The sequence below is a fragment of the Cydia splendana genome, chromosome 21, assembly GCF_910591565.1.
Source record: "Cydia splendana chromosome 21, ilCydSple1.2, whole genome shotgun sequence".
Taxonomy (NCBI): domain Eukaryota; kingdom Metazoa; phylum Arthropoda; class Insecta; order Lepidoptera; family Tortricidae; genus Cydia; species Cydia splendana.
Window position 1 is genome coordinate 10,364,661 of NC_085980.1, and position 109,447 is coordinate 10,474,107.

At 38.2% G+C, this 109,447-nt stretch overlaps 2 protein-coding genes across 5 annotated transcripts; one reads left to right on the forward strand and one right to left on the reverse strand.

Annotated features, from left to right (window-relative positions):
• Positions 1-16,981: 16,981 nt before the first annotated feature.
• Positions 16,982-62,332, forward strand: LOC134801018 (probable sodium/potassium/calcium exchanger CG1090). Its single transcript, XM_063773517.1, has 18 exons — positions 16,982-17,623; positions 32,404-32,502; positions 34,468-34,561; positions 36,284-36,435; positions 40,419-40,475; positions 40,857-40,998; positions 42,546-42,656; positions 43,240-43,417; positions 44,237-44,383; positions 44,985-45,079; positions 45,591-45,700; positions 47,431-47,559; positions 48,156-48,243; positions 59,212-59,376; positions 59,954-60,056; positions 60,546-60,676; positions 61,475-61,705; positions 61,836-62,332. The coding sequence occupies exons 1-17, from the start codon at positions 17,612-17,614 to the stop codon at positions 61,672-61,674; spliced, it is 2,013 nt and encodes a 670-aa protein (XP_063629587.1). The 5' UTR covers positions 16,982-17,611; the 3' UTR covers positions 61,675-61,705; positions 61,836-62,332.
• Positions 62,333-70,631: 8,299 nt separating this feature from the next.
• LOC134801038 (casein kinase I-like) lies at positions 70,632-105,908 on the reverse strand. Of its 4 annotated transcripts, none has more exons than XM_063773554.1 (9): positions 98,891-99,246; positions 96,972-97,078; positions 90,781-90,902; positions 90,079-90,273; positions 88,228-88,327; positions 83,523-83,625; positions 81,023-81,109; positions 75,503-75,679; positions 70,632-72,266 (listed from the first exon to the last, which is right to left on the reverse strand). In XM_063773554.1, the coding sequence occupies exons 1-9, from the start codon at positions 99,020-99,022 to the stop codon at positions 72,264-72,266; spliced, it is 1,026 nt and encodes a 341-aa protein (XP_063629624.1). In that variant the 5' UTR covers positions 99,023-99,246; the 3' UTR covers positions 70,632-72,263. The 4 variants fall into 4 exon arrangements, with proteins under 4 accessions (XP_063629624.1, XP_063629622.1, XP_063629623.1 ...); XM_063773552.1 differs by lacking the exons at positions 70,632-72,266; positions 98,891-99,246 and adding exons at positions 72,748-74,253; positions 105,645-105,908; XM_063773553.1 differs by lacking the exons at positions 70,632-72,266; positions 98,891-99,246 and adding exons at positions 72,748-74,253; positions 102,129-102,394.
• Positions 105,909-109,447: the final 3,539 nt, after the last annotated feature.

Here is a 109,447-nt window from a genome sequence, read left to right on the forward strand (position 1 = left end):
GATAACCACATTTGAAAGCTCATTCAAATGTTAACCTTAACTTATTAGAATATGGTTTGAAATTGCATGATCCTTTAGATGACTATGAAGTGGTAGAAATCACACATCTTTCCGCTCGACTGGGCGGACATCTGTGTAGGTGTGGAGAGACTAGAGAGAACAACAGACTCACAGACGCCGTCAAACGCGCCGCCGCTCCGCCCCTGTGGCTGTCGGCGTGGTATCTAACTAACAGTCTTGGTACTTGTACACGTCAACTGAGCGAAAAGGCGGAGAAAGTCGGACGCCAAAAACTAAGCGAAAAGGAGAAATCTGGAAAGGTGACTATGGGTTCCGAAGAAGCTGAGGATGCAATCGAGATACCTACTTGACACGTACTCGTAGTTCGGAACTCGCTATACCAATATCGTTGTTCAACTGTGCCTACTAGAGTAATGATAAGGATCCGCTTCAAATAAAATTTTCGAAATACTGTACCTTACCGAAAGGATATTTAAATAAAAGTAAACAAAATCTACCCTCAAATGGCTCCTTAAGCCAGTTGAGGGTAGATGAAAACATTACGTGATCGAATAAAGTAGGTTAAAGTTAGGTCGTTGAGTGACTGATCCAGGCGGTTTTGTATTTGGTTGGTTAACCAATAAATGTTATAACTACCCGAAAATGTACAAATTGTTTGTTTAGTTTTATTTAAATACCTAAAGATACAGACATAGGTGACAATACTGACAATTGTTTTTCGGTAGGTAGATGGTCTTTCTAAAGATGGCAACGTTTACCTATATCCCTCTATCCATTCCATTGCCCGTATACCTAAATAGATTAGGATAACCGTTTTGCCATTAGGCACTCTGAACGCATCTTCACATTATAATAATATTTAACAAGCATCAAGAAGTATCTCTCTCAGTAGTCGCAAAATGTCAAAGAGATTGGTTTCGCAATAAAGATAACCAACAATATCAGGGGCACAAAGCAAAGGGCCGGCCGCTATACACGTCACCGCGACGTCACTGTTGCGTGACAAGTCAAAAGATTAACCCTTGCCAATGCGCGCGCTTATATGTATACCTACAACGTTATGTGAGCTGTCATAAATCCTGAGGATGCGCTGTGTAGTTCTAGAATGACACTTTTTAAGCAGATAAGATTATTGAAGGGTGCAAAAGGGGAGCCATCGTGTGTATGAAAATTTCATGAGTGCTACAGAGGCAACAAATAAAAAAAACGTGACCAGTTTTGAGCCTCATAGCGGCCGCCAGCGGCCACTTGAATGTGCCAAAACGTAAAGTTAGCGGATTGGAAAACACGGAAAGCTGAAATCAGAAGATACGGTGGGCGATTATGTCTTACATTGTTACTAACACAAATAGTTTACGCAATCACATATTATTTCACTAAACTCAATAGGTACTCGTACTTTCAATGACACTTTTGGCATCAATAACGATTTGAGTACATTTTACTTTAATTTGAGTACGTTTTGATGTAAAAAACTATTTGAGTACGTTTTACAGAAACTTTGATCATATCTAGCTTTAAAGAAGTAGAAAATTTTGAACATATGTAGTACTTATAAGGGTTCGGCAAGAAAATAAGGCTTCTTGTACATTTATTTTGTGATGTCCACGAGAAGACGCATAACCATAACTTATAGCCTCATACTAATAAGTTTTTAATCGATTAGATCTGTAAATGAGCTAGTCTCAAGGACATTTCGTATCCAAGCCCGTCGTCAACGGACTTAACATTCGTGCACGTAGCCAATAAGTGTCAGAAATCAGAACCTGTGTGTCACTCGCTTTCACATTGATTGATGATTGATTTTTCAATGATTTTATTTATTTAAATTTTTGTAACTCACTTAAGTATCTGATTTGATGTATTTTTAAACATCTAATTTAATACTTGTCCTGTATCATTTTAACTAGGTAAGTCCAATATTTGCTCTCACGCTCATTTGCAACGCCAATATCACACCTCTACCGACCCTAGTGTCCTTTACGCATACACAAGCTGCCGACAGCACAAACCAAACAAAAATTCGCCACATCAAGGCACCGACGATCTAATTTACAAACTCAACTGTCACTTCACAATAAAATAACTTACAATGTAACAAACTTATCGATGTAACTACAGACGCCGCTTCCATCAAAAGATACTCTTGAAATTTGTATCTAGTAGTGTTAAATCAAGTTTTGCGTATCGGTAAATATATCTTGGTCAAGTATTGTACTTATTATGTCTCTGACTCTTGAGCCATTGATAGTATGGACTGGGCGGGGCAGGCGGCATGTCATAGAGTCACTTTATTTGTTGCAAACGCACCGCTCAGGTGTCGGAGGTTTTGAAGTATTGTGATGGCTCAATTTCGCAGGCCTTTAGGTGTAACGAGATCGTGTAGTTGTTTGGTAACTTTTTGATTTGCGAATGACAGTACCAGTACCTATGTGAAATTGTAGATCAAACGAAGTATACATGTGAATCTACCATAACTTGTGCCAAGTTTTAAGCGCCTAGGTAATTTTCATTTAAGTACGAACTTATGTAGTAAATTGTAACTAACATTATAAAACCGCCGTTGAAATTAAATATTATTTTCTTCTTCTTTTCGTGTCGAGGTTCCTTTTTTATACGATGGATGCCCAGTAGGCAGCGGTGTTGAATATTATTTTGACATAAGACATAGGACATATACAACTAAGACAAACTCCTTAAGAAATCCAAAATATTGCAATATTGACAAAAAAACTAGGGATGTAACGATACATGATTTTGCCGATACGATACCGATACCAATTATTGAAGTAAATAATCGGCGATACCGATACAGATACCGATATCAATGGCACAGTAGTTAGTTAATAAATAAAATAAATAAGGAATTATATCCTTAATACGCATAAAACATACTTATGTATAATAGACACCCGATTTTGTGAAGTGTGAAAAACTGTAAAGCAAATAAAGGAAAATGCGAAATCAAAAACAACTATTTAGGTAACCATCAAGCAATCAATGCAAAAATAAATCCAAATCAGTAAATATTGTTCACTTAGGTAGATTTTTTGTTATGGAAACAAAGTTTATTCGAATTATTAGCATCGTCATTCGTTTCGCGCGCTTTTCAAACTGTGATAGTTATCGGCTGAATTTAAATCGGCCGATGACGACGCTGACGGCGATATCGGAATCGGTATCGGTATCGTTACATCCCTAAAAAAAACCATCAAATCCTGAAAAGCCGCAAAATCTATCTAACTATCATCAGTATCATCCTGCAATGAATTTACCATCTGCGCCAGTGTGTGGCCAACGGGCATTGAGTAGGTATTGAGCCGCCAAATATAACTTTAAAACTAGAGTTATATAGAGATAATAAGAATGACGGCTAGGTGCGTGGACCGTGGACGCAGGGACGCATAAACTACTTTGTAAGTACTTACAAGGGGCTTATGGCAGGCATACACATGCCTGCCATAAGCCCCTTGAACTCACTCTTCATAAATATGTAATAAAAATCGTCGCTTCTGTACCCGAAAGTTATGGATAGTCGGGGCGTAATTTCTGGTTTTGACTTATTTCGGCCAAAACCGGACCCGGCGAAGTTTTGGGACGTACAAAAATTGTGGGCGTTTGTTTCATATACCTACCTAATACATAATATATTCCTAACTTTCGGGAATAGGAAAGACAAATTATTTAGAACCGAGAATTGTATAGACCGTACCTACATACTTTCTCTCAGGTGGTTTCTTTTAATTAGTATCATAGTTTCGTAGAATCTGATGACTACAACTGCCTCAATGTATTCGACGTGATTTGGCTGTAGATTCAGATGGTATTTTCCGCCTATTGGAGCCGCTTTGGTGGCTGGAAACAGATTTTATTGATTGTTAGCCACTAAATAGTACACTGTCACTTACAATACCTAATATATATCTTATTCAGGGCGTAAAAATATAAGACGCGCTACTACATCTCTACTTCTGATCTCCTAGTGTAAATTTAATTCGATAGCGCGAATTGCGTTCACGTCTGCGTTAAGTATATTTTTGTACGGGATTTTGAAAAGCGCGCCAAGAGGGACGTTTTGGAAACTTAAAATCCCATACAAAATGACACTTAACGCAAACGCGTACGTCACGTCACGCCATCGAATGAAATTTACACCCGGGGTACTGTTTCACACTAGTGTGTGTGTGTGTGTGTGATTCTCCCTCAGTCTCTCCATAGAACTAACTAAATTGAAGAAAAGAAAATTCGAGAGGACAGTCTTGATCGAGACCACAGTCACCGCGAAGTCGTCCTAACCCTGCAGGTATGCAAGCCGCATGTTTTGGCCCGTGTGGTTTTTTCAGCGGCAGCTGCGGCCATTGTGCCGTGGCCACATGTGCGTATATTATGTAGTTTATCAAATGATTTCCACGCGATTTAACAGGCTTCAGAAGCGGTCAGCCGCTCGGTGTCTAAGGGGCTTGATTGTGGGGCCAATTAAAGCTCGGTTAGTTTGTGCTGAATATGTATTAATTAATAGTTTGTTGACTTGGCAAATGGTTCCGTTGGACTATTTCAATAGTTATTTTGGTAAAGACATTCCTTAAGCTCATAGAAATACCTTACCTATTTATCTGCTAGTGAGGGGTAGTGTTAATTAATGTTTCGTCAAGTTTTTATTTTTATTTTGCTTGCCAAATATAAACATTAAAGAATATTTACTGTTAATTAATTTGTACGCAGGTACTAGACCGGGAGATAGTGACACATTTTACTGGGTCATTTGTACCAGTATGGCGGTTCGAAGTACGTAAAGAACGAAATAAAAATGATGGTCATAGCGCTGGTACCGGCGGCCCAATCGCGTGGGCGTTAGTCGAACGTGTCGGATAAAATACGAGTGTCGAACGATTTGTTCCACAAAAATCCTCGTATTATTCGATAGTCCATAAAAAAGAAGTAGACGGTAGCGTAATGCCATACTTCTCCGGTGTGACTTACAGCCCGCCATACTGAGGCGAACACATTAATTAAAAAAAAAACAATTCAATCATTTGTGCCAAGCTAATTTTTGCACAGGTGATCATCGTCGAGCAGCCATTCATGGACATCACCATGCCATACTTTTCGGATGGTTCCAAATGGCCGCCATACCGCCGCAAAGGAGTTAATTTTTTTTTTATTGCTAAACGATTTGTACCATCTTGTAATTTTTTTTCAAGACTTTCTGTGTGATCATAAATGGAAATCTCATAATGCCATACCTGTAGGAGGTGGCAAATGTGTACAATATTTTTTTTTTATTTCAAGTATGGTGCCCCTTTTTCCCCCTATTAAATAGAAGTATGGCAAATATAATAATGGTCACATTGCATCATATAATTTCCAAAAATCCAAATGCCATACTGGTACAAATCGTCAAAAAATTGTTTTTTGTTTTAAGTCTTGGCTTAAGTCTCACAGTCGTCCGCCCCGTAGTTATAATCTGAAATATATTTTTTTAGGTACAATTGTATCCAAACAAACAGAATATGATGATGCCATGCTGTAAAAAATTATTTTACGTATACATAGTCGTATTTTTGAAACGTGTCGATTAAATAAGTTTTTCAAGTATGGCAGCACTTTATCCCCCTACTATAAGTATGGCAATTATAATAACGGTCACATTTTATCAAATACTTTCCAAAAATTTAAATGCAATATTGGTACAAATCGTTTAACAAAAAAAAAATTAACTCCCTTGCGGCGGTATGGCGGCCATTTGGAACCGTCCGAAGAGTATGGCATGGTGATGTCCATGAATGGCTGCTCGACGATGATCACCTGTGCAAAAATTAGCTTGGCACAAATGGTTGAATTGTTTTTTTTTAATTAATGTGTTCGCCTCAGTATGGCGGGCTGTAAGTCACACCGGAGAAGTATGGCATTACGCTACCGCCTACTTCTTTTTTATGGACTATCGGAAAATACGAGGATTTTTGTGGAACAAATCGTTCGACACTCGTATTTTATCCGACACGTTCGACTAACGCCCACGCGATTGGGCCGCCGGTACCAGCGCTATGACCATCATTTTTCTTTCCTTCATTACATGCTTAGACCCCTGACGAACCGCCATACTGGTACAAATGACCCAGTAAAATGTGTCACTATCTCCCGGTCTATACTAAAAGAACGATAAATATTGCACTTGGACGACTTGGCGGTAGTGCTTAAAATACATATTTGTAGTTAGTAGAATATAGCTAAACCTACCTAAGTAACGATAACTGGACATTTTACACCTAATCATCATTTTCAACAAATAAATAAAAATAAGTAACTAAATATGTTCTTAAACTTTACTAAACCATCTCAGATTGATTTGTGCCAAACTAAACTTCTAATCCGTTTAAAATAACAAACGATATGACACTTTTGACAAGGCCCGTTCTAATACCCAAAAACCAACCGTTTTTACCCAAAAACCAATCTCACTTTCAACAAAAATAAATACACTCAAATCCCGTTGTCCAGCACACCTGTTAAACCTGATTGGCACAACAAAACAATACAAAACGACAGTCAAACAAACGCGTAAACACTCATCTCTAAGCCGACATAATGCCTTTAAAATCCTAACCCAATTTACCGATCACCCAAAAAAAAACATTTTTGTAACTTTCACCAACTTAAACGTACCATCGATACAAACCTTATTGTTAGCCTTATAAAGATTATTTTCCAACGTTTTGGAGAGAAAGATAAAAAGGTGGTTTCCTTTTAGCATCGTTGACATTTACCATTGAAGACGCGTCTTTGTATTGCAGTTTACAATAGCTAATGCACTCATGATCTTTTCAACATTGTCATCTATACTAAGTACGAGTAACCGCACATTTTTATTTGCGTTTCGTCAATACAAATTGCACTTTATTTGTAGTACAATAAGGTGGTGTAAAGAGTTTGGTAAGTTGGTTCAGTGTGTTGGTAATTGAAATTTTGACTTATTTAATGTGTGACGGGGCGAGGCAGTGTGGCGAATCGCTGATATTGTAATTGGCATTTTGCCAGCTCAGCTGGTGACAGAGAAAGTCATTGTCGCAATTTTGACGAATATTAATGTCTGTTACTTTAATACAGTAGACTTAAATTTCTGCTATTAGAGCCTACGTTTAAAACAGATATTGTAAACACTATCCTCCATTACTTCCCTCAGTCGGGTAAAATAAATCTCAAAGACTTCTCATTCGATCATATGATTCATATCGTACTACATTGAGTTCGTCTATAATTAAAATTAATTAAAGCTTTGTATTTTGATATCGTTAGGGTCATTTTATAAGGACGTTTCCATACTGTAGGTACCCGTTTTCATTGGTCTTGACTTGAGTATTACAGCCTCTACGAAATAACCTTTCACTTGAATACTAACTGTCATCAGTTATATTTGCTATAGGTCCCCTTAAAATCCACGGATGTAATGGTCCCAGCGGTACCGTTTCGACACGGAACCCAGAAACCATGCAATGCCCAACCCCAGCAATTCCAAATTTGAAGCGAAAACTGTCATCAATATTTTCCCCACTTAATAGAACAAATAAATAAAGAAAACAATTATTTATGGCCCCGCATCTGTTCCGCCCCACCCCACTGTCCCCTTATCTAGACATTTGCCAAGACACAATACTCCTTATTTATATAGTTTTAAGGTCCTCGTTGTCAGTCATCGGTGGTTTTATAAAGTCAAATGTAACAATTGGTATCAACCGCAGGCATAAATGGTGAATATGTCTTTTGTGGCTTTGCTTTGTTGACTTCGATGACGGTACTATAATGAATTAAATTATTTTTTGCGGGAATATTAAAATAGATAAGTTCACTGGTGCCGCTGCTGTTATTTTGAATCTGGTCACGAATAATTTTGCTTCGTAAACACACAGACAAACAAGAGTTGTCTCTTCTGTTTTCGAAAGATTCTAAGACCGCCCCGGAATCAGTTTTAGCACTTTTAGAGTTAGACCAAGAAAAGTCTGCAGAGATTTTGACAGCACACGCAGTGCCAGTGTTATTTATACGTTATGATTTCATAGAAGTTTGACGTTTAAAATAAGTGGCACTGTCAAAATCTCTGCAGACTTTTCTTGGTTTAACTCTAGCCTATATCCAGTCCAGGCGGTGGGCATTTATTTCACCAAACGCGTCAGTTTTTTGGGAAAGGAAAGACAAGCTCCAAAAGCAAAGATAAGAAATCCGGTGAAATTATAGCATTTATGAACATAACAAATCAGGTATACATAAATTAATTTAACCTTAACGTTTTATTTATTTATTAATATTTTATTTTAGAATAACCTCTACATTGTAGTAGGGGTGTAGAGTCTACACTGACTTAAATAATTAATAGAAAGTATCTAATTACAAAAAGTACATTACATTTTGGTGCCTGCCACTAAATGCATGGCAGTTAAATTTAGCTGTAATTATTTAACTAATCCTGCCACGAACTTGATATGATAAACGAATTAACTAACTGCGACTGCTAACGACATCTACCATCCACTAGCAGAACTAAACACCCAGCTTCCATCCACCCCTCCACAGATGGCGCTATGTCACGTTCGCGAGATTGCAAGAGGGAGTCTTATAATAGGTATCTGTGCAAATTTATTCAGCATTGACTTCCAACGAGAATGGAATGCTAATAAGACACGACAGATGTATGATAAGATTAAAGTAATCTAGTTTGAGTCATTTTACAATATCTTATCAATAAAATTGGTTTCAAATCTGCTATCTGATTAGACGATATAATACATATATTTTGTTTAATATTAAGGATATCTGTTAAATTGTTAATATTGGATTCCCTATTGATTGAAAGCGCTGGTGGCCTAGCGGTAAGAGCGTGCGACTTTCAATCCGGAGGTCGCGGGTTCAAACCCCGGCTCGTACCAATGAGTTTTTCGGAACTTATGTACGAAATATCATTTGATATTTGCCAGTCGCTTTTCGGTGAAGGAAAACATCGTGAGGAAACCGGACTAATTCCCAATAAGGCCTAGTTTCCCCTCTGGGTTGGAAGATCAGATGGCAGTCGCTTTCGTAAAAACTAGTGCCTACGTCAAATCATGGGATTAGTTGTCAAGCGGACCCCAGGCTCCCATGAGCCGTGGCACAATACCGGGATAACGCGAGGAAGAAGAAGATTGGATTCCCTATTGATTAATATTGGTTTATTGACCGCACTTATTTCCAATTGTACAGAAAAATATAATATTTTCATTTAACATAATTATTAGAACGCATTCGGAGTGTCTACAATATTTCGTACGTAGTAAGTCGAGTAAAAAAATGCCATAATAGCGAGGATACATGTCCTGGGTCATTTTGTTTACTTATTGTTTTTTTTCTATATTTATTATTTGTTTTTTTTATGTTAATACTCAAAATCAGGAGCTTTTGATTCCAATTTTTATGAAGGAACGAAGAATATATAGAAGTTTCAGGACACTTTTTTCTCCTATTTGTATCGAAAGAGCTCGTTATACAAAATAGAAATAGGTAACATGAAAATCTAAATTGATAACTTTAAATAAAATGGCACTATTGTTCGATAACTATTCTATGACGTAATTCTACCCCCGGGGCCGGCAGAGTGTTTGTCCGGGCCATGTCCGGGCAATCAGTGCCGCCATCTTGGAACTTCCTTTATCTTATACGTGCTGTACTTACAGCATAGAGAAATATAGTAATTAACAGGCCTATTCGGATTTCGAGATAATCACAAGATCTTGAGACGATTTAGAGATCAACTAGATCTACATTAGATATCGACTAGATGTGACTTGGACCTCCAGAATCGCGGAAACGTCAAATTTGACATATCTGTCTTAAAAATATCTTTAAATTATCCGTATCGTAACTTGTTGAAGTCTAGTAGAAATCTAATTCATTTTCCGAATCGAGCCGTAAGACAAGAGTGCTCACTCCATACATCAGTTTTGGTACCAAAAAGACTATTATTTTCATAGTCGACATCTAGCACCGAGTAGCGGAATTATCAGTACTTTAAGTAGCAGTAGTGGTATCTCGGTTTACTAATCTAATGCAATCTTCTCTATGCTTACACCAAAGACATATGTAACTTCGTATAAGACGAATAAAGTCTAAAGAAAAAACGTGCCTCCGAATTCAAGTAAAAGTCATTCTCGAATAGATGCCGCACACACCTTTAGCCTATCCTCGGCTAGATGGCGTGACGACACCGTTTCATATTTAACAATTTTAACACATAGATATCAGTGAATGAACATGGATCAAAATGATATAAAAATAATAAAATCATTTATCCATATATATACATTTTTTGATAACTTTAAACGTTTTCATTTTGAGTTTTAGGCATGTGTCGATGGATGGCAGTAAATTTACAGTGACTATACAATTTACAATGATAAGAGAAGATTGCATTAGTAGGTAAACCGAGTAACTTATAACCCGACAAGAAATTGTGGAATTTAAAAAGTGGCAACATCGTAGTATCGTCCCTCTCAAATCAATCTAAGAAAAAGGGACGACACTACGATGTTGCCACTTTTTAATATCTACAATTTCTTGTCGGTCTATATCTAAACGTAGATAATGAGAATGAGATACCTGACCGTACTTTACATGGATATGACCAACGCCACAGAATAAATAATAGTACTATGGTACTAGGTACAGAAGACTCACTCTCTAACAAAACGCGTCTGTTACGATCAGGACAGGTATGGCCGCTAGGTGGCGACAGCGCCACGCGCGGCTTATGGCTTGCCACCAAAATTGGTGTGGAACGGATGTACTTGTAGCTACCTGTAGCAAAGCGACGAAATCGCGGAGTGAGCCACGCCTGCCAAGGCCTTCGATTTCGTTGATCGTTATTTTTTCACTGAGTAGGAATACAAATGTAGGGACATAACAAATTGATTAAACTATAGTTGGTCAAACCAAATTTGTCAGTAAATAAGAACAAAAAAACTATACCCATCCTTTTCTTTCGGATGTTAGTACTAGTGTAAGACAAATCAAATCAAATAAAAAATAAAAAATCTAAAAATATTTATCGTATGGTTATGGGTGGGGTTTACTAAGGTGGTACAAATTATTGAGGTTCTCCATATCCTGCCTTACAAAGGCGTACAATATTGGTAAGTTGTCTTATGTATGATATGTTCTGTCTATGTTTGAAATGAGACAGTCCTTTGACAAACTATATATGGAAATGTTTTTTGTTTAATTGAATCCTAACCGGAACAAAAAAATCACTCAACTAGACCATATATACCTTATGGCCTTTTGTACAATAAGTTTTCTTTTGTGCAATAAAGTTTAAATAAATAAATAAATAGATATATGTATCAAGAATATCAAGATCAAAAATCAAGTCACTGCTTTATCCGATCTCGGAGAAATAATATAATAATACATTTAAAATATATAAATAATAAAAGCAATATTTTGATAGCTCACACAAATCGTACATTATTAGTGCTATTCTTATAACAACAATGTTAAGATCTTTAGGGTTGCTACTTAGCACCAGGAGCAGAATTCAGACTATTTATTATTAATATTTTTTTATACATTTGGCATTGATTATTGAGATTATATAGATTGCACCAAAAGTACCAAAACCAAGTAATGGCAGATTTAAAAAAAATCTCCAGTAGTCGTTTGTTAATATGATGATCCCTTTTCTTAAAGTTACTGCTTCTGATATTAATGCCAAGATTTTGTTTAATTGAGCAAACAGTTTAACGGTAACCAACAATGTCGGTACTAATCTGATTGGCCTTTAATTTTAAGAAATCATTACCTTTTAAAGTCTCAGCTTCTTTGACATTAACAACAACATACGTTAAGATATCAAGATTAGTCACTTTACACTTAAAAATCTAAATAATAGCATACATATGATAGAGTCAGACCAAGAAAAGTCCGCAGCGATTTTGATAGCCCACGCAGTCCAAGTGTTATTTATACGTCATAATTTCATAGAAGTTTGACGTTAAAAATAACACTGGCACCGCGTGGGCTATCAAAATCGCTGCAGACTTTTCTTGGTCTAACTCTATTAAGACATGTTTGATTTAGGTATGATTAATTTATTTTATATTTTATCTTAAAATAAAGTTATGTCATGTTATAAAATAAATATCTATCGTCTGGCAACCCTAGAACCGCTTAAACCGGCGCGTTTCAGACAAATGAAACGAAACATAAAAGGGAAATTGCTACGAGCGCGTAGCTGAGCCGCTACGGCGTAGCGCGCGTAGCCATTACTCTGCCGAGGGGCAAGTTACGAAACTTACATTTTAATTCTAATCTATTTACAATTGGCCGAAATTAATTTTTTTGACTATACCCCGTTTTTTTAGGATAAGAATTTTTCTAACCTCAAAATGAGTGGTAATTAACTTTTTCTTCTGAAATGCTAGAGGTAGGGTTCCTATGATATCCAATATATCGGTACAATAGTATGTAAACTATACATTAATTCAGTCCATATATATTCCGATTTAACTTTGGAGGAAAAAAGTTACCACTACTTTGAGGTTATAAAATTTCTAATCTGTAAAAAAACGGACTATATTATTATGTATATCCAACCTTGAGAATATTGCCGCGGAAATCTAGAATATCTAGATTATGTCATGAGTTTTGTATTTTCTTCCACACTGGACGTTTACGCTAGCGCCTGCGTGATCTCTATCGGTTCGGCCACGACATTGAGCGACTTGCGACGGCGGCAGCGACAACCATAGGTCCGATCGCTGTGTCTCGCTCCAACCTATGGTTATCGCTGCCGCCGTAGCAATTGTCGCAAGTCGCTCAATGTCGTGGCCGAACAGTATCGCAGTCCATCTCGCTCGCACTGATGGATTGGTGCGATCGACAGGGAATGCGATCGAGTTCACGCAGTAGCGTAAATGTCAAATGCCAACTCATGTTAGCCGTGTTAGTACAAGATAGATGGCGCTGTTGTCCGTAATTATATAGTTAAAGAGAAATAAATTAAAAAAAAACATAGCCTTTATTATTGAACTTAATATAATATACCTCTATAATAGATAAACTCAAAAATGTTGATGAAATGATGACAAACTTTCAAAACCGTCAATGCATGGCGCAATAGCATACGTATTATATTGAAATGTGATTTTCGTTTCTGAATAACTCGTCCGGTGGCAAGCGGCACTTGTTCCATTCGTTTATCTGAATGAGAATAAACTGAGAACGACATAAACTAGAAAACTTGCCATGAATTATTTATACCGACTTGTTTATTTAATCGTATGCAAATCTTTTGAGTTACTTTATACTTAGAACAACAGGCCGATTCGAGCGTACACTGACAACAGAATGATATCAGAATGATGTAATTAGGGTTCCGTACCCAAAGGGTAAAACGGGACCCTATTACTAAGACTCCGCTGTCCGTCCGTCCGTCCGTCCGTCTGTCTGTCACCAGGCTGTATCTCACGAACCGTGATAGCTAGACAGTTGAAATTTTCACAGATGATGTATTTCTGTTGCCGCTATAACAACAAATACTAAAACCGGGCAAGTGCGAGTCGGACTCGCGCACGAAGGGTTCCGTACCATAATGCAAAAATCGGCAAAAAAAAAGGTCACCCATCCAAGTACCGACGTTGCTTAACTTCGGTCAAAAATCACGTTTGTTGTATGGGAGTCCCACTTAAATCTTTATTTTATTCTGTTTTTAGTATTTGTTGCTACAACAACAAATACTAAAAACAGAATAAAATAAAGATTGGCAACAGAAATACATCATTTGTGAATTTCAACTGTCTAGCTATCACGGTTCGTGAGATACAGCCTGGTAACAGACGGACGGACGGACGGACGGACGGACGGACAGACGGACAGCGGAGTCTTAGTAATAGGGTCCCGTTTTACCCTTTGGCTACGGTACGCCCTACCCTAAAAAGTACGGAACCCTCGGTGGGCGAGTCCGACTCGCACTTGTCCGGTTTTTTAGTTACCGTGCGTGTCGATCACGCCAGTTATATATATCTTTGACGCCAACACATGTACGATCAAGTACAAGCCAAATGCATGATAACTAAATGACATCATTTGGATAGATGTCATTTTGATGTCAGTGTACCTAAAGTGTCATTCTATGGGCCTGATTCGGATTTTGAAATAGACGTCTATTAAGCAGGCCACTGACGAGCCTTCCAAATGGATGCCGTTACAATGGATTCATCCAAATGGACGGCATCCTAATATTAAACATTGTACGTTTTTGACATTCACGGACCGAGTTTGGATTGCAGCCACGCTATTTGGACTGTTGGAAGGCTCGTCAGTGGCCACCTTTAGACATCTTTTAGATATCACCAAGATACTATAACGATATGTTTAAGATCTAACCTGTCAAATTTGACATTTGCGCGATTCTGGAGATACTGTTGAACGGTTTCCACAGGATATGACTTAGAGATCCAATTCACATCTAATAGATATCTTACTCTATCTAACGTAAAAGTGACATTGGTTGCCCGAATTGCGCTGCAAAAGAGAACTAGTTGATATCTAAACTATGACGTATCTAGAATGGATCTAGTACGTGTCGTCTCTTGTGAATATCTTGAAGTTCGAATACGGCAGTCAGGAACTTACTATGTAAACAAAAGTCACTAGTAAATTCATCATTCTTTGACAATTTCAATATGGCGGTTTGTTTACATAGTTAGCAAGTTCCATAGAATGACACTACGTCCGAATTGGCCGAGCGTTAGCGAAGGTCTTCGTTTCAGCTTGGGCAAAAAGCTCTATACGGGTCGTAATTCTCAATCGATTCTCGTGATATTTTGTTGCAAGTTCAATGATTACAATTTTTTTTTTGTCGATCCAGATTTTAGAAATTTTTCAAAATGGCGGAGTTATATACTTAATCCAATAATGCCAATCGTTTGAATGAAACGCCTCACTCTTTTTTTTCTGTCGCACTAATATGGAAGAGTGTTAGAGTTGCATTAGCGTTTCGTTCGCTACGGCTCGCTGGTATTTTAAGCAATAAACTCTGCAAGCTGTTGTAATAACTAGGCTTATTATAGATGAGGTGTTTGGTCGGCCGGGTTTGTCGGACAGTTTGTGCGACCATTGATTTAACCCCACTTAACTACATGCACTTAAGGTTAATATGTTACTCATTTCAATGGCTTGTTGTAATCGTATCATAAAAAGTAAACCAAAAAAATTAAGAACCTTTTTTGCGTTATTTATAATTTTTTTGTAATAATGATTTATTAAATGCATAAATAAATACAGAGAAACACATATACCGTAAAACGGGGTGAGTTGGTTTCGCGGGGAGAGGTGGGTTATGAATGGGGAGAGAAGGTTTGAGAGGGGGGTGAGAAGGGATTTTTAGGCTACTGCTACAAAAATAATGTATTCCAATTTAAAATGGAGCTATAGTAATACGCATAATAAAAAACAATCGATCCAACAATCTTCCAAAATCACCTTTGTATGAAAACCCCTCTCACCCCAAATACGAGGCACTACGGGGTGAGGTGGATTTTCCTCTTTATCGTCAAAGTTATGAAATGGAACTACCCAAAATAAAATAAAAACTAAAATACAAACGTCCGGAACACTTATTATATACACCATTCAGTTTTCATATGTAAAAATAAAATGTTATCGAGGTTTGAATTTCAGTTTTGACCCTACTTCCTTCCGACATCCGATATCGGATCGGACAATGTGAAAACGCTCTAAGTTGTCATTATTTCTCTTCCAGTTAATACTTCTTATTAATACCTGCACCTATAGTCGAGACGATTATAGGTACCTACTCGTAAGTAATCCTTATTGATTTCTTGCCAGGAACTATTGTCTTTAACAATGAGTTTGTGTGGTTGTTATCCACCCACGTCCCACGGTATATTAAAAATAAACGCATTTATATTGACGTCACCTGTTCACACGACAGAAAATAGCTTCACAGGCCAATTCAAACGTATACCTGCTGGTATCAGATTGATATTTGAATCATTTTATTTAGTTATCGTTAGTGTCCGAAACATGTTTTTTGCCGAAACCGAAACCGAAACCGAAAATTTTGTAACCTTATTAAAATCGTTGAAAAATTGTCATTAAAGCGCTTTTATACACATATTAAGACTGCGTCGACAGTCCAGTGGCGCCCAGTGGCGCATTAGGGGAATCGTGTTTTCTAATATACCAATTAATTTCTGTAAACATAAATCAGTACATTACTTATAATATTGTTGTCCTACTTATTCCCCTACTTTTTGTCTACCACATAGTTTAGTTTAGTAGTACGAAGTACCATTTCGTAAGTTTTGGTCCGGCTGAAAGGTTCGGCCGTTTTTTGGCCTAAACCGAAACTACGGCCGAAACTTTTTGGCCGAATTTTTGGACTTTTTGGTCGGACACTAGTTATCGTGCATTTCGCTCGTATTTCTTAGTACATGTATTGGCGCGGGCGAGACGCACGATAACTAAATTACATGATTGTAATATCATTCGGATATCAGTGTAGGTTCGAATTGGCCTGTAAGCAAATGTTATGATTTGTTATTTGAAGGTCAGTTTTAATTTAATGGCGCTCTGATGTTGTTTAATTCATTTTACCCATTTAATATGGGTAATATTTATATTTATTTAAGAAATATACGGAGATAATTTAGTTGATTTGCTAAAAAGCCATTGGTTTCTGTCAAATGTTAGCTGATAAAATCTTCGACCATACCCAAAAAAAGAGCACGTAAGCTCCGACCTAAAAGAATTAACAATGTAATATATCGAATTTACCTTAAATTGCCGAAAATTTTTCACTATCAGATGACAAGCTCATTAAAGCTTTGACCATATTCGTAAAAAGAGCATGTAACATGTAACCTTTGACCTAAAACACGTAAAATCATTACCCACCGTAAAACCAGAACTATTGCTTCCCGTGACATCGCAGACAACGCTCGCTTCCGTCACTGTTCTATAAAACACTTCATACTATAATACAAACATAAAACATACTCTTATACAGGTCAATATAGACTTTAAGCGGCTTGAAATAAGTCTAACACATGCGCAGTACAACTTTGCTTACTCATATTCAACTAAACAATCTATTTTCAGTCGTAAATGTGATATATAAGGTTGAATTTAGTTTAAATGGGGTAGAAAAGGTTGTATATGTGTGAGGGCACGCCGCGCAGCCGCCCGGCAGTACTCCCCGGGCGCCGAAGCCGCTTGCCGTGCTTATCCACAGTGAAAACCTTTAAAAAAACACCCTAAGTCAATTTTCGCCTTCCATTTACACCCAAAAACACCTAACGTGCCCCTTTAAAAACAATAAAAAAAACTAAAAAATATAAAATTGTAAAAAAAGGCCCTTTAAAACGCTTAATTTGATAGTTAACTGTGTATGAAAACAGTTTAAAGTTGAAATGTGTGTTCAGTGAAACGTCAGAAGCGCGAAACCTTTGGCAGTGTCTGCGTTACATAACTGTTCCGGGCAAGATCGATACCCTGGGCGTATTAATAGCGACCTACGGTTGAGAACAGCTGGCCGGCCGCCAGCATGCAGACCACGGTAGGCATTCGTTTCTAAATATACTTAAGATCAGCCTTTAAGATTATCTACTGTGTGTGTGTGTGTGTGTGTGTGTGCCTTTTTTTGACGAACAAATATTACAGTCTAAAATTAAATTAAGTCCCGCTGTTATGACACTGTTTAAAAAAGTTAACCAAAGGTACATCCAAATAACTATAAAAATAATTAATAATAGTTTACACTCAAAGATTCGAAACAAGCCTGGGAAGCATCAGCTATTGAAGATAGGCAATAACTCTCATGCTCTACAATATCTCATAACATTTTCCTTTGACTGTTGAGTAATATACAGAGTAGACTCTACTCCACAGTCCTATAGGAAAATGCAGAACAACGAAAATACCTTAGTAATATATCTAATGTATGCCTTTTAAGGTAATTGGAACTGATTTATATTTATACAAACCTCAATTACTTATATGTGTACAACCTTTTTAATCATTATCGATTAAGCTCCTCCTACGGTTTAGGTTACGAGATCGCACTGAAAGATCAATATAATGTCATAAAAATACAACATATAATTAACTTAATTTACACTAAAATACATGTCCAAGCTTAAAATCTAAAACAAAAACGTATGCACATAAAAAAAATAAAAATAAAACTTCGTTTATTAAAAGAAAGAAGATAAAATTACATAACTAGCTCAGTGGTCCCACACTAGGGCTGGGCCTGTGTCATGGTGACCGGCTGACCGCTCTACAGAATTACTAAATACATAAACTTTTGGGGTATCCTCTAAAGTCTAAAGTCTCTTACATTGTATGAGAAGAAAAATATATGCTAAATGAAATGCATATACTATCCTACATACACTATCAGCCCCATTCCAATACAATACAACATGTCCATGGTAAATGTTACATGTCAAAGGATCTCATTTACTCGGCTGTGGAAATTACCAAAAAAGCTTTTGGAAGTTTTTGGAAAAAAAATCAGTTTTGGTACAAGCTTCTATCGCTGACTGTACTTTACTTTCCTCAAGCCACAGACAAAACATCCTCCAGACTGAGCATAGTCGCGCTACCCCCTTGCCACGCATAGGGTAATTTTACTCCATGTTCGAGTCGAAAGTGTCTTTGTGTGACGTCCGTGTTTTTGAACGGACCAATCACGGCACGGGACTTCGCTCACCTCAGTCACCTCTTCCAGCGCACCCCCGCATTTTTGGCATTATCGGTTGCATGAAATAATTGCTCTAAACTCGGTCTAGAGGATTCCTAGTCTATGCCTCAACTCATTGTGACAATTCTAACGACCCCAAACACATGCCTTAAGATCGATTCCGCCATTGATTTTACCAAAAGGTCTAAATACGCAAGTCGTATCTTCAGGAGCCTGATTCTGATTTGTACAAATTGGTACGGTTTTGATCTTATTTCGATACGACTAGTTCACTCACGCTGATTTGTGCATGCGAAATTTATTTATTTATTTTATTTTTTATTTAACATTTTAAATCAGGCAACAAGGCCCATATTACAAATACCTTACAGACTAACATACATAATATATAAATATGCATTTTTATAAACTTAAAAAACTAAACACTATTTAGGCGACAAAACGGCGTGGCTCCGTCGAATCGTTGAAATGAAGTGACAGTCGTACGTGAGGTGCACACCAATCTCCAAAACGATCCTAAAGGACGAATCAAAGCAAGTTTAAAGGGGCCCACTGATTACCAGTTCGCGGGACGATATCGGCCTGTCAGTTAAACGCAAAATTTGACAGCTTCGAACAACTGACAGGCTGATATCGTCCGGCGAACTGGTAATCAGTGCGCCCCTTAAAACCATAACAATTTATTAAATTAGAATCGACTAAGAATGATGGACCTTAATTTTAAATTATTATTGCGTCGGTATAGTAAATGTTTCACCAACGTAATTACGTCAAAACCGTAACAAGTGAATACGTCTTAATTTTAAGCCTAGAGAAGTGTAAAGAGGACTAATTTTTTAAAAATTTAGAGTCAAAAGACTAGAGTTTCTCAATAGGGTATTTGACTGAAATTAAATTAAATTATTTTATACTATGCATGAAATAAAGCACCAGAAGATTAATAGAGAAAGGTAGACAGCAGTTATTTTTAGACACAATTTATATTTTAAAACCCGTATAAACTATAAAGAGTAGGTAATTTGATTGTGACGGTGATTCATATACATTTCATAGTAGGAAAAATCGTTTTGACAGCTCTATAAAAGAAACTGAATTGACTAGTAGTCAAATACCCTCAAATTCAAATTCAAATTCAAAATATACTTTATTCATGTAGGCCTAGCAACAAGCTCTTATGAATCGTAATTAATCTTAATCTAATTATCAGAGCAATTTATTGATGTTAATATTATTCCATAATAACATTGGATTATTTTACAGATCAAATTTAACACTAAGAATTTCACAAAAGGATCGTCAACCATGAAAAAATGTATAAAAAATACTAGTCTAGAATTTCTAGAATAAAATCTAAATGTCAAATACTATTATGAGTGGATATACCTATGTAAGTGTGAGAAAATTTATAATAATCCAGGGAAATGTGGAGTATGAGCACGTACCAGGCATTTATAATCAGAACGGGTCAATATCTTCATATCCCAAGCATTCGCCCACTCTTCACGTCTGCGACTTCTGATAAATTGCCCTCAAAAAGTTATATCAAGCGGGTCTGGGACGAGAGCCGAATTTCTAAGTGGCTAGACCAGCGTCTAGGTCTAAAATTTGATCAATTTTTTACATTGAGTGCTTTACAAAGAAACAAGTGTTTAAATAACCTTCAACAATGTGACAATGTCGTTACATAATAATCATTTATTAAAAGTAGGTACACATTCAAAGTTCAAAAATGTTTTTGCAAGTATGTTGAATAATCGCCTTTCAAATTGTTCGCTTTTGGTTCGCTAACATCGTTGTAACAGATCGAGCTCACGATTTAATCGGATCCTAATTGAATTGTCATCGATTGTTTGCCTCGAGCCGAATCGGTTCCGACTTCATTTGAGCAAATTAAACAATGAAATGTTAAGCTTTTTATTGTCAGCATTTTATCCAATTAAGGTGCAGTAGGTTCAGAGAACGGAGTTTTTGAAAAGTCCTAACACTTTTTTAGGTCACAATACGGTTACCAAAAATTTTTCATTCGATCAACACAAAAATGATTTAGATATTTTTTTACGTAGGATAGCTAAAAAAGCTTTAAACCATAATATTAGCGTGTTTATTAAAATGTGAATACTCACTATAAGTATAAATTATAAATACTTACTCTATGTACTGATATTACCTGCGTCAAGATTTTATCCTGTAGGTAATAATGTTTTGAGTCTGAGAGGCATTTTGAAATGAACATGGAATTTTAATTAAAACAGTCCGGCGTTCATTTTAAATTATAATTCTTGTTTACTAGAGATTTGAATAAGCTCGCAGCCCGTAGAGTTATCATGTTTAAAATATTAAGTATCCATTAAGTACCTACCTACTTTGGATTTTCTTGCCTCTCGTTTCATAACGCCTAACGCCATTTTCATTTTATTCATTCATTTCATAGCGCCTAATTACCCCGATCGAACCATCCCGATAAAAGGGTACCTATTTTCTATTGATATGTATATGTGATATAATTGTTGTAAGGAAATCTGTGCCTACCTATATAACTCTCATAACACGAAGAACTGAGTCGCTACCACCAGTTTGGCACTGACATAAACGTTATCGAGAACGTAACTTACTTTCTATGCGTCTGGCTCGTACTCGCATATTAGTGCGAGCGAGACGTATAGAAAGTAAATTACGTAGACGTTAGTGTTGATATTTACTGTCAGTGACTCATGGTACGGGTACTGAAAAATCAGCACGCAACTTTAATCTAGCTTTCTTAGTTCGTTCACGTCATCTTACAAATGGCTTCAGCAAAAACTCTTTCAGATAAAACTCAAAGTAACGTTCATGGCTCAAACGGCGGGAGATTAACGACCTGACGCCATTCAGGCCAGCTCAGGCCACTCGGGCTAAGTCGAGCCAAGCCGGGCCAAGTCAGGCCAATTCGGGCCGCTCAGGCCGCTTCAAGGTGACCTGTTACCTAATCCTAATGCTTAGCGGGATTTTGTAATATGAGATTTGTTTTTTGGAAGTTTTCTCATTTAGGTTGTTGTGAAGTTAATCGTGGTTATAATTAAATTCGTATTGTGGAGTTAAGGATTCTTTGTCTACCATTTGTACCTACCTAATTATCACAAAGTTACGTTAAAATTGTAGTATAATGTGAATTAAAGCAAGCCACCAAACGACACATTTGATCAATTTTAGGCTTTTAGTTGCACTCTCTATTTGTCACACTAGTTAATTTAACTATAACCTACTTTCATCAACTCAAAAAATTTCAAGTCTCCAAATATTTTTTTAATCAAAAAAGCTTTTAAACCTCAAACCCCACAGAACAAATATGAGCGTAGTTGGCCGTTGAAGGCATTAAGATCAATATAAGTACAACCCTTTATATAAAATATACTCCATCCAAATCAAATGAGTTCTATGGCCCACTCACCGCATATTACCCAACTTTTAAGCTCAAACCCCACAGGACAAATATGAGCGTAGTTGGCCGTTGAAGGCATTAAGACCAATATAAGTACAACCCTTTATTAAAATATACTCCATTTAAATCAAATGGGTTCCATGGCACACTCACCGCATAATACCCAGCTATTTTAACCACTAACCCCACAGGACAAATATGCGCTAACGGCAGTTGCCGATGAAGGCATTAAGAAGATCGCTTTACGACATTTTGAAGGCTAAAGAGGGCACGAGGTCGGTCGCGCCAGACGACGCGACGCCGGGGCGAATGTTTCTACATACATTATCTACATGCCATTTGGGAATACTACCTACTCGGATTTTTGTACGGATATTTACTAACCCCCTTATTCATAAACGCGCTACAAACCTCAATTAGCTAATAATCGTGTGTCTTTATCTGTCATTTTGACTTATGTATTTGTAAGAAAGGGATAAAACATAATTTAACTAAATCAATCCCGTAAAGTTTTATGAATAAGGGGCTAGGTAATGGTTTGGTCTTGCTTATTTTTGATACGACCTTGAAGAACGCTCACGCTGATTGGTGCATGCGAAATGAGATGAAAGTTGTACAGTCAACGTCAAAGATAATGTTTAAATTTTTCGCCTTATTTTATTACAAAGGAGTAAGGTGCAAAAGTGTAAACATTTTTGACGTCGACTGTACCCACGTGAAATGCGCACCAAAGACCAAGACGATTGTCAAGGTCATATCAAAATCAGTTCAAAATAATAACAGGTTGTTAAATCTGATTTCAACTCCGGTACGGATATGATGGTCGTTCTTATCTACGTGACAGCGTGATAAAACGGTGTCCGTCACTTTCTATCCCGTGGAGTTCAAAAGTGACAGTTATTTTATCACGTAGATAAAGTGATCAATAATACGCCTGCAACTTTGGAACCACTAGAGTTTGACCAAAAAAAGTCTGCAGAGATTTTGATAGCCCACGCAGTGCAAGTTTTATTTTAAACGTCAAACTTCTATGAAATTATGACGTATAAATGACACTTACACTGCGTGGGCTATCAAATCCGCTGCAGACTATTCTTGGTCCGACTCTACCAATATTGTACGCATTTGTAAGGCAGGATATGGAGAACATCAATAATTTGTATACCCCACCCACAATCATACAATAAATAATTTATGATATGATTTTGATTTTTGATTTCATAAATAGCCTTGCACTGCGTGGGCTATCAAAATCGCTGCAATCTTTTCTTGGTCTAACTCTATGTGTTTGTGTATAGTAGAAGAGTGTATTTTGAATCACGTTAATAGTGTAATCCATCATAACAAGTAATCGTGGTGAACGTTTTAGTCCCGGCTATATTTGTTCACAGATAGCAAACAAGCATTTAAGTATAAGTAGGCCTCGGCGATTGTGAATCAATACGTAATAGTTAGTAGTACCTACTGGTAGTTATGCTGCTTAATTATTAACCAAAATTATTTTGGAGGGTTCTCGTTTTTTAAGTACCTACTCGTATTGATGTTGCGAAACTTTTAAAGTTTATTCAGAAGCGATCTATTTTAGTTCACAGTTAGAACCTTCGGTCGTGTTTTAATTTATCGCCACTCGTTGCGAATTGCCTTTTCGCACGTGTTTTGTACAGCGTTTTATAGTACACATATGGCCCTTTAAATTTTTGACATAGGCTTTAAATTATTGTCCTTAATCCCGCCCTAGGGCGGTAAAGTAGCACATATGTAGGTACTGTAAAATCATTTTAAGCACTATTTTGTAAACTCCATTTAACAGCAATCAACGGGTCACTTTCCATGAAAATTTCAATAATGTAACCCAAGTTTTAGAAAAAGAACATCATTCTGAAATTATCATAAAATTGAAATAATTAATTCTCAAGCTGGGAGCCGATTTTTGAATTTCGATCGCTCGATTTTGCCACTCGAAAATCGGTGGAAAACGGCGAAATGCTAATTTTTGAAATACGAGCTATCGAAATTTGGAATCTAGTGGTATTGACCACTCGATTTCAATTCTATTAGTAGAACTTAAACGCATAGTAGTGGAGATATCATTTAACGAAATACACGAAATCGAGTGAACGAATTTCAAAAATCGGCCCCCTGGGCTGCACCTGCCCCCCCTACTGGCACTAATCATGGTATAATAATATACTCCGCCTGGTACTCCATTCCCGTCTTTTCTAGGTCCCCTAAGTGACACAAGCCTACGTCATCATGCGACAGCGCTATATGATAATATGCGATAGCGCTATATATAGCGGCCATGTTATTGTGACGTAGGCCTGTGTCACTCTGGGAATAAAAGACCATGTTTTATTAGACTATGGCACTAATCTTCTGAGACTGAGAATTGGATCTGTCATGGAAGACAAACCCAAGTACCCTCTTACAATCGCCGAACTCAGTCATCTAACGGTTTTAAACCTTAATGCAATGAGATAAGGCACAAAACGTGTAATTAAATGTACTTTAAATGTAAATGGTTTACCTGCTCAACATTTTGACGTGGGAAAACACGGCTGGTTTATTCATAAATTAATAATTATCCATCACAAACATTACATGTAAAAAATTCAAGTCTCACAATTCGCTTTTTCTTTAAAACAGAGATTAAATAACAAAATAAATACATTATAAATTATAAATCTAGCCCTAAATTAGCCTGAGGCATTGTTCCCAAGACGCTGGCCGCGTTCCCCCTCTGCACAGTGAGGCTGAGTTTTTGTGCAAAAAAAGCGCCAGCTCGTAGGTCGCCAGACACCCAGACTAGTTTGGTAGAAATTTCTTTTACTAGTTTTTTGATGTCTGACGACCAAGGACCGAGAGTTTCAATTTCAACCTTTTTCTTTTGCGCAAAGGTTTTGAGATGTACTTAATGTAAAATCAGATCCATAGAACTCAACTGTCATTGTTCCCTAACAATGATTATTTCTAGAGTTAGACCAAGAAAAGTCTGCAGCGATTTTGATAGCCCACGCAGTGCAAGTGTTATTTCATAGAAGTTTGACGTTTAAAATTACACTTGCACTGCATGGGCTATCAAAATCGCTGCAGACTTTTCTTGGTCTAACTCTAGTTAGTTAACAATTTTTTTTTCATAAATGGAATGCCATAATTCAGCTCCAAGTCAAGCAAAACAAACACAGCAGGCACAGCCGCACCCTCTTTCCTCGCAGCCATTCAGGGCATTTTCGACCCCCTCTGACTTCGTTATGGATAAAGCTGATAAGCCTGAATTTCAGTGACCATGAGCTTAAATCACAAGGTTTCAGAGCCATGTACCACACACACACGTTTCTTAACACATTCATTGCCACTAAGTGCTACGGGTTATGCTCGTAGCGCGTAGCTACGTTTTCGCCGTAGGGAGTGCATAGTCGCTACGAAAAGTGTCCCGACAGTCGGGTTCTTGGCCCTGAATGTGTTAAATTACGTAAGCAAAATATATAATAATTTTCGCCTTGAAATGTATTAAAGCACCAATACCAGATTAAAATTAGAATCACAAACAATTTAACCATTTCAATAACACCCAAATCATTTTCATCAAGTCGCATCTGAATACCAACTCAATTGTATCGGAACAGCGCAAATGAATCGCTTTATTTCACTTCGCAAACTTATATAAAAACCTAATAGCAACCCTAAGTCAATAATAACAAAGTCTAAATTTGTACAACGGCATGCTCACCTGAAAAGTGTTATTTGAAAATGGTTTTATTGACCAGTGAAAAGAGTTGAAATTGCAATGGAGTGATCCTGGCCTTAATTTGTCGGTTGTATTTTATTCGCGCGCCATCTCGATGAGAATTTGTCAGCTCGTGCTTTTAAGGGCCCTCTTTGCGTATCGATTCACAATGGGCTGTCGGTAATATTTTATTGCACAGACTCCATACAATGTATTAAGAGTCAGACGATACCGCCGCCAAAAAGCTGCACTCATACCATCGAAGTTATGATTTCAATTTAAAACGACATGTTAAAATTATAACGTAACGGCAATAGGGAATATTAGGTAAAGCTCTGCGTAGGTGGCACCATTAGTTATACAGTAAACAAACCTCATTGACATCATCAATGATACATCATGCGTCACTAGATCAATCACATGGCCTGCCGTGAAACACGAAAATCGAAAGTTCGGTTTCTGCTTCTCTATCACTCTTGCTTATTCGATCGATAGAGAGGCAGATAAAGAAATTTCGATTTTCGCTTTTCGCGGTAGACCTGTAAACAAACCGCCTTGGTGCATCAATGTCATAGTGAAAACTTGTCAAAAAACTGTTTAATGCCTAGTATGTATAAGTTACTCTATGGTTTACTAAACAAATTAGTGCTGCACTCTGGCGGCAGAACATTGCAGTAATACTCCCTATTGAATAGCGGCTTTTTGGCGGCGGGTTCATGTGACTCTTAAGCTTCATGAATTGTTTGCCTTGTGTGAAAATTAAACATGGAATACATTGTCTTTTACCCGATTGTATGACAACAAAGAGCAAGAAATCAATAAGTAATCATTTGATGGACTTTCCAAGGCCGTAAGGGCCACCACACACTGGCCTCTCCCGATTGTCGACGATTGTCTAGACTCTCATTTTCAAACGATATGCTTTTTAGAGTTCCGTACCCAAAGGGTAAAACGGGACCCTATTACTAAGACTCCGCTGTCCGTCCGTCCGTCTGTCCGTCCATCCGTCCGTCCGTCCGTCTGTCACCAGGCTGTATCTCACGAACCGTGATAGCTAGACAGTTGAAATTTTCACAGATGATGTATTTCTGTTGCCGCTATAACAACAAATACTAAAAACAGAATAAAATAAAGATTTAAGTGGGGCTCCCATACAACAAACGTGATTTTTGACCGAAGTTAAGCAACGTCGGGCGGGGTCAGTACTTGGATGGGTGACCGTTTTTATAGATAATGGTACGGAACCCTTCGTGTGCGAGTCCGACTCGCACTTGGCCGGTTTCTAATTAAGCGTTTCTTTTTGAGATGCAGTGTTTTTCTCAAATTTATATATTTTATTGTCCGTCATGTTTGGCAAGCGTCTGTAGACCTCTGGTCAATGCTAATTGGTAGATGTAATACGACCACTTTATCCTGAGCCGGCCCGCCCCTGCGTTTAGTAAAATGCTCAACAGGCGGGACCGGGTCCAGGGGTCTCACTAAATTGGTCACACACTCGATCAATACCATGTGATGGTTTTATTTATTGTCGTGTGTTGTGGTGTCGGTTTGTGTGTACAGTCACCAGCAATAATATGTTACACAACGAAGGCCGCAAAAATATGTGACGCGCTCTTATTGTACTACAAATAAGACCGTGTCAGATATTTTTGCGGCCTTCGTTGTGTAACATATTATTGCTGGTGACTGTACATACAACGTTTGTACAGAGGGCACAGAGGGGCCTTTTATTCAGTAGAAAATCGTGGAGAGATTTATTTACATTTTACTGTAATCGGTTTATGTGACGATGAAAAAGGGTGACAGAGATCATGAGGCGTGTTGCGATTGTAATGCCAAGTTATGAATTTGACCTGGATAGGTATAATATAGAGTTAGACCAAGAAAAGTCTGCAGCGAATTTGATAGCCCACGCATTGCATTTGTCATTTTAAAGTGTGTTATTTTAAACGTCAAACTTCTGTGAAATTATGACGTATAAATAACACTTGCACTGCGCTGCGTGGGCTATCAAAATCGCTGCAGACTTTTCTTAGTCTTAAGTATGTTTATGGTTGAATGTCACTTTTGACACTGACAGATCATATCCATAACAAAATTCATAACCTGTCCTGTGGAGAGAAAACTCGTGTGTTCATCCGAACTGTAATGTTTTATCTCCTGTAGACAATAGTTAACACCTTTATAGCCCTTAACTTTTGGGTATGTCCACAGGAAAGACCTGAACATGGTTTTGAGTCAGACCCCCCTTATTTAGAATGCTTTAAATAAGCTAAACTCACATACTAGCATAAATACTAAATACATATTAAGTATATAAATATCACAGTTCATATTTCATATTATTAACAAATCACAACTTGATTCTAAGAATTAGAATTGGCCTCCTTCTCACAGAAAAGATTCCTTGATCTGACATATTTGACCTTTACAGCCAAGTCTCAAGGTCTCAAGTACCCTCTTCCACACTGTTAACTGTACATCGGTGGACCTTATGCCTTTTGCATTAAGGTCCACCGATGTACAGTTAGGAGTGTTGCTGTCTCCCTCTCCCACATCGACGTTATTTATTCTTTCAATATAACAAAGGCACGCCAAGATAATCACGACATAATCAATCTCATCTGACGTTATATTCTCCATCCCCTTCACTCACACTCTCACGAGAGAGATAAAAACAGTAATTCACTTTTTCTATCAGAGTGACGTTCGATTTGCAGCTTTAACGCGTTAGATCAAAGTAGGAATTTTATTGAAGTGTTTGGAAGCGAGGAGCTACGGATCGTAGCATCGCTACGGCGTAGCACGTACGCTTGACGTGCGCGTAGCAAATGGATTTGACAGATTGTTAGGAGCGTATTTTTAAAACGAATTATGAAAGTTGTAAGAAAGCTTTTAAGCTCGAGGCGCATTCGAATTTTAAACATTCAACTAGAATTTATATTGATTTGACATTTTTTAAAGTATTATACCGTACTGTTAATAACGTCATATTGTCATGCACCTTTTCCTTGGTCAAAAGGTGTTTTCACTAGTTAGCAATTTCCACAGTGCCATTCTACGGAGCACGATAATAATATAACGTGGTACAGTCACCTACAAGAGTTCTTCTAACAACTGGGTTACTGTTGTCGCCTGGCTAACGGGACAGAATAACAACAAGAATTGTTGATTTTTGTCACTCAACTGTACTTTCTTAAAATCATTTTGTACCTGTGAATAATTAATACCTCACTGTTCAAATACCTCACAATTCTGATTTTCTCCAGAGTATACTACAATACTTTACTCTTTATTGGTATACTAACAAGATCATTACTCCAGCCAATCAAGGAAGCGTTTATGTATGACGTTCCTTTACCACCCCAAACAAAAAAACATCTTATTTTACAAAGAAAACCACGTCGGTTACACCCTTTATAGCGTGAATGGAGGTTGTTTCTCGTAAAAACATGGGTTTATGGTGAAAATCTCGCGTTCATAAAACGCCGGGAGTAAAATTTTACTGACGATAAAATACAACTCACTTTCGATTCTAGATAATGACAATTCGATATGCTTGACTTTAATTCGTCCCTCTCGTTTACTTATGATAAAATTACCAATTGTTAGGAGTAAATAAATGGAAGAAATCGTCGGTATTGTATTTTGTTCATATTGTTATGCTATTTTACGATAACTAGGCTGGATATCTATTTTACAGTACATATGGTGCTATTTTACGGCCCTAGGGCGGGATTAAGGACAATACGGCCTATGTCAAAAAATTTAAGGGCCATATGTACTATAAAACGTTGTACAATACACGTGCGAAAAGGTAATTCGCAATTCGTGTAAATTTAAAACACTCCCTTCGGTCGTGTTTCAATTTATCGCCACTCGTTGCGAATTTCTTACTTTTCGCACTTGTATCGTAATGTACCAGAGTTAGACCAAAAAAAGTCTGCAGCAATTTTGATAGCCCACGCAGTGCAAGTGTTATTTATACGTCATCATAATTTCAGAGAAGTTTGACGTTTAAAATGACACTTGCACTGCGTGGGCTATCAAAATCGCTGCAGACTTTTCTTGGTCTAACTCTAATGTTATTCTGCATATTATGCATTCACTGAATACGCCTCCTTTTCGTATTTCTGACTAATGTTTAGTAGTATAAAAAAAACAGGTGTAATCTATATCTATGGTACTTAAGTCAATGTTGACACTTCATTGTTTACAATTTAGTTCACTGATGTTTAAAGTAGAAATATGGTAATAATAAACAATATTTCGGGGGCCAGTACACCGTGGGCCGGCAATAAAATTTTATTAAGCAGGTTTTATAAGTATGTACTTATATATCCCATAGCTCAGTAGTTTAGTACATCGCTTTAGTCCTTTAAGGGCGCCTGCTAGCTGGCGTGGTTGCACCGAGCGGGTGAGCAATTTGAGGAAAAATGTTGAGCAATGCTATAGTCCATTTTTTTTAGCATTAGAAAGAAGGTAGGCGATCTTGACATGTCTTTTAATTGAAAAGGGCATTTTAAAAATCAATAACTATTACTTATGAAAGCAGAAGAATATTAATGATCGTATTAGATTCATAATTGTTACATATATGCCGTGACTTCTTTTTAAAACGTGTTTTTCAATTAAAAGACACATCAAGATTGTTTACCTTCTTTCTAATGCTAAAAAAAACGAACTATAACTGGCACGGACTCATGCGGCGAATTTTACCTAAAATGGCACTCTAGCTAGACAGGTATAAAGACAACGATTCATAGCGAATTCACGCCGGGAACGCGTTTATTAGATAAAGATAAAAGACATTTATCTGTACGTACTTATTACCTTTCTCTTCTATTATCTACCTCGGGTCCTTTCATATTGTAACGGAGACTCCGAGGACAATTCAAATTAGGACTAATGAAGGTCGAGAGTTAATTTGGCTTCGTAACAAGCGGAATTCCCCTTTTTAGGCTTGATTGAATACTATCGAGTGGTTTTACGAATACGGTTGACTTATCCTTTGGCAAGGATACGTCAGGTATGATCAAGGTTATTGTTTTAGGGTTCCGTACCCAAAGGGTAAAAACGGGACCCTATTGCTAAGACTCCACTGTCCGTCTGACCGTATGTCTGTCACCAGGCCGTAACTCATGAACCGTGATAGCTAGACAGTTGAAATTTTCACAGATGATGTATTTCTGTTGCCGCTGTAACAACAAATACTAAAAACAAAATAAAATAAATATTTAAGTGGGGCTCATACAGCAAACGTGATTTTTTGCCGTTTTATTTGCGTAATGGTACGGAACCCTTCTTGCGCGAGTCCGACTCGCATCGATAAATTATGAATTATGATTGTAATTATTGATACAAACGCCAGGCTAGTCCCAACATAGCATAAATAAATAAATGTAGATTTTATCGCGGGACTACAGTACGGGATTCTTCAAAAAAGGAGTGTACAGCGACGTCAAAGGTATGTTTACATTTTTCGCTTTATTACAAAGGAGTACTTAAGGTGCAAACATGTAAACATGTCTTTGACGTTGACTGTACAGGTTTTTGTAGGTGTAGATGTAGCTAAGACGGATTTTAGCACGAGTATGAAATAGTTATTTGTTTTACAAGGGGGCAAAGTTGTTGTTTAACCGCTCGTGCTAATATTGATACCCGAGCAAGCGAAAGATTCCAAAATTGAACCACGAGCGTAGCGAGTGGTTCGAAAAATGGAATCTTGAGCATTGCGAGGGTTCAAAGCACGAGGGTTAAACAAAATTTGCCCCCGAGTGAAACACAAAATTTTTCACCACACCAACCCGAAGCAAATATTAAATGTAAAATATCAAACAAAATCAAACCAAATCAAATTCAAATGGATGTTATTAAATATTTATAATCCAAAATCATCATTTAAAAGTCAATTCTAACAGCAAACATACGAAAACATCTCAAAATTTGCATTTGATTACTTTGCCTCACATGTGAATAAAATTCAACTTTGCTATCAGTTTTTGAAGTGCAAAGTAAGCCTTTCCGAGCTGGTGTGGTGAAAAGAAATTTAGAGATCCCTTTACTATTATATATTATGTATTTTTCGTGTGAGCCCCACGAGTCTAACCGGGGAGCCGGCAGACCTCGTCGGCGATGGCGGGATAACTTGGACTCCTTCTTGAGAGGCTGGCCAGTACCCGTAGACAACATGCCAATCGCTAACGGTCAGTAGCGAACGAAACGCAACTGTCACTGTCACACTAATATGGAAGAGTGACAGAGAGACAAAAAGCGATTCGATGGCGAAGTGAAAGTGATCGTCACCTTGGCTAGGCCGCCTGATATATCACTAAACAGAGACGAGTGGAAAGAGAGGGGGGATGCCTTTGCCCAGCAGTGGGACACAGTATTCTTTCATTATGTGATGCACAATATACAATATTTACAATCGCTATTTACTATTTGCTGAATAAACGTTTCATCTAGATTGTATTGTTGTTGCAGAGGATGCGGCGGCCGCGGCGGCACCGCTGGCTGACGGTGTCTGTATTCTTCATCGCGTACTCCGTCGGCCAGGCCCTCATGAGCTCGCCTGGAGACGCGGTAAGTCTGTATACAACTGTCTTAGAGCATTTAATAACTGGAGTCGCCTTTAAGAGCTTACCCCTCTGCCGAAAAACTTGCACAATTGTGCAAATTTTTGTATGGACTGACATGACTATTTGTACGTTACGTACAAATCATGTAGAAATAGCAATACATTCGACGTCCCCTCGCGCGCAAAAATCGGCAGATTGTTTCGTAAAGAAAATGACAGCCATGACGTCTCCAGTTACTAAATGCTCTAAGACAACTATAGATACAGGGTGGAATATTTCTAGAGACTGAGCTGAGAGGATAGTGTTGTCTAAGTGATCTACAATCAAGTTATTTCTTTATTGCACCATGGTAATTACAAGATGTTAAAACATAAAACGTATCTCATGGACCCGGAACGGGTATGGCAGTTAAAACTTAAAACTAGGACTAGTGCTATTAAATATCATATTAATAAAAATTATAATTATTTACATTGTTGGTTGGTACAAAGTTACAAACATCGGAATCATTTAAAAAATCGTCAACTTTATAATAGTTTTTATTAATAAGAAATGCCTTCAACTTTCTTGCAAACGTTTCGTCCTTCTCTTCTGACCTAATGTAGTTTGGAAGATTATTGTAATATTTTGCAGAGGAATATAGGGGGCTGCTTCGGAATAGTTCTAGTTTTGGTGCAGGTAGTTGAAGTTTGTTTTTTAACCTTTCATTTTGCTGTTTTTGGAACAGGTGCATATTTTTCCTCACATACATGGCTAGTTCATAAATATAAATGCATGGTAATGTTAGTATACCGTGCTCAGAAAAATGAGGCTGGCAACTTTCTCTGTTATATTTGTTTAGCAATATGCGTATACACCTTTTCTGCATTACAAACAAGTCGTGTGCATCAGTACTATCACCCCACATCACGATACCGTATCGCAACCAGGAATGGGCATAGGCATAATAGGCAGAGAGTGCTGCAGCGAAATTTGTATTTTTACGTAGTATAAATAACGCATATTGGAATTGGGATAGTTTTGTTTTAGTATTTAAAACGTGGGCTTTCCAATTCAAATGACTATCGATAGTAATACCTAAGAGTTTGAACTTATTTACCTCTTCAATTTCTTTGTTGTTAAGCATTAGTTTTAATTCTAAAGGCGTTCTTTGGTAAGGATAAAATTGGATTAGTTTTGTTTTATCAGTGTTTATGCTAAGATTGTGATCGAGCATCCAATGGTTTACGTTGTTTAAGGTTTGGGATAGCTTTGCGTTAATATCGTCATTGTTATTGAATTCAAAGAGGAGGGATACATCGTCTGCAAATAGGGTACATTTTACATCAATTTCTTTCGGGAGGTCATTTATATATAACAAGAACAGTAGGCAACCCAGTACACTTCCTTGAGGAATAGATCCGCTTACTTCTTTGACATCAGAACGGACTGATTGCAGACTAGCAGAGGAGGGATCAAGATACTCGATTTGAACAAGCTGCGCGCGGTTTTCGAGGTAAGATTTGAACCAATCGAAAGCGATGCCCCTGATTCCAGAGCCGTATAAGTTTTGTAGTAAAACTGCGTGAGAAACTTTATCATATGCCTTGGTGAGGTCTAGTAAGAGTCCTACTGCAATGCGTTTATTATTAATCGTAAAGCTGGATTAAAAAGTCTTTACTATTATAATAACTCGATTGTAGATTTAGATAACATTATCCTTTCAATTCGGTCCCTAGAAATGTTCCATCCTGTACATATAAATAAAAAATAATATATCTTTTTATTTCCACATTACATTACATAGAGTAGGTACATTTAAATAAACTTAATCTAATGTGGATCCCTTTTGGGTAAAAGCTTGCTTAGTCTTAAAGATCATGGAAAATCACTGAAATATAAATATACCTATATAAGAAAGTATACTTTACATACACAAGCTATATTTTTGACATCAATAAATCTAAGACATTTTTGTTTATCATTTTAGCCAAAAGAGGGCTCCACGCTGCCCGAACCAACTCCCACGATACTCACGTCACCAAAAAAAGAAACGGACTTTACCAAGGAAACCAGTCCAAAAGGTATTTAAATGATTTAGATTTCTTTATTTCATGATGAAAATTACCTACACTATAAATTTGCTACATTCGTCAAAATTATGTTTATCTTCTCATCATGATCGTCAAAGTGTACATAATGCTCACATAGATTATTTTTTTTAGGATTAATGTTATCTTTTACTTTTAATATTGCCTCTATAATAGCGATAATAATATATTGATAATGTAGGTAAGGTACGGTAAATATCTTCCATGTTTTACATTATTAATTTAGAATCACACACAACACACACAATAAGTACCTACATCTTTTTCGCTATCTGGACATACATAGGTATATGGCACTCTAGTTAATAATGTAAAACATGGAAGACATTTCGATTAGTTGAAATTACCCCGCAGTCGAAATCATCCCGCTGCACCTTAAATATGTGGTCATACGGTAACTGAACCATAAATGACTTACCTGAAATAAAGACAAGTTAGACCAACAGTAAAATATTATCATAAAAAAATAAAAAATAAATAGTCAATGTAAGGAAAACTCCATAATTCTGACAGAAATATATTGCCATTTTTGCTTACGTACTTGGGTCAATTTTCAAATTGGCATTTTTTGCTGTCCCACGGCTAAAACTCAAAGTCCATAGGACTAAAAGACTGGGTATGTATATATTTTCATTCAAAATATTATAAGCTTTTAAAAAAATGAAAAACTGTTCCTTAAATATTATTTGTTTCTGACAAAATCGCATTTTAAGTTCCAAAAACGGCGAAATTTGCCGTTTTTTCGCGTGTCCCAGTGGCGACATAGCCCAATAAAAAAACTCATAACTTTGGATGTACGCAACGTATTATAAATACCTTTGTATTTTTATAAAGAGCATTTTCTAGAGAATTGATTTAATCCTTTCGATAAATTAATGCGTTATTTAATAAAACAAGGGAAGCCTTTTTATCGCTGTCCCGCGCGGCACTTGTTTTGTTATGACTTACAGATACCCCCCAAAATCTTTCTTTGTCTATTGAATAATGGTTAGATTAAATTTATGACGCAATAGTGCGGTTAGTTGGGCGTCGATTGACATCGAGTGTGGACGCGGAAACAGTTTATTTTATATAAAAACAGGTAAGAATCTCTTTCGATATATTTTGGTACGACTACAATGACATTTGTCTGGACGCTTAATATGTTGGTACACAGTCGAAATAAAAATGTGTATTTTATAATAATAGTTGCAAATATAGTGTTAAAATATATAGTAAAATATATAAGTGAGTCGGTTGTATAGGAAATTTTGCTAAAAAATATTATTGGCGACATTTATACGGCTATTTTGACCGCACAAATGTCGATTGTGGCATACAAATGTCGACATAGTGCCATACAAATGTCGAAAAAATACCATATACATGTCAAAAGCGCCTTACAAATACATAAATAGTGCCATACAAATGTCAATCTTTACACGTCCATATCTAACTAACTATAAAAAGTAGAGTTGTGTTGTGCCTCGTGCAGTATATTTTTTGTTGTTAAGAACCCTTCCTGAAATTATGATTATAAATCAGCTTTTCCAAAAATAAAAAATTGCCATACAAATGTCGAAAAAACACCCTCTTCAAAAATTGACCCACTTACAAATGAAAACTAAAGTACTTAATCCTGGTGAAAGACGCAACTTCATTCTTAATCTACGTATGAACCAAACTATGTAAACAAATATTTTAACGTTTCCACAGAAACAGAACCAACTCCCGCTGGTGAGAAAGAGAAAGTGCCAGAGGAAGAGGAAGACAAGGGGAGGAAGAAGTTGCTGAAAGGGACCACGGAGCCCGACGAGGAAGATGAGGGAGAGAAGAAGAAGCAGAAGGACGCCGGGTACGAGCCCTCGGTGAGTGCCGCGCTGTTCTTGCTGTTCTTAAGAGCCCATCAACGTGCACACTAGCGCCACTGCTAAATATTCGTGTATATTTAAATTTAACGAAAGATATTTAAAAAAAGGGGGCCGCTACGTACTGTATTTTGTATTTAACTACCTTTTGAATACATCTAACTAGTTTTTATGTTGCTGGTTCGTCGATCTAGGAACTCAAAACAAAAACGGCCGTTTTAACTTTGGACGCATAGATTGACGAATCCAGCAACACAAAAACTAGTTTGATGGTATTCAAAAGGTACTTAAATACAAAATACAGTAGGTCCATAGCGGCCCCCTTTTTTAAATACCTGTCGTTAAATTTAAATAATCACGATTATTTAGCAGTGGCGCTAGTGTGCACGTAGTTCGCCGGACGATATCAGCCTGTCACTTGTTCCGTTACTGTCACCTTTTGCGTTTAACTGACAGGCTGATATCGTCCTGCGAACTGGTAATCTAGTTATGACAGGGATGTCGAATATTCGCATCCGCATCCGCAACCGCGGAACTTCCGCATTATTTTCAAAATCCGCATCCGTATCCGCATCCGCATAAAATTGATGTCGAGCTTAATGCGGATGCAGATGTCGAACCAGTCAGTACAGAAACGTCTTAGCGGCGGCGTAAGTGCTAGGTAATTTCGTCATTACCTATAACCGTCTAGGTCCAGAAAAGTCGGCCAAGTTACTGTATTAAATACAACGTACCTAAATTCTTGCTCAAAGACTAAACGTTTCGTTTTTTTTAAATAAAAAATACTAAATAAAACGTAATATTTGACGTTTTTAAATAGGTACCTAACCTTGACATCCGCATCCGCATCCGCGGATGTCAAAAAATCTGCATCCGCAACATCCCTGATCTGGGGGCTCCTTTAGTGACAATTCTTAGAAGGGGGCTAACGCAAAATCAACCAGAGTTACCGCATAATGCACGGAGCTGTGTATACTGCTATCTACGTCATCTGTTTATCACTACACCAGCACTACACCTTGTAAAACAAAGTCCCATCCCACGCCGCGTCTGTCTCTTTGTGTGTATGTATGTTCGCGATAAACTTAGAAACTACCGAACGGATTTTCATGGGGTTTTCACCAATAAATAGAGGAATCAATGATTCTTGAGGAAGGTTTCGGTGTGTAATTTGTTAAGGTTTTGTGTAACTAGTGCGAAGCCGGGGCGGGTCGCTAGTATGTGTTATATTTATACCTACCTATTCTTTTCTATCAAACATCGCTTTTGTTGAACTTCGTTACATTATTAATCTTCTTCTTCTTCTCTGTCGTATCGCTCTTGACAGAGCCGTCGTGGTCACGTTGAGGCGTCCGCAATAGGTAGTAGAGGCGGACACAGCTCTTTGCACGATCTCCCGCCATCTCTCCATGTTGGCAGACTGTCTGGCACAGTCAGATACGCCGTTTCCCACTGCGGATTTCACTTGGTCAGTCCAGCGCATAGGTGATCTGCCGCGCGATCTGGTTCCCTCCACTCTTCCTTGTACGACCAGTCGCTCTATGGAGTCGTTATCTCGCCTAGCGACATGGCCAAAGTACTGTAGTATGCGCGACTGTACTACGGTCGATAAACGCTATGTGATGCCGAGCTCCTGGAGTATGGACACGTTGGTGCGGAAATCCGTCCACGATATCCCAAGCATTTTCCTCCAGCACCACATCTCTAGGGCATCTATCTTCCCCTTTTCCAACTCGCGCACTGTCCACGTCTCTGCGGCGTAAATAAAAATGGGAAATACGAGTGTTCGCACGAGCCTGACATTATTACTACTATAATATACGTTCCTATAATTTATTTTGTGGTTATGGATAAAAAAAAATGTATTCAGTTAATTCTTATCATAATTTATATAAAAACCTTGCCATAGGCGTACCCACGGTGGGGCAAGGTGGGGCAGTTGCCCCACCCTGGTCTGTGGTCTGATGAGAAGCTAAAAAATTTTAGGAACAATTAAGGCACGTAACCCTACTTCTGCCCCACCCTTTAAAAAGTTTAAAAAATGCTGGGTACGCCCATGAACCTTGCCCTTACCTGTATTACTGAAGGTTACCTTTACACAAAGCCTTACCCTAACCATTAATTTGTTGCTTTCATCGCGAGGAAAGGCATCGAGATCAAAAGAGGGCTTCAGACGAATTGTAAAAGCTCTTTGTAGATGCCTTATGCAAATCTTAATCTTATCCTTCGTATGGGATCTCATCGTTTATGAAATGTAATAAATAATTCATAAATATAAGCGTAATCCAATAGTTAAATTTTATATACTTACACTGGTTTGTTTAAGCATTTGTCTTGCTTCCTGTACGAGTAGGTAGATGTCTGAAATAACTTTCCCTATTCATTAAGACCCTGGCTTCGATATGGCGAAAAGTTTAAATTGGTATGTCTTGAATTTCCAACTAAGATAATATTCGCGTATAGTCGTGTATTCGGGTGTAATTTTAATCGAATAAAGTCATTTCTGAAATTGTGTAGGTATGTACAGGTACACAGCAAGTACCTAAGCATGTGCTTAGGAGTAGAAAATAGTAATTTTCTTCATTTGGTGATCACGTAATACTCATTAATTACACAACTGTAAGTTCCACTGTAAGTAGAGAGAAAGAAAGAAAATACATTTACTTGCGTCAAACCAAAACCAGTTAAATTACAAAGAAGACATAGAACAGATGGACGTTAAAAATGATGAAGTAATGCTACGGACGAGTCAGCCGCTGCGCTGATTTTCAGTGGGGACCTAACTTAGAATTACCTTAAAACTAATAAGGAATATAGGGGGTCTAGCATAAGTTGCGTTCTCGCGCGCGAGTCCATACTTGAAGTCGCGCTTGATGTATGGAGTCGCGCTCGAGAACGCAACTCATGCTAGACCGTAAGTACTGTAAGTACCGAAGTATTCACCTACTGTACTGAAACTATTCATTAAACATGTAAACAAGTTGTCCTGTCCAGAATAGATGTAGTCAATAATCCATTCTCATCGTATTTTAACGGAATCGATCGTATTTGTCATGCTACTTCAGTCAATCTCAATATTTTGTACTGAGACTGACTGAATACAATGAGAACGGATTATTCACTACATTTGTACAGTAATTTGCAATACTTCAGTTTCTTAGATTTCAGTATTTTTGGATATAAGAGGTGGCTCATTAGCGCACTGTTTGTAGCAAACTTTTCATACCCGTGTTGATCTAAATGTTTGGTCCAGTTTTCGGAAACTCTATAGAGCCGGAAATTACTCGTGTTTCATACGATAATAATTATGTTTTGGGGTAAATATAATAAAGTTCTGTAATATTACGTGGTGAGAGTACTCCTAATTTGACGTGTTACATCTCTACTTTTGAAGTAATATATAGGTTTTATTCCTCTTATGTAGATAAGAGGAATAAAGCCTAGAACGGCTCGATTCGGAAAATGAATTAGATTTCTACATTTCTACTACACTTCAACAAGTTACGATACGGATAATTTAAAGATATTTGTAAGATAGATAATTATGTCAAATTTGACGTTTCCGCGATTCTGGAGGTCCTCTTGAACGATTTCGACAAGTTATGACTTAGATATCCAAGTCACATCTAGTCGATATCTAATGTAGATCTTGTTGATCTCTAAATCGTCTCAAGATCTTGTGATTATCTCGAAATCCGAATAGGCCTGTTAATCTAGTATCATACAGCCAACCTATAAACTGATGTTAAATAAATACCTACTTATTTTACAGTACATATGGTGCTACTTTACCGCCCTAGGGCGGGATTAAGGACAATACGTGCCTATGTCAAACATTTAAAGGCCCATATGTACTATAAAACGTTGTACAATACACGTGCGAAAAGGTAATTCCTATTTTTCGCACTTGTATAGTAATGTACTATTACAGCATCTGCGGTTTATGCCTCATTATCTCTAATGTTTGTTTTCGTTGGTTGCAGAATGCAGTGCCGACGGTCCACCCCTTGAGGAACTGTACTCCTCCTGCTATCGAGCAGGTAACATGCCAGTTTATTATTAGACATTTTCAGTTGTTTTATTCGCATTAATATTCTGATCAAAATGAAAAGAGGCAAGTTCACATTTAGGTTTTAATTTTATACGAGCAAACACGAATCTAAAGATTTAGTGAAGTTTTCTCAATTTTCATTAATTACCTTACATACAAGATTTAGATAATGTCATAAATAATTAAGATTTTATAAGCTGAAGTATCAAGCCTATTTTATTTGTGTATAGACCTGACGTTTGGTGCGGTTATAGGTATGCCTTTTTCGTTTGTTTGCTCTACTCTTGGCGGATCATTGTAGTAATTTGTAGGTGTAATGTATTATTATTACAAGGTTTTTTTTAACCGTTACTGTCATGCTTGTACACAGTTCCCTCGGCCACTGATGGGGCAAAACGCGCGCAAGCATGGAGGCCTGATATTACACGTGCTGGTGGCTGTGTTCACATTTATCGGACTCGCTATCGTGTGCGACGAGTACTTCGTGTCCAGTCTTGACAGGATCTGTGAAGGTACGTAGACTACTAAACGCCACTTGCACCATCCCACTAAATCATAAATCATAAATCATAAATCATAAATTATTTATTTGCGTGAATAGGGTCAGATTACAGTTGTTATATATACATAAAGTTCCTCCTAATTCAACCGTCCACAAACAGCATGCAAATATTTGTTGTATTTCTTAAGCTAAGTATTTATTACATTATATACATTATGTACTACAATATATCATTGAAATAATCGTGAAGTGAATAAAACATTTTATTTAACAGCCACTCATGTAGGGTTTTCTTAAATTTATTCATTGGCAAGCATTTAATGTCAGGTGGCAACTTATTAAATATTTCTACACACATAGCAGGGCAGTTTTTGTTAAAAATAGCAGTTTTTTTTTGCATTCCAACTACAAGTCGTTCACCATTTCTAGTATTTCTAGGGTATATGTCACTAGCTGTAATAAATAATTCAGGGTGTTGTTTAACAAATTTGGCTACTTCAAAAACATACAGGCAAGGAAATGGCAGGACTTTAAGCTTGAGAAACATCGGCCTACATGACTCGAGAGGGCTAATACCACAGATTGCACGAATACATTTTTTTTGGGATCGCAGTACTCTTATAATATCTATCCCATTACCCCAGACCGTGAGTCCATATCTGAGAATTGATTCGACATATCCGTAATAGGCAGCCATGGCAGTTCTGTGATCAGATGTTCTACGCAATCTATTAAGGACAAAAACAAATCTATTCAGTCTTGCGCATACAGTCTCAATATGTCCATTCCAGTTTAGCTTATTATCTAAATGTATTCCTAAAAATTTTACTATGTCACGTTCTTGTAATAAATGTCCATTGTAGCTTATAATTATAGATTGACTAGATTGATTAAAACGTAAATACGTTGTTTTTTCCAAATTAACTTGGAGATTGTTTCCTTCAAGCCACTTTACTACACATTCTATTGCACTATTTATGTCAAATTCGTGATTTGCTTGAGTTTCTGATTGATTACTTGATACTATAATTGAAATGTCATCGGCGAATAAAATACATTTATGATGTGTGATGTCAGGAAGGGTTGACCGGTTAACCCAGGGTTAACCGGTCAAACCTTTATTTACCATGGTTACCAGTACAATTTGACACTGGGTTAACGGTTTAACCGGTTAGTGGGATGGTGCAAGTGGCGCTAAGAGATTTCTGAAAATACTGAGAAAGTCTGATAATATTTCATGACTTGGCTAACTAATTAATAGTATATTTTCGAGCTTTTCCTATTTGATTTAGATAGCTGCCATACCAGGCAAAAGCGTTACGTAAGCGACATTCTCCTAAGCCTGGAATGCCCCTGTAATTCAATAGACTCGGAGACCGATGATGTCCTGTTATAAACTCTGGTACACCCAGTTTATCAGTAGAAAAAGGTGGAAAAGTTAAAAGTGTTCGCGTGATGGGTTGACCTCCCATAGAAAATTTGAATTTCGTGTCTTTTTCTACTGACACAGTGGGTGTGCCAGAGTATATAATTTATTTGTTTGTGGTATTGTTACAGAGCTAAAGCTGGCGCCCGACGTGGCTGGCGCCACGTTCATGGCGGCCGGCAGCTCGGCGCCCGAGCTCGCCACCGTCGTCATTGGCGTCTTCTGTGCGCAGGACGATATCGGTGAGGAACTTTTAACATTTCATCTTAAGTAGGTGTACCTATTACCTATTGACACTCAAAAATTATCAATAGTAAATTATTAAAACGAAAGTGGACGATACACAACCGAAGACCTAATTTTCCTTCGTATGGAGAATCGGTCGTCCCCTTTTCTCTTAAGGAATAATAATCATTGAGTACCACACAAAAAATCGTGGTAACCAAGCGCTTGAGAGGACACATTAGATTCCTCGTAAAACAGGTGAAGGAATAGTAATAGCAATAGCTTCCTAGGATCAAGGGATTGTTCCCTTCCATTCGTCTCCTTCATCAAGTTTATAAAATGATGGGGTTTCAATTAATCCTGATCAAGTCATTACATTAGAAGTAATGTAACGGCATTGAATAAAAATGGAATCCATCAGGATTTTTGTCCTTTTACAATATTTTTCTGTTGACGCTATTATCGGCACCGTTCTTTTAATTCTCTTAGAATTTAGATGGTTTTAACGAGTTCCGACGAAAGAAAAACATTTCTTAATAATTGAAATGCTTGCTTTGAGGTCTTGCTTTTAAATCTTACATACGTGAATGTATATTGCAGGCGTGTCAGGCGTGATCGGGTCCGCAGTGTTCAACATAATGTTCGTGATATCGGTGTGCGCGCTGTGCGCCGGCACCGTGTCGCATCTCAATTGGTGGCCGCTGTGCCGCGATTGCTTCTTCTATGCCGTCTCTATACTGGTCATGCTGTGCACCATCGCCAATGGATACGTCTCTTGGTAAGATATAACAAACAGCCTGATAGCCACTGATCCGGTCAGTGGCTTTGCTAAAGCAATTGTTTTTTTATTTTTCTATTATCATTTATTATCTTTGACATTGTATAATTTGCTATTTGAATATTTTGACATTACTAATATTTTGTGATATATTTATATACCATTGTATATAACTACTTTTCAACTATAATATCAATTGTAATTTAATTATTTGCTTTGTTTTGTATCCTGACGATCGCTATACGATAAGTAATTGCTTCTGTATTCTTTTACATTAACTATGAAAATTGTATTGAGAGATCAATAAACTAAACTAAACTAAACTAAACAGTCGGTCTAAAGTTTGCTGAAAAAATGTGTATCAGTGGATGCTGGCGTAAGCTCTTAAGAAACAGCATGTGACGTAGACGTACGTGTCGTAAGGAACCATGATCACCACTACGGCAATGGATATGGCTAAAATATGTTACTAGTGCTTACTATTATTGTTATTATTATTTTCAAATGTTGTTTATTCTATTGTATTTTATTGTAATTGTATTTTATGTGCATTTCAAACACAATCTTGTATTGTTGATGAATAAATATGATATGATATGATAAAGCGAAACTTCGAGTAACATTGCTTGTACTTCAGAGTCCTTTTGATCATTAATTTGATCTTCCAACCCAGATCTAGGAAACTATGCCTTATTCGAATTAGTCGCGATGTTTATCGCAAACGGATATGTGTCTTGGTAAGATATCACCTGCAGTTCAATATAAACGTTCTTGAAAGTAGATATACTAAACTTATGCACTATTGCAATTATCTTGCAGGCCCGAAGCGCTGTTCATGCTGATAATGTACGGCGTGTACTGCGTGGCTCTGCGGTTCAACAGCGAGCTGGAGCGTTGGGTTTTGACCAAGAAGCTGCCGTTCAAGCTGCCAACACGGGAGGAGCAGGCTGCACTCGTCACATACAAGTAAGTCTGGATCTGGCTAGTTTGCCAAACTCAGACCACTACGGGTGACAACAGACCGAGGTCGTCAGTTCGAGAGAACCCTTCAAGGCTCTGATCACGATGGTTGCTGCGCACTACTGCTTCTTCTTCTTCTTTCGTGTCGAGGTTCCCTTAAGCAGTGGATGCCCAGAAAGCAGCTACAGCACTACTGCTTATCACCCACAACTACCAAAGATATGAACGAAAGCCTTCATCGTCAACTCAAATCAGCCATCATGTGTTATTCATCTTCGTCAACGTGGAGTCGTGGACTGAAATATTCGCTGCAAGACAAGCGTCTTCTGAAGAACATCACCATGAGTACTAGTCTTGTATTGTTTGCATTCGACGTACTCCCATGATACTCATGAATCTCATGATCCCAATCCCCCTTACAATATTTTAGGCATTCCTTGCCTCTACTTCTGCCTTATATGAAACCACCATATTAAATTGGTGTACCTTGTCATATTTACCAAACAATCTGGGTGTTTTACTTGGGATGAAAATAAAATGTTTTGCAACATTTGACTTGACTCTTGCCAACTTGATTTTCTCAATAGTAGTCTCATTATATGTGCAGGAGCGCGGCTGGGGCGGCGGCGGCCAAACCCGCGGGTGACGAATACACGCAGATGGAGGGACAGACCAAGGAGACCGCCCTGCAGAACCCCCCACGTAAGGAATAACCCGCTCTTTTGTTCTTATAGTATTTCATGATTTTGCGCTCTATTCTGAACCAACTTACAATAAATAGAACAACATACCTTGTTAGAGCGCATAATTTGTAAATCCGGTCGAGGGCACCAAGTACCTTGCCTACTCATATTTTTCTCCCTAAATCTTGGATCTGGTACGTAGGTACTTTTTATAAATAAGTATGTTTTTTTTTAATAATGTCGCTTGCTTCATGCCGCACATCGGTGGAAAGGCTGTTTAATAGAATAATTTGTCAAACGCATGGTTACTCGACACACCTCCGTTTTAGGTACGTTAGTTTATGCCCTTAGTGACAGACAGCAAAGTTGTCATGATTCTAGACTATCGTATAGTTTGGAAAGAATCGTTTTTGCAAAAGCAATCTGTCTTTTTCTTATGCTAGTATTATAAGAGAGATCGGTATAGTATTTTTTATTCTACAATTACTGACAAAATTGTTTGCCAGACTAATGTATTAATTTGTCTCCAGCATACAACCCGGACGCCGCATACGACAACGCAGCATACAACGCTGACCCTGCTGCCCAAGCGTGGGACCCCAACTCCACCTGGGACCCTAACAGCTCTTGGAGTAACCAGGTAGGTGCTAATGCTACTGACTTCCACTTCCATGAAAGTTTACGATTTCCTCAAGCGATGTTAAGACGAAACAGGAGCTGAGTTTTAAATATTTTAGGTAAATATACCCGTCTCGCTAACGGAAGCGGCACCTAAAAGTAGTGCGATAAGGACAAGGCGAAAAATCCTGCGTAAAAATCTCAAAAATCGAGGTTTCGTACTCCTCTGTTTCCTCCTCCAAAACTTAACCAATCGTAACCAAATTTGGAAATCTAAATGATTATGAAATTATCTGTGTCGGACCGTTTTGCTTTTTTGGCTAATTGATATCAGTTTTGAATGCCACGCCTCTCATTGCGGCATAGTCAATTAGGCCATTTTGGCCATTTTTGAAGGGCTCTAGCGCCTTAAAAAACAAAAATATCAAAAAAAGCAAAACGGTCCGACACAGATATTGACAATATTAATCTGTGTTGAAAAAATCATTGCTCTAGCTTCGTTTGTATGGAGAAATGACCACTCCCGTTGGCTCTTAAACAGAATGTGTACCCTTTTATTACAAAACTTACGACCTACATTCAAAATTACAGTTCAATATCTAATAACCCAAGGTCTCAGGGTCTCACCACCAGTTACATGGTCTGATAAAAAAAAACCACCTTAGGCGAATTCGATAAAACGGCGCGGCGAGGGTAACGCAGATCGAGACTCATTCACTCACAAATAACTCACCAGAGCTGCACCATCAAGTGGTCTCAGTTATGAAGGAACGACCAAGAAGAGAAGGAGAATTTTATTGAATAAAAAATAACAAAGACTAACGGAATTCCATATTATGTTATGCCCTAATCAATCTGTAGAAGGTAGAGAAGCAATAGAGAAATTGCATTCTAGCTCCCTAACGCCATCTGTTAGATTATTATGGCACGAAGTTGGCAGTGACAGATAGAGGAGACGCCACATCAGCCCCCCTTTGAGCGGAGGGGTGAGCGACGACGTATGAAGTGCGCAGCGAAACCAAGTGTGCTCGAGCCAGTGTGGCGAGCGAAGATGCTCTTGCTCAGAGTCACAGGCGAGCGGAGCTGCTCAGAGGCAGTGTGACGAGCGCAGTTGCTCAGAGCCAGAGAGGCGAGCGGAGAGAGAGAGAGGGAAATGGCTTGCTGCGAGGCGGCGTCATCAGGATCTTGAGGTCTTCATGGCTGTCCAATGCCGGAAGGTCACCAATGTAGAAGGTAGAGAGGCAATAGAGAGTACTCTCTCCAGGCGGGTGTTATGCCTGGGGACCGAAGTCCGCTGAGAGTTGGTCGGAAGTTAAATATATATATAGCATCTGACATTTAAAACTCCGTAAGCGCGATGTAGGTCTCTTACTAATTGCGTTCTAGCTCTCTAACGCCATCTGTTAGATTATTATGGCACGACGTTGGCAGTGACAGCTAGAGGAGATGCCATAAAATTAAAAGCTTAATTTATCTTAAAATTTCGTCACGCATGGTCTCGGCTTGCTTCTTACGAAATGATCATTCGATCTCGTAGGTATAAGTAAGTCTATCTTCCTTACGGTAAGGTCTAGTTTAGATGATACATCGAATGGACCCTACGGAAGACCAGCGCTGGCTTCATAGCTAGTTGTGTCCATTTCGTGATGCGCACTTATTGTTCTGTTCTTCTGTTTATGTTCCCTGTACGTGTTTGTACATATTTGTGACTGTATTTTATCTTTATCTTATCTTTAGTATACATTTTTGCAGTCCCAGCAACCGGCGGCGCCTGCTAGCAGCTGGGGCGATACGTACAACTCTCAGCCGCAGCAGCAACAGCAACAACAACCTGACTCCGCCGCTCAAACGCCAGGGCAGCAGCCACAGCAACCAGCGCAGGTGGGCACCACAAAGCCAATATTCTAATAAAAAATCGAATATCAGTTTCTAGATCTACAGAATTCGTACCTATCCCATATAACCTTTTGATTTGCGTAAGACCCAGGGCAATTTTGGCGCTTTTGAATTTGGAACTTTCTTTTATATCTATGTGAGTTCAAAACTCGAATTTAATTTGTACTTGTACAAGTACACGGGGACTTACGACGTTAATAAAACAGCAGATGCACAAACTGTCCTCAGGGCAATAAACTACACGTTTCAGTGGCTACAGAAAACCGCTCTTGTGAGAGCAACCGTCACTGTTTCTCTGTTTATCACGGAGTTGTCAGTCGACCAATCAATCAAAACTGTTCTTTTCAGAACAATTCTAAATTTAATTTGATACTCACGACGTCCATCGATATGTAGGTATAACTACCTATACTCGTATATGTATTTTCCCACACATTCTATGACTCTTCTCATTCAGTACAGACTGCCAAATTGATTAAGCTGGCTCCGACTTTAGAACACAGGAGCGAGAAGACCTTACTTTATCAAGACTGATGATCTTTGGATATAAAAAATGTACATAATTCGTATGTTGGTTGCAGGCGAGGCCCGCAGCCCCGGCGTACTACAAGGCTAAGGAGTACAACCCGGAGACCGCCATTAACCCGCTAATAAAGCCCATCGGAGCAAGTAAGTAATAATACATTTTGCAACGAGGGGGGTAAATGAAATTTTGCAAACGAGGTCTTTAGATGCACGACAGCCGCAAGCACCCGGCAGAGCAGCGTGCGTAACCAACGTGCAATCGTTAAAGCTCCATAGTGAACGAAACGCAACTGTCACACTACTGTGGAAGGGTGATAGAGAGAGATGATGATGACGATACGCTACGGAGCGTTAATGACAGGCACGTTGGCCACGTGCCCTATTCTGTGGTGAGTCTAAGCGATCTACTTACCTAATTATAGTGTTGAGTCGCTCACTCGTGAGGCACCTCATTTGTACCACTCATTTTGTTAATTTGTCGCAGTACTTCATACCGCAAAAATGTCTTACATCACTCCTCTATTCATTTTACTCATTTACTCGCGCGCATCACAAACACCTCTTGCCACACAAATCATTCACACACTTCAAATTTAAAAAAACTCTTATTTTTTCAATTTCACTCGCGACCTTCAAAACTCATACGCTCCTCATAACCTCGCAAGAGAGTCCCTGGATCGCGCGAGGCGCTCGAGGTGCTCGCCCGCTCGCCGACACTCAAAACTCAAATGAAGAAACGAGTAATGGACGTAATGGTCCACACTGTCAACTGCCGAACTACAAACCTTATTGCAACGACAAAAGGTCCACCGAGAAAAGCATTGAGTTTGTACCACTCACCGCCTCTCTGTGACATGAACACCTCAATCCTTTCAAAATGAAACAATGAATTAGAAATACCCAAAGAGGGAGTGAGACAGACACGCGCCGTACTTCAATATCGCCTCGCGTCACCACCGAAAATACGTTAAAAATTAAACACGAAAGACAACAAGCGTAAGCGCTGCAAGTTTTCATACATCTTACGCCTTTTTGATCCTAACTTACGTGTCAAAATGGCGCGAGAAATCAGTCTCAAAACGAATTTCGACGTGTTGCTTCTCTGTCGCACTTGTAAATTCGTACGTAAGTGTGACAGGAAGGCAACATGACGAACTTGGTTCGCGGTACGCCCTCTGGGATGTAACCGCGAAAATCGAAGTTCGCAAATTGCGGGCATTTTTCTCTGTCACTCTTATTACGCCTTCATTGGAGTAAAAGAGACAGATCCCCGCAATTTGCGAATATCGGTTTTCGCGGTAGCCCCTCTGTATACCAGGCGGGCATTTACGAAGCTTGCTTAGAAACAGAAATCCCTTAAGTAACTTAAATATTATTGAAATATAATACGGTAGCGTACACAATTTATGATAATTTCAATAAGTTTCAAGTTTATTAAATAAAAAGTAAGTATAATTTTCATAGGTAAAATAAAAATGTAGATGTAAATTATACCGATTTGAATTTGCAATACTTTTTATTAACATTCTTTGTAAACAAACGACTTCGAACTGTCAAGTTATGATTATGACATATTTATATTTATTTTGTTCGTACTTCGTTCACTACCTAGTTAATTTTAGTTCTCTAATACCTAATACCTAGTGATAATTCTTATAATATAATCATAACAAAATATGGACATAGTTTTTGCCAGTAAATATACCCGCGGATCTTCCTTGGTGCCTTTTGCATGAAAAAATGAAGTGTAAATGTAGCCGGTGCGGCAGGCGCGAATGGTGCTTTGTTTATTATCATATTGATGATATTACTGTTAAATTATCTGAGGTGGTAAGTTAGTCACTTCTATATAATAATGACTAGTGAAAATATTGAATTTGTTCTCCTTAGTTTGTTAAAAATGTGGTAGTTTTATGGTTAATAGGTACTTATGAAATATATCACTACATATTATAAAACAAAGTCCCCCGCCGCGTCTGTCTGTTTGTGGGTTTGTTTGTATGTTCGCGATAGACTTAAAAACTACTGGACGGATTTTCATGTGGTTTTCACCTATCAAAAGAGTGATTCTTGAGGAAGGTTTAGGTGTATAATTTGCTAACCCGTGCGAAGCCGGGGCGGGTCGCTAGTGATTATTATACTTAAAATTATATCAAGTAGCAAGGAGGAGGTCTAAACAATCTAACAATAAAAAAGAGCTACATTAGAACAAGTTTCATAAAAGGGTCAATTTCAATAGTACTAGTTTTTTGTGTCATTCCGGTGTAATTCTTTATTTACGTTTCTTCGATGTTTCTTTTAATGTCAATCGACACCTCAGACTGTTCTTTGATAAGCCTCTTACAGAGCACTTGATATCTTAAGCCTTTTGAGAATTATCGGAGATTAAAAAATTTACTCGCACGTGAATGATAAGTATACACAGGAATGATATAACACTCCACCTGAATGACATTTTTCCACCGGAATGAAAAAAATGACTCGCATGTGAATGATAAGTATGCAAAGGAATGATATAACACTCCACCTGAATGACATTTTTCCCAACTGAATGAAAAAAATAAACACTGGAATGATATCTATACACTAAAATTAGAAAAATGCTAAGAACTGCCTAAATCAGCCAAGTTCAATAATTAACCGAAAATTTATTTCGAATGCCCATGTTCTATCTAGCATATCGAGTATTTCTTTAAAAAGTGCCACTTTTACTAAATTGTGGGCACAATTTATGGTACTTCTACTCGAGATAACAAGCTCTTTCAATTTAAAAACGAAAAAATTGTCCCACACATTTAATAGGTACAATTTTAGAATTTCCATTTGAGTTACCGCAATACAAAGCCTATAGAAATAAGCAATACAGTAGAAAGTACAGTACGACGATGCAGCTCACGAATTTCCTGAAACTGCGCCAGTAATAAAGAAGTCGTTTTACATGGATGATCTAATGGTAGGAAATGAAAACATAGAAGAAACGAAGAAAATGTGCCAAGAAATCAAAGAAATAATGAGAAGAGGAGGATTTCAAATGCAAAAATGGTCTAGTAATTCCGATGAAGTTTTAGAATATTTGAAAGAAGACAATAGTACAAGAGACACGCTAGAAATCAAAATGGACAAAATAATAAAGATTCTTGGTTTCACCTGGAATAGACAAGACGATACGTTTGAAATTACAGTAAACTTACCTGAGATGAGAAGTCCTATACAAGGACCGGAAAACCCCTCTTTACGCTTAATCCTATCAATTCGGTAACCCAATCGATTCGGTTACCTTATCATTCGGTAACCCTATCATACTGTTACCTGATTGTAATGGTAACCTTATTGAAACGGTAACCCTAACCTTTAACCGAGTTAATCTCAAAACCCCATCGCGATAGGGTTTTTGTTAAGGGTTTTTAACAGGTTTTCATTCAGTTATGGTAACCTTTATTATCGGCTGCTTACTGGTTTGCTGCATTAAAGTAGTTTTAGTGAGTTTTAGTCAGAACTAAAAAAAATACTAAAAAAATTGTTTATTTTATTTACTTTATTTATATTTTGTTGATTTTATTGACTTTATTTATTAAATTTATTTAATTTAATTTATTTATTTAATTTATTGAATTTATTGAATTTATTGAATTTATTTATTTTATTTATACTTTTGAATTTAATTTAATTTAATTAATTTATTTCATTTATTTTATTTATTTTATTAGTTTTATTTGTTTAATTTATTTAATTTGTTTAATTTATTTATTTAATTAATTTATTTATTTATTTAATTTATTTAATTTGTTTAATTTATTTAATTAATTAATTTATTTATTTATTTATATATTTATTTAATTTATTTAATTTATTTAATTTATTTAATTTATTTAATTTATTTAATTTATTTAATTTATTTAATTTATTTAATTTATTTAATTTATTTAATTTATTTAATTTATTTAATTTATTTAATTTATTTAATTTATTTAATTTATTTAATTTATTTAATTTATTTAATTTATTTAATTTATTTAATTTATTTAATTTATTTAATTTATTTAATTTATTTAATTTATTTAATTTATTTAATTTATTTAATTTATTTAATTTATTTAATTTATTTAATTTATTTAATTTATTTAATGTATTTAATTTTTTTAATTTACTTAATTTACTTAATTTATTTAATTTATTTAATTTATTTAAATTATTTAATTCATTTAATTCATTTAATTTATTTTATTTATTTTATTTATTAAACTTATTTTATATATTTATTTTAATTATTTTAGTTATAATATAATAATATTTATAATTAGAGAGGAGAGTCTTTGGAAGAGGCGATTACGCAGTATCGCGTCACAACCAACTCTAGGCCCCGATTACCACGTCTGCCTATGAATAGACGCAATCTAGCGCTAATGGGAGCCCTAAACGCTTTACTAGAACCACATTTGCGGACTAGTAAAGATTTAGATGATACGCACTCGATCATGTACTGCGGAGCCATCGCGGCGTGCCGTGTTGCTCGCGTCAAGTTCCCGGACACTGAACGTGCACCTAGGACCGTCGGAGGTGTCCCTGCATGGCAAGCGCGGATCGAGCGACGTATCGGCTCGTTTAGGACTCTCATCGCAAAACTGATCTGCTTCAGGGGGGGCAACAATCGCCCCCGAGTAATGCGCTTTGTGAACCAGGCGTTCGCGGGGACGGATATCAGGCCCCGCGACTACATGGCCAATGTCACAGAGCGCATCGACTTTCTAAAGCAGAAAGTCTATGCATGGGCAAACCGTATTCGCCGCTACAGAGAGCGTGTGGATCGATTTCAGCAGAATCGTCTTTTTCAAAGTGACCAAAGGAAGGTGTACCGAAAGTGGGAGGAAGCCAACCTTCGTGCGCCCGACACGCAGCCGCCGGATGCTACTGCCATGACCGACTTCTGGCGTAGCATCTGGTCGGTGCCTGTCGGACACACCGAGGGAGGTTGGATGAGTGTTGTCGAGCGTGAGTGCGAGTCCATCGAACCTATGGGGGCAGTCACCATCAGCCCCGATGACGTCAGTTGTGCCATCCGCACGGCCCAGAACTGGAAAAGTCCTGGGCCGGATGGATTGCACAACTTCTGGCTAAAGTGGTTCCGATGCTCTCACTCGCGCTTGGCAGTACAATTTCAACAAGCCCTCGAGCTTGGTTCTCTCCCACCTTCCTTAACAACTGGTGTCACCTTCCTGCTCTATAAGTCCGGTAGTACCACGGAAGCGAAGAACTACAGACCCATCACATGCTTGCCTACCATCTACAAGCTCCTTACATCCATTTTGAGAGCAAAAATCAACGCGCACATTGTCGCAAACAATATTCTGGCTTCCGCTCAAAATGGATGTAGGGTTGGGTCCCGTGGTACTAAAGAGCTCCTCCTCATAGACATGACCATTTGCCAACAAATCCGGCGGAACAAGGGTGCCCTCTCAGCCGCTTGGATTGACTACAAGAAGGCCTATGATTCGGTGCCTCATTCATGGTTGGGGAGGGTCTTAGAGTTGTATAAAGTTGATGCAGCTTTGAGAGCCTTCCTAAGCGCGTGTATGAGACAGTGGACCACAGTCCTTCGTCAACCAGGAGGCGGGGATGACCGCTCTGGCCCGCAGGATTTTATAAGGATTGAGCGAGGAATCTTTCAGGGCGACAGTCTGAGTCCCCTGTGGTTCTGCCTAGCTTTGAATCCCCTCAGCACCCTGCTGAAGGATTTGGGACTAGGTTGCCGGCTTCGGAGAGAGGGTGAAGTCATTTCTCACCTTCTGTACATGGATGACCTCAAATTATTTGCACCAAATAGCCAAGACTTGTTGGAGCTACTGAAAACCACCGAAGTCTTCAGTAGTGCCATCCACATGGAGTTTGGTGTCGATAAATGTGCGGTTATGCATGTACAGCGGGGGAGGGTTGTAAATTCAACAAATTTACAACTTTCTGAGACAATGTCTTTCAGATCTATCTCTGAATCAGAAACCTATAAATACCTTGGTATGTCACAGTCGTTGGGTATTGATGACGAGGGTATTAGACGGTCGGTGAAGGAGCGCTTTTTCAGTCGGCTCACAAAAGTCCTTAACAGTCTTTTGTCAGGAGGCAACAAAGTGCGCGCCTTCAATGCCTGGGTAATGCCCCTACTCACATACTCCTTTGGCATACTAAGGTGGACTCAGACCGAGCTGGACGCCCTGGATCGGAGGGTCCGATCACTGCTCACCGCACATCGCATGCTACACCCACGCTCGTCAGTTATGAGATTGTACATCCCACGGAAGTGTGGAGGCCGAGGCTTCCTAAACGCCAAGGATCTCCACAACCACGAGGTGTACAATCTCAGGAACTATTTCCTTAACAACGAGTGTGGGATGCATCGTGATGTGGTGGCAGTAGATAGGAACCTCACGCCGCTTTCCTTGGCAAACGAGAACTGGCGCAAACCTGTGGTACTAAGTACTGCGGATCGCAAGGCGGCATGGGAGAGTAAGGTGCTACACGGGCGGTTCTACAAGGCCCTCACGGGACCCGATGTGGACCTGCTCGCGTCGGTGAACTGGTTACGATTCGGGGACCTCTTCGGAGAAACCGAGGGTTTTGCCTGTGCAATTGCGGACGAAGTGATGATGACGAACAACTATCGGAAATATATCCTGAAGGACGGTACGGTCGACATCTGTCGGGCATGCCGCCGTCCCGGAGAGTCACTCAGGCATATCATCTCCGGTTGCTCTCATCTTGCTAACGGCGAGTACTTGCACAGACATAATCTCGTAGCCAGGATTATTCACCAGCAACTTGCTCTTCTATATGACCTTGTGGACCGCGAAGTACCGTACTACAAGTACTTACCTGCGCCTGTTCTCGAGAATGGTCGTGCCACGCTCTATTGGGATCGATCTATCATCACTGACAGGACTATTGTAGCCAATAAGCCTGATATTGTGATAATAGATCGATCGCAACGTCGGGCCGTGCTCGTTGACATCACCATCCCCCACGATGAGAATCTCGTGAAGGCCGAGAAGGACAAGTCCAGTAAGTACCTAGACTTGGCTCACGAGATAACCGCCATGTGGGATGTTGATTCGACGATCATTGTCCCGATAGTCGTTTCAGTAAACGGTCTAATAGCGAAGAGTCTCGACCAACACCTTGAGAGACTCTCGCTAGGTGGTTGGATCAAGGGTCAGATGCAGAAGGCGGTGATCTTGGACACTGCGCGGATAGTCCGCCGGTTCCTCTCTCTGCAGCCCTGACCACCGGTAGCTTGGGCCTTGCCCCGCTGCTGGCGGCACCCTAGGTTAGGTTTTTTATAATGTGTTTATATTAATTTTTATTGTTTTGTAAGTGTTTTTATATTTTACTTTTATATTCATATTATAAAATAACCTAACTTAAGATGAGAAATAAATAAAGAGTTTATAATTAGAACACACCACACATGTAGGTATAAAGATAAACAAAGGAAAGGCAAAAAAACTTGTTTGTGCTGGAGGCTTCATAGACCGCCCATGCCAACCTCGGTTATTCAATAATAAGTTGAATTTAAGTGTGCGTAAAGATTACAATCGTTTGAACTGGTCAAAAACCTCATAATGAGGTAACTGAATAGACTGGGTTTTTATTTCGGTTACCGGTAACAGAGGTTAACTCGATCTGATACGGTTACCGAATCAAAGTGTTACCTTATTAAGCGGTTACCGTTATGGTAGGGGTTTTTATAAACACCTCTAAAATAACCCTATGAAAAACCCCGGTTAAGGTAACCGGTTCCTGTCCCTGGTCCTATAACAAAGAGGTCTGTACTTTCTGATGTTGCTCGTCTGTTCGACCCTTTTGGGTGGCTAGCACCTGTAATAATAACTGCTAAAGTTTTAATTCAGAAGTTATGGTTGAGTCATCTGGGTTGGGATGATGAGTTACCATCGGACTTGACAGACGAGTGGATTTGCTATAGGGAACAACTGATACATTTACAAAACGTCAAGGTTCAGCGTTGGTTAAACATGACACGAGAAGATGATCACATTGAGCTGCACGGATTTTCAGATGCATCTACTCAAGCTTATGCAGCCGTGACGTACTTGAAGGTTGTTAGAGTCACGTCTCTATGATCGCGTCTAGAACTAAAGTCGCACCATTGAAGCAACTTTCTGTTCCAAAATTAGAGCTTTCTGTGCAGCCTTATTAGCAGAATTGATCAGTGATGTCGCAGAAATTCTGAAGATTCATAAAAATAAAATATTTGTTTGGACGGACTCAATGGTCGTACTAGCTTGGCTGCAATCTCAACCTAGTCGCTGGAAAACATTTGTAGCAAATAGGACGGCAGATATTACACGATTGATAGATAATGATCGTTGGAGACATGTGCAATCTGCTGACAATCCTGCGGACATCGCGACAAGAGGAGTCAAAGCTCAAGAATTAGCTACACAAGATCTGTGGTGGAGTGGGCCAGAATGGCTTAAGAGAGATCAAGTTGAATATGAAAAAAGAGAAATTGCACAAACAGAATTAGAATCAAAAACGACATGTCATGTACTTGTAGATGAAAAGCCTATATGGGAGAGATTTTCAACAATGTCACGAATGAAGAGAGTGCTAGCTTATTGTAGAATGTTGACCGAAAGAAAAAGAGAACTAGAAGAGAATAAACACATAAGAGTTAAAGAAATGGAAAAAGTGGAAGAACAATGTATAAGGTTCTATCAAAATTTAGTATATGGAAAAGATATAAACGATTTGAAGAAAGATGGAAGAGTTAAGAAAAGAAGTACCCTAATCACACTTGCACCATTCTTAGACGAGAAAGGTTTGCTAAGAGTGGGAGGACGTCTTCAAAATGCCTCAATGTCTGAAGAGACAAAGCATCCAATTATTATTCCACGCAACCAACATATTACAAAATTAATTGTTAATGAGGCCCACACTAGAACACTTCATGGTTGGAACCAGTTAATGATGACTTACGTGAAAACCAAATATTGGGTTATCGGCTTAAAGTCATCCATTCGAAAATGCATTTACAATTGCAAGACCTGTATTGTAGACAAAGCTAAAGTCAAGAATCAGTTCATGGGCCAGCTGCCAACAGTCAGAGTTAACCAAAATCGTCCCTTTTTAAATAGTGGCGTTGACTATGCTGGACCTATTTTAATGAGAACATCTAAAGGCCGAGGACATCATGCGACCAAGGGATACATTTGTTTGTTCGTATGCATGGCTACGAAAGCTATTCATCTTGAGGCTGTATCGGATCTAACTTCACAAGCTTTCATAGCTGCTTTTAGAAGATTTGTTGCGCGCAGAGGCCATTGTAAAGATATTTGGAGCGATAATGGTACTAATTTTATTGGTTCTGCTAAAGAGTTGAAATACATGTTCGAACCTGGGAAAAACAATTTAGCCAGCGAGGTGGCAGAACTGCTAGCGACTGAAGGGACAACGTGGCACTTCATACCCTCAAGAATGCCTTCATACGGAGGCCTGTGGGAAGCGGGAGTTCAGTCTGCCAAACGACATTTAGCCAGAGTAAATAAGGATACTAAACTGACTTATGAAGAATTAGCGACTCTGTTGACCCAGGTCGAGGCATGTCTAAATAGTCGTCCTCTTTGTGAAATAGACAGTACCACAAGAGTCCCACTGACGCCAGGACATTTTTTAGTGGGTGAGCCCTTGGTCAGTGTTCCAGACTTAAATTACGAACACAAAAAAGTCAATATACTTACCAGATGGCAGTTAGTACAGAAGATGACACAGAACTTTTGGCGCCAAGGTACAGCCGGAATCTTATTTTGTCGGACTTGGCGGGGGCATGGCAGTGCCCCCAAATAATACTTAAACACAAAAGTGAAGCTACTTTTGATATCATTCCGGTGTTATTTTTATTCTGGTGGGTATTAAAGCCATTTTACTACACCGAAATCACCGGAATGAAATTGGTGGAATGATAAACCGAGGTGAAATAAAATTATAAAAAAATAACTAAATCCCACATTCTTTAACTATCGCGACATTTAAACTCACAAGTACAAAATACACGATCTGTAAGTATTTGAAAAATAACAAATATGAAACAAAAAACATATAGCAAACTCCGGAATGATATTTTTTTTGTCCCCGTAACATCGAAATGACATGACTCACGTGTGTAGCGGATCTATTCGGCATCACGTCGACGTCTTCTTGCGGTGAGAGCCGCGGCACAACTGACTCTCAAAGTGCGCAGGAGGCGGGGGGGCGTACGAAATCAAACTTAGCCAATAACCGTCGACGAAATTTGTCCGCGGTAATAAGGATTATTTTGCCGGACAAATTTCTTTACGCATAATAAGGAAGTTTATTAAAGAGTTAGTAAGCAAGTAATATTTTAAAGGGTTCTTTATTGATATGGTATTATAATGAACTAAAAACTAATTTGATATCTTGTATAGTTTTAGAGTTATGCGGCATTAAACAAGAATAACTGGGTTCCGGACAACCCACCTGAATGAAAAATTGGGCCTTTATCTTTTTTTTTCAATGATTAAATTATTTCATATTTTAATATTAGCTATTGCCCGAGGTCGATAGCTAAGAGATGTTTCCAAAAAAAAATAGTATATGACTATTTTGACTTTCTGCACCAGCGTTTTCAGTCTTGCCATCAAATTTTATTGCTTGGGATATTCACCCAAAAGCAGCAAATTAAGTTAGGTACTTTATGTTCTTAGTTTGATTCTAAAATTATCTTTCTCCTAAAAGTTCTATTCTTAACCTCCAGAATTGCACTCCAATTAAATATTACTACTTATTTATTTATAAAGGAAGTGATGAATACATAAATATGTATATACATTAAATATTTTTGTCGCCGTTGGAGTTAATGGAATAGTCGACGCTGAATATATGCTAGTACCTCACCTCATTTGAAGTAAGACATTGTAACACCTCATTTTAGAAAATGAGGTACTCATACAAACTCATTTTAAATTGATGTCCTACCCATCACTACCTAATTATAAATATGTGAATGTTTACAGATATGTAAGTATTTTCTTCAGTTAGCGATTCTAAACTCCAAAATTGATTTGATTTAATCATTTCTTCCAGACCACTTCCAACTAGCGGCTTGGTACGTGGCGTACCCGGTGCACTGGTCCTGCCGGCACACCATGCCCGATTGCCGCGGCCGCTGGTACCCCATCACCTTCCTCATGTCCATGCTATGGATCTCCTTTTACTCCTACTTCATGGTGTGGATGATCACCATCATCGGTAAGCCCCAACTAGCAATGGTCTTGACACAAAATTTTCCAGGAACTTTCTGTGACTTGTACCTACCTTGTTGTGTTGTATCTCCATGTGTACTAACTTCTAAAGGTCCCAGTACACAGTGGTGAAGGATGGGCCATGCTACGCCCTGGCCATTGTGTACAGGGGGCTATGGTATGCAATGGCAGACGACGGCCGTCAGTTGTCAGCCGTGGTGGGCAATCGGGGAGTTGTCGGTTTTTTGACACACTTCAAAGGAATCGTGGCGTACCGTGGCCTGTGGTGTTCACACAGTCGCCATTGTTTGTTTAGTTTCTTGAATTTTTGACCGCTTGATTAAATGTTGATAGCGCAAAATGTCATTATCGTGGAGCAATGAAGAGACTTTACTCCAGTTTATAGATTTATATCAATCAGAACCTGCAATTTTGATTTATATTTTTATTTTATTTTTTAATGCACCATTGTGTGAACATCTACGTGATATAGGCCTACTGTTGCGCATTGCAAAGCATGGCTTGGCATGGACCATCCTTGACCACTGAGTACTGGAGCCTTAATAAGATTGTTTTCTGTCCAGGCTACACCCTGGGCATCCCGGACACGGTGATGGGGCTGACGTTCGTGGCCGCGGGCGTCTCCGTGCCCGACGCGCTTTCCTCCCTCGCCGTCATCAAGGAGGGGTGAGAAGAAAGAACCGTAGTTTATTGTTCTTTCCTGAATCTGATTTCACACTAGATTTATGTAATCTGTTAATGGACTCCTGCTACATCTAATCGACAGACTTATCATTATATCAACCATAATTAAAATAACAATAATGCACAGATATATAGATACCTATTCAAACATAGCGGCATCCCTGTTGCCCACAATACATGTTGTTACGTCTCAGTGAGTGCAAACAGTGCAACACTCTTAACTGTCCATTCGTGGACCTTGTGCCTTTTGTAATAAGGTTTACGAACTGTCAGTTCTCGACATTGAGACTGACCACGATTTATTGTCAACGAAATATGCTGGTGACGCTGTCATTCCACAGACGAACTTCATAGCAATACTAAAGTTTTAACGACAACTTACGATTACGATCAGTTTGACCTACCCTTTTATTTTGTCCTTCATTATATAACGCATTAACAGTACATCATATGACACTGAAATCTCGACAGGTACGGCGACATGGCGGTCTCGAACGCAGTGGGGTCCAACGTGTTCGACATCCTGGTGTGCCTCGGCCTCCCCTGGTTCATCCAGACAGCCATCATCCAGCCCGGCTCACACGTCAACGTCATCAGCAAAGGTACATCTGTCAGGGTTACTGCTTCCTAAAAATAGATTGGGGTACATGAATTTACCTCACGTAAAACTAGGTTTAGCCGGTCAAACAAGTTTGTCAGTAGAAAAAGCCGCGAAATTCAAATTTTATATGGGATAATTTCTATCTTTTCTACTGACTGAAATGGCTTGACAAAGTATACATCATTGGGGATGAATCTGGATAGATCCGCGTTACCCTCTGTAGATAAGTTAGGGGAAATGTGACTCGGGAGCAAAGAGACATTGCCGATAATACGGTCGTCGAAATAGGTACGTCCATTGGATGCTACGAGTAAGTTTACTTTTTCATTACGTGATACTGAAAATGCTACGCCATAGTCCGTAACGCATTACTAATCGTACCGCTTTCAGTTAAAGAGGCAAATCTACTTGCGCAAGTTTGAAAACGTAATAATTTCCCCAAATAATGTCATAGTTATGGGTCAACTTTAAATCCATCACTACCCTCAATACGTAGGGCCGTCTTAAACTATGCTGAGGCCCTTGGGCACATAAGAATTTGAGGCCCTTTTGGAAAGTAAAGAAAACAAATTAAACTAAGTAACATTTTTCTACTATGATCTTCTACTTATTATGGATAATCAAATATACTGTTGCTGTCTGTCTGTCCTTCGGGGCCCCCTGAGGATGGAGGCCCTGGGCACGGGCCCCGTGTGCTCTTATGGTAAAGACGGTACTTATGCTGGACGGACTTTATGCTGGTAAATGTCAATACGCCAACAAATTGCAAAAATTGTACGTACATACCTCTGCTTTCCAGGTCTCGTCTATTCTACCTTCTCTCTCTTCTCGACCGTGATCTTCCTGATCGTGGCCACCCACGCCAACGGCTGGAAGCTGGACAGGAAATACGGCATTGTCCTGATGATATGGTACCTCCTCTTCATCACCTTCGCCAGTCTGTACGAGCTCAACATCTTCGGGAACTTCAACCCGCCTGACTGTGACTCTTTCTATTAAATTGTCTATGGTAAGTGACCTTGGTCTTAAAGTGGTAGTGGTGGTTGACGCGTCGCACCCATAAGTGAGAGCGAGGAAGAGATATCTGTTTCTCGCTCTCACTTATGGGAGCGACGCACCAAGGTCGCGGTACGGTGCGATAGTGTGTTACCACTTTTAAGTAGGCTATGCGTCCGTGTTGCCAGTTTTTTAAAACTATAGAGTTTAGTTCGATGTTGAAATGTATTCTTAAGCTCACCACAGTTGTGTCGGAATTCAGGTAGCAATCTCTATTCTTCGCTCTCTTCTGAAGTATTTCAATTTGTTAGTTCGTTAAAATCTCGAGAGGGTGAATGAAATGACAGATTTTAAAGAACTGACAAATCATTCTGGATAATCAGACAGAACCATAGACATTTGGACCCGAATTCGGTCGGGTCTGCGTTGAGCCTTAAATAGCTGTTCTCTTCTATTTTACGTATGTTGGCTATGAAATCTTTGTAGATACTATTTTTGTGACTATCACAAACTTTATGCTGGTAAATGTATAACATATTATATATACTAAGTTTTCTACTACATAATACCATTGTCTTATGATGAGTAAAACATCGATGTTGTTCTCGCTATATGTAAATTATATTTTATGTTTAAGCGTTCAACCTTCTATCTAATTCTAATTACGTAGGATAGTGTAGATATTTTTAAAGCGTATTAAATGTTTTACATTGAACTCTACCTAAAGGTCGACATCAATATTTCAATCTAGTGTTTTTTTTTATCACAGCTCGCTTAAAATGAACTAAAGGAAAACTTCTGGTAACATTCTGTAAATATACCTTCACCTCCCTTAATTTGGCGGTGTCCTTTTGTATTTTTTTCTTAAGGCCCCAGTACACAATGGGCCATCGCCGGCCACTCCAAGGGACGCATTTATGCGTCAGAGGGAGCAAGTGATATTACTATCTCATTCTACCGCATGGCTGCGTCCCTTGGAGTGGCCGGCGATGGCCCATTGTGTACTGGGGCCTTTAACCAGAATCATTAATAGGTACTATTGAGCGCCGAGGAGGTTTGAACCTACGACCTTCCGTGATTTTTGCCAAATTAAGGGTTTGAAGCCGCATTAGTGCAGGGTCTCTAGAACGGTGTCGTATGCAATATTATCAGACCGCAGTTTCACTTTTGACCTTGTAGTGCAATATTCCTAGGCTTGAAGAAACCCGATGTTACCAGGCTGAAAAGTGGTGCCATTACCCTCTGAGATGTTTATTACTATTGTACGTATAATTTTAAGGACACGGCGTATTATGTTGACTACTTCTTGCGATGCTCAACAAATAATTTCGACACTCATAAAATGAGCTCCAAACGCCATAAAAATTTAAGTCTTTGGGGCACTATTTACGAGAGTTAACTTAAAATTTGAACTACTTTTAAGTATTTTCCAAACTATAGCAAGTAATTAATGTCCGTAATAAAGCTATTAAAGGCCTAAGGTTTGTAAAGTTTCTTATGAATAGAAATGCTAGACGTTTTCCTGATACAATAGATTATTTGATAGTTTGCACTGGATTCACTTGGAACACTAATTAACTGTAAATGTTAAACATGTGGTGAATAAGAAAATAGACAAATGTTGTTGCAAAAACAAAGAAATTGGTCACATTTCTTTCTCCTTTAAAGCTTCACACTTATTAATCTTATCTTATTATGTTATTACACTATAATGACACGATTCATTATGTATGTACTAAAATAGATTCTAGACGCGTAGTAAACAAAACATACCTAAATAATAAATCGAATTTATATGATCGATGGAACGAAATCATCGAAGTATCACGAATTAACAACATTGAAATATATTTTTATTATAATTAGTAAAAAATCATTTTGTCTCCGGCAAAATATATAAAAAACTAGACCATTTCTCAATTCTAAACCTAATATCTTCCATCTTATAACTACCAGCAGGTATGAAATAGACTGATAAAAATATCTGTTTCCAATAAAATACCTCAGAGATGACCAGATTCTTCCTTCTTTAACATTATTTGTACAACATTATGTAGTTGACAATAAAAAAATATCACATTTCTATGATTAGTGATGTGTTAAGTTAAATAGTGTGCAAGACGTTATTTAAATCAATTAATATATTTTAACGCTTGAAAACCGATTGTTTAATTATGATGATTAATTAGGAAATATATATTTTCGAATACAGAGTATTCCACGAAAATGTCGCTTATGAAATTCTACACTTAAGTATAATGAGTTTGTTTGGAAACCAATTTTTGGTCATAGCATTTCACAAGTGACACTTTTCTGAGTTTTGTGGATGCTCAATGCATTCTTTACTGTCTACGAGCTCTACTAGTTCTACGGCGTAGCGCTCCGTAGCTCCGTAGCGAAGCTGCACCTTCAACAATTGTACCTAAGTTGTTCGCTACTACAATCTCTATAGGTATTAAAATATCTATATGTTTAAAAACGGATTCAATTTTTTACCGAGCATTTGATAAAATGATTCATCGTATCGTACCTATCTATATCATTATCAAATTTAAAGAAAAAGAAAAAGAAAAGATGTAAATAAATATATTATATGTGGTTAAATGTGATGCAGATTTAAACACAATATGAAGTGTTAAGTATTATAAGTCAGTAGTTACGATGAAAAAAGGATGCCATAATACACACGTTACGGCACTGTTTTCTTAACTAATTATTTCCGTAGGGTAGGTTGCAGATGTGCTACGAAATATCTGCAAACTACCCACATACGCCTATAATAAAATACTTGGTAATACTCATAGACACGTACTATTTTTCGGGTTAAAAAATGTATATTTCTATAAAGAGCCACTGATGCTTGATTCTCATAAAAGTTATTAAAATAATTATTTGTTTTTAGTATTTTAGTGCTTCTAAATATTGAATGTACTTTGATCGCCTTTAAATAAAATTGTATTATCTGTAAATGTTTCGTAGGCATTACCTAACAATGCGACAATAATTTTGTCTGTTACTTAGTTTCTTTATGAGAAAAATCTTTAATATTTAATTTGGCATAATGCCTGTTTTAAGGTATGATCTACCTACTTTAAAAATATAGGTGAAGATTTCATATATATGTGTGATAAATATACCCTTACTATTTAAATAAATCTCCGTTCGTAAATAATACTTAGGGCCACCCCACACTAGCGTCTTTTGAGCGTCGGTGTGTAGTCAGCGCTATGGAAAATGACGTCGCTGTGCAGTTGCGCCCACGTTGCGTGGAGCAGCAGCCATAGTCATAAAGAAATATAGTAAGAATAGAGTGCTCACTCCATACATCAGTTTTGGTACCAAAACGACTATTATTTTCGCAGTCGACATCTAGCATCAGTAGCTGAGTTATCAGTACCGCTACTCGATACTAGAATTCTCTAGTATCGCGACTCACGAAAATTGTATTGAACATCAATTTACAACTAATATTAAAAGCAGAAGTCGTTGAAAATAGAGTTCCGGTTAATCCGGTTATAATATTAGCTGAAAATTGTTGAGCATTAGACTTTTCGGCCGGAGCTACATCTATCTATTGTCAAGTAGCAGTACTGATAATTCCGCTACTCGATGCTAGATGTCGACTACGAAAATAATAGTCTTTTTAGTACTAAAACTGAAGTATGGAATGAGCACTCTATGTATTTTTTTCTCTATGCCATAGTTGACTGGACGCCGGCGCTCGGGAGACGCTAGTGTGGGGTGGCTCTTATGCTTAACTTTAGTTGTCAACCAGGAACCAAATATATTAGAGTCAGTACATGAAAAGTCTACAGCGGATTTGATAGCCCACGCAGTGCACGTGTTATTTTAAACCTCAATCTTCTATGACGTATAAATGACACTGGCACTGCGTGGGCTATCTTTTCTTGGTCCGACTCTAGTATTGTGATTATTTTGTCCTGTAGAGTTTCAACATATTTTTATATGTGTTATCTTATTCATTAATAGTAAAATGTACATAACTAGCGGTATGCTAGAGCTTACAGGTTTTTCGAAAACCTGTAGGCATTAGTCAAAGAAATAATACCTAAATTTAATGTAAAACGGACAGGAAACAAAAGTCTAGATAGCGACTAGACTCCTAGACAAAAGACTAAAAGTTGAGTCTGGGAAAGGCAATTTCAATGTGACCTAAACACTATGCCAATTTAAAAAAACCTACAAAATTAAGTATCCTGCAAGATTATATAGGTACCTATTTACAGAAAATAATGCGAACGAGAGTAACAAAACTGAAATAACTAAAACTACGTGAAAGGCATTTTAAGGACATATGTATATTGGCCAGACTCGACCCCCTAGGCTCAACTTTTAAGTTCACGACCTAGGTTAAACCTGATCCAAAATGACACGACGGCAGAATTCAACATCTTGCTTCAATTATCAATGTCAATTTGATGTGAAATCAATTATTACTGCGTAAGAAATCGCGAGTAAACGTGAAATGTTATCGTTTATTATAAAATCGATGGAAATGTAATGGATTATATGGTACAGTAAAATTATTATGAACTTGGATGAATTATAGGAACGTGTAAATGCGTAAATCTGTTTCAGAAAGGAATCGTCAGTCGAATGGGAGTACCGTTTGAAGAATCTCTCGAGTCCCGTGGACGTGACAACGCTTCGGCAGAAAAGTTACCTATGACTCCTCTGTGTCCTACGGATGCGATTTCGCACACGTGATTTCATACAAAATGCATGAAAAATCATAATCCCCTGGGACTTAGAAGTGTTGGACATAGTTAATGGCTGACACTGGACTCGAGGGGTTAAGAATTAATTGATTAAATATCTACATTCAAAATGAGGGATTGTAGAGGGAAGCTGAGTAAAAATTCATAAGACCAAAGTGTCAAAGTTTAAAGGTACCTATTTCATTGATGGATCTTTTCTGGAAAAAAATTTAATGTAAAATATAACACTAATTCTTCTCTGCATGGTTCGCATATTGTAAATTATATTTCGGCTGCGCCACCAGCCAATACCTAATCATAAGAACAAAATACACAGTAGTGGACCATTATAGATAAAACTTAGCCTCCTTGTACAGTCAACAACAGAGCTATGAATACAGGCAAAGTGTCAAAAATAAGTATACAGTACTTTATTGCCCGCACATTAAGGTCGTGTATACATATTTTTGGCACTTTGCCTGTATTCATAGCTCTGTTATTGACTGTACCTATTTGAATGATAAATAATAAACTTATCTTCTGATTATTTTATACTCTGAGTTATCTAGAGCAAAATTATTTAAAAACGCTCGCGCTTTTGAAATATCAAGTGAATCGCAGTAGTATAGGGCCACCCCACACTAAGCGTCTTTTGAGCGTCGGCGTCTAGTCAGGGCTACGAATTATGGCGTCGCTGCGCAGTTGCGTCAACGTTATAGTGGTAACAGACTATCGCACCGCACCACGGTCATTGTGCGACGCACCCATAAGTAAGAGCGAGAAAGCGATATCTCTTTCTCGCTCTTACTTATCGGTGCGTCGCACAATGACCTTGGTGCGATGCGATAGTGTGTTACGGCCTTTACGTCGAGCAGTAGCCATAGAGTTGACTAGACGCCGACGCTCGAGAGACCCTATAGTGTGGGGTCGTTCAAAATCAGTAGTTTAGTGTTATAGATGTTTTCTACTAAGACAGAGCTTTATTCATATCCTATTTACGATAAGTGACGTTTATTTAGCCGCTTAAACTGTGAATAATAACTATGCGAGATCAGTTAACGGCATTTTCAAGTAAATCGCAGTAAAAAGATAAAAGTAGAGAGTCTTGATACTGCATCCTGTACCATAGCACTGCCGAACAGTAGAGGTAAGTAGTACATGTGCGATAAATAGTACATTACGATATAAGTGTGAAAAATATTGTGTTTTAATTTATCGCCACTCGTTGCGAATTACCTATTCGCACATGTATCGTACAACGTTTTAAAGTACATATGGCCCTTTTTGACATAGTTACGTAATGAGCTAATTATCGCACTAGTACGGTAAAGCACCATAATGTTACTGTGAAACTAGTTTTATAATTTATAAAGGATCGGTACGCATTGCATTTATAAAGACTCGTCTACTTTTCCCTCTTTACTATTCTAGACATACGTAACAGATATACTATGGTGTTCGTAGCTTCAACACAAATTCAGCACTTAATAAAATAAATAGTGTAACACAGTTGTTTTTCTAAGACAGTTTTGTAATATTGTGTACGGTACGGGATTATAAAAGCATAGTATAATCGCTTTAGCAAAATAGGCTGTAATCATACTAGTCATTCGTACCTTATGATTGTACTATAGCATTGTATTTTAGCTACCTTGTATACCTTGTAAGCACATTTATATTAGTCGATTATGAAAATCGGAAAATCGCGAGGAATTTCGTACATGATCATACATAATAAATACGTAATATTGACTGTGGACAAAGTGCCGGTAACAAAAGTCGAAACCATTCACAGCGCACGTTGTGGCATTAAATGTTAATAGTAGTTGTCGGCAGGGGCTGATTTGCCCTAAGGCCCAGTAGGCCTAGAGCGGCAAGATATTAGGGGCGGCAGCAAGGCGGCAGTCAATAGATGGGTGCTGAGAAAGGGGCGGCTAGTAGTTACCACAGGGGCACAGGGCTTGGGGCCTAGGGCGGCCAACACTGCAAATCCGCCACTGGTTGTCGGAGAGGATTACTCATACAGCTGTCAAATCATTTATTCCTTTAACCCTTTAAACGCGCCGCCTATCGTGCGCGGAGTGTCATCCTGAACCTTGTAGGAATCCACGAAGGCTGAAACCGCGCGCGTCAGTAGACGTCTTCGGCGGTCAACAGGTTAAAGACCCGGCCACAGTCACGCACATAGCCAATATTGTATTGACATGAGATTAATATAAATGTGCCTAACAGCTTTATCAATCACCTGTTAAACTCCTTTCAAATGTTTAATGTTCGTGTCTCGCGTCAAATAATATTTAGCGTTGCTTTTCAACTTACCCTTACATTCACTATACTCGTCAAGCCATTTCCGTCAGTAGAAAAGAGCGGCAAAAAAGAGTTATCGAACCATAGAAAATATGAATATCGCGCCTTTTTCTACTGACAACTTGTTTGACCGGCTATAGTTACGTTTCAATGAAAACTAACTTTAAATGATTGAAATTAAAAATGGTTTCAAATTCATTTGTTATCTAACTTTACACTTGTTATTATAGGTACTTATTTGAACTGAAAGTGCAAAGGACTCGCTAAATCAACGATAAGGTGCGGGTCTGCAACGGAACTCTATTTTCAACTCCTTGCGCTCGTAATGTTGCGAAATGTTGAGCAATACATTTTTCATTTGTCGCGACACTCTTGACATCTAGTGTCAAGTAGCGGTACTGATAAATCCGCCATCGGAGCAAAGACATATGTAACTCCGTATAAGATGAATAAAGTCTAAGAAAAAAACGTGCCTCGGAAATCAAGAAAAAGTAATTCTCGGATAGATGACGCACACACCTCTGGCCTATGGTCGGCTAGATGGCGTTGACGACACCGTTTCATATTTAACAATTTTAACACATAGGTATCAGTGAATGAACATGGGTCAAAATGATATAAAAATAATAAAATAATTTATCCATATATATATTTTTTTTCGATAGTTTTATACGTTTTCATTTTGAGTTTTAGTCGTGTGTCGATAGATGGCAGTAAATTTACTGTGACTACAAAATTTACTATGACAGGACCCGTCTATACTATCTATTCTCTTTGATCGGAGTCACCGAGATTACACCCGGGTCAGCGAATATTTTCACCATGAGGGCCTTAGGGTGTTATTGCACCTATACAATACAATTTCTTTGTCTAATGTGTATTGCGTCTCACATTTTATGGTCTAAGAGCTAGCCACGGCAATAGGTATGCAATTTATAGAGCAACGAAATCCCTCTAGTTAGTATGCCATACTATCATTATTAATTAATCCGGGCGCCTGGCAGCTGTCTAGCGGTGGGTGTGGGAGTGGATGGGCAACAAGTGGTTGTAAAATCAATTGAAGGTGTGCAATTTATAGAGCTCTGTTTGGTGTGATATAATAGCTAATTATGTATTTAATTCAATTATAACAATGCCAGGCGTTTTATTTAGGGGAAAAGTAGTGCCAGGTGATGAAAATACACAATCACTTGTGCGCCTGCAGGAAGTACTCACAATTGCTTTACGCATAGATTGTGAGTCAGGTGCAATTTGCTCGTGATCTTCCTCTAGCAGCTAACAGCTGCCAGGCGCCCGAATTAATTAATAATTATAGTATGGCACACTAACTAGAGGGATTTCGTTGCTCTATAAATCGCATACCTATTGCCGTGGCTAGCTCTCCGGCTATAAATTAAGGCAATTGCGTCATTTGCAGACGTTTCTGCTTAATACAACATTAATCCAGTGATGAGCCTTTGCACTTTTAGATGAGCAATGTTTTAACTTTTCAGTATTATCCTGTACCCCAATTCGTTATAATAACTGTTCTGAATCGATGTTTTTGTATGTTGCCGTTAGACTAGGTGTTCATTCTGTGCCCGACGGGCTTACGTGAAATTATTGTTATAAAGAATGATGTTAAATAAAGTGTAAAATGTGTATCGATGTTTTTCTTACCGCATACAACCTAAAGCAGAGCTCCGATGTTTGAGCGAGACAACATAGCGTTGTCTCGCGTAAGTGACATCCCGCTCGCACATCGGAACGACGTGCGAATCGTATCCAGTGTTCTAAGCGCCTTATCCTAAACATGTATAGGGTAAAATACCTAGTTATCAGTTATCACTGAACAATATCCATCATTGGCATTATCATTATATAGATAGATGGTGCATATTTTGAGCTTGTTCGATGCAGACGTAGGGTACGTAGAGGTAAACCAAAGTCAAGAAATACAAATTAAATTACTCGTTTATTTTTTTATTCATTAATTTTATTTATAGTTAAAAGTGCAGTACACTGAGTATACTCAGTCCACTGGGGACGGGAAGCGCCTAGGCCGATACACTATTGACGATTACCATCGCAAGTTAATATAAAAAAGGAATATTGAGATCCATTTTATCACGAGGCGTCACAAATTCCATAGTCAAATGAAGGCGAGGCCCTCCCCGTCCCCAGTAGACCCCCCTACTCATAACCACTCAAGATCTCTTATATTACATACATCCTCATATTGTAAGGCCTGAGTGGACGCTCGAGTTGAGCGTGCAGCGGGGCGGGGCGTGCGGCGTGCATGTTAAACAAATGCAAACGTATAGGAGCGGCCTTAGTGCACGCTGCTCAAATCACTTGTGAGCCCGACGCCACGCTGCACGCCCCGCCGAACGTTCCGCTTCGAGCATCCACTCAGGCCTTACACTTATTGTAACTTACGATACTCGACGTCTCGTGACACAAGTTAGGTTACTATGGAAGCATGGCTGCGGGTCGAGTGCTATCGGGTTGGTTCAATATAAAAATATCATCTCCGGCTGTCGCGTCAGTGTCACGAAACATCGTCAGTTCAAAAATGTTAGCGTGTTCTTAAAAAAATAACAGTTAAAATGAACACTGTCTTATATTTACAATTTTTTTATCTCGCTTTAAAATATACGATACGCAATGTACCAATTCTTTTTCCGGAGCTTCGCGCGCGGTCATTTCATATTTACAATGTGAAGTTTCGCCGAGCGGGTACACCGCGCGCGTAGCTTCAAGAATTCGATCAGTTACTTATTCTAAGTATATTTTTTTCGAATCTTTTACATTTTTTTTTATTTCAATACAGAATCCTATTTATAATTAGTAATCATTAAATTTTTAATGAACATTTTTAGCCAATATCGTCTTTTCTGCCGCCGTATCTCAACCATCGTGTATATGTACAGAGTATTGCTGAAATACATCGCCAGTTAGTAATTATACAATAAATTCAATGTAAACACTAGCTAATTAGAAAAAGAAACTAACATCGAAACTAACTAAATATTGAGAGCGATTAACTGTCTACCCGACGCCTGCCCGGCGTTACATGTTACTTTACATCTTACATAGTTTTATTCTTTCGAAAAATGCATTCCAATGATTCATGGATCTTAAATTCTTAATACGAACCGAACATTTCGGAGCTATATTACATCATACCCGCTGGCGATCAAACCCAATGCACAATAACGACTGAAAATCATAACGGTTGTTATGTATTTTGTATTAGATTGGATTTGGCCGCTAGTCTACACGTCTAAAGTTAGTCACCGAAGTTTAATACGTTTATAATAATCGTAAAATAAAACAAATCCGCCCTATGACGGAGAGACAGTGTTTTAAACAAAGGCCTCTTGTAATATAATAAAGCCGCCGACGTTTGCCGGTAGATTAGACGCTCGACGTTACGCTTGACGCTGGACGCTGTTGACGCTCGACACGACGCGCGTCGCACGGTCACACACACAAACACACAGTCACACACGCACACGCACGCGAATGCTATCGCGTTCTCTTTTTCGCCGGACCGCCCGTGGCTGTCGAACGTCGTAATCTCTTTCACTGGAAAAGAAAACGGAATGTTAGTGAAACAACAAACAGCTTCGATACATAATATCATAGAATATTGAAAAATTGAAATCCACAAAGTTCTAATTTAACTAAGGCTTGAACGATGAGTGCGAAAATAATTATGTACTTTTATTAAGGTAAATACACATGAAACAAATAATAAGACTCAAAAATAAAATACTCGTTTGATAATTAATGAATCTCTTATGATTATGACCTATGTATAACCATCTTAGACAGACGCTATATAAGTAAAAAAACACATTCATATGAGTAATCTTTAATCTAATATTAAATACTCAAATACCCTTCGCGACATATACATATGAGTCTCAAACTACGCAGTAATTAAATTACATACCTACTTCTGACTTGTACTGTGATTGCTACGTAAACATTATCTTTAGTAAACTATTTACCTGTATTCACTTTGGCTCATACCCTGACTAATTAACGATGCAAGGAAAAGCGGTTATCTTTTGCATATTTTTAATTAATTTATACAAAATTAACATGCCGACGTTTCGTCGTATAGATGCGCCTTAATTCACAAAAACTATATTTTTTAAGAGCAAATCGGCACTCATTTTGTAATTTATTCAATTTTTCTAGATCTAGACACTTTATTGTCATGACATTAGTAAATAAATAGTGTCAAAAAACGCCTAAAACGAAATAGAACTCTGTTCGTTTTTGAAAATTAACTAATTATATTTATAAGTAATAAGTATACATTACAATTGAGTAAAATGAACGTATATTCAATATTTCTCTATAACTTATAAAGTAAAAATTTACAACAGATACGCACACATACAAACATACACGCTTCCGATCACAGTATCGTACAAAGCTATAGCCGGTAACTCATTTAAATTATGTAAAATCAACCGTTGGTAGCTTCCTGATCGAATACCGTTATAAGACAAATAGTAATAAAATCTTGTTACAATAAACGAGCGTAAAGATTTCGGTTAAACCTACAAAAATCCCTATTTCCACGAAAATTATAAATACCAAAGTAACGTAGTCTGTTAAATATATTAAAAAACGGGTCACTCTCGTATTTTAAGTCGAAAAACGCTCGACATGTTTCACTCCGTACCGAGGAGTGTCATCAGGTCGTTTTTTGACTTAAAATACGTGAGTGACCCGTTTTTTAATATATTTAATATGTCTGTGTCTCACGGAAGTTTTGTTAACGTAGTCTGTTTGACTTTTCCAGCTTAAACCGCTGAACAGATCTAGACTAGTTTGAATCCTGGGGAAGGACAGATTTTTTTTTTTTCAGAAATTATCTATGACCTGGAAATAGAATAGAAATAACCTACATGTTTAATTTTCGTGTAAGGAGGAAAAGGACATGATACAGACGTGTCTCGTCTGCCTTTCAATAAGCTTTAAGGAGCCAATCAATGGAGTTGTCACCGTAAAATTGTAAACACTCGTCAGTTTATAATCTCGCTAGTTAAATTATAAACTGACGGTAAGGAGATTACGATCTAACCTAACCTAACCTACGTTAGATTATAAACTAACGGGTTCACAATCTTACGGTGTCAGAGTCAACATTAGTAGAGACCAATTCTTTTCCTCCGTTGTGTTTCGTTGCTCCCATGGTACCTGTATTAGTACTCGATCAGGAACCTAACCAAGTCCCCTTATTTGTTTAACACATACAAACAAATCAAATTTTTAATTAATAATCATTTTTGTCAGATAAAACGTAGTTAGTATAAAACAGACCTAAATAGAATACCAAAAAATCAATTTCCCTAGTAAACCCAATGCTATATATCGCCAAAAAACTAGAATTTGTTGCGTATAATCTTAGATGGCGGTATCATCTCCATATATATTCAGTGATATTCAGGGATGTTGGGAATGTTTAGGATATCGGTGTGGCTTTTTTCTTGACTTGACTGATGGACTGCTTGATCGCTTGCTTCGAAGCTTCGTTGGCGTTCACTGACTTTACCTAGGGAAAGGGAATAGGAAGGGAAGTTTATCAAAGTGTCAGTAGGATTCATTTCCACTGAAGCAACTGGGTCCTCCACATTTTACTTTATGCTTAACTAGTTCGAGTCTTTCCTATAGGGATCGCAGGCCCCGGCCCCGCTAAGGCTGTATGCTGAGGCGCAGGCGACGCAGTTCACGCAGCGCAGTGCAGAGCAGAGCAGATTTTGTAAAGCCCCCTCCACACTCGTGCGTGATTCGCGGCGCGAAGCCGCGAACGCGAGTGTGGAGTCGATTTCGCAGAAGTTAAGAAAATAAAAGCCAATTTTAACGTTGTATCTTCACAGGCAGAATACATTTTTTAGTACTTGAGACTTAAATAGAATAATGTGATTTGATATACCATAGCTCACACTGTTAACTGTACATCGGTAGACCTTATGCCTTTTGTAATAAGGTCCACCGATGTACAGTTAGGAGTGTTGCTGTTTGTACATATTACCAGTACCACAGTCGATAATTTTTATTGTAGAAACCTTTTTCAGAAATGTCTTTGACTCAACTATGTCAATAACTAGTAAAGCAAAACAATCAGAGCCATATAGTGAACCATGGCACGAGTCAGCTGCCGCGGTCAGGCGTGGTAGGAGAAAACCTCCCACCCCGCCGTCCCCCGGTAGCCTCGCTCGCGGTCTGTGAATGGTTTGTGTTCATCATTTTGTTTTGCTTCAACTATTTTTTAACTAAGTCTTGCAGCGATGGTGTTAATCTGATCAGAATTTTGACAGTTATTACTTTATATCACTGTTTTGTTAATATCTGCCTGTAAGATAAGATTAATTAGAAAAGGTAGGAAAGGAAAGGCGGAGGAACTGGTTATTGGGATCATTGCTATTATACTAAACAAGTTACAAAACCTGAGTATTTAATGGGTTTACACAAAACGAGCCGAATCGCGAGGATATTGCTTTCTGTATGGGACCCGCCTATTGATGTGTCGAACGCGGGATGAGCCACAACCGAACTATTAGCGTGCACATTTGACGATCGTGACCGGCAGAAGAGCAAGACGTGTTTCTCGCAGTTCGTGTTTCCTACGAATTGGGGATGCTTGGCCCCACTTGCACCATCCCACTAACCCGGGGTTAACCGGTTGAACCGTTAACCCAGTGTCAAATAGTACTGGTAACCATGGTAACTGGATGTTTAAACGGTTAACCCCGGGTTAGTGGGATGGTGCAAGTGGCCCTTGTGGGAATGTTGTGGCGTACCTCGTTGTTGGGCGGCGGCTGCGGCGGCTGCTGCTGCGCGCGGCGCTGCACGGAGGGGGAGCGGCGGTCGGGCGGCGCGGCGCCCGCCTCCATGTGCTGCTTGCGCTGGCGCAGGATCGTCCAGTCGAACGTGTAGTCGTACTGGTAGTTCATCGTGCGGAACAGGATGCGGAACAACTGGAAAACACACATATTATACACTACAATACAAAGCGCACGAAGAGCGCGAGATGTAATTTAATATGTAAAATTTTACGCCGATAACATCACTATTAAATTGCATCCTACACACTTCATTATATTTTAAAACCTCTTATTCCAACCTAGAACTCAACAGCACCTCTAGCACATCTTGCATCCGCGACTTAGACCGCGACTCGAGTCGTCATTCCCGCGGCTGTCAAATCTGTCGATTTCCGTAGCACAACTTGTACCCGCGACTGCAACAGCCGCGTAGAGAACTCAAAGTCGCGGCGCGACTCATCAGTGTTCCCCGATGGAATCAAAGTCTAAACATAAATGCTATTTACATGTGACAACACTGAATCGGAAACAGGGTTGCGCTATTTCATTCGTTCTTTGGTGGTAAAAAATCTAGTTTATTGTCGATGGTTAAGTTTTTCCTGTCAAAGTCAAGGAACTTTCAAATTTTGTCAACATTTAATTACGAGAAAAAATATGAAAAAAAATGTAAGTAATAGAGCCTTATATACTAAATTTTGATAATATTCCTTAAAATATATATTGTTTTTTAATTTCTGTTTAATAAACCTTTAAATAAAATATTTTTGTAAATAACTATAATTAATGGAATTGCTATTATTGGTTTTAGTTCTCATATTCCTGTTGTAAATTGTGTTTTTTTTTCAGAATAAGTCCAGCATTATCCTAGACACGATTGATATCCCAGCACCCAAAGGAAAATATTGTTAACAGGAACGTGCCAACGGGCCCCGAAGTGGAGAGTCAGGAAAAGAAACACACTAGGCAAGCTTTTAGGTTTCAAACGCGGAGCTGTCCCCGTTTCTAAAGTCACTAAGATGTGAGAAGCGCTTTAGCTTTAAGAACACCACCGAGGAAGTGAACTATTATAATAACCATAATGGTTATGGCGTACCTATCTATAGTTCGTTTTTTTAGCATTAGAAATAGGTAAACAATCTTGATGTGTCTTTTAATTGAAAAACACATTTTAAAAATAAGTTACGGCAAATATGTAACAATTATGAATCTAATACGATCATTTATATTTTTCTGCTTTCATAAGCAAATATTGTGCCAATAATGGATGGCATTTGTGTGTATGTGTACTGTGTAATTGTTTATGATTTGACAAATTGATATGAAAAGCTTATTTCACAGTCCTCGATGAAGTCACGACCATATTTTATTTTTTTGTTTACAAACCAATTTTCTTTCCAGGGTGATATTTAATTGTCCTACGCCGCATGTCGAAGAAAAAGGAAGAGAGAAAATACTTTTCAAGGGTAATAAGGAAGGTTCTTACAATTTCTCTATTGTGGTTCTAGATGTTAATAATATATTAGGTTTAATAATAAGAAGTCGAATATTGCAAGAATATATATAAGGCAAAGCAATATATTATTAATTTAAATATTGTTTTTTTTTCACTCCTGTATTTTTTACCTGAAATGAAACAAAAATAAAGTAGGTAGGTACCTACAACTCCTAGAAGCCATGATTAGCTCCCCAAGGCCCACTTCATACTTAATGCTGACAGCAACGTATCATAGCATGATCGTATCAGACCCTGTCAAACATGAAGTGAAACATCTAGAACGCGGGTATGATCTAGAGGAGTTTCAATATGGTAGAGTAGACCATATGATAACCGTACCTATGCTACGCAGCTATGACATGAGCGTAACGACTCCTTCAAAATATTGTTGGTCGGGTCGGTCCAGTCACGTCACGGTATGGTGTTGGCAGGGGACGGAATGGTTTAGTGGGTGATGACTGATAATATTTCATACAAAGCATGATTTTGAGCCGGACATGATCCTGTTACAGCCACGTATTACATCATTCTGTTACAGTACGACGCAGCGGGCACAGGCCACATGTAGGTATGTTTTGTTGAAGTCGAGGAAGGTTCCAAACGGTACCTAAATAGTAAGAGATTGTTGAAATTAGACATCTAACCGTGATCCTAAATACTACTACTAAGGCTTATATACTTAATAATAATAAGTTAACTACTTACTACTAAATTACTTAATAAGTTGGATAGTTTGTTTTGAACAGTTGAACACACAACCCACCTCATCGGCTTCGTTTATGTACAAGCAAGCGGGCTCCGTTGTTAGTTGTTAGGTTGATGAAAGTTTTGTGTAAGGAAGTCTTAGGATTATACTTTTACAAACTTACGAACCTGAATTGAAATTTAAAAAATCCTACATATGTACCTATTTACTTAATTTAGTACCTACAAGCTAGCTGTTTGAAATTAAAGTTGTAAACATGATGGGTGTGTTGTGGTACTTGTAGGTATCACCGTGCATAATCGATATAAGAGTGCGTAAAGCGCATTTAGTGATTGTTCCCTACTTCCTTATCCCTTAGGGCAATAAGTAATTATACAAATTATATTATTACATAATATATGAAACTTGTTTTTAAGTTATAATTATCATGAGTTCAGTTAAAAAAGTACAAGCAAACCACCCGCGAGAGCGAGTCGCGTTATAAAGTCGCGTAGACTTCGACTCGCGGATTGACATAAAGCCGAGAGAATATTTTGTCTCAAAATAGGCAGTTGTGCTACGGATTTTAGTTCAAAGTCGCGATCGTTGTCATTTTCTGACAGTGACACCTGATCGCGAGTTTGTCGCGGCTCTCGCGCGTGAGTTGTGCTGCCAACACGCGACAAGCCGCCAAGTCGCGCCGATCTGTCTCTTCTCGCGCCTGTCGCGGCCAGTTGTGCTAGAGGTGCTGGTCGTAAACTTGAAGCGGTCTCGATTTTACGTGTTTGGGTTGCTGTCGTTCCTCAACCCACCAACGGAGCGGCAGCTGACGTCCACGAAGGTTCATTACACATCGTCCTTGACCACTTTACGAGTTATCGCCCGGGATGCGATGTTCTTCTAGTGTGTAGCTTATCGAAAATTTCTACATAGGGGGAAGCGGGGCAGATAGGCACAAGGGGCAGTTCCAAACTGCCCCTTGTGCCCACCACTAATTCCTTAACTAAAAACTTATGTTCACCTTCTGCAACACTAAAACGTGGCTTTGTATGTGTGAGTGAGGTACCAGCTTCGGCACATCTCTCCTGCCAGCCGTTGCCGCTTAGTGCGTGAAAACGTGTTTCCGCGGTCGCATAGTAAATAAACTATGATTTTTTTTTCGAGTTGTGGTGCGAAATTTTAGACTTTACCGGATGAACATCATAATGACCGCTTAGTACGTTTATTCAGTAATAGAGTAAGCTTATTATTTTAAAGTAATACTTAATGGTATATTTTTAATAAATTATTTTTCATTTATTTGACCATTGGGGTACTTTGGTACAATAAAGATTGGGGCAGTTTTGAACATGTCAAAGTGCCCCTCTAGTGTATCTAAGTGCCCTTGCCAGTTTTTTTGTTGTGAAATTTTTTTTTACTGAATAGTGCGAACGTACAAAGAGAAAAAAAAAATTGACAAAGAAAAGTTAAAACAACCAAAGTAGCTTTTTGTGAAAAACTGACACCGATTTCATTAAAAGTTTTTTTTTTGTAGTTTTAGTGCACCTGCTTAATAACTGTAGTATGTTCTAATAGCACCGCACTTAATAGACGTTTTGTAATGTTTAAAAAGTTTACTACTGGTCAGCTAACTGAGTTGATCTGTAAAGTGTGCTCTGCGGGGCAGTTTGAAACACTTACGGGGCACTTTGATTCATGTGCCAAAGTACCCCAAAACGATGTATCAAAGTGTCCCATGTAATATATCAAAGTGCCCTGCAGGTGGGGCACAATTGAACAAATCCCATTTTTTGTTAAAATCCATATATCTCTTTTACTGGCCATAAATTTAACAAAAAAAATATATAATTTGTATACCTTAGTAAATTTGTTATCTACTAAGTACAAAAAAAATATATTTAGAGTTCATTTTGAGGCCTAAAATCGATTTCAAAAAAAGGTGTACCAAGCTGCCCCGCTTCCCCCTACCCTTTCTAGTTCCCCAGTGATCGATGGTCTTAATATACAGTTGATAATAAAGGACAATAATGCCAACTGGCCTAAATTGCAACCCAAAGTAAATCGCCTCAATTCATGTATTGATCCATTTTTAATCTATCTGTGTCCTAGTTTTTAAAATAATCAATATAAAACATCTGGGACCATAACACCATAGATACATTCAGGTCAATAGAGAGCTTATAAAAATAGGATGTCCATATTCGAACGAACTATCACCGAAACTAAAAATAGCGAGCGGGCCGCGGCTATAATGGGATGTTGTTTTGGCCAAGCGGGTTTCCATTAGGTAAGGTAATGTTTCGCCGTAAAACGTAGTTTGCAAACTAGAAACAGCTGTTGGTTCCAGAATATAGGAAGGGTTATAAATGTGGCATTTTCAACCAAAAGAGTAGAGGAGAGTTGTCGGTTGTCTATAAGGCGCTATTTAAATAAAGCTTCAATTTGAAATCAACCTTATGGACAACCGACAATGTGGCATTTAGATGAAAACGTCACTAATGTTATAATTTTAGCGGCCAATGCATGCATGTAACGTAGGAATACCGATATGTTTGTGTGAAGGTTACATTCCTAAACTAGTTTTAAAGACAACTTTAATCTGGGTTAGGTTTTCAAATAGTTTGCGTGCCATCCCGAAAAGGGAATGAATTCAGTGATACGCTAAATAAATCTTCATATGTATAGGAATAATAGTGAGGTAATTTGCAGAATTCAAAAATATCGATGGTGGTTTTTTAACAGCTCCATTGGGCACAGTCACGTAAACATGTAGAGACTTGTTCATTTAACGTACATCACAGTTTACTAATACAGGTTTCAGAAGACCGGTAAACGGCAGCGTGCGACCGTTGAAATGCAAGATCCAACATGATAGAATCACTTTGTGTTGCAAAAAATGTTACGCCTCAATTTATGGACCTGTCATTTTAGAACAAAATAGTTACAAAAACAGGGTGATGGGATAGTAAACTAGTCAATCTAACTATCATTTTAGTATTATGGAAAACCAAAATAGTATACCGAGAAACCCAAAAGACTATAGTGAAAGTGTCTTTCAAACACCATTTTATTCGCAGACATTTTCGCTTGTTCCTGAAATGAGCCCCAAGACCCCACCTTTATAAAGCTACAATACAAGTTACAGTCTAAAAAGGTGTTAGACACGCGCTTGGCCAATCACCAATATTCTGGCCAGTGTTACCCCTTTACATTGATAAAATTGTAACTATATATAAATGCGTCCAAGGATGTACTTGTACACAGTACACGCACTGAACACACCGAACAGCTGTGGCAGTAATTGTAGTGTACACACCTGTCTGAGATACATGTAGTCGGGCGACTCGTCGAAGGTCAGGCCGCGGCAGTAATTTAGATACATCGCAAACTCGGCCGGGAATCCCTGGAACAAAATGACACGTCACATTTATGGTAACAAGGAGGGTAGGGTAGTGTATACGTTAGAACAAAAGTATAGTTAGGTACTTTAACACATTAATTGCCACCGAGCCAAACAAAACGTCCGCGCCAGACCACAACAATCGTCATATAAAGCAGTAGTACCACGATCTCGACTATCGGGTCGTCCGGCCTGGGAACGAAATCATAAAATACCCGATAGTCGGGTTTTCGGCCTAAATATTCAATCCATTTACATAGGGAGCATTCAACAGTACCTATTTATTACGTGGAGTTAAACACCGACAGCTTATTAATGATTTCAACTGGCTTGGAACCAAACTTTTTTTTACTCTAAGTTATACATATTTTTCTTTTAAACGATTGCAGTGTCGTTGTTAGGCTTTTTGCGTTTATCCTCAATTTATTATTGAACGGTGCTCGAATATATAAATTATTACTTATATAATGGAGTTCTTAGAAGTTTCAGCAAGTTTAATATAGTCATCGATTTGCTATATTGCGTTACATCAACCTTGATAAAACGTGTCATATAACAGTGGATAACGTAAGATATCTCTGACGCAAAATGTTATCCTGCCTAAATTAACAAATGCGTTTCATTTTCTATGTAAACTTTCATACAAAGACGTTATCATTGCTCGTGAGACTGTATTTTAAGGAGCTATTTCAATGATGTAGCTTACTTTCAAATTTTACAGCGTGACCAAGGCAATGTATCCATTCTAGGGTAAGACAATGACGTCACATAATGACTCACAATCGTAAAAAGCAACCCGACATTTTTTAATGAAAGCCGCTTGAGATCGGGATTGTTTTTTACGTCCGCTCGTGGTTTTGTGTAATGGTAATGGCCTAAAGTCATGACAGCCACTTTCGCACGTAATTTGCGCTATATGGTTACGTCTAACTCTGGTCTCATTAAAAGCTTCTGTTATGAGACGTGAAACAGCAACTAAGTACCATATAAAGCATACGCTATTAGAGCGTTTCCTTTATTTTTTGCCATTTTTATACATTGTGACCTTTTTTGCCACTTTTGTGTTATTTCTAGTCAGGATCGTGAGCCCTTTTCATCCTTATAGGAGATAAAAAGTGTCCTAATATTTCCAAACATTTTTCAAACTTTCCTTTTTGTTACCGCCATACAAAGTATATGGGGAAATGGTAACACAATAGGAAAAAACTCTGGGACATTTTTTATCCCATTAGGATCGAAAGAGCTCGTGATGTCTGAGTCGAAATAACACAAAAGTGGCAAAAAAAGGTCACAGTATATATAAAAATGGCAAAAATAAAAGAAACGCTCATTAAGGATATTTTTATACTTCGTGTTCTCGCTAAAGATATCACGTGCAGTAGTGATATTTTCGGCTACTTTATTCGGTGTAGAATTGAAATATCGTAACTACGATTGTACTTCCAACTTCCATGTTTTACTGCATAAAGTACCTAATTTAAAACCACAAGCTCACTTTTGCGGCGTCTTTTCTAATCCTAAAAAACGCGCATTATTATAGTCTAATCATAACACAAAAGCAACTTGTCCAATATTTTTTTGTCATACTACCTCTAGATATACTTACTTTTTTTAAGTCATTTAAAAACGTTCGAGTCAATTATTTAATCCTATTTGTCAGAACAAAACTAATTGTCGTTAAGAAAGACCTTCCACGATAGATAAAGCTAATCCAACACCCGCTGTACTGCGAAACCTTGTCGCATAACAACCGACCTTGGGCGCTCCAAAAACACACATTCGCGTCTTCAAATTGATTGTGTTGTGAAGATAGCTTTGCCAATTGTTTTCGAAAGGTTATCTCTAGTGTGAAGTCTTACGCCTTATTAAAAATATATTAACTCAAGGTCTTTTAACTTTTGAATGTTTATTTAAAACAGAAACTCAATTTAAAAGCATTGGATCAGTTTTTGGATGGTTTCTAGTTATCTATAATCTATATCTTATCTTTAAGAAAGTGCCTTATCTAGATTTATGCAGTACCTAACAGGAAAATAGTGAAGGAAGACGACCATAAATTTATATGAAGTTTATAACATTATTTGATGTAAGTATTACTTTTATTACAAACCTACCGAGTGATTGACTGTCTCAACAGAGCCCAAGCAAAAATTGAATGCAAAAATTCGTATTTTTGCCTACTTTGTGAACTGTACTATCATGTTTTTTTCCCACAATTCGCCATAATTTCTGGTTAAAGACATTTTATTTACTCAAAAGAAATGTTACATTTCACTGAATGAGTAGGTAGTTCACAATGTAAAGAAGTAGAAGTTAATTTAATCTTAGAATCCATGGAAGTCTGTTTCGATGTAAACGTGAATGTCTGTAGTCGGTCTTAGTCATTCTGTATGTAAGGTAAATAAAATAATGTTACCTTGCAAAGCACCTCCACGGGCGTGGACATCTTTTTCTCGCTGATTCGCTCGTACTTCTGTTTCTTGGTGATCGCTTTCAGGCCTTGCCACGGCAGCGAACCCCTGTCGAACAAAACAATGTTATAAAAATTGTTCATAAATACATATACAGGGTGATTCAGGAGACGTGAGCAGGACTTACACTGCGCATTTCGTAAATTATAAGCAACTGTTTCGTATCAGTATTAGTGAGGTTAACGTTAATTTTTTAGTCGTGTTGAAAAAAAAGTTATTAATTTATTTACGACATGTGACCATGCATGTAAATTAGTATACTAAACTACCGTTATTCTGTGTTAAATTGAATGTCATGACGGTCTGGTTACTTTAGAAAACTCGTATCTCACTCAAGTTTGACAGTTTATTTTCTTCGTAATCAAAATGCTATCATTACGGTTAAAGAGGTTTCATGTTTATTAATTGGGTCTTGTAGGGTGACCATGATTGTAGAGAATTAAATTTGCCCTCACCAAAAAGTTAAAAAATAGGAAAAAGTGTGGTTGTTTCACCTAAATACGACGGTGATCGATCAATTATCAGTTACTGAGGGTGCAGGCTTAGTCCTGCTCACGTCTCATGAATCACCCTGTATATTATATATAATTTGGGATATTTAAGTATTTATTCGTCTCCTAATATACGATGACACTTCACACTGTCCTTCTAAAATCACAAAACCATTCGTATCATAAAGCCTATTCTACTAACACGGACACAGCATTAAGTTTGCGAAGACTGCGAGGTCATCACACATTTGGTACCATTTTTTGGGGTTCCGTACACAAAGGGTAAAAACGGGACCCTATTACTAAGACTCCACTGTCCGTCTGTCCGTCGGTCTGTCACCAGGCTGTATCTCATGAGCCGTGATAGTAGAGATGATGTATTTCTGATGCCGCTATACCAACAAATACTAAAAAGTGCGGAACCCTCGGTGGGCGAGTCAGACTCGCACTTGTCCGGTTTTAGTACTTGATAAACCATCGCCCACACTGTTAACTGTACATCGGTGGACCTTATGCCTTTTGTAATATAGTCTCTAATCTAATACTGAGTAAAGCAAAACAATCAGAGCCATATAGTGAACCATGGCACGAGTCAGCTGCCGCGGTCAGGCGTGGCAGGAGAAAACCTCCCACCCCGCCGTCACCCGGCAGCCTCGCTCGCGGTCTGTGAATGGTTTGTGTTCATCATTTTGTTTTGCTTCAACGATTTTTTAACTAAGTTTTGTAGCAATGGTGTAAATCTGATCAGAATTCCGTCCGTCCGTCTGTCTGTCACCAGGCTGTATCTCATGAACCGTGATAGCTAGACAGTTAAAATTTTCACTGATGATGTATTTCTGTTGTCGCTATAACAACAAATAGGTACTAAAATATACGGAACACTCGGTGGGCGAGTCCGACTCGCACTTGTCCGGTTTTTTGTCAAATGCCATTGAGACATCTTATACCATTTTATACCACGACAGCCCACGGCTCATTTGTATCCTAAGAACTAATTTTCTGAAGATATTTTAATTTACATGAGTGTCATGTCATAAACGTGGACAGAACTGATTGAAGCGGTCGCGCTCCCATACAAAATTAGTACGGAAGATGTGAGGTGAACATGAGTTGACTCATATGCTCCATTTCGTATTTTCGTTTAGGTATTCTTTAGCCTTTTCAAAATAACCAATAAGTAGAAAACAACAAACGTTTCCATTTTTGTCGGCAAAACCCGTTTACGAGAACTATCGGAACCAGAAAACCGGTTTGATTTTCATCAATGAAGTAACATTAAAGATTCCAAAGTGATCATTAAACGGGCTCCCTCTGTAGTTTGAGGGATTTATCCCATTGTAACCATTGCCGTATTATTCCAAAACGTCGTTAATAAAGTTTGAACTAGATTACCCAAAATGCGTTTTAAAAATGAGGTCGGCGGAGGCTCTCGAGCGGCATTTTTTATTGACCCACAGACGATGTTAGCTCCTTTTTTTATTGATTTTTAAACTTGTTTTACATGCTTTTAAACAAACATCTTGCTTTCTGGTCTCAGTGCCTACTTGAGCAGGTCAACTCCGTCAACTATTTAGGTATATACTTAACCGTTTTTTTTTTCCAAATGTATTAAAATTTGTCTTTTTTCATTAATCCATTTAAACGCAAATGCCAAACAAAAATGATGTGCCTGACGTTGCAACCATTCAAGAAATCTAATTTTACGTCATTTTTATGAAGATGACATTTACTAACAAATAAGACTTATAGGACTGGGGACAAAATTGCTCCTCGATTAAGTTTTAGATGCAAACTTATGTCTTTGGCGTTGAAAAATACTTCTCTAGACGAAATAAAGACATTGTTGAGCGTCGTCGAAGGTTGGCGACGATATCGCAACTATTCCGATCACTTATCGAGGCGTGTCGATGTAGCGCGCATTAATTCCGTGTAACATTATATAAATACGTCAGAAGTGGGTCGACGACGTCACACTGTTACGATCCGGTATGCTTTGGGTATAAATAGCGTAAACGCCATGTTGAGGTGAAATGTTTCGGGTCGATTTGCAAATGATTTGGCGCCATTTGATGTATTACATTTCTTATGTTATTTTTTTTTGATCACATTACTCGATAACCTGTTTAAAAAATGTCCGTGAATCTGTGTTTATTTTTGTTGCATATATTATTTATTTAATAACTCGAAATATAACAGAAATAACTAAATTGCTTAAATTTGGGTCATACTAAAATTTCGGTTCTTTATTTGTGCCTAAAAAGTAAGAAATGAAGAATATTGGTGAAACAAATGTCTCAAACTTTAGTACAGCCTAAAAACTACATCGAATCCGCATATATAATTGGCATAGCCACAACAGTCCTGATTATCCTTAACTAAATTAACTGTCGAGAACATTGTAATAATAAGGTATCGCAACCAACATCTAACATTCACATTTCATATCACTGAACATGCCATGTGGGCGTTTCACCTTACCACATGGCGCTTACGTCCTAAACGCAATGTTAATCTATATCGAGTAGGTACGTGTCTCTAAAACCGTCTAGTGCGTGCCGTACTGAGAATAATGCTCGGTTTAGTCACGGTTTTCACAAGTGAATGGACGATGCTTGGTGGTTGCGAAGTTTGGATCGTATTATGACTGTTAGATTCGCGATGTTGACGAAATCTATCTAGGATCTGAAAGTTTCACTTCGATACTTCACTTTAATAGGAGATAAAATGGGATTCGATTTTGGAACTTTTAATAATGTAGGTAGTGTTCATTAAGTACAGTTAACGTCAAAGATATGTTTGCACCTTTGTACCTCACTCCTTTCCTTTGTAATAAGGCGAAGAATGTAAACCACCGACAATGTACGGTATCTAAGCTGTCTTTAAATATGTACTTTAACCATCAACTTTCAAACATTAAAAAAAAATATTACTCTTTAAAGCTAAAGCTACTAATTCCGTAAAAACTGTCGGTCCCACTTAGGAGTATTTAACTGAACATATCTCATTCTTGGAAACTTACTTTGATACGCGCCGCAGCCTCAGTTCTATCAAAAAACGCGTTGAAAATCGAAAATAGAACAGGTTTTTTGTGTCGTCCTTAACGGGGCGCGGTATCAATATCCTAGTAGAGATGAGTCACCGCGTGATCATGACTCACTGGTAAGGTGATGGAAACATTTGAATTGAAGACCAGTAAAATGGCGAGTGATTCCCTTTGTATTTATATTGACAACACTATTGTTTACATATGAAAAACACGTGTATATACACGTGGTTATGGAATTTGCCAAGTTATTCATACGTTTGTCATCGTAATCGTATAAAAACAGGCATATTTGTATTACCTATAGCATTTGAATAGTAGCATTCGAATAGTAGCATCCAACATAACCTAAACTCATATTGTCTGGAACTAGACTTGTTTTCTTTCTTATGCTTCCGCATTCTTATTATACTATGTAATTCTTACTATACTATGTAGTGCACAATAAATAGAAACAAGTGTTGAAAGATGCTCGAACAAAACAACTTATGCCATGTGTATATGTTTGAACAAAGTTGGCTCAAGTTCAAGTATTGCATGAGTAATCTTATATCACTCATTCATACACACGTCGGTTTTACATCGGAACACAGACTTTAGACTGCAAATTTGCTTGGCTATGATGAGTTTCAGTTGTAACTTGGCGGAATGGAAAAGTAAGACGAATAACTTACAAGATCAACCGAAGTATTTTAGTTGGTAGGTTAGTTTGCTATTATTCAGAAATACCTATTTTGTCCAAATTGTTAGCTTTAAGATCGTTCTTGAGATGCTTGTAAATTCCGCCATGTGTACGATTTTGAAAACTGAAATTAAACTTTGTAAATGCTATGGTCTCACTCTTGAAAATTTGACATATCACTTAGCGGAATTTACAAGCGCAAAAACGAATTATGTATTTCTGTTTGGACACTCTTAGGACCCTTGTGATGTTAATTAATGGATTAACGAGTTTTTAAATCGATCCCATCGATGTCCAAAATCAATGTACATTTACCGACAAAAAAATATTTACATCGTTATTTCCAATAATTTATTTCAATCTTAAGATTCTTGCGATTAAACTTTCGACGTCACCCTGTAAAACGAAAAACTCGTATAAAAACTAGCACTCACCTATTGAAATACATAAGTACGTAGCCGAGTGACTCCATGTCGTCCCGCCGCGACTGTTCGATGCCGAGATGGGCGTTGATCGACGCGTACCGAGCCGTCCCTGAAACCGTACAAACTTTACTAACAACTCTTGGGAAATTTTACTGTTAGGGAAATTTGGTTTACACGTTTTTAGACCGATGTTGGCGAAGCAATGTTGAAATCGAGTTTTGCAATTTAGGTTTAGGAAATCCTTTGTTAGGGATTATTTTTAGAGGTTGTGTAAAGACTACAGTAAAATATAACCCCCTCAATTAGTTACTTTATTAGTGAGACCCCTACTCGTGAACTACATACCATGTTATACAACATTTCAGTCAGAAGTCAATGTCAAGATTTATTGTAGCTAACAATAGGAACTGAGAATAGTAAAACTGTCAATAACTCCATAGCTCTTGTGAATCGACCTATACTTAGAACATCATCGTTACATCGCATGTTACCGCAGTCTTTTTACTCCTCCAATTTAAGTGAATGAGTATTTGTAAACTTATAAAAAGCTATCGCTGAAAGTCACGCGTCATTATGAATCGATCTATTTAGTAAAGCCTTCCTCGTTACCATGGCGACGGGGCGGACACGCAACGTAACGATTTGTTGCTATTGGGGCCATAAGGGGCTGCGATCATGCCATTTCTTAGTCATGGAAGTGGGGGAAGCTAAGGGTTGTCAGTTTATGTGTATACCTATATTTACGTTAACGTTATGTTTATTTTGAAATGGTTCCTGCCCACGGTGAACAATTTGAAATGATTAATGACATTTTATTGTAAATTGTGTCGCGTATGATTAACTAACAGTGACAGGCTGTGCCTGAAAGGGTATGACTTATTTAGCTATGGCACAGAGCGAAGGTAGTTATTTGACATGTATTAATTTAAAAAATGGGTTTGGTAAACAATGATCATTCCATAATTCTGTCTGGCTGACATACAACACTTCATAGACAACACTTTATTTAGGTAAAAAGAAACTTTTTTATCAATCATTAGCATCCTGCCCTATTTGGACAACAGCCCATGTTTACTTCAACTAAAATCAACTGTTACAACAAATACATAAATAAACAAATAATATCTGGGACACCGAGCTTTGCTCGGAAAACATAAAAAATCAAAAATGCTCGTTTTCCTAGAGATAAGACCTAGCTAGATCGATTTTTCACCCCCAAAAATCTCCATATAGCAAATTTAATCGAAATCGTTAGAGCCGTTTCCGACATCCCCGAAATATATAATATATTATATAAATAAATATACAAGAATTGCTCGTTTAAAGGTGTAAGATACCTATGGTGACCGTGATTTGTCTTATCTGATCCATCCAATAGGTGGGTATCAGATGGACTAAGTAAAATTCGCGAGGCCGCAATGGCAGCCGATGCCCATCAGGAAGTTGATAGTTATCACAGTGCGGCTAGGTGTCATGTTGGCTTATCATTCAACAAGTGTAACCCTCACCGGTAAGGTTCTTGTCCTCGCGGCAGGAGATGTGCGCGCAGGAGCGCAGGTCGCGGAACTTCTTGGCGAGGCCGAAGTCGATCATGTACAGCTTGTTGCAGTGTCGGCCGATGCCCATCAGGAAGTTGTCTGGTTTGATATCATGTTGGCTTATCATTAACAAGTGTGACACTCACCCGGTAAGGTTCTTTTCCTCGCGGTAGGAGATGTGCGCGCGGGAGCGCAGGTCGCGAACTTCTTTGCGAGGCCGAAGTCGATCATGTACAGCTTGTTGCAATGGCGGCCGATGCCCATCAGGAAGTTGCCTGGTTTGATATCATGTTGGCTTATCATTAACAAGTGTGACACTCACCGGTAAGGTTCTTGTCCTCGCGGTAGGAGATGTGCGCGCGGGAGCGCAGGTCGCGGAACTTCTTTGCGAGGCCGAAGTCGATCATGTACAGCTTGTTGCAGTGGCGGCCGATGCCCATCAGGAAGTTGTCCGGCTTGATGTCGCGGTGGATGAAGCACTTGCAGTGTATGAACTCCACGCGGCCAAGCATTTGGTCTGTTGATGTGAAAAGAAATTACTAACATGCCTAAAATGAACGTGAGTGGGAACAATCCCACGCAAATCGACCGCCAACTTTGTAAGCAGGGTCACTGCCAACTAGGCTAATTATGTCATAAAACTAACGTTCAAACCAAAAGCAGATTCATTTGTATTTATTTTGGTTTTGTTAAAAATGTTTGGAGGGAAGATAATTATATCTAAAAAAAACTAAAATAAATACAAAAAAATAATAATTTTAAAACGTAGATTTTTTATCCATACCTACTATCTTAATTAAATTGAATAGATTGTTTTATTATCAATTTATAGTACCTACCAATACACAGACGGCAACTATGCCAACACAGACAACATTGGTCTCTCTTTGTCTACATTTTTCATTTTTCACACAAAAAAATAATCTTTATCACATAAGCAATTTATTGACGTGCAAATTGGTTTAGGTAAAAAAAACCATGGAAGTTCACAAAACACAACGATATAATAATATATTATACAAACCTGCCAGCATGAGCACAGTCTTGATGGTGAACTGGCGCGAGCAGAAGTTGAACAGATCCTCGAGGGACGGACCCAGCAGGTCCATCACGAGGATGTTGTGGTCTTTCTCGTAGCCGTACCATCTGAAACAAAACACATAGTTAGACTATTCAAGCAAGAATCATCTATTATGGCTTTTTTTATGGCAAACTACATTTCATACAAGCGTATTGTGTTACAAATAAAAATGTAATGAGAAAAGGTGTATAGTTTACCACGAAATGGTCCCGCTTCAGCATAATGCTATCCCTAAAGTCAGCGCTGATCTGCCGGCGAGACCATTTGTGGGCCACGATCGCAACCGTACAACACGGACTTATTATTAATCTGAACGCGTCCGTTTGGCGATTGCGATCAGATATTAAGACTAAACCTTGATTCCTAGTAGATTGAAACTAGAGTGGTTTAACCTCTTGTTAGTGTATGATAACATTGATAACTATGATAAGGATCCCGAGCAAGTTTTTTTAGACATCTTTGTGTAATTTTTTTCGAAGTTTTCTGCTATACAACAACATATGAAAGGTTAATAGTGAATGGTGGTTTTCATGGTGAAACATTTGTAACAGCAGTACCTTCAATCCATCCTTGTAAGTGCACTTTAAACATTAAACCACAAGAATATGTAATAATTTAAAAAAATGCTAAGATGATGGATACTTCATCAACAAAGTACTATATTATTCATATACGGAATGAAGTACTATCATTCTGATAAGTTTTTTCCAGTAAAAAGAGTAAATCAATTAAAAAACTAAGATCAAATTAATGACCATAGCAAAAACAATTTTACTATGGTATCTTAGGCAGAATTGTTTACAGCCATGGTAAGTAATTTGCCGAAAAATGCATAATCAGTACAATTATATTGATTATGATTATGCACAAGTGGCCTTCATAATTTCCCATGCAGATTTTGAAAGTTAACCTAACCTTGGCACATTTATATACATTGTCAAGATTTTATTTTATCATAGTTTGATTAGCAAATAATCTTGTTATGACAATTTATCAGGATAAAAGAATATTTAAAATAACTACTTTATTTACAGACTAGTAATTTTCTCATTCTACTATCAATTGATCATCAATGTAGCATATACAGCAGCGGTCGGCAACCTTTTAGCAGCCAAGGGCCACATAGTAGTTAACGAAGTTGCCGCGGGCCGCACTTTGTTAATATGTGTGACTTTATCAGACAATGTCGTTTGACAATATTACATACAGAATGGCCAGGGGGGCTCGCGGGCCGCAAGTGAGGTTCGCGATGCGGCCCGCGGCCCGCCTGTTGCCGACCACTGATATACAGGATGGTTTTACCTAACAATACTGTTACCATCACAAGGATATTTCAAGTTTTAATTACCACAAATTGTATTGACTTAATGGGGTTACCCTATCTTATGTTTAATAACAAAAATGATTCAAGTATACCTTTAAAACTGAACAAAATCATCATCTAATTAGTCAAGTTAATAGTATGATATTTATGATACTAATGGCCCAGCAATTTATGATACTATTCATAATATTACTAATATACTAATAGCTATAACTAATGACCTGTGCTTGATAACCTACTTGATAGCACAGGAGAATATTGTTTAGAAAGTTCCATTATTGGGTGAATAATTAAACATATTATGTTTGTTGTATTTATATGGGACTGTTATTGTTTTCATTTAAATAGACTTGTTCTGATGAACTTATTTCATATCAAAATAATTGTCATCTGACTGACTACGTATTTATTATGATAATATTAAAGTAAACAATACTTACAACAAAAAACCGGGCAAGTGCGAGTCGGACTCGCGCACAAAGGGTTACGTACCATAATGCAAAAAAACGGCAAAAAAAAAAACGGTCACCCATCCAAGTACTGACCCCGCCCAACGTTGCTTGACTTCGGTCAAAAATCACGTTTGTTGTATGGGAGCCCCACATAAATCTATATTTTATTCTGTTTTTAGTATTTGTTGTTATAGCGGCAACAGAAATACATCATCTGTGAAAATTTCAACTGTCTAGCTATCACGGTTCGTGAGATACAGCCTGGTGACAGACAGACAGACAGACAGACGGACGGACGGACGGACGGACGGACTTACGGACGGACGGACTTACGGACGGACGGACGGACTTACGGACGGACGGACGGACGGACGGACAGCGGAGTCTTAGTAATAGGGTCCCGTTTTACCCTTCGGGTACGGAACCCTAAAAACGGATTGTACACACACGCAACCCTTATGCTAAATTAAAAATCTTATTTTGTGATGCCATGGCAGGCGTGGCTCACTCCGCGATTTCGTCGCTTTGCTACTGGTAGCTAAAAGTACATCCGTTCCACACCAATTTTGGTGGCTAGCCATAAGCCGCGTGTGGCGCTGTCGCCACCTAGCGGCCATATCTGTCCTGATCGTAACAGACGCGTTTTGTTAGAGAGTGAGTCTTCTGTACCTAGTACTATTATTTATTCTGTGGTAATTTTACAAACAGAATTAGACAATCATTGGGTAACATATATACAAATTAGGGATGTACCGACTAGTCGGGAAAGCCGACTATCCGGCCTCATTTGTAGTCAGCGATTAGTCGGCGACTAGTCGGCAAAAATGGCCGATTAGTCGGCACTTTATAAGTGCCAGAAAAACAGGGCAAAAAGAAATAAACTGCAAATATTTACCATAAGCTTTTCACCTATTTCATCCAAATTCCTATTTAGGGTGCTTACGAAAACTTTTGTTCGAATTATTGACCGTGTGGTCGCATTATGTTCGATTGTCCGGTTATCGTATGAAATATAGCCTAAGGGTTTTTTTTATATATTTTATTTTATTTTTTAGCGTTACTATAATATGATTGTTGATTGTTGATGAATAGCGCGACGAAAGGTGTAAAACGATTTTTAAGTGCATCTGACCCGAACTTATATGAAACTAATTATCTGGCCGACTAGCCGACTAGTCGACCGACTAATCGGCCATCCGAGCGCCGATTAGTCGGCTAGTCGGCCAAACCAATAGTCGGTACATCACTAATACAAATATGTAGATAGTTTCCCAACCCCACCCCACCTTAGTTTCAGTCATGGGTCATAACAAAGGTAATGTTAATCACATTCACATTAAATGTTCTTTTTAGGGTTCCATACCTAAATGGTAAAAACGGGACCCTATTACTAAGCCTGCACTGTCCGTCTGTCTGTCTGTCTGTCACCAGGCTGTATCTCATAAACCGTGATAGACAGGCGAAATTTTCACAGATGATGTATTTCTGTTGCCGCTATAACAACAAATACTAAAAACAGAAAAATAAATATTCAAGTTGGGCTCCCATACAACACACATGATTTTTTGATAATGGTACGGAACCCTTCGTGCAAGAGTCCAACTCACACTTGGCCTTTTTATTAATAATAAAAAAAATCTGTAGATAAGTGATTTTGTGCAATAAAATATTTTATTTAAATTTATTACTTAAAAAAAAACGATTTTTAAACAAGCAGATACGTCTGCGAGCAATATTCCAAATTTTATATTAACAGAATAAATGTAAAAAGTTACGCTTCCAATAATAATAATTACATAGTTCTGGGGGCAGTCACCATCAGCCCCGATGACGTCAGTTGTGCCATCCGCACGGCCCAGAACTGGAAAAGTCCTGGGCCGGATGGATTGCACAACTTCTGGCTAAAGTGGTTCCGATGCTCGCACTCGCGCTTGGCAGCACAATTTCAACAAGCCCTCGAGCTTGGTTCTCTCCCACCTTCCTTAACAACTGGTGTCACCTTTCTGCTCTATAAGTCCGGTAGTACCACGGAAGCGAAGAACTACAGACCCATTACATGCTTGCCTACACTCTACAAGCTCCTTACATCCATTTTGAGAGCAAAAATCAACGCGCACATTATCGCAAACAATATTCTGGCTTCCGCTCAAAATGGATGTCGGGTTGGGTCCCGTGGTACTAAAGAGCTCCTCCTCATAGACATGACCATTTGCCAACAAATCCGGCGGCACAAGGGGGCCCTCTCAGCCGCTTGGATTGACTACAAGAAGGCCTATGATTCGGTGCCTCATTCATGGTTGGGGAGGGTCTTAGAGCTGTATAAAGTTGATGCAGCTTTGAGAGCCTTCCTAAGCGCGTGTATGAGACAGTGGACCACAGTCCTTCGTCAACCAGGAGGCGGAGATGACCGCCCTGGCCCGCAGGATTTTATAAGGATTAAGCGAGGAATCTTTCAGGGCGACAGTCTGAGTCCCCTGTGGTTCTGCCTAGCTTTGAATCCCCTCAGCACCCTGCTGAAGGATTTGGGACTAGGTTGCCGGCTTCGGAGAGAGGGTGTAGTCATTTCTCACCTTCTGTACATGGATGACCTCAAATTATTTGCACCAAATAGCCAAGACTTGTTGGAGCTACTGAAAACCACGGAAGTCTTCAGTAGTGCCATCCACATGGAGTTTGGTGTCGATAAATGTGCGGTTATGCATGTACAGCGGGGGAAGGTTGTAAATTCAACAAATTTACAACTCTCTGAGACAATGTCTTTCAGATCTATCTCTGAATCAGAAACCTATAAATACCTTGGTATGTCACAGTCGTTGGGTATTGAGGACGAGGGTATTAGACGGTCGGTGAAGGAGCGCTTTTTCAGTCGCCTCACAAAAGTCCTTAACAGTCTTTTGTCAGGAGGCAACAAAGTGCGCGCCTTCAACGCCTGGGTAATGCCCCTACTCACATACTCCTTTGGCATACTAAGGTGGACTCAGACCGAGCTGGACGCCCTGGATCGGAGGGTCCGGTCACTGCTCACCACACATCGCATGCTACACCCACGCTCGTCAGTTATGAGATTGTACATCCCACGGAAGTGTGGAGGCCGAGGCTTCCTAAACGCCAAGGATCTCCACAACCGCGAGGTTTACAATCTCAGGAATTATTTCCTTAACAACGAGTGTGGGATGCATCGTGATGTGGTGGCAGTAGACAGGAACCTCACGCCGCTCTCCTTGGCAAACGAGAACTGGCGCAAACCTGTGGTACTAAGTACTGCGGATCGCAAGGCGGCATGGGAGAGTAAGGTGCTACACGGGCGGTACTACAAGGCCCTCACGGGACCCGATGTGGACCTGCTCGCGTCGGTGAACTGGTTACGATTCGGGGACCTCTTCGGAGAAACCGAGGGTTTTGCCTGTGCAATTGCGGACGAAGTGATGATGACGAACAACTATCGGAAATATATCCTGAAGGACGGTACGGTCGACATTTGTCGGGCATGCCGCCGTCCCGGAGAGTCACTCAGGCATATCATTTCCGGTTGTTCTCATCTTGCTAACGGCGAGTACTTGCACAGACATAATCTCGTAGCCAGAATTATTCACCAGCAACTTGCTCTTCTATATGGCCTTGTGGACCGCGAAGTACCGTACTACAAGTACTTACCTGCGCCTGTTCTCGAGAATGGTCATGCCACGCTCTATTGGGATCGATCTATCATCACAGACAGGACTATTGTAGCCAATAAGCCTGACATTGTGATAATAGATCGATCGCAACGTCGGGCCGTGCTCGTTGACATCACCATCCCCCATGATGAGAATCTCGTGAAGGCCGAGAAGGACAAGTCCAGTAAGTACCTAGACTTGGCTCACGAGATAACCGCCATGTGGGATGTTGATTCGACGATCATTGTCCCGATAGTCGTTTCAGTGAACGGTCTAATAGCGAAGAGTCTCGACCAACATCTTGAGAGACTCTCGCTAGGTGGTTGGATCAAGGGTCAGATGCAGAAGGCGGTGATCTTGGACACGGCGCGGATAGTCCGCCGGTTCCTCTCTCTGCAGCCCTGACCACCGGTAGCTTGGGCCTTGCCCCGCTGCTGGCGGTACCCTAGGTTAGGTTTTTTATAATGTGTTTATATGTTTTTTTTTTTTATCGTTTTGTAAGTGTTTTTATATTTTACTTTTATATTCATATTATAAAAACCCTAACTTAAGACGAAAAATAAATAAAGAGAATTACATAGTTCAATTGGTTAAGAGCAACGCACGGATTGTGGAGGTTGCGGGTTCAAGTCCTGCCGGAAGCATAACTTTTCCATTTTTTTCCTTTATTAATATAAAAAATTACTTAAAAAGTCAACTTACCTTATGTGTGGTATCCCGATGCCCCCTTGGAGCATCTTATACACTCTACTCTCATAGAGGAGTTGGGGGTGCCGCGCCTTTATAGATTCTACCTTCACTGCTACCTCCTACAACAAACAAGACATCATTTTAGTTTTATTATCTATTTTAAACTTTATTGCACATAAAAAAAAGAGTACAACAGGCGGACTTAGTGCCACTGTAGGCATTCTCTACCAGTCAACCAGAGGGCAAAATTGAAGTGTCTAGCACCCACCTTGACAGTGAGAAATAAACAAACTTTTGAGTGACGTAAAATTTGTACATAAATGTAATTTTTTTACTTCTAGTATATAAATTATAAAACAAACAGATTTGTCATTAAGTGTTAAACCATAATATTAAATCAAAACAACATTATTTATGCCACTTTGGTACAGATGAATAGAAATTATAAAAATGGCATGTTTTATTTTACACATGGTTTCTAAATTGACACTTCATTGCCTATGAACAAAAAATTGCCAAGACCAAATGCAATTTAGATTTGTTAAAATAAATATTTATAATATTTACCACTGCATTTGGTAATAATATTATTGATTTAGCCCATTAAGACTCAATCAGTGCACTTAATAGTCCCCGAAAAGTAGAATTGGCACAAATGAGTTAAAGTAGGGAACTGCATTTTGTTGTAACAATTCTACCACATCTACTCTAGCCCCCTACAGTACAAAACAGGCCAAGACAAATGCATTTTGATATGCCAAAATAGAATGGAAGACCTTTTATTGGCTTCTAGGTGGCTAAAGGTTATTTAATTAAACATCAAATTAAAACATTTTAAAAACAAATCCACCACCTCATGGTGGTGATATAATGAACTTAAATATGATGGTAGAATTAACTTTTACCTTTTATTATACTAATAGACAATCTAGACCTAAACATTAACTAATAAAATAAAACCTAATCAAATTGAAAATTTAACAAAAAGAAGCACAAGTGAGATTAGATCCTTTTCATAAAGGTACATCTGAGTAACAAACATGTTTTGCTTCTATTCTTAAAGGCCCATAAACTGGTTTTGAACCGTGACAGATGTTAGTGACAGGACACAAGCAATTATTAAACCAATCGTCCATGGAAACAGGAACTTACTAGCCATAAAACCTGATCAAGGATGTTCACTAAGTTAATAAATAAATGTATGAAGAATCAGAATCACCTAGGAGGTATGTAAAAATTGGAAATTTATCAGTGCTGATAATTGAGGGGTTAAGAAAATGGGTTTCCCTGTTGATATGATTAATGGCAGTAATTACTTTGAGTACAAATAGTTACGTATGAACGAATGACCTACAAAAACCCTACTGCTACAGCCATAAACAAGTCAGGTTTTTCACACTGATAACGATTTAATGCTGAAAATACCTAAACAGTCTGAAATATTTTGGAAACAAGGTCATTCTTATGCAGATTCTGACCCAATTCACGTGTAAACTATGATTGTGGCTTGTGCAATACCAACTCTAAACTAAACCTACGGCTGGCTTTCGTATTGCGATATGTAACATGCCAAAACATGTTCCTTGGATGACTAATGTGGACAAATTCACTAAAATAATGAGAGAAACTACGATTATAAAGATGATCGTGTTACTAACACAGTCATTTTTGATGACAAAGGACGTTTACAGGTTTCGATCGAGGCTCTGGGCATATTGTGGTAGCACAATTAAGTTACGTAAATCAACCACGGACGACACAGCTGTAAAGCACATACGACAACAGTGTGTCATCAAACACCCAGTAAATACGCCAAGAATACGCCCTACCCGCCATCTTCAAGAACAAATCCCCGAAATACTAACAGCCTGACATAAAAGTTAGCCATGTACGAAGGACATAAAATAATTATTATAAACACGGAAATTTACCTCTCCATCGTTGATATTTATTGCTAAAAATATGTCTCCGAAGCTTCCACCTCCGATTTTGCGGACGACGTTGTATTTATTAGCTATAATTACATGTTTCCTGGCTATCAACATGCGTTCGAAGGTAGCCATTTTCTTTTGCCTTCATCACTCGTCGTCACTAAATTTATAAAACATCCATCACACCGAGCAGATTTGTCACAACACTTGTGTAATTTAGGGTTTGTAACTATTAAAAAACACAATACGACGTAGAAATACTAAGGAAAACTGCATAAAATCATTTTAAATCGAAGTCTAGAGACAATGTCGTCAGCCTATCTACCGTGACGTCACAATGGCAGTGATGCCAGCTACAAGAGAAGCAAAAAATCTACCTGGATTAGGATTGTTGCCATATCAACAATATAAAAAACCTACCACTTCTCGTAGATTTCAGCTGATTTTTCGAAAATATACCATTTTATGATATTATATAAATTATCTTTTACTTCTTGAATAAAAAAAATTACCTTTGCAAATTTCGTTGAATATCATTTGCTGAATGTACATAAAAATCATTCATCTCTTTCTAGCAAAAAACGGAGTGCGAGTGGGACAAATGATTTATTTTGTCAATAGCTAACTGAACGGTATCAGTACGAAGGTATCGTCTTGGGTCGTCCCATTCGTTTTTCGTCAAGTTCTTAAATTAGTCCTATTCTGCTTTCGTCACTCATTCGACATTCGTCACAATCGTCGGTGGCTTTCAATGTAGAATGAGTGACGAAAGCACAATAGGACTAATTTAAGAACTTGAGGAAAAACTAATCGGACGACCCAAGACGATACCAGTACGCATGATGCTACTAGTACGTATACTGCATCTGCAAGTGATGAGTCAAACAGACCTAATGACGTTTTTGTGCTAATATTAGCATTTATTTTTTCAACGAACGGGAAACGCTTATCACATTTTTATCAACATAGGTATACAGATAAATATGATAAGGTAGAAGATGTCAATAACTCTATAATGAACATCATTTTCAAATGGTAGAAATGTGGAGATTATTACTGTAAAAGCAAGATACCTCACGAAAGTAGGTCACAGATCTACTGAAGCATTGTAAAACGGTTTTTTTCTCAGAAATAGCTAGAATAGCAGGTACCTAAGCATTCCTAGTTGTAGTTTGTTTTAACTACAATGGTGGCAAACAAGCATACTATCACATGATAGTAAGCAAACACTAATAGATGGGTCAGAGGATTGTACTACCTATTACCTACAGTCTGATGATCCAACTGTTATCTTTTTATACACCGTTTAAGAGATAATGACAATTCTTGTGAAAATTTGTTTCTGTAATAACAATAACTCAGTGAAAACACCTTTTTGCTGTGACCTGGTTTAGACATACCTACTGACAGACATTAAAGTGTTAAAGAAAACTAGCAAAAATTATCTGTATTATGTATACCTAAAAATTAAAAAAAAATTTAGTCTGATTTAAAAAAAAAAACTTAGTATGACATTTTAGTCTCTAAATGCGGTCAAGAATACACCTATAAAATCTGTCGGGTTATTCAATCCCATGGTGTATACATAAAATGTATAAATGGAAATTTAAAATTTTATTTGTTTATATATGTCACCGTAAAATTGTAAATACTCGTCAGTTTATAATATCGCTAGTTAAATTATAAACTGACGGTAGGGAGATTACAATCTAACCTATGTTAGATTGTAAACTAACAGGTTCACAATCTTACAGTGTCATATACATTAAATAAAAATTAAATTACAATGTCATCAACATACCTGGGATAACTCGGGGCATCTATACGAAAGTGATGTAGCAAAATATTTTATTGACAAAAAAATATATCGATGTTACTGTCAACATCTAAATTATTCAAATTTTATTCGATATAAATAAATATTACGTATTTTCTCCTCATTTTTAAATAAAAAAATAAACAAATTAAAACGTGTAATTATATGTTTATTTTAAAATAGTTTTCATAATATACAATCAATATTTTTTCCATATTCGTTGGTATTAATGATTGCCGTCTAGGTGAAAATATCCACTTTATAGTAATCGAGAATGTTCAATGAGCACATGTATTAATTTAATTATATTGACAACTTTTTTATCGATATCAAATCCCTAGAACTTGCCCCGAGTTATCCCAGGTATGGTCATCAAGTTCTGACTGAAATGACTAGTGCTTACTATTATTGTTATACTTATTTTTATTTTTTTTTTAAATCATTTATTTACATACAATATATAGTGGTACTACTAAACGAAATTAATATACGTTATACTTATTATTTTCAAATGTTGTTTTTCTGTTGTATTTTATTGTAATTGTATTTTATGTGCATTTCAAACACAATCTTGTATTGTTGATCAATAAATATGATATGATATGATTCTGAATGAAAATGATAAATTAAAAGGTGCCTCATACTCTTCAGAAACACAAGCATACCAATAAAAGTCAAATTAAATATCTGTTTAAGAAGTTAACACACGTTGATTGATTCAACAAGTCATTTCATTTAACTATGTCCAAGAAGTTTACAAATTCATTTAAAAACCTATATGCAAATTCAGTTGACAATGTTCATATTTAATTTGTTACCAAACGGCTCAACAAGTCACTTCATGTAGTATTACGGTATTAGTAACCTTCTAGACAATTATAGGCAATAATTAAAGAACCATAAAGTCACTGATCAATAAATTGACAACCTTCAATTACTTTGTCATGGTAAGATTTTCTAAGATTCAAGTACCTACCTACTTTGTCATGGTAAGATTTTCTAAGATTCAAGTACCTACCTTACCTTACCTTAGAACACATCAAATGCCTGTTACAAGTGATAACATTGTATTGCAAGACAGTTTTTGTTCTTTCCCCGAGACATTGAGAAAGTTTATCTCACGCTTCTGTATATAAATCGCATACTGTAGGTAGAAGCAGAAAGTATGCAAATGACAATAGAAAAGTAAATTCATCAACGTATGGCCATTCGAGTGGTCACATGAGCACTTGTAACTAATTATCGTCAGTAAAATATGACACCTGCAAAGTAACATTATTTTGTTTTCAATGCTTTTGCTAACACAGGCTTCCTATACCCCCCCCCTCCAACTATGCCAAGGTAAACGCTGATACATGACGCGTGGAAGCACTAAAACATATCTCAAAGTATCCTCTAAACATATAGATTAGATTAATATACCTCGCCATTTGAGATGTTGATCGCCAAATATATGTCACCAAATGATCCACCACCGATTCTTCTCACGACCTTATATTTTCCAGTAATCAATATTTCCTTCCTTGAGACCATGAAAGACATCTTGAAGGTGTTTTTAGTTTTTCACGGTTATAGCACAATATTTATATTTCGAATTCACAAAATTACGCAATGTCGCAATAAAAACAATGATAGAATTCCGAGCTACATTTTACGATACTGTGACGGAATCCATAGATGAATGGACGTCGCGGTACGATCTGAATACAATCTCGTGCCGTCGGCAAAATTATTGATTCTGAACTGCTAACTTCGAAAATGTAAATAAAGTGTAAATATGTACAAAAAAGAAAAAAATAATGCAAGAAAATGTTAAATATACTTAATTTAACAATAATATGCTTGAATTCAAGCCTTAACTTTCAATAACCAATACATTTCTTGTTGATTTATCATGGAAAAAGGTTAGTCCATTTTAAAAGAAATTGATTGAAGTTTCTGAACGTGCCAGTTCAATAATGTTGCCAGTACGAAGTGACCTAGTTAATTTCTTTTTGGTAGAAATTATGCTTTCTTTCGGAATAAAAAAGAATATAATTTAAACTCACGCAGCGAGGGTTCTGAGACTTTCGAGAACCTGAAGGCCTACCGCGAACCACGTTCGACGTGTTGTCTCCCTGTCACCCTTATGTACGAATTTACAAGTGCGACAGAGAGGCTACAAGTCGAACGTGGTTCGCGGTCCTCTGAGCTAGAATATATATTATTTGTTATAAAAGAGCGTGAAGTGGTTATTTACCACTCGCGCTAATATTGAAAGTTAAAAAGGCCTTTCTCAATAAAAAATGAATGAACTTTCTAGTCCACATAGGTACCTAGTTCATGAAATAATGGCAAACTAAAGTGCCAATTTTGTTTTAACGCTCCTGAAAAATTCACTTTCTTCTCATCCAACCGTATACCGTATGGAACTTATATTTAGATATAGGCTTTACCCCTAAACTTTAGAACATTGCATGAAATTCATATCATTTTTCAAAACTCAAAAAAAAAGGAATGTTCAATGAAAAAAAACTGTGCATTAATTGCCTCAATAATGTACCTAAACTATTCGTAATTATTGTCTGAAGGCAAGCTACTTTATTAGTAGTAAATCATAAAGCTTTTACATATAGGAAGCGTGCATGAACTATAGGGGGCAGCACAGGAACCCTCCGTTTATTGGCGCAAAGTGCACAAGTGCACAAGATGGCAGAACCTACAATGCACAAGGTACGCGAACTGTATGTAGAGGGCAGCTCTTGCTTTGGTGTGAAGTGTCAATGTATAGTTTGTTTCCTATTCAGATCACAAGATGGCAGACTTTCCAATGCGCAGCCCATATAGCTGAATTGTCTCTGATATGCTCCTAAGAGCATGGTGTCCTCATGGTACCAAATGTATATGGCCAGAACGGATATCAGTTCTAGGTTCTAGTTATAGAAAGTCCAGTACCAGGAGCATATCCTGGTGAGTGTTATGCACACCTTGTAATATACACAGATAAACAATATCACAGAATAAGTAATAGTACTACCATACAGAAAGGACACTTCCTACAAAACCGAAGTTTGACAGCGGTTCAGGTTCGAATTATGATATCCCTTTCTAACTTATGGCACTATCCCTTTCGACTATTTAGGGTTGTCAAAATTCAAGTAATTATCTTATCTGTGGTCGTGCACGCAAAGGGACGTCAAGTTGTGTCAACCCTAATAATTGCTCAGAGCAATGGCAGCAATGCTGAGTCTAACGGAACCAGGCGTGGCTCACTCCGCGATTTCGTCGCTTTGCTACAGGTAGCTAAAAGTACATGGGTTCCACACCAATTTTGGTGGCTAGCCATAAGCCGCGCGTGGCGCTGTCGCCACCTAGCGGCCATATCTGTCCTGATCGTAACAGACGCGTTTTGTTAGAGAGTGAGTCTTCTGTACCTAGTACTATTATTTATTCTGTGACGGAACCGAGTTTGCCCGAAGTCAGGAGTGTCTCCCCACTGACAATATTAGAAACCTCTTAGAGTTAGACCAAGCTAAGTTGGCAGCAATTTTGTTAGCCCAGACTGTGCAAGTGTTATTATCATAAATCATAAATCATTTATTTTTCGTGATAAACTTAGTGTACATACAAAAGTAAAATTAAATGCTACAAACATAATTACAAATTGTTTACCACGAAATGGGCTCGCCTCAGCATAATGCTGACCCGAGAGTCGGCGCTGGTCTTCCGGCGAGTCCATTTTGGTGGGCCACGAACGCAGCTGTACGGCACGGCCTCGTAGAACTGAACGCAACCACTTGCGGCTTAAATAACACTTGCACAGTGTGGGCTGTCAAAATCACTGCCAAATTAGCTTGATCTAACTCTACAAACCTTGTTAAATTTTGTTTATCAAACAATAAGAAATGTCAAAATGAATGTTGTTTATGAATAATGCCAGTAATGACCCAAGATAGTAGATTTTGGGTTGGTTTTTGTTTCTTTACCCTGTCTTTACCTTCTTGATTGTATCCTATAAAAGGGTTATGACAATCATGAATGACTGTGGACCACTGCTAATCTAAGCCTCAGCCCAGGCACGTCTACACTGGCCGTTTTGTGCGCGAGGACATTGCCTCGCGCGTATGTTCGCTCTGTGTGGACCTGGCTATTAACAAATAAGTAAACTTAGATTACCCACTCCAGACAAACGTTTTCTTTATAACTATATCTAAGCCTTCCTCAAGAATCACTCTATTGATAGGTGAAAACCGCATGATTTTGTTCAGTAGTTTTGAGTTTATGGGGAACATAGAGACATACAGAGGTGGCGGAGGACTTAACTGTTTAATAAGGTTTAGTAAAGTTAAATTAGACACTTGGCGCCATCTGGGGTCAAGTAGCAGTACTGATAGTTCCACTACTTGACACTAGATGTCGACTATGAAATAACGCGCGTTTTGGTAAGAAAACTGATGTAAGGAGTTACCACTCTTTCTTTACTTATATTACTCTATGGTTTTTACTAACTTTCACTCTTACCTTAAGGCAAAACATCTGATTCACATAAAATAACTAGAATAAATATTGTTAAAGGGCACTTACTAACTACTATATCTACATATTTAACTTTGGCTAATGTATACACAGTTGTGGCCTTCTAATGATCCTCAAAAGAAACAAAACAAAAATTCACTGTCATAATTTCATACAAATCAATAAGAATATCAGAAAATAATAAGACCCTGACTCCTTGATGTTCAAAATGTTATTTGCAGTGAAGCATTGCTTTGTTTGCTACGCAGTAGGTATCTATGACCTCTATCTCGCCGTTAGGTGCGTCTGTACCCCCAATTATACCTGAATCCTTGACTAAACTAAAAATCTAGGTTACATTTTGACAACTGTGCGAATCGAAAATCGGTTTCACAATGGGGTGCATTTCACAAATATTTTAACTGAAATATGAACTGTACTTACCTGTCCATCTCCTACAGCTACCGCCAAATAGATATCTCCGAAGGATCCTCCGCCTATGCGTCTTATAACTCGGTACCGATCGTCAATAAAAAGTTCTTTTTTGAAAGACAGCATCTGCTGAAACGTTGGCATTGTGACAATTTTATTGTTCAACTAAGATAAACTAACTTTACTAAGACTAACACGACTCGAATTCACACTAAAACTATTATTTTAAACACGCTAACATTTCCATTTATTTTGAAATTATTTACTAATGAAAATGAACTGAAAATAATGACAGATGGACAGATGATACAACGGTTAACCGACCGCATCAAATACGTCACTTTCAGATTTCTGAGTGGCGCTAGTATCTACGCGAACTACTGTAGTGCGAGTGAGAAGTCGGATTAGTGTACCTTTGAGTCTATTATTGTTGGGTACTTTTGCAGTAAAAAATATGTTTGAGTCAATCTTAAAACAGTCAAACATTTTTAGTGAATAATTGCCAATATGATTGGAAATTGGGTTGGCATAATGGAGCAGGATGGCATTTTAATAGCGACCGCACCATACAATTAAATTGACAATTTCATTAGATTGTGCGAAAAATTTACCCGTCTGGTCGCGATATTTATGTCACATTTAAATAAGTACATTGCTAGAGCTGACCTGGTGGCTTAGCACGGTCGCGTTTTTATCCCTTGTCACCATGCCTGTCACGTTCTAACAAGTATGTAAGTGCGAAAGGGACGCGCATAGTGATAGTCGATAAAAATGGAACCGTGCTGAGCCCGCTGGCGGCTTAGCACGGTCGCGTTTTTATCCCTTGTCACCATGCCTGTCACGTTCTAACAAGTATGTAAGTGCGAAAGGGACGCGCATAGTGATAGTCGATAAAAATGGAACCGTGCTGAGCCCGCTGGACACTCCATCCATTTTCCATGCATAATATAAGTTATATAAGCGTCAAATACCGAGGTCAAATACGACCCCCCAATCCCCCCATTATCAAAACATCGGACGGATCTATAGTGGAAAGTCTGGGCCATACCATACCTAATAATAATAGAAAACATCCACCCAAGACCTCCAGCTTGTAGGCAAGGTCACATGCTATTGAACAAAACAGTTAATTCAACCGAGAGAACTGTACAAGTAACTGATTTCCCAAAAATGTCTGTGTGGTAGCAGTAAATTTTAACAAGGCTTTGATGGAAGCCATGTATTAAAAGAAGAAGGTTAATGTTAATACTTACAGAAAACGTTAGTTTTTCCGGTTGCTGTTGTTTTAATTTTAAAGTTTTAATGTATTGTATTAATTTCACTCTTGGACCAATTAACGGTACTAATTCTTGCAGATCAGTGTCGTCGAGGAATAAAATAGTTTTTTCATCAATATTATGTTCTGAAAAAGTTTATAATAATAATTTTAACTATTGCATTGAAGTATTATTTTGTTACTACATATGGAACCGGCACAGAGAACCAGTATTTTGCGCCATGAGTAAGAATTGGTATTTTGGTAGGAAGCAGAGCGTGAAGCTAGCGACCTAAATGCGTAAGCGCCATGAATTTCACGCCGCTTACGACGTAATGGTCGCGTGGTATGGCTTCTCTCTAGTAATAATAACTCAATGATCTATTGTATATTTAAATACACTTGAAATCAACACATACTTACCAATGAGTACCGGAATAATTTCTTCCAAGCCAAGAGAGCAGAGTGCTGCTTCCATATTTGATATTTTTGTATTGTTAACTAGCTCTAATGATAATATTAAATCAAATAAATGTATTTACATAGTATCAGTAAGTAGCACGGCCCGAAAAGCAAATAAAACTAACAAGTTTTGAAGACGATCCTCCTATTCCTCGAGTCTCAACGATAAACTCTAAACTCGCGCACAGTGCAGTGTTGCCAGGGCTCTGGAGTCCTAAGTTACGTTTCGTTTCCCTAAAAGTCACGTTTTTGCTGCTTAAGTCACATTTTTTATATTATTGTTGTATGGGTAGGTATAGCTGGTCAAGCAAATCTTGTCAGTAGAAAAAGGTGCGAAATTCTAATTTTCTATGAGACGATATCCCTTCGCGCCTACATTTTTAAATTTTGCCACCTTTTTCTACTGACCAGATCTACTTGACCAACTTTTAAATCGATTTTGTTAGAAGAAATTCAGAAAATAATATATTTTCACAAAAAATCTATCATATAAGGTTAATATGATTTTTCTTATTGAAAGCACACACATTTTCATACTTAATGCTATTTGTGATCGATTTCATGAATTTTAAGGCGTATCCAGACTAGTAAATTTTTCGCCAATCTGATTAAATTGCCCGATCGAATCAGGACGTGCGGACGGAAACGCCAATTTGGCTCGCCGAATTAAACCGCCGATTATGACCGATATTACCGATAAAATGGAGTGCGGACGGAAAAAAAATCCGGGAAAAAAATCAAGAAATAATAAAAGGAACTTACAGGAGTGCCCAGACAGAGGTTATCAAATCGACTGATTGAAAAACTGCCCCAAAATGAAAATACTGGCGTCACAAATTGGTATTCTTGTGTCCGCACCTCATTTTATCGGTCATTATCGGCGGTTGAATTCGGCGATCCAAATTGGCGTTTCCGTCCGCACGTCCTGATTCGATCGGGCAATTTAATCAGATTGGCGAAAAATTTACTAGTCTGGATACGCCTTAAAATTCAAATCTTACTAAAAAACAATTATTAATCAAAGTTTACTTACCTATCTATCGAATCGTAAACAAATTCGGAAAAAACACTGTTATTTTCACAGGTAAATAAATAAAAGCGCGAAGCGTGAAATCACCGGACCTAGTCACATGAGTCACAGTCAGTCAGTGCGAAAGAATAGTTTTAAAAGTTTCCACTGTTTCCATTGTTCACCGCTCGCGCGACTGCAAGACCGTGCAAGTGCAACTAGTGCAAGCAACGGTTCATTTATTGCCGTCTGTACTCAACTTGCGGCATTCATTATTCATTAAACTTAATCAAAAGAAAATACAAAACCGAACAAGTGCGTGTCAGACTCGCCCACCGAGGGTTCCGTACTTTTTAGTATTTGTTGTTATAGCGGCAACAGAAATACATCATCTGTGAAAATTTCAACTGTCTAGCTATCACGGTTCGTGAGATACAGCGTGGTGACAGACGGACGGACGGACGGACAGCGGAGTCTTAGTAATAGGGTCCCGTTTTACCCTTTGGGTACGGAACCCTAAAAAAGTACCTATATGCGTAAATAATTTACCCCCGGATAAAAATGACACAGTAATGGTTTTGAGCGCTCAATTATCTCAATATAACTGATGCAGTGCAATGAGTAGTATAGATAGGTACAGACTAAAGGCTTGGCCACATACAGAGCGCGACGCAGCGCCGCGTCCACGCCGCGCGACCGCGGCACATGCTAACAGGTTACCGACGTCAAACAGACTGCGTCCCGCCGGTATCACGCCCCGCTTCTGTCGCGCCCCGCGCCGCGCGGCCCATTGCGTCCGCGCGGCGCGTGCGCAGCGCTGCGCCGAGCGAACGCGGCGGCCCGCCGCGTCGCGCAAGGTCACGTCAGTAGGATCGGACGTAGGCAGCGAGCGGTGCGCCGCGTTCCCGCGCGGCCGCGCCGCGTTCACGCGCGCCTTGAGGGCGTGTTGAGAGCGTGAGGCCGGCGCGATCGGCGCGCGCCCTGTTTGACCAGGCTTCGCGTCGGCATCACGCGGCGCGGACGCGGCGCTGCGTCGCGCTCTGTGTGTGGCCAAGCCTTAAAAGAAATGAATCATTACACTAAAAAAAT

Bases quoted from the DNA above. Each gene is read 5' to 3' on its own strand.
- LOC134801018 (XM_063773517.1), top strand. The intron at 44,384-44,984 runs GTAAGTCTGGAT...TTATATGTGCAG, and splicing joins GCTGCACTCGTCACATACAA to GAGCGCGGCTGGGGCGGCGG. The intron at 59,377-59,953 runs GTAAGCCCCAAC...TTTTCTGTCCAG, and splicing joins GTGGATGATCACCATCATCG to GCTACACCCTGGGCATCCCG.
- LOC134801038 (XM_063773552.1), bottom strand. From the start codon at position 105,776: ATGCCAACGTTTCAGCAGATGCTGTCTTTCAAAAAAGAACTTTTTATT. The intron at 90,274-90,780 runs GTTTGTATAATA...TCACATCAACAG, and splicing joins GACTGTGCTCATGCTGGCAG to ACCAAATGCTTGGCCGCGTG. The intron at 88,328-90,078 runs GTGAGTGTCACA...GTACGGTTTCAG, and splicing joins CGAGGACAAGAACCTTACCG to GGACGGCTCGGTACGCGTCG.